This window comes from Geotrypetes seraphini, chromosome 6, assembly GCF_902459505.1.
Source record: "Geotrypetes seraphini chromosome 6, aGeoSer1.1, whole genome shotgun sequence".
NCBI classification, from domain to species: domain Eukaryota; kingdom Metazoa; phylum Chordata; class Amphibia; order Gymnophiona; family Dermophiidae; genus Geotrypetes; species Geotrypetes seraphini.
This window is the reverse complement of record NC_047089.1, coordinates 147,060,665-147,204,843: the sequence shown is the minus strand read 5'-3', so window position 1 is coordinate 147,204,843 and position 144,179 is coordinate 147,060,665. Positions and strand designations below refer to the sequence as shown.

The 144,179-nt window shown below is 42.1% G+C and overlaps 1 protein-coding gene across 2 annotated transcripts; it reads right to left on the bottom strand.

Moving 5' to 3' along the window:
- Nucleotides 1-41,298: 41,298 nt before the first annotated feature.
- On the bottom strand, nucleotides 41,299-118,526 carry LOC117363168 (interleukin-1 receptor type 1-like). 2 transcript variants are annotated; one of them, XM_033950521.1, is made up of 12 exons: nucleotides 118,351-118,526; nucleotides 117,768-118,018; nucleotides 105,128-105,197; nucleotides 99,481-99,733; nucleotides 86,668-86,842; nucleotides 84,216-84,384; nucleotides 75,856-75,921; nucleotides 70,515-70,644; nucleotides 66,322-66,470; nucleotides 61,572-61,718; nucleotides 53,510-53,671; nucleotides 41,299-42,197 (listed from the first exon to the last, which is right to left on the bottom strand). In XM_033950521.1, exons 3-12 carry the CDS (start codon nucleotides 105,189-105,191, stop codon nucleotides 41,803-41,805), a joined length of 1,710 nt encoding a protein of 569 aa, XP_033806412.1. In that variant the 5' UTR covers nucleotides 105,192-105,197; nucleotides 117,768-118,018; nucleotides 118,351-118,526; the 3' UTR covers nucleotides 41,299-41,802. The 2 variants fall into 2 exon arrangements, with proteins under 2 accessions (XP_033806412.1, XP_033806411.1); XM_033950520.1 differs by lacking the exon at nucleotides 118,351-118,526 and having other exon boundaries at nucleotides 117,768-118,332.
- Nucleotides 118,527-144,179: the final 25,653 nt, after the last annotated feature.

Here is a 144,179-nt window from a genome sequence, read left to right as displayed (position 1 = left end):
ACTGCGAAAGATTTCTGTATTGTTTTGTTAATTTGTGGTTGCATGGTGCAGCCTCTGTCAATAGTCATACCTAGAAGTTTTAGGGTGGTTTGCAAAGGGTAGTTGATAGAGTTGATTTCTAAGTTGGTTATGGTTGGGATTTTGTTATTTTCTAGGAGGATGAATTTTATTTTTGTCTGGGTTGAGTTTCAGTTTGTGGTCTTCCATCCAAGTCGTAACTGTAGCTAGAGTTCTGTGTAGTGTGTCTGACATTAAGAGCATTGGTTTGTCGAAAGGAATGAGGATGGTGATGTCATCAGCATAGCTATAAGAGGATAGGCCTTGTTTGTTCAGGTAAACGCCAAGAGAGGCCGTATATAGGTTGAAGAGAGTAGGGGACAGTGGGGACCCTTGTGGAACGCCGCAGGGGTTTAACCAAGGATTGGATTTTTCTTTGTCTGATTTTACATTGTATGTTCTGGATTTTAAGAAACCTTCAAACCATGAGTATACTTTATCTGAGATTCCTATTGAGTCCAAGATTTGCAGTAGGATGTTATGGTCTACCAGGTCAAATGCCGCTGTCAGGTCCAACTGTATGAGCAGCATTTTTTTTCCAATGCTGAGGTGTTGTCTTGCTGTGTCGATAAGGGAGCCTAGTAGTGTCTCTGTGCTGAAGTTAGTTCTGAAGCCGGATTGCGTGGGACGGAGTAAGTTATGGTCCTCGAGATAGTTGGTGAGGAATTTGGCTACTAATCCTTCTGTTAGTTTGATATATAGAGGTATTGAGGCTATTGGTCGATAGTTGGATGAAAGGTCTGTTGGTCCTTTTGGGTCTTTTAAGATTGGGGTGATGATAATTTTGCTGAGATCATTCGGGAAAATGCCATCTGTGAGCATGGTTTGTATCCAGTGTAGGAGTAAGGTACGGAACTTAGTGCTTGCTGATGACAGGAGAAATGGCGGGCAGTGGTTGAGTTCACATGATGCGTGGCTGTACTTATTGTAGAGTTTGTTGAATTCGGTCCAATGTATCTTAGGGAATTGGGACCAAGATCTGTCTGCAGCACAAGATTCATTTTCTGTGGGGAGTATTGTGACTTTGAGTAGGTGGGTTGGGTTATTAATGAGAGTAGCTCTGGTGTTTGTAATTTTATTCTTGAAGTGTTCAGCTAAGAGGGAGGCTGAAGGGGAGGAGTTATTGTTAGTGGTCAAATAGGGTATGGTGTTAGTTAGATCTTTTAATATTTGGAATAGTTTTTTGGTGTCTTGGGTTTCCGTACCTATTAGGTTGGTGTAATGTTTTTTTCTTTTTTCTTTTAATAGAAGTTTGTATTGTTTTCCAGGCGGTTTTCGTGTGATCTTGGTTGGTTTTTCTCCATTTTCTTTCCAGACGTCTACATTGTCTCTTGAGTAGGAGTAATTCTTCGTCGAACCATTGGTCTGATCGTCTGCATGTTCTGGTTTTGGTTTGAAGTGGGGCTTGTTCATCAAGGATGTTGTTGCTCAAATAGCCCCAGTGTGAAATGAAGTCTTTGGGGTTATCTTCTTGGATTGTTTCGTCTACTTTTGACCAGAAAATGGTGGGCTCGATGCGTTTGCGTGATGTATAGGTTATTAATTTGGATATTGGTTTGGATTTGTTTTTGGTCCAGATGATGTTGAAGGTGTAAGTGTAGTGGTCTGACCAGAGGGATGGGGACCAGGTTCCATTAGAAGTTTGAATTTCTTTTTTTTTTTTTTTTTTTTTTTTTTATTATTTATTTATAAATTTCAAATTTACAATCAAGATAAATCTTGTACAGAAAGTGATTACATCAAATGAACGAAAAAATAGACCTCATAAATTTACATAGAAAAAAAAAATTTTTTTTGTATAATCTCTCAAGTCCACAATTATGATCCATGATGTATATTAAACAGAACTAAAAGAAACTTATTCATTAAAGATAAGCTGTACATGGTAACTGATATTCAGGCGTCTAATTTATTGAAGCCCTCATTCTTACCCCTTCTCCAGGCGGGACAAGGAGAGGAAGGCCGTTAGCTGGTTTGGCTCAAAGAAAACATATTTCTGAGATTTGTAATAAACTATACACTTGCAAGGATGACGAAGATAAAAAGTTCCCCCTAAAGCCAAAACACCAGGTTTTAATAATAGAAACTCCTTTCTACGTCTTTGTGTATCTCTTGCCAAGTCTGGGAACATTTGTATTTTTAAATCAAGAAACTTTTTCGCTTTATTTTTAAAGAATAATCTCAGAAGCCAATTCTTATCCATCGTAATAGCCAAGGTCACAATCAATGTAGCAGGTATTGCAACTTCTTTATCAGATAATTCAAGCATAGCTGATACATCCATTGGTCCCTGAATTTTTTCTTCTTGAAGATCTTGAATTTTATTAGGTAGATAATAGACCTGGGTGAAAGGAGGCAATAAATCTTCCGATACTTCCAATATCTCCAACATATACCTTTTTAACATTTCTCTTGGAGTCACTGTCAAGATCCGTGGAAAATTAATCAGTCTTAAATTATTATTCCTGGAGAAATTTTCAAATGTCTCTATCTTTCTTCTTAAATTTATATTATCCTTAATTAAAGTGTCCTGAAGCAATTTGGAAGATTTAAGTTGATCTTTTATGCTTTGAATATCTAATTTGGATTCTCCCAAGTCTTGTTTTATCTGAAAAACTTCTTTCTCTTGAATTTTTATTTTTCCCTCTATTTGAAGATGATTAGTATTTACTGTCTTAGTTAGATTAGCAATCAGATCCCACAAAGCCTCCAATGTAACTTCTTGGGGTTTCACTATATTGAGTGTCTGCAAGTTTAATAGTGATAAGTTAGGCTCACCAGCTGAGGAACCTTCTCCTCTCCGTATCTCCTGTGTCGGGGTTGATTCTGAGATGGAAATCTCCTCGTGTACACTCAGGCTCAACTGCGATCCCTGTGAGCCTGAGTCGATGTTCTTCTCGCCGTTCCCCACAGCCTCTGGGAGGGGGCCCAAGCCGACTTCCGGCTGCCTCCCCACTCCCGGGGAGCTAGCGGCTCGAGGGTTAGGAGGAGGGATTCGTGCGTCGGGGCTCAATGTGATCTCGTGAGCCCGAGGAGACACCTCCAGTCTGTCATCAGGAAGCGTCTCAGCCGGGGGCGATACCGACGCTCCGATGACGCCCTGCATCCGCCGCAGCAACTCCTCAATATTACCGGAGGAGGTTATTCCGGGATGCCGTGAGGCCGAAGAAGCTCCCTTTCCCCTTCTCTTCGGCATGACCAAAACTCTGCGGCACCAACAACAGAGAAGTAAGTTTTTAAGAAGTAGGCTTGCCGACGGCGTTCAGCAGACCATGACCGCGGCCATCTTGGATCAGAAGTTTGAATTTCTGAAGTAGATGTTTGATGGGTCATGAAGGTTGCAAAATGTCCAGTTGGTGTCCTTTCTCATGAGTAGTTTGTGGGTTTAAAATTTGGAAGGATAGGGCATTGAGGAAAGAAAGTAGATTGTTTACTGGCTTGGATGAATGGTCTTCAAGATGAAGGTTTAGGTCTCCTAGGATAAGATTGTGTGCTGCTGTAAGTGAGTTTTGGTATATGAAGTTTTCAAATTCGGATCTAACCATGGCCCAGTTTCCCGGTGTTATATAACAGAGCATGCAGTTTAGTGAGTTTTTCAGTGTGGTGGAAGAGATTTGACATGCTAAAAGGTCCATGTAAGGGGTGGAAGTTTTTTCCAATATGTTTAAGGTTAGGGAGTCTTTGAGTAAGATCGCTAATCCACCTCCTCTTTTTTTCTCTCTGCAGGTCTCTGTAATTTTGTATCCTTGAGGGCAGACTTCTGTAATTCTTGGGTCTGTGTCCGATGTTAGCCAGGTTTCTGTGAGGAAGAGGCAGTCTAGGTTTTCATTTTTTATCCAGGTTTTTATAAGTTCTGTTTTTGGACCTAGGGCTCTAACGTTTAAGTAGGCACAGTTAAGGGTGGTGGTTTCTGTTTGGTGGTTGTGAATCGTTTTAGGGTAGATGAGTGAATTTGGGTTATGGTGCGGTTTGGTCTTGGGTTGTGTTGCTCTTCTTCCCCATGCTGGTGTTATTGGGTGTTGAACGCTTGTTTGGTGGTTGGAGTTTCTGTCTATTGGAACTCTCCTGTTAGGGTGAAGAGTTTTGATTGCAATTGAGCTAGTGGGAATGTTGAGTAGGTTGTTTGCTTCTACCTTACAGCTGGATATGAGAAGGATTATTAATAGGATAATCTGGGTGTTTGTTTGTGGAATTAGCTTCATTATGAAGGTGGGGCTGCTGGTAGAGGCAGTGTAGTTTCCAGTGGTTAGGTTGTTGGCTGTGTTTAGTGTCTGGGTAGGAGAGTGGGTTGTGGAGGGAGGTGTTGAGGACCGGCGAGAAGGTAAAAGAAACTAAAACTGGCAAAATCAAACTTTTAAACTGTTGGGGAGATCCCGCTGAGCCTTCCAACTGGCTCAGCGGTGCACCGTCGGGAGGGGAGGGGGCATATGGGGGCAAGGGTATTATCATGGGTCAAAAAACCCTCCTAATATTATGTGTACGAAGTGCAATCAGTGAAAAAATAATATTGTGTATTTTTTTCTATTCACATAGTAAATCACTTGATACAAACAGTGGATTTTTGCCAGCAAACACATATCTAACCCCCTCTTCTACAAAGCCGTGCGGTAATGGCCCTGAAGCCCATAGAGATTTAAAGAGCTTTGGGGCTGTTGCTGCGCGGCTTTGTAGAAGAGGGGGTAAGAGTGCTGCATTAAGAGGCTTCCTAAAGCAAACAGGAAACATACAAGACAATCACACAACTCCTGTCAGAACCCAAAGCTCGCTTAATATCCTATTGTTTATGGCTATCAAAAATATATTGCATTGCTGCAATAACTTATCCAAAGTAGAATTCATGGTATGGCGGAATACAGTATGTATTACTACCAAATTTGAAAGTGTGATTGCAGTAAAACATCATCCACGCTTTGGACCGTAGACAAATAGTAAGTATTTCAGATTATATTGCATAAGGTATATATTGATTACCTCTTAGCTTAATTTAATGTGTGATGCTCGTTGGGAGTTCTCTTACATGCTTGCATGTATAACTTCCACCAATAATTTGTTTACTGGCCTTGCCATATATACCGTATTTTTCGCTCCATAAGACGCACTTTTTTCCCCCCCAAAAGTTGGTGGAAAAAAGAGTGCGTCTTATGAAGCGAATATCCCCCCTCCCCCCCCCCCTCCCCACCCAGCTTTCTCTCTGCAACCGTTCCTATTTCTTGGAAAACCTCAATTATCATTCCTATTATAAAAAATTTCAAAAATAGTCAAGATGACACCTCAAACTACCGACCAATCTCCAATTTACCATTTCTAATGAAATTATCCGAAAAATTAGTCTTCGATCAACTCTCTGACTTTATCGAATCTTCTAATGCCCTTCACCCCAACCAAACAGGTTTTCGAAAACATCATAGTACAGAATACTCGATGATCGGTCTTATAACAAATATCCATTATTACCTCGACCATCACAAATCAGTCGCCCTTTTCTCTTTAGACTTATCAGCCGCATTCGACACAATTGATCACGAACTTTTATTAAATCGGATGCAATCACTAGGCATAGGCGGTCAAGTTTTACAATGGTTAACTTCATTCTTATCTGACCGTACTTCCCGAGTCAAATTTAACGATGTTTTTTCTTCAAATTATTCCTCAACCTATGGGGTGCCGCAAGGATCAATATTATCTCCTCTCTTATTTAACATTTTCTTATCACCTCTTCTTACTATTTCTCAATCACTTGGCTTTACAACTTTCTCCTATGCAGATGATATACAACTCATACATCCTATTGACCCAGAAAAAGATGAAGAAATACAAGCCATTAACAAAAAACTAGAAATAATAAAAAACTGGTTAAATTGTAACAAACTGGCACTAAATATACAGAAAACTAAGACCATGCTTTTCACCTGGAAAGCAAACCTAATACCAATATCACCATTTATTCTAAACAACATCCCTATAGAATCTGTATCTAAACTGAAAATTCTCGGAGTAATAATTGACGTAGACCTATCATTTCACAGTCATATTAGTGAAATAGTTAGATCATGCTTCTATAGACTACGTCTTATTCGATCAATTTCCACCTTTCTTGATTCCAAATCTATCAATATTCTTATTCATTCTCTCATCATATCTAAATTAGATTATTGTAACTCCCTCTTCATTAATATAACCCAGAAAGAAAAAAGACGACTTCAGATAATTCAAAATACCGCAATAAAATTAATCCATAAAGCTAAAAAATATGATCACGTCACTCCACTACTGATTAAATCACATTGGCTACCCATCTCCCACCGTATAACTTTCAAAATTATACTATTAGTACATAAAACACTGACTTTCAATGAACCACAATTTATTTCTAAAATGATCATTCCATATAACTCTGTACATTCTTTACGATCATCTACTTCGAACTTATTATCTATCCCCTCCTTAAAAATTATTGGCATAAGAAGAAACGACATATTTTCCGTTATGGCACCCACATTATGGAACTCATTACCAAATTACATAAGAATAGAAAAAGACTTACAAACGTTTAAAAGATTTTTAAAAACTTTTTTATTTCAAGATGCATTTGAACACATGATATAACACACATTATTTTTATACATTTTATTACAAACATTGGACCTTCCAAATCCCCTTACTCCGTACTGTGTTTTCCCTTTCATGTAAATTTCAATAGATAAAAATGATGTAACTTTCCCCTTCTTTCCTGCCTAGTCATGTTATTCCTTGACCTCAAATGTATTGTATTGGCTGTTCCTAAAAATTTTTATACTGTTTCAAATTGTCTGTATTATGTCTAATCTGTCAAAATTATATGTGAAACCACTATCTGTGGCTTTTAGAGTGTACATCGCCTAGATATTTTGATAGGCGATTCATAAAATGCTAATAAACTTGAAACTTGAAACTACCTTTAAATTTTGGAGATTGGTGGACAGCTGCCTGCTGCTGTGTCGTGGCACACAAGTGCGCTAATGCCTGGGCCTGCGACACTTATTGTGTCAGTCGCTGGTAATTTGCAGGACGGCTGCCTGCTGATTACTGGCACGTTGGAGCCAGCAGCGCACAAGCGTGCTGCTGCATGGGCACGTGCCACTTCTGAATGGCTGCCTCAGTTTTCGCCTCATGAAAACTGAGGCAGACATTTAGAAGTGGCGCGCGCTCACCCAGCAACGCACTTGTGCACCGCTGACCCCGATGTCCCTCGGCCCAAATTGCTGACATTGTTATACAAATTTTGGTGTTGGGGCAAAGTTTATTGAGTTTCTCTGGCCTCCTTTCCCTTAAGGATTGTTTCCTAGAAAAAAAGCCCAGAAGACTGGCTTTTGAATGTTGTCTTCACTCCCACAATTCCTGAACAAGTGTCACTGCAGGCACTAGAACATTATTACATTTTGGCTTTTATTTTTATGCTGTTTGTATTTTGAAACTTATTTTTAGTATTAATGTTACATTGTTTCCCTCTGGTGTACTAAGCCTGGAGCTTTGTAGAAAGGTAGGTCACTGATTGACTGTCTGGTTGCTGTATCAATAAGCCTCTTTACAGAAGGAATATTGGCCTTTGAATCTTTCAGTTCTACTACTTGGTGAGACGCAGTGAGGTATCGGCGAGGAAATCTGGAGATGAGCATGTTCCAATCAGAATCTGGAAGCGTGGTGTTTGTTCAGTGACTTGGCTTTTCTTCATTCTCTTCCTTGATGGGAATTTTAAATTGTTTGTAATTTGGGAAGTTAGAAGAAAGGTTTTTCCCAGGACAAGCAGGCAGCCTATTCTCACTTGTGGGTGACGTCATCCACGGAGTCCGGATGCGGACAGCCTCGCAAGCAGACTTACGTGTAGAAAACTCAGAAGTTTTGAGTCTGCCTCACCGCGCATGTGCGAGTGCCTTCCCGCCCAGCTTAGGGTGTGTCTCCTCAGTTCTCAGTTTTCCGCGGAGCCGAGAAGTCTGTTTTTGATGCTCTGCACTGAACTTCTCTTACTGCGGCGCGTGTTTTATTTTATTTATTACCGGGTCGCTGTGGTTTTTTTTTAGTTATTGTGTAAAAAAAAAAAGAGTTATTTTCGTCGGCTGACTGGTGGGCCCTGCCGCATTCCCTCAGCCTGCGGGCTTCGACTTTGCAGCGGTTATCTTTCCTTCTATGTCCCGACTGGTCACGGGCTTCAAGAAGTGTAGCCAGTGTTAGCCCTCAAACGTTGGCGAGTTCAAGTGGAAAAGATTTTTAATATGGAAACCCGTGCTATATCCTCTGACTTGGTCAAGCCTGCTGTGGGGTGTCCTCCTGCCTCCACAACTCTGACCTCAAGTCTTGTCAGACCTTCCTCATTTGGACAGTCCTCGACCTCGAGTAAATCTGCCAAGTCTTCTCCTGAGCTTCCCTCAGGTCAGATGCCTCAGCAGACGGTTATGGCGGTGGTCTTCAAGCATCACTCCTCCAAGTCGAAGCATGCTTCCTCTCCCACCTTTAGCCTCAGAAAGTGGTCCAGTTTCAGACTTGGATCCACAATTGCAGGCTACCATCCAGACCATTCTAAAGCAAATACAGTCCTGCCTCGACTCTGCTTCCTGCAGTCCAGCCTGGGCACTCAGCAGGCCGACAAGAGGTCGAGTCCTTGCCTGTGCCTCAAGCTGCATCTACACATTCTATGCAAGGAGTCGAGTCTTTGCGAGTGTCTGGTCTGGAAGCTACACACTCTATGCAAAGAGTCAAGTCTCAACTGGAATCCTCACACTCCATAGAAGAAGCCGAGTCTTTGGGAGTGCTTCGAGATTCCTCGATCCAAACCACTGAGTCTATGGGGTTTCGATCTACAGTTTCCAGCCCTATATCCTCTCCAAAAGCATTGCCCGTTCTGAGGCACAGGGCGAAGTCTAGACCTCACATGAGACCTGTTCCAGGCAGCACTCTCATCGCCGGTCGAGGCCCTCATCGAGGCATTCATCCTCTTCTAGAGAGAAGCCAACCTTGTTCAGGCCTTCCAGCTCTTCGAGGCCTCCAACTCCTTGATCAAGGACATCAGTCGCAGAACCCGAGAACTCAGCTGATTCCAGTGCCTTGTCCCAGTCTGTCTATTCGCTGGGATACCAATACTCCAGAGAGGCCTTGCCTTCGTTTCCACTTGAGGCGCCTCGAGGTCATCGAGTTCCTCTCGAGGCCATGCTGTGGCGGATCAATTGTCCTTTTCCTTCTTCCTCTGTCAGAGGGTTGACGACCTGGACCTTAAATTGGACGCTGGATTGCAGTACTCTAAGGAGTATTTAGAGGAAATGAGTATGCCTCGACCTCCTGCAGAGTCTCTCAAGCTTCCTTTTAACAGGCTTCTGTCTCAGAATTTCAAATGAAACCTGGAGACTCCTTATGCTATCCCTCCTGTTCCAGGCAAGTTGGAATCGAGGTATAGAACTCTACATTGCAAGGGCTTTGAGAACTCCCAACTATCTCATCAATCCCTTCTTGTGTAATCTTCATTGAAGAGGAGTCATCTTTCCAGGGTCTATGCTACCGTACCTCCTGGAAGTGAGGGCAGGACCATGGACAAGTTTGTCCGTCATCTTTATCAAAATTCGATGATGACCTCCAGGGTTTTAAATTATAATTTCCTCTTTACTACTTATATCAAATATTTTATTGATATACTCCCTGGCTTCTCTAAAGACCTTGGTCAACACAGGCTTTTAGAGTTTCAGCATGTCTTTCAACTCAGGTTGCATCTTCTTCAGTTATCTTTGAACTTTCCTCAAGGGTTACTGCATTCTCTATAGTGATGCGCCGTCTGGCCTGGCTTCGCATCATCGATATGGTTCCCAGCCTTCAGGATCGTCTGGCTAATATTCCTTGTGAGGGCAATGACCTCTTTGATAAATCCATAAAGGCTGCCGCCAAGAAATTGTCTGAGTACGAGAAATCTTTTAAGAACATAAGAATTGCCACTGCTGAGTCAGACCAGTGGTCCATCATGCCCATCAGTCCGCTCACGCGGCGGCCCTCTGGTCTAAGACCAGCACCCTAACTGAGACTAGCCCTACCAGCGCACGTTCTTGTTCAGCAGAAACTTGCCTAACTTTGTCTTGAATCCTTGGAGGGTGTTTTCCCCTATAACAGCCTCTGGAAGAAAGTTCCAGCTTTCTACCACTTTCTGGGTGAAGAAGAATTTCCTTATGTTTGTACGGAATCTATCCCCTTTCAACTTTAGAGAGTGCCCTCTTGTTCTCCCTACCTCGGAGAGGGTGAACAACCTGTCCTTATCTACTAAATCTATACCCTTCAGTACCTTGAATGGTTCGATCATGTCCTCTCTCAATCTCCTCTGTTCGAGGGAGAAGAGGCCCAGTTTCTCTAATCTTTCGCTGTACCGCAGCTCCTCAAGCCCCTTAACCATCTTAGTCGCTCTTCTCTGGACCCTTTCGAATAGTGCCGTGTCCTTCTTCATGTACGGCGACCAGTGCTGGATGCAGTACTCCAGGTGAGGGCGTACCATGGTCCGATACATCGGCATGATAACCTTCTCTGATCTGTTCGTGATCCCCTTCTTTATCATTCCCAGCATTCTGTTTGCCCTTTTTGCTGCCTTTTTGTGTGAACGGCTTCATCGACTAGTCGATCAGAACTCCCAAGTCCCTTTCCTGGGAGGTCTCTCCAAGTACCGCCTCAGACATCCTGTATTCGTGCATGAGATTTTTGTTACCGATATGCATCACTTTACACTTATCCACGTTGAACCTCATCTGCCTTGTCGATGCCCATTCCTCGAGCTTGATTATGTCACATTGCAGATCTTCGCAATCCCCCTGCGTCTTTACTACTATGAATAACTTTGTATCATCGTACCTGTGTCCAGATCATTTATAAAGATGTTAAAGAGCACGGGTCCAAGCACCGAGCCCTGTGGCACCCCACTGGTGACGCTCTTCCAGTCCGAGTATTATCCATTTACCCCCACTCTCTGTTTCCTATGCTCCAGCCAGTTTTTAATCCACGTGAGTATTTCACCCTCAATTCCATGGCTTGCAATTTTCCGAAGTAGTCGTTCATGCAGAACCTTTTCGAACGCCTTCTGAAAATCCATTGTCGGACCAGAGCTTCCTCCTAAGAAACAGCAACCTCAGAAGCAACAAAAATCTCAACTTTCTGCTGCACCTAAGGCTACCCAGCCTTTTTGACTTTAAAACAGAGCATAACCACCACCGTTCTGTCTCTGACTTCTCTTCCCCCTATAGGAGATTGTCTCCATCATTTTTACCACCGATGGACGACAATTACATCCGACCTCTGGGTGCTGTCCATCATCAGGGAAGGATGCTCTCTTCATTTCACTCAGATTCCACCAGAGCTTCCTCCAAAAGAGTATCCTTCCAATCTGCCCTTCTTCAGGAAGCTCAAGCTCTGCTTCGTCTCCATGCCATAGAACCACTTCCTTTGGAACAGCAGAATAGGAGATTTTACTCCCGTTACTTCCTTGTTCCGGAGAAGATGGGCGATCTGCAGCCTATTCTGGATCTCAGGGCTCTCAACAAATTTTTAGTCAAAAAAAAATTTTGAATGTTGTCCCTGGCATCTCTTTATCCCCTTCTAAAACAGAACAACTGGTTATGCTCTCTGGATCTCAAGGAGGCCTACACTCATATTCCCATTCATCCGGCCTCCCGTCAATATCTCAGATTTCGGGTAGGGAATCTGCATTTTCTTTTTTTTTTATATATATATATTTATTGAATTTTCAATATAATCAAGCATAACTTGTATAGAAAGGAAATTCAGCAAGAAAAACAAAATATAAGGATAAACATTATATAAGGTAACAGAAATAAGCTTGAATTCCAACTCAAGTCCTCTAATAGATCCAAGATGGATAAGAGGCGAATAATAACAGAGTAAAATTACTGCAATAATAGCTAGTTAACTGAGAGTAATACACCTTTCTTACTTAAACTGAGCACTCATGTTCCCTCTTTCTCCAAACATGAAGTTGAGAGAAAAGTTGTCAGTTGCGATGGCTCAAAGAAAACAAATTTATGTGAACAATAAATAATTACATATTTACAAGGATGTCGCAAGTAAAATGTCGCCCCTAGAGCTATAACACCAGGTTTCCTTAACAAAAATTTATGTCTCCTTCTCTGGGTATCCTTAGCCAAGTCTGGAAACATCTGTATTTTACAGCCTAAAAATTCTTTTTGCTTCTTTTTAAAGAAAAGTCTCAGCAACCAGTTTTTATCTGGTGCGAAAGCTACTGTCAAAAGTAAAGTTGCTGGGGTCACTATTTCTTTATCAGATCTTTCCAAAATATCAGATATATTCATTTGTTCTTGTCCTAATTCCTGTTGTTGTTGGTCTTGCATTTTACTTGGTAGATAATAAACCTGTGTAAGTGGAGGCAGTGTCTCTTCTGAGAGCTCCAAAATTTCTGTCATATAACGTTTCAACATTTCTTTAGGAGCTACCATAGGAGCCCTAGGAAAATTGATCAATCTAAGATTATTATTGCGGGAAAAGTTTTCCATTGCCTCCATCTTCCTTCTTAAGTTAGTATTGTCTTTAATTAAAGTCTCTGTAATTTGCTTTGAAACTTTTAATTCTTGATAGACATTCTGTACTGAAGTCTTAGAATCCTCAATTCCAATCTTCAAATTTTTAATCTCAGTGTCATGATCATTCAATTTCTTTTCCATTTGTTGTAATTGTGGATTTACAGACCTTGCCAAATTAGCCACAAGATCCCACAGAGAGTTCAATGTTACCTCAAGGGGTTTCTCAATTTGAAATGAGTCTGACCCTTCAGCAATGTCGCTCACAAACATATTAAACAGAATCAGCCTCAGCACTGATCCCTGAGGCACTCCACTAGTCGCCTTTCCCTCCGAATGAATTCCATTAACCACCACCCTCTGGCATCTGTCCAAGAACCAGCTTCTAATCCAGTTCACGACTTTTGAGCCTTGTATGAGGAACCATGTCAAAGGCTTTGCTGAAATCTTAAGTAAATTACATCTAGTGCATGTCCTTGATCCAATTCTCTGGTCACCCAGTCGAAGAATTCAATCAGATTAATTTGGCACGATTTACCTTTAATAAATCCATATTGCCTCGGATCTTGTAATCCATTAGTTTCTAATAATTTCACTATCCTTTCCTTCAGCATTGTTTCCATTATTTTTCCAGTAACCAAAGTGAGGCTTACCGGCATGTAATTTCCCACTTTAGCTCTGCAACCACTTTTGTGGAGAGGGACCAATCCGCTCCTCTCCCATCTTTAAAGATCTATTGAAAAAATCTTTAAGAAGACCTGCCAGAACCTCTCAGAGCTCCCTCAATATCCTGGGATGGATCCTGTCTGGTCTCATAGCTTTGTCCACCTTCAATTTTTCAAGTTGTTCATAAACGCTTTCTTCTGTGAACAGCGCAGTACCATTCCATTCTCAAGTGTAACTCTGCTGACCAATTGGTGTCCTTCTCTATGTTTTTCTTCTGTGAACACTGAAGAGAAGTATTTGTTTAGCACATTTTTTTCCTCATCACTCTCCACATAGCGGTTCGTACTTTCTTTCAGTCTCGTAATTCCATTTTTTGTTTTCCTCCTTTCACTAATATACCTGAAAAGATTTTTGTCTCCCTTTTTTATGTTTATAGCCATTTGATCTTTCACTAGATGTATCTTTCTCTTGACTTCTTTCAATTTTATCCAATATTCCTTTCTGTACTCCTCTTGTAAAGTTTCTCTTTATTGTATTTACATTTCCTTCATTGTATTCACAGTTTCTTTTATTGTAAACCGCCTAGAAGTCGCAAGATAGCTGGCGGTATATAAAAATAAAGTTATTATTATTATTATTATTAATGAGTTTTTTAATATTTCATGAATGCAATTCTTTTGCCTTTATTTTTTCTGCCACTAGTTTGGAGAACCATATCTCAAGTTTCAAGTTTATTATTAAATTTGATTAATCGCCTATTCCAAATTCTAAGCGATGTACAAATAGATAAAATTACAGAGTTAGGGGAAACAGACATAACTAACAAGAAAGACTAAGTCTACTAAACATGATAAAAATCCAACTTATACAAACATATTAAAACATGAGGAGAGGCTAGGAAAGAAATACAATCTGATTATAAAGAAAAACAATTAAGGTTAAAAATGATAGGAAAGGGAAAGAAAAACCAAAATAATAAAATAATCATTCCTAGAATATCCCAGTTCAGAAAATCCAGATGAGTGATGTATATCAGCAGAGAGCGTGGCAGAATGTCAAAGTCACTAAATCAGTTGATATAATTTATCAACCCATATCAGACATTCAATTGTTTGTTTTTCAAATGGTTTATGTAAATGTAACCCCCTCCTTCTCAGACTAAGGTAAAAAGTATCCCTCTTGAAATAAGATTTGTTTTGTAGTCGTAAACACCGAAGGTTACATTGATACCTTTCCGCAGGAGAAGGAATGAGTTACATAAAAAAAATAATAATGAATGTAATAATAAAATGTAATGTAACCTGTAAATAAAAATGTTAATTAAACCATAAACAAAATAGATATAAAGAAGCACTAAGGATTCAAAATTTAAATAGAAATAAAATATAATAAACAAATGCTGTATATCAAATCTAGACAAATAAATTATACTTCCCCTCTGTATGGTAAGCCCTTTGAAAAATAATCAAAGGGCTCTTCATATTGGATGAGCCCTGCAAGAGAAAAGGGGAAGTTCGGGGGGGGGGAGGTTAGAAAGTTTAAATAATTAAGGGATTGAATGGGACTGTTATAAGGAGTGGAAGTAATGGGAAGAGGAAGATTTATTGGTGAGTGGAAACAAAGGAGTGAAAGGTAATGATTGGTGGGAAAAGGAAAGATGTGATTGGCTTATTTGGGCGGGAGAATTGTGAGAAGTTTGTTTGTGGGAGGTTGGGGTCTGCGGAGGGTAGGCAGTAAAGAGGAGATAGAAAATTGGGAATTTGGAGGGTAGTTTGAGGTTTTAATTTGTTTCATTCGGTTCTTTTCTGTTCTTTTATTTTAATATTTATTTTATTTTCTTTGGCTTTTAGTTTCTTCTTTATACTTTGTGAATTAATTAAAGTCCTGGCAAAAAAAAGGGGGAGGGGGTGGCTTACCTTTTGGTTTGCGGCGTTGGTGGGAGTCTGGGAAGTGTTGGACATTCGGTGCCTTCCTGTTTTGAGGGCGACGACGGCGTCGGGCTGTGGGCGGTGTTTTTTGTGTGCTGTCGGGTTGACCGGCGGAAGTGCCTGCTGACGCGAAGAGGCCGCGTTTGACGGAGCGCGGCAGTGACTCGGGCCCTGAATTGGCTGCGCATTACAGGAAACGCAATGGCTGTTTTTTTCTTGTCGGGCTCGGTGGCGGTTGAGGCACGGGACAGTGACTCAGGCCCTGAATTGGCTGCGCTTTACAGGAAACGCAGCGGCTGTTTTTCTTGCCGGGCTCGGTGGCGGTTGAGGCAGGCACGGGACAGCAAATCGGGTAGGTGTCTTCCCAGCTGTGTGCGGGACTTGTGCAAGGGAGTTTGGGCGGGGAGAGGAGGGGAGGGCCAGTGTGAGTGTGCTGTTTTGAGGGCTTTGGAGTCTGCTGTTGTGTTACAGCAGTGTGCTGGAAAGCAGCCTGGTGGGTGAGTGTTTGCTGTGTCTTTGCTGCTTCTGCTGGGGACTTCTTCAGCTTGTGCTTCAGGTTTCCTGGTTCCTTTTATGTGTAGTAGGTGGGAGGGAGATTCCTGTTGGGCTGGTGTAGTGTGACAGGGTTGGTAACTGAAGGGGGAAAGGGTTTTGTTATTATGGCTCCCAAGAAAATTTTGCCTCCCCAGGCTAGCAAACGTACAACTGGCCTTGGGGTTCGTTTGGCTGCTAAGCGGCCAGCTTCAGCTCCCAGGGTGGCTGGTAAGGCTGGTGGAGCGCGGGGGCGAACAGCGGCAGGTGGTTTGCGTGTTTCTGCAGGTGCTGCCCATTCCGGCAGGAATGCTGCGGTGGGGGCAGTGCGTGCCCAGAGGTCGACTCCAGTGCCTGTGCAGTCTGCGGTTCCAGTGGAGGCGGAGGAGGATCCTGTTCCTGGCACTTCCCAATCTCAATCTAATACAGTTGCTGCGGTAGCTCCTGCTGGTGAGTTTGCTATCTGTGTTTCTGATTTGTTGGGTATGGTGTCTGGGGGGCAGGGGACTGACAGGTTGTCCGGCGGGGTAGTGGGTAGTTCGGGGGTTGCTAAAGGGAAGTCTTTGGGACAACGGTTGCGTAATAAAAAATTCTTACATCGTTTGCAGCATGTGGTAAAACATTTGGATAGGGAACGTAAGAGTAAGAAGTCTGACTCTGGGGATCTCATGAAGGTTTGGGAATCCTCTGATTCGTGGGACTCTTCGCATTCCCCCTCCTCCTCTTCATCTTCCGATGTGGTGCCGGTGGTTTCTGCTGGGGAGGTGGGTGCCAGTTTGACTGGGGCTGCACGGGGTGGGGTTGCACAGTTTTCTAGATCAGGGCATACTTTATGTGAGATTGCTCCATTGGATGGGCAGTTGTCGCAAAAATGGAAGAGAAAAATTTTACGTATGAAATATATTGATGTATTTGCTTTATTGGAGTCTGAGCGAGACGGTATTGACAAGAAAAAGAGTGAGGACACAAAAGATGACGGGAGAAAAAAGCACAGTAGAGTTTTGCGGACTATATTCAATTGGTTATTAGGGTTCAATGTTTATGCTAGCGTTTTAGGTGGGGCGAAGCCTGGATTGTATCCCAGTTTACTTCGTTATGCGGATTTAATTTTGCGGGCCTACCGGACCTATGGTGGGTGGGCCTGGTTAAATTATGATGAACATTTTCGGCATAGTATTCCTCAGGATAAGTCTGAGGCCTGGGGTTATAGGGACGTTGATTTGTGGCTCACTGAAATGACTTCTGTGAGACCAGCGTTTTTTCGAGGAGTACCCTCCTCAGGTGGATCTTTGCCCTTGGGGAAGGGTAGTTCCGGACAGGTGGGGTTTGGAAGAGGTGGGTCATTTGGGTGGCAAGGAAGTATGCGAGGTGGTGCCGTGGGCTCCGCCTGTTTCCAGTTCAATGGAGGTCGGTGTGAACGTGTTGGATGTCGATTTCGGCATGTGTGCAGTCAGTGTACGGGCCCTCATCCAGCCATTCGTTGTCCGGGAGCTTGGGCTAGGGGGCCAGCAGGGCGGTCAAATTGGTCCAATGCCCAGGGTGTGTCGGGTCAAGGCCCCGTCACCCGTTGATTTGCAGCAGCTTTCTGTTTGGTTGCGCATTTATCCAAATCGGGTGGATGCGGGACTACTATGGGAGGGTTTTGCCGAAAGGTTCACTATTCCTTTTGATGGTCCCTTATTATCTCATAACTGTGTTAATTCCCCGTCAGTGCAAAAGTATGCGGGAGTAGTACGTGAAAAATTGAGTAAAGAGCTTAAATTGGGATGAATTGCGGGGCCTTTCCGAGCTCCTCCTTTTGACAATTTGGTGTTTTCGCCAATTGGTGTGATACCGAAGAAGGAACCTGGGAAATTCTGTTTAATTCATAATTTATCCTTTCCTTTGGGTCAAAGTGTCAATTCTTTTATTGACCCTAGTTTTTGCTCCGTTCAATATGCTTCATTTGATTGTGCTGTGGAGATGTTGCAGAGTTTGGGTCCAGGGGCTTAATGGCTAAAGCAGATATAGAATCTGCTTTTCGTTTATTGCCTGTACATCCATCCTCCTTTCATTTATTGGGCTTCCGTTTTGAGCAGAATTATTTCGATAAATGTATGCCCATGGGTTGCTCTGTCTCCTGTGCCTATTTTGAGGCTTTTTTGACATTTTTGCATTGGGTGGCAGAGCACAGTTCTGGGTCTGCTTGTATTGTTCATTATCTGGATGATTTTTTGTTTGGGGGGGTGGTGGGGTCTGCTCAGTGTGGTATTCTTTTAGACAAGTTTCGTAGTCTTATGCATGATTTGGGTGTTCCTTTGGCTGAAGGGAAATCTGAAGGACCTTGCTCTACTTTGGTATTTTTGGGAATTGAGCTAGATTCTGTTCTTATGGAATCTCGATTACCTGTGGAGAAGGTCCAAGCTTTGCGTGCTGAGATTGAGAGAGCAATACAGAGGTGTAAATTGACCCTTGCTGAAGTGCAGTCTTTAGTGGGGCAGTTGAATTTTGCCTCTCGGGTAATACCAATGGGTTGCGTTTTTGCGCGGCGTTTGGCCTTATTGACAAAAGGGGTTACGAAGAAGTATTACCGTATACGCTTGTCTCGTGCAGTTCGGGATGATTTGTTGATTTGGCATACCTTTTTGATGCATTTTAATGGGGTAAGAGTATGGCCACAGCTAGCGGTGTCTGCTGTGGATCTTCAATTATTTACAGATGCTGCAGGAGGGTTTGGTTTCGGTATTTATTTTCATGGGGCATGGTGCTCGGCTGCATGGCCTGAGTGATGGCGTGCTCGTGGGTGATGTGCCAATGTTGCCTTTTTGGAGTTATTTCCTGTTTGGGTGGCATTGCAATTATTTGGATGGCGTTTGCAGAATCGCAGAGTAATTTTGAGTTCTGACAATGTAGCAGTTGTGGAGGCTGTCAATCGACAACGTGCGCATTGCCCGTTGTTGTTAGGGGTATTGCACTTAGTTGTGTTGGCCTGTTTACAGTTGAATCTGACGTTGCGGGCGAGACATGTGCCGGGTCATTTTAATGAGATTGCGGATTCTCTCTCTCGCTTTCAGTGGACCTGTTTTCATGCTTTGGCTCCAAGAGCGGACGAGGAACCAACTCTGATGCCTGCAGATTTGTGGCAGCACTTCCTGGACTCTTCTCGACTTTGCTGACGGATTCTTTAGCACCAAATACGTGGAAAGCTTACAGGGCTGGCTGGCGTCGTTTTGACCACTTTTTGCAGCACTGTAAGGGTGCTGGTGTTGCAGTCATTGATGAGAATTGCATTATTTCTTTTATTTTATTTGCTCATTGGGTTGGATGGTCTGTTGGCATGGTGAATCAGACTTTGGCTGGAGTGGCTTTTGTTTGTAAGATTCAAGGATGGAAAGATCCTACTTCATCCTTTTTGGCACGAAAACTTCGTGTAGGGTATGTTCGTGGGTCAGCATCGGTTCGTCCTGCTTTAGTACGGTTGCCTATTTTGCCGCAGCAGTTAGTTGATATAGGAGAGGCACTTCCGGGTATTTGTGTGTCACCCTTTGAGGTGCTTCTTTTATGTCTGGCCTTTTCAGTTGTATTTTTTGGGGCTCTGCGGCTTGGTGAGTTGGTGGCACCTTCTAAGCGGGCATTGGGTTGGACGGGGATTTTGCGTTCCGATGTGTTTTTATACTCACGAGACTTGCATTTTTATATACGGCGCTCTAAGACTGACCATACAGGAAAGGGCAGTTGGGTCCAGTTGCATTCAGTGCTTCCATTTTCAGAGTGTCCGGTGTATTTGACGCATCAGTATGCACCCATTCGACCCGAGGGGGGCTTATATTGGTTGGTGCATGCTGATGGGACGCCGTTAACGCGATTTCAATTTGCTTCAGTTTTGAAACGAATGTTGAGTAGTGTGGGCCTCGATCCTACGCTATTCGGCACGCACTCCTTTAGAATTGGGGCTGCTACTTTTGCGGCTCAGCAGGGAGGGTCCCCAGATCTGATTCGCAGAATTGGGCGTTGGGCTTCCAATAAGTATTTGGGATATGTTCGTTCTGACAATATTGATTGATTTGTACTTTTCTTTTCTTATTTCTTGTTTAGCTCACATCCGGACTTTGCCAGTTGATGTATGTGTCTGGCTTTGTGGGCATTCTTTCCTGTTCTGGGCTCAAAAGCATGCAGCTGAATCTCGTTGGGGGTTGAATCTTGGACTGTCTGAACTGGGTATCTCCATTCACTGGATGGGACAGCGTGGGATGCGCTGGAATCAACTGCTACCCACGCTGTTGGAAGCTACACATTTTTCTTATCCTGATTTAATACTGGTACATTTGGGTGGGAATGATTTGTGCCATGTTAAAGGTGTGGATTTGATTAGGCGAATGAAAGGGGATTTTGTGATTCTTTTGTCTCACTTTCCTTTAACTCGTATAGTATGGTCCAAGATTATCCCTCGCCTGGTATGGAAAGATGCTAGGAGTGAGCGTGCAATTGAGCGGCTGCGACATAGGGTGAATGTGGAGGTGGCTAAATGGGTTGGATGTGTGGAAGGTATGATTCTTAGTCATGATTTATTGACTGCTGATTGCCCGGGATTATATAGGCCTGATGGGGTTAATTTATCGGATATAGGTTTAGATATTTTTCTGAGCACAATTCAGGATTTGTTAGAAGCTGTGTTTCAGGTTTAATTTGGCCGCAGCTCTGGTTCTTTTGGGGAGTGGTGACAAGCATATGCTGTCACCACTTTGGCGGTAAATGAGAAGGGATTCCTACAGGTGGCCAGGGATTATGGGAAAATACCTATGAAATATAATGTTGAATGCTATATGCGGCACCGCAACAGACTGAGGTGAGGCCGGGCGACACCGCAGGTCTTGCAAATGAGATATTTGGAATGAATATAATGTATTGGGATGTTGGGATAAGCAGCTAGGTCGGGACCGACTAGCTGTTGGGATGGGAAACAGGAAGGCCACCTAGGATGAGAGATATGAATTTGAGTTGCATTGTTACTGGAGTATGCTAATTAATAAAGCTGCGGCCAAATTTCTGCCAAAGTTTTTATTGTAAGTGTTTTTATTTATTTAAAGTTGAGGAGTTATGAGTTGTCTGAATGCATGGTGCGAGTTACAAATATTAAGTTCTTCTTGGAGGTTTTTCAGGTTACATAGTAACATAGTAGATGACAGCAGATAAAGACCCGAATGGTCCATCCAGTCTGCCCAACCTGATTCAATTTAAATTTTTTCATTTTTTTTCTTAGCTATTTCTGGGCAAGAATCCAAAGCTCAACCTGGTACTATGCTTGGGTTCCAACTGCCGAAATCTCCGTTAAAACCTACTCCAGCCCATCTACACCCTCACAGCCACTGAAGCCCTCCCCAACCCATCCCCCACCATACACAGACACAGGCTTTCTGTCCTTTCTGTGTAAGGGTATCACATTGGCACGCTGTTGCTAGCAGACTCTCTCCTGCTAGTAGACTCTCTCTTCCTAGCAGACTCTCTCTCTCTTGCTAGCAGACTCTCTCTTGCTAGCAGACTCTCTCTTGCTAGCAGACTCTCTCTTGCTAGTAGACTCTCTCCTGCTAGCAGACTCTCTCTTGTTAGTAGACTATCACTTCCTGAAACCAACCTACTACCCTAATTAAAACCAAATCAACAAACAAACCCTATCTTAAATCTAATAACTCCAAAATTTCCTCAAGTACTTTCTAAACTAGGAAAAGAACAGATAATTGATGTTCTCTATCCTTTTTCCCTTCCCAGAATTTCCTATATCTCAAATCACACACAAAAAAAAATCAAATTCTCAATAAAACTTTCCAGTAAATATTTCCAGAAAAAGGTTTCCAAAGCAGTTTACAAACTTTCTTTCACCAATAATTTATTCAACATTCCATAGAAATCAGTCACAGGACTTTCTTTTAAAAATAAATCATCTCCAAAAATTAGTACCACAGATGTTACTCAAAGAATCTCTCAAACATTTCCCAGAAGATTCTCACAGAATAGCAGACTGAAACTTTATTCAGAAATCAGCACCATATATTTCTTACTCAGAGAATCTCTCAAACCTTTTTCAGAAGATTCTTTAACTTCCAACAAACCTATTTAACTTCAGTCACTTAAACACTTTTATCAAACTTAATTCAACATCAAAATTTCTTCCTTAAGATAAAAAAACCCATCAACAATTACCTTCACAAGAGCCACACAAGCCAAAACACCTCCTCATAGAACCAAAGTCACCCTCCCAACTGTCAAATCTGACAGTTAGAATGTTCAGATAGCTGATGCTGATCTCTGCACTAGGACAATAAACCTGTGAAGGAGATCAGCAACAGAATACCAAAACTGCACCAATACAAAAGACACACAAACCAAACCTTTCAAAATAGGGAAAAAAACACAGTTCTTACATTCCAGATCCTCTCTGCTTCAAAAACCCATCAAAATCTTCTTTAAACCCTGTTTTTCCACACTCAAGTAACTTTTAAACTTTTAACCCTGGTTACATAAACATTTTCAATACTGATTGAATCATTTAAGAAGTAAAGGGCAAATTACTATTCCAGAAAAATGTTGTGTATTACGTGCTCTTGTAGCCCTGTTTCTCTGGGGGTCAGCAAAAGCCTTTGGCTTCAAATGACACATCAATCTCCATTGTACATCCTCAGGTCATGCCCATTTCCTGGTCTGATCATTTGATCATTCTATTCTTGAATTTTCAGTTACATTGATCAACCCCATGTCTCCAGGCCAAGAATGCCCATACATAGACCCAGTATCTCTCTCTAAAGTAATGTCAAAAGCAATTCATCCTCATTGTTTGACCTACTCTCAAACTTTAGCTCATATTCACTAGATCAGGGGTGCCCATACTTTTTTGGCTTGCGAGCTACTTTTAAAATTACCAATTCAAAATGATCTACCATAAATAAAAATTTTAAAAAACACAAAGCATACTGTATGCAGAGAAAATGTTAATTATAATTTATATTCGAGGAGGGGGTTCAAAAAGGTCAAGGTAGATGACTTTAAAATATGCAATTTCATCTCAGTAAAAACTACAATATACAAAAATAGACAAATATACCCCCCTCCCCTTTTACTAAACCGTGATAGTGTTTTTTAGCGCAGAGAGCTGCGCTGCTCCCGATGCTCATAGTCTCCCTGCACTAAAAAACGCTATTGTGGTTTAATAAAAGGGGCCATAGTATAAAATATAAACAGCAGATATAAATTCTCAGAACGGACACATTTTGATCACTAAATTAAAAATAAAATCATTTTTCCTACCTTTGTTGTCTGGTGATTTCATGAGTCTCTCTGGTTGCAGTTCCATCTGACTGTGCATCCAACATTTTTTCCCTTCTTTCTGCCTCCTCCATGCTTCCTCTCCTCCAGACCTTATTCCATTCCCCAACCAACATCTCTCTGTTCCTCCATGAGTCCATTTTTTTCTTCCTCTATCCTTGCCCCCTTCCCTTTCTATCTCTCTCTCTCTTCCTGCTCCCCCTCTTTCTTTGTCTTTCTTTTTCTCTCCCTGCCCCCCTTTCTGTCTGTCTTTCTCCCTGTCTCCCCATTCTGTCTTTTTTATGTTCTAAATGTGATGGCTTTATTTCTGCTCTGATGCAATGTCAAAGATTTCATTACAACACAAAGACCAATAGAAATGGTCATGAGAAGAGGTGGAGAACATGCCATGGACAAACTTTGGATAGATGAGCAAGTGTGCCCCTTTTGTCTGAGAAATGAAATGATCCATCAGAAAGGAAAAAATTTAATTTACACTGAGTAACGCCACAAAAGCCAGGCCCATGCAGCCACTGCACAAACGCCGGGCTCACAAGTCTTCCCCCTACCCCGACATCAATTCTGATGTCATAGAGGAAGTTCCGGGCCAGCCAGACAGTGATTGGCTGACTCAGAACTTCCTCTCCGACATCAGATTTGATGTTGGGGGAGGGGGAAGGCTTATGGGCCCTACTCTTGTGCAGTGGCTGCACTCGCCTCACTTTTGCAGCGTCAGGAGAACGCAAAGGCAACGTGAGTCTATCACGGAGCCTGGGATGGGCTCCACAATCGACTCACATTGCCCTTGCAATCTACTGGTCGATCGCAATCAACCTTTTAGGCACCCCTGCACCAGATAATGTAACCCCTGTGTGGTAAAAAACATTTTTTCTGAGACTGAGAGGGCTCTGGTCTCATGAGGAGATTAATTGCAGATCTGTAAGAGACATATTAGCCCAGGCGTACATGTACCTGCTGGTTTCCCTGGCTGTTATTGACTGTCTTTGTCAGTGGTGAGGGATCTCTTGATGAAGGCAGCTGTGTGTTGAAGACTGTCCTTGTCAGAACTGAGTTTGCAGTATATATTAATAATAATAATAATAATAACTTTATTCTTATATACCGCCAACAATCTTGCGACTTCTAGGCGGTTTACAATAAAAGAAACTGTAAATACAATCAAGAGAAAACTTTAAATACAATCAAAGAAATTGTAGATACAATCAAGAGAGACTTTACATACAGCGAATTAAAGAGTATAGCAGTGTATATCTCATACAATGAATTAGAGAGTATAGCAGTGTACATCTGATAACATTAATAATGTTAACGTCAGTTTGTGTGTTGCAAGGCCAGGAAGTGCCAAGTTGTTTACATAGAAGTAGATATATTCCGTAAGTTCGTAGAATGTTCATATTTAGTGAATAGGGGTTGGGGTTAACAGTTTGCACGTTTAGGTATGTGGTGATGTTACGAGGGGGATTGCTGTTCCGGTTCGTTACCTAGGTATTTCAAGAATAGGTAAGTTTTTAGGTGTTTCCTGAATTCTTCATAGTTGTTTGTGTGCGCAATTAGTTTTTCTAGGTCTTTACCCCATGTGGCTGCTTGATATGATAGCAGTTGTTGATGGTGTCTCTTATATTTGCACCCTCTAGCCGGTGGGGAGACAAATTTCATGTGTGTTTTTCTTTCATGTCTGTTGGTTGGGAATGAGAAGAGGTCTGTAATGTATTTTGGGGCTAGACCATTTAATACTTTGAAGCAGAGACATCCTAGTTTGAACTTCGTGCGCGCCTCCATCGGTAGCCAGTGTAGGAGTCGGTAGGAAGGGGTTATGTGATCGGACTTCTTCAGCCCGAAAATCATCCTGACTGCTGCATTTTGTATCTGTTGTAGTCTTTGCATTTGCTTCTGGGGATTGTCAGATGGGTGATGTTGCAATAGTCCAGGTGGTTTAGTATTAGGGATTGTACTAGAATTCTGAAAGCTGAAGTGTGGAAGTACGCCTTAATGGATTTAAGTTTCCAGAGAGTGAAAAACCCTCTTTTGATTAAGGAGTCTATGTGGTCTTTCATGGTTAGTCCTTGGTCTAGTATTACTCCTAGAATCTTCATCGTTGGTTGAATGGGGTAGTTTAGATTGTTAATGTGTAATGATATTGTCGTATTCTGTACGTGTGGTGAGGCTATGAAGAATTTAGTTTTTTCTGAATTGAGCTTCAGTTTGAAGTCTGTGGTCCATTGATCCATTGTGTTTAGCGCTTCAGTTGCTATGGGGGTGATTTCGGATGGGGATGCTGTAAACGGGATTATGATTGTGAAGTCGTCTGCGTAACTGAATACTTTTATGCCTCGCTGGGTTAGCTTCGTTCCTAATGAAGCTATGTAGACGTTGAAGAGTAGTGGGGATAGTGGGGATCCCTGTGGAACGCCTGATGGGTTTCTCCATGTTTTAGAGAGATTGTGATTGAAGCGAACTTGATAGGTGCGGGTCGTAAGGAAACCTCGGAACCAGTCCAGCACTTCGCCTCCGATGCCGATTGAATCTAAACATTGTAGTAGTTTTTTGTGATCTACCAAGTCGAAGGCTGAGCTCATGTCGAATTGCATCACTAAGGCTTTGTGGCCCTTACTAAATAAGTTACGTAGGTATTCTAAGATTGCTGCTATCACTGTCTCAGTACTGAACAGAGGTCTGAAGCCTGACTGGGTTTCATGTAGCAGTGAGAACCGATCTAGGTAGTCCATCAGTTGGGTTTGTACCAAGCCTTCCATTATTTTTATGAAAAATGGGATAGATGCTACTGGTCTATAGTTGGTTGCTGAAGTTAGGGGTAGTTTATGATTTTTTGGGATTGGGGTGATTATAATGTGACCGTTTTTTGATAGGAATTTTCCGTTTTTGAAATTGTTGGACATATGAGTCCATAGTGTTATCTTAAAGTCTAAAGGGGCTGCTTTCATTATGTTGGGTGGACAGGGATCTAGGATGCAGTTTGATGTGGTATATTTGTTGTAGAGTTTTATGAAGTTATGCCAATCTAAGGAGTTCCAATACATGAAAGGAGTTCCAATACATGAAAGGAGTTCCAATACATGTCCACTGGTGTTTCGTTTTCGTGTGTGTTGGCTATTTGCTGTTCATCTGTGTTGTTTGTTGGGCAGTTGTTCCTTAGGTTCACAATTTTTGAGTTAAAGTGTTGTGCTAGATCGTCTGCTGATGGAAGTTTTATGTCATGCGTTGTTTGACTGTGGCGTGTGGTGTCAAATAGATTTTTTACTAGATTGAACAATTCATGAGTGTTGATTCCTTTTGCACTTATGTTGGATGTATATATTTTGGATGAGTAGAATTTTTTCCTTTTTTCTTTTATCAGTTGTTTATATTCCTTTATGTTTGATCTCCACTTATTCCTGTCGGATATTTCACCTGATTTGTTCCAGATTCTTTCTAGTCGTCGTGTTGATTGTTTCATTTTTTGTAGTTCGGAGTCTAACCAGTTGTTATATTTATTTGAGCGGTTTGTTCTGTTTTGTTTGGGAGCTATTTTGTCTAAGATAGTTGTGCTTGTTTTTAACCATTGTTCCCAGAATTCACCTTCTTCATTCATCTCCTTGCGCGCTTCGTAGTGGGCCCAGTATTCCTCTGGGTTGATGTGGCCCCTTGTGAGATGTTCTTTTTTTATCCTTGGGTGAGTTTTTACTTTAGTTTGGTTCCAGTTTAAATTAAAGTAATAGGTGTAGTGGTCGGACCAGATGTCGTGGTTCCAAATGCCGTTTGATATGGAAATAGTGGGATTTAGGATTTCTTTTGTGGACATAGCTACCAGATCTAGCTGGTGGCCTTTTTCATGGGTTTGTGTAGATGAAGGGAGATTGAAGTTGAGTGAGGATAGGAAGTTTTTAAAATCTTTTGTGTCGGGATTTTTCTCGTTTTCTAAATGTAGGTTTGCGTCTCCTGTAAGATGGAGTAATTGAGTTGTGTAGGATGAATTCATAGAAATCTTCTCTGGCCTTTGACCAGCATTTTGGCGGTATATAAAATAGAATGCAGGAGAGGTATTCTTCTAGGTCCTTATTGCTAATCTTGCATGCTAGTGTTTCTAGTTGGTTGGTTATCTTGGAGTCAATTAATTCTAGTTCGAGTTCTTCCTTGAGGATGACTGCTAGTCCTCCCCCTCTGCGGTCTTCACGGTTTAACATGTGAATTTTGTAGTTATCTGGTATTAGGTCATTTAGTATTGGATCCTCTCCTGATAGTAACCATGTTTCCGTTAGAAAGAGGCAGGCTATCTTTTTGTAGACGATCCAGTCTTTGATTAAGAAAGCTTTGTTCCTTACTGATCTAGTGTTAAGGTAGGCGCAGGGAATGGAGGTAGTTGTGTTGAGTGTGGTAGGTGTATTGATTTTGATGAGTTTTATCTCCCTTGGTCTTTTTTTGAGGGTACGGTGAGGTCTGTTATTACTTGTGATCGTTTTAATATGATTTACTCTTTCTTCCTGTTGGTTAATTAGGAGCCTAATTGGTGTATCAGGTTCATGGGCGGAGTGTAGCTTTGGATAGAGTGATATTGCTTTTTTCACATTGTTGCATAGCAAATATATCAGTAGGATTGATAAGAGCTTCATGATTGCTGATTTGGAATCCTTCTAGTATTGATTTATGTTGGTTTTCTGTCTAAGCAGGCTTTCTGTCTTTATCACTAAATGCTTTTGTAAAGGATTGCGTATATATTATTATAGGATTGTGGAGGATTTGAATGGGGTAGTAGTGGTGGATGGCGGGGGGAGAAGCGGGGGTCCCGCGCTCGTTACCTTGTTGGAGGTCAGCGGATGGTCCGTGGAGCGGTCTTTAGGGCGAAAGTGTTCCACTCAAGTGCTCCCCTCAGGTGCTCCACGAAGGCGCTCACAAAGGCGCAGGCGCCTTTGTCGTGCGCCATTGGCGCTGGATCAATTAAATTAAATGGTGTCCTCCTGCGGGATCGGGGGGGCGGAGCAGGGCTCCCACGCCGGCCCGGTCGAGCTGGTTGGTGAGGTGCTGTGCGCTGGATCAGTTAAATTAAATGGTGTCCTCCTGCGGGATCGGGGGGGCGGAGCAGGGCTCCCACGCCGGCCCGGTTGAGCTGGTTGGTGAGGAGCTGTGCGCTGGATCAGTTAAATTAAATGGTGTCCTCCTGCGGGATCGGGGGGGCGGAGCAGGGCTCCCACGCCGGCCCGGTCGAGCTGGTTGGTGAGGTGCTGTGCGCTGGATCAGTTAAATTAAATGGTGTCCTCCTGCGGGATCGGGGGGGTGGAGCAGGGCTCCCATGCCGGCCCGGTCGAGCTGGTTGGTGAGGTGCTGTGCGCTGGATCAGTTAAATTAAATGGTGTCCTCCTATATTGGCTCTAGATGTGTGCATGTGAGGTTCTATATTCTGCTTTGCTGGTACAATTGAGTTTTATTTTTAAGGTTCTTTATCAAATAGGCTGGTATTACTTTCATGCTTGAGAAACAATTGGTTTTATTTAGGTGATTTCTCTGTATAATAAATGTTGTGAGAGGTATGACAGCAGTTCTCACAGGAGTTCTTAATAGAAAGTTTTACAACTCCTTGTATTTGCTAAATTTGTTATACTGCCAGACTGAGCTGGAATTCAATGTAAACTCTGCTTGACTGCCTTTGGCAAAACAATTTATTTATTTTTTAAATTTTTATTCTGCTTTGGACTAAAGCAGATTACAATAAATCATACATATTAAAATATGACTCTTATAATATAACGCACAACAAATAGCACCCGAGAGTCAATTATACAAAATTTTGCCTAATTAAAACCTTTTTCTACATAGCTTCATTAAATGTCTTCTCAAGCTTTTAGCCTGATTAATAAAAAGCTTTAACAAAAAAGGTGAGTAACAATTTCTTAAAATTCATCTTGTTGCTACACAGCCGTAAAACCCCTGGCAAAGAGTTCTACACCTGTGATCCTGCTATTGAAACTGCTGTGCCCAAGTTTTCATATAATATACTCCACCACTGTTATTGCTTCCAATTTCATTGCTCCCTGTGATCGTAGAACTTGGTCTGGTATATATTTCTGTAATTTCTGAGTCAGATACCACTGTGCTTCCCTATAAGTTACATGATGAATAATCAAAATTCCCTTTTTCCCTTATTTACATAATGTAACTGAGAGGGTGGGGGGTTAGAGGGGTTTCTGATCTTACATTAATTGCTTGGATTAGTAGAAAAGATTATATTATATGATATACATGATTGCATATGATATGGTAAGGGTGGGAGGTGGGGATAAATTTCATTAATTTAAGATGAGTATAATAGAAATTCAAGTGATGTTTGTAAGTTTAAATGTTATTTCTGTTTACACTTGTAAGTTGTAAAAATGAATAAAGAATTGCAAAAAAAAAAAAAAAAAATCAACATTTTATAATCAATATAGTATGAAATTGGAAGCCAGTGTAGTTGTTTTACTATGGAAGAAATATGTTCATATTGTGCCATACCTGCTATTAACCTTGCTTCAGTATTCTGAATAGTCTGTAGGGCCCATATTCTTGTCTTAGTTACCCCTAATAGCAGAGTTATAGAAGTCAATCTTAGTAATCACCAGGCTTTGTGCAATTGTCCAGAAATCCGGGCCAGATAGCATTGGTTTTATCTGTCGGTAATCCCTGGTGTTAGAGGCAGACCTGGAAATTGTTGCTATCACAGAGACATGGTTCAGTGAATATGCAAACATACCGGGATATAACCTTTTTAGAAAGGACAGAGATGGTCAAAAAGTGGAGGAATAGCTCTCTATGTAAAGATCAATATCCAAGTGACTGAAATGCAAGGGACCTGGGGAGAGGAAGAAGCGATATGGATCGCTCTGAAAAGAGAAGATGGAACTTCTATCTACGTGGGTGTAGTCTACAGACCTCTGACTCAATCGCAGCAAATTGATTAAGATCTGATTGCGGATATCCAAAAGTTTGGAAAGAAAAAGGAGGTGCTGCTGTTGGGAGATTTCAACCTGCCAGATGTGGACTGGAAAGTTCCGTCTACGGAAATCAGAAAGAAGTAGGGAGATTGTGGATGCCTTTCAAGAGGCTCTGCTCAGACAAATGGTGATGGAACCCGCAAGGGAAAAAGCAATATTGGATCTGGTCCTCACAAATGGAGAGAGTATATCTAATGTACGAGTGGGTGCTTACCTGGGAAGTAGCGATCATCAAATGGTTTGCTTTGATATAACCACTAAAGTGGATGGCGGCCGCAGAATACTAAAAGTCCTAGATTTCAAACATACGGACCTTTGTGTGGCTACGGACCTTTGTGTGAAGAAAAAAGAAACTGATATGCTTCTCTAAACTCTAGTGGTGGAGAAAATAAAGGCAAAAGAGTTGGCATTCCTGAAATATTAAAAAAAAAACCAAGGAGTACAGAAAGGACTACCAGGTGAAAGTGAAAGAAGCTAAGAGAGACATACGTATGGCGAAAGCGCAGGCGGAAGAGCAAATGTCTAAAAATGTAAAAAGGGAGACAAATTTTTTTTCAGATATATTAGTGAAAGGAGGAAGATGAAAAAATGGAATTGCGAAACTAAAGATGCTATGAACTGATATGTGGAGAGTGATGTACCGATATGTGGAGAGTGATGAGGAAATAGCAAACGTGCTAAATAAATACTTATGTTCTGTGTTCACAGAAGAAAATCCTGGAGAAGGACCGAGTTTGTTTCAAGTTTAAGTTTCAAGTTTATTTATTAATTTGATGAATCACTTATCCATAATTTACTAAGCGAATTACAACGAGTTATAATAAACATATTAAAAAACAAACAAATAATATTAAGTAAAAAAGGATAAAACACAGACTCATAAACAAACGTAACAAAAATACGAGAAGATAAAGGGGAAAAGTTACATAGTTAATGTTTAGGAAAAAAAGAGGAGAGAACCATAAGGAAGGATGACTTGACTACACTGCATAAATTATGTTTATTTTAAAGACTAGAGGCATCGTTAAAAAGAAAGGTTTTTAGTTTATTTTTAAAATGACTGAGTTCTTTTTCATCTCTTATGTATTGTGGTAGGGAGTTCCAAGTTTGGGGGGCCAAGTTACACAAGAAAATGGCAAAGTTACACAAGAAAATGGAGTAGATTCTGCACCATTCACAGAGGAAAGTGTTTATAAACAACTTGAAAAACTGAAGGTGGACAAAGCGATGGGACCGAACAGGATCCATCCCAGGATACTGAGGGTACTCAGAGAGTTTCTGGTGGGTCCTATTAAAGACTTGTTCAACAAATCTCTGCAGACTGGAGTGGTTCCTGAGGATTGGAGAAGAGCGGGTGTGGTCCCTATTCACAAAAGTGGTCAAAGAGATGAAACGGGAAACTACAGGCCAGTAAGCCTCACTTCGGTTGTTAAAGTAATGGAAGTGTTGCTGAAAGAAAGGATAGTGAACTTCCTAAAATCTAATGGGTTACAGGATCCAAGGCAACATGGCTTTATTAAAGGTAAATCGTGCCAAATGAACCTGATTGAATTTTTTTGATTGAGTGACCAGAGAACTGGATCAAGGACATATGCTAGATGTAATTTGCTTAGATTTCAGCAAAGCCTTTAATACAGTTTCTCATAGGAGGCTCTTGAACAAGCTTGATGGGCTGAAGTTAGGGCCCAAAGTGGTGAACTGGATTAGAAACTGGTTATCGGACAGGCGCCAGAGGGTGGTGGTTAATGGAAGTTGCTCGGAGGAAGGAAAGGTGAGTAGTAGAGTCCCTCAGGGTTCAGTGCTGGGGCTGATCCTGTTCAATATGTTTGTGAGTGACATTGCTGAAGAGTTAGAAGGAAAGGTTTGCCCTTTTCCAGATGATACCAAGATTTATAACAGAGTAGACACCAAGGAGGGAGTGGAAAACATGAAAAAGTATCTACAAAAGTTAGAGGAATGGTCTAATATCTGGCAATTAAATTTCAATACTCAAATGAATGTCGCAGAAGTTCTTGATTAAACAATCAATTAGCTGTTAGTTACTCATATAGACACTTTCTTCTTATGTGAATTGATGTGCTCAGACCCACTACCTCGTGTGAATTGTGAAACTAAAAGTTCACCAGCACGGGTAATTCGGGACCATCATGGCTCCAAGTCCCCCCGCCTAGGGTTATAACACATATAAATGCTTTTACAGTGGTACCTTGGATTACGAGCATAATCCGTTCCAGGAGCATGCTCGTAATCCAAAATGCTCGTTTATCAAAGCGAGTTTCCCCATAGAAAATAATGGAAACTCGCTTTGATGCGTTCCCCCCCCCCCTGATAACCGGCATCGCTCCCCCACCGCTCGCAAAGGCCCCCTCGCTCCAACCGGCACCCCCCATCCCCTTCCCTGCCCAAACAACTTAAACTTACCCCCCTCCCCCCCCGGTCTGGCACCGGCACGCAGGCACAGATCGTGCCAGTGCCTAGAAGTCTTCCGGCTTCTGCCTGCCTTGAGCATGCATCTGCACATGCTCAAGGACTTCTAATTCTCCCTCTCGCCGAATGGTGGATACCGCAATAACCTCCTCTGGGAGAGCATTCCAGGTGTCCACCACTCATTGCGTAAAGCAGAACTTCCTGATATTTGTCCTGGACTTGTCCCCCCTTAGCTTCAGTCCATGTCCTCTTGTCCGTGTCACATTGGACATTGTAAATAATTTTTTTTTCTGCTCTATTTTGTCGATTCCTTTCAGTAGTTTGAAAGTCTCGATCATATCCCCTCACAGTCTCCTTTTCTCAAGGGAGAACAATCCCAGGCTCTTAAGTCGTTCCTTGTATTCCAAGCTCTCCATACCTTTTATTAGCTTCGTTGCTCGTCTCTGCACCCTCTCCAGCAGTTTTATATCCTTCAGATGCTAATTGCAGGCTTTTGAAGCTGAAACACAGACTGTGTCGGGTCTACTATACAGATTGGGTCTAATGTTATAATTTTTCATACAAAATATAAACTGTTTCCTTGTGTTGGAATAAAATTTTAATTATTTTATCTCTGGTTGATGTGTAACATTCCTTCACCACTTCTTTTATTTATTGTGAGTTTTTTGTGGCGTTGATTTCCTTGTTTTTTTGGTGTGTAAAATACTGCAGGAACCAAAAAAAAGAAATCCCCATCAAAGAGATTAAATACCCTCTGCACATGCCTAATGTTTACCTTACAGTATTTTCAATATGACTATCTTAATAATAAGCAAACCCTTATATCACTTGAAATCATACAGCACAGTAAAAGTGGATTTACTAAGAAAAGACTATAGTTATATCATAAAGTGGTTCTTGTCACAAGAGTCTGGCAAAGAGTATAGGGAAGTACTATAGAACCTATGTTTAAAGAACAAACAGTTATAACAACCAATTATGTTCTTATCACCAACTGTTCTTTTTCTCCACAGATGTGTATAGCTGTATCAACACACCTGCTTCTATGCATGTTAGTTTTGTAATAGAGCACTCGGAACAGAGCAAGGAAAATAATAGAAATAAGCATTGTTAATTATTAAGCTCCACTTCTACCACTGCGAGTACTTATGTCAACTCGCATAAATGAAGAACACCTTTTGTCCAGAGCTCCTTAAGGATTCTGCTTTCTTTATTCCTTGGTGCTCACATCTATCCCTTGTTTCTGATATATTAATAAATCCCTCTATTCCTATGAGCCAAGTAAACTTCTTCAGTGAACTTGTAGGTACATTGCTAACAATTTCTAAGCTGAATTTAACCCACAAAGTCTGCTGTTCACTGTGCTTGCTTTCACACTAACTCATATAATACAATAAAATATTACTTGGCCACTGTGAACCTACCACTAGAGATCTCAGTAGCCATTTTGACCATAAAGGGGCAGGAGTGAGTGGGCTATTCTAACTTGGGGGGGGGGAGGGGGTTTGAGAGGGGAGTCAGGACTTGTGAAAGGGCTGGAAGGAGGTCTTGCCTTGTCAGCAGGGGCTGGGGGGAGGGAGGATCTGGATTTTGCTGGGTGGTAGGGAAGAGGACTTTGGTACTGGCCTGCATGTTTCCAGAAGTTATGCAGATTCCAGCTGGTATTCAGTGGCAGCATAGCTAATCAAGCAAATTTAGGACAACTTTCTATTCGGTCCTACATACCTGGTTAGCTGTGCAGGTGCTTGGAATGAATATTGCTGGCACCTGCATAATTCCTATCTCCTTCCAACTCTGCTACCATAATGCCCCTGTGCAGGCCAGCTCCAAAATAGCCAGTTAGGGCCAATATTCAGTGGTACTGCCTGGTTAAGTGCCACTGAATATCAGTTTTAGCTGGCTCCAAGTGATAAGAACATAAAAATTTGCCTCCGCTGGGTCAGACCAGAGGTCCATCCCGCCCAGCGATCCGCTCCCGTGGCGGCCCTCCAAGCCCATCCCCTGTGCAATGGTCCCTGACTATTCCTATAACCTACCTCAACTCCTATCTGTACCCCTCAATCCCCTTATCCTCTAGGAACCTATCCAAACCCTCTTTGAAGCCCTGTAACGTGCTCTGGCCTATTATGGCCTCCAGAAGCGCGTTCCATGTGTCCACCACCCTCTGGGTGAAAAAGAACTTCCTAGCATTTGTTCTAAACCTGCCCACTTTTAATTTCTCCGAGTGCCCCCTTGTACTTGTGGTTCCCCACAGTGTGAAGAATCTGTCCCTGTCTACCTTTTCTATGCCCTTTAGGATTTTGAAGGTTTCTATCTTGTCTCCTCTAAGTCTCCGCTTTTCCAGGGAGAATAGCCCCAGCTTTTTCAGCCTGTCCGCATATGAGAGGTTTTCCATACCCTTTATCAGTTTAGTTGCTCTTCTCTGGACTCCCTCAAGTACTGCCATGTCCTTCTTGAGGTACAGCGACCAGTACTGGACACAGTACTCCAGATGAGGGCGCACCATTGCACGATACATTGGCAAGATGACTTCCTTCATTCTGGCCGTGATACCCTTCTTAATGATACCCAACATTTGGTTTGCTTTCCTTGCGGCCGTCGCACATTGTGCCGACGCCTTCAATGTTGTGTCTACCATCACCCCCAGGTCTCTTTCAAGGTTACTTACCCCTAGCAGTGATCCCCCCATTTTGTAGCTGAACATCGGGTTCTTTTTCCCTACATGCATGACCTTGCATTTCTCTATGTTAAAGCTCATTTGCCACTTTTTTGCCCACTCTTCCAGTGTCGTTAGGTCCCTTTGCAGGTCTTCACAGTCTCTGCGGTTCTAACCCTGCTACAGAGTTTGGTATCATCCGCAAATTTTATAACCTCACATTTTGTTCTCGCGTCCAGGTTGTTAATAAATATATTGAACAGGAGCGGTCCCAGCACCGACCCCTGTGGATCTCCGCTCGTGACCCATTGCCAGTCTGAGTAATGGCCCTTTACTCCAACCCTCTGTTTCCTGCCTGCCAGCCAGTTTTTGATCCATCGGTGGACATCCCCTTGCACCCCGTGGTTCCACAGCTTCTTAAGCAGCCGTTCGTGGGGTACCTTGTCGAAGGTTTTCTGGAAGTCAAGGTAAATGATGTCTATGGATTCCCCTTTATCCATCTGACTGTTTATTCCCTCAAAGAAGTACAGTAAGTTTGTGAGGCATGACCTTCCCTTGCAGAAGCCTTGCTGGCTCGCCCTCAGCTGTCCATTGTTTTCTATGTATTCACAGATGCTGTCCTTAATCAATTCTTCCATCATCTTTCGCAGAATCAAGGTCAAGCTCACCAACCTGTAGTTTCCTGGGTCACCCCTTGAACCCTTTTTAAACATGGGCGTGACATTTTCTATTTTCCAGTCCTCCGGTATCTCCCCAGTTTTTAAGAATAGGTTACATATTTGGCGAAGTGGTTCCGCTATTTCGTTCCTTAGCTCTTTGAGTACCCTTGGGTGGATGCCGTCCGGACCCGATGATTTGTCGCTCTTTAGTCTGTCTATCTGTCGGAGGACATCCTCTTGTCTTACCTCTAGTTGGAACAGCTTTTCATCCTGATCCCTGTTTATGATCTCCTCGAGTTCTGGAATATTGGATGTGTCCTCTCTCGTGAAGACCGACGAGAAGAACTTATTTAACCTGTCAGCTATCTCTTTTTCCTCCTTTACCACTCCCTTCTTGTCTCCATCATCCAATGGTCCCACTTCTTCCCTGGCCGGTTGCTTCCCCTTTACATACCTGAAGAATGGTTTGAAGTTTGTTGCTTTCACTGCCAGTCTCTCCTCATATTCTCTTTTTGCTTTCCTAACCACTCGGTGACATTCTTTTTGGTGTCTTTTGTATTCCTTCTGGTTGTCCTTTGTTTGGTCCTTTTTCCATTTTCTGAAAGATGCTTTCTTGTCACTTATCGCCTTTTTCACTGCTTTTGTTATCCATACTGGGTTTTTTGTTTGATTCTTTTTTCACCCTTTCCTGAACCTGGGGACGTACAGGTTCTGTGCCTCTTGCACCGTTCCTTTGAGTAGGGACCGGCTTTTTCTACAGTCTCCATCCTCCCTGTGTTGCCGCTGAGTTTCTTTCCCACCATATTCCTCATGGCATCATAATTTCCTTTTCTGATGTAAGCTTTGAATATCAGGTGGCAGATTTCATGGCACCAAATACCTGCTTAATGATAGAACTCTATGATCTCCTGGAGGCAGAAGCCTCCGCTCCGAGTCCTTACCAAACCAGTCCTGCTTATATGCACCAACATGTAAAATCCAGCCTTGCACACATGAACTTACCTTACACAAGCTTAGGTGGATTTCACTAAAGGCACAATCTGTCTCTAAAAATAAAGCTGCAGCCCAGACAGCTTCAGAAAATATGTGGTCTTATCTGGTTTCCTCAAAGCATAGTGAATCACTGTTTGAGCCACAGTAACGGATATTGACAAATGCCAGATGTGAATAATTGATCTTCAGTCTTTGAAAAACAAATGACAATTTGCTAATTAAACATAGAAAAATATGATTTAGCAGCACCATAAAGATAACCACTTTCATAAAACCTATGTTCCAAGATCTTTGTTTCTGTTCTGTATTCAGACACCATACAGCAAATAATAACCACTTTCATAAAACCTATGTTCCAAGATCTTTGTTTCTGTTCTGTATTCAGACACCATACAGCAAATGTACTCTTATAAACTGGAAAAAAGCAAAAAAATGCATGGGATGAATAAAAAGTCAGGATTCTCTCACAATCTTTATTCTCAATAAAGTGTTGAGTACTGTATATCAAAACACACTCAGACACTTGACACAGCTGTGTTTCATCTGTCAGCCTTCATCAGGAGTTCACTGAACCTTTCAAGAATAAGTTAAAATATGAACAATATACAGTGGCATACCAAGGGGGGGGGGTGGTCTGCCCCGTGTGCAGCCTTGGGAGGGGGTGCATAGCCGGTCGGTCCCTATCGCGCTCCCTCCCTCTTTACTGCCGCCCTCCTTACTGTCCCACCGAGTTGAATCAGCTCCCTTTCTCCCTCCCTGCCCCTTACCTTTGTGACGCTTTCACCCCCCCCCTCCCCAACAGGCCCAATCTGACAAATCTCCCTCCCCTGTGGCCGGCGATGTCTAAATGTCCTTCTTCCAGCCGTCGGAGCATTGTCGTTGCAAATGGCTGCCGTAAAGGTCATCTCTGATGCAACTTCTGGAAGCTCTAGAGCAGGGGTGTCAAACACAATCACATAAGGGGCCAAAATCTAAAACAAAGACTAAGTCGCAGGATGAATTTTTTGATTAAGATACTTAGGAGTCCTTTTATTAAGGTACGTTAACCGATTTAGGGTGCACTAAAGATTAGCACATGCTAAATTTGCACCTTAATAAAAGGACCCCTTAGTCTTAGAAGTATAGGGTTACAACCTCTTCAACCCCACGCTAGCTCTGTAAAATAAATAAAAAAGACTTTTCCTCTCTCTTTTAGGTCCTAGTTCACGCTTGCAGTCTAATACCAGCTCTGGCAGGATACTCATTTCAAATATGACATATTGTAATCACAAAACAGAAAATAAAATTATTTTTTCTACCTTTTGTTGTCTGGTCATTATTCAAATCATGGTCTCAGATCCTGTTCAAGGGGACCAAGCTGCTGGATGATGCCTTCGAGATGTTCATGCCCATCTCCAAGAGCTTCATGAGCTCAGACATGGAGCTCTGGAACTTTTTGTGTAGCCTCAAGCACAAGTTCTTACCGGTCTACAGCACGGGGAGGACCAGGCAAACCCAAGCAACAAAGACAGCTGGGAGGACCAGGCGAACCTGAGCAGTGCAGGGATGACCAGGTGAAACCGAGTGGTGACGGCAGCTGCCACTACCATGGCACTGAGGAAGGCACTCATGAAGAGCAGCGGCAGTGGTGATGACGCCGATGGCAGTAGATAGAATAGCCATGCCAGCTCCCGCAAGTTGCTGCAATATTCCTGCACCTGGGCAAGACCCTGGAGGAAATCTGGAGAGTGGCCACCCCCACCCTCACCAGCTTCCCCACCATCTGCATGAAAGGCATCTCATCAGAGCAGTACGTGAGCTGATTGGGTAAAAAAAATGTGTACTGGGAGCTGATTGGGTAAAACAAATGTCTATCGGCAGGCCAGCTTAAGTACAAATATGTTATTGTCTCACGGGCCAAATATTATTACACCAAGGGTCAGATTTGGCCCATGGGCCAGAGTTTGACACCCCTGCTCTAGCGGGCCTCTAGTGGCTATGACAAAGCTGTTCCCTATAGCCCCTGAGTTTCAACAGCTATTTGTCCTGCCTAGGGTAGATTTGTTGGTAGCTCAAATTACCAAACATACTTCTCTGCCTAGTGAAGGTGAAGTGATTTTAAAGGATGTGCAGGATCACAGAGTAGATGTAGTCTTCAAAAGGCAATTTGAGACCTTGGCTTTGGGACTAAAGGCAGCAGCAGAGGCTTCCTGTGTTGCATGCACCTGACATACTAGAGTACGTCAGAATACCACGATGGATGATGACACCCCCAGTTTTTAATGCTTGGGGTGGATTAAGTAGCAGATGACACATTCATGGGCATGAGAAAAGTTTCTGCTTATTCTAGCTCTGCCCTTAGCATGCTTTGGATCAGACAATGGACAAGAGATTTGGTTTCTAAAGCCACCTTGAGCAGGCTTCCCTTCAAAAGAAGGCTGTTTGGATGAATTTGGATGATTTTACAGCCACTGTGACAGATCATCACCCTAAGCTCTTCCAGACAGAACCAAGTGACCAAAAAGTAATTTTCAGGCTATCGGCAGTTTTGTCAGTACTCAGGAGGGTCCTCTGCCCAAAGATCACCTCAGGGTTCTCGAGACAATCAGTTTGAGAGAACTGTATAGAAAAAGTAAATAAATGTTATCATTATATTGTACTTGGTAGTGGCATTGAAAGTCCAGTATTTCCTGTTGGAAGTGCTCATCTTGCTCATCTGAGTATGCTCACATGTTCTCCTTCAATATCTCAAGATGAGCATCAAGAACATGGACTTTAAGAGACATCCAGGGCATTCCTCTGCCACATCACTGATGATGTCATCTGCAACACAGCACACAGAACGCACCAGCGGGAGAAGGCCATGAAGCAGCCTATTTAGATTGCTGCTGATGCTACCATTTGGAAGAAGGTATGTCGGTCTCGTGGTCGACAGGGTTTGGATGGGAGGGAGAGATGGAAGGGTCAGCGGGAGTTTGGCTGCATGGCATGGGAGAGAGGGATATAAAGATGCTGTACAGGGGGATGGGAGGATATAAGCTGTGCAAGGGTTCTGCTGCACAAGGGATGGGAGGGAGGGATAGAAACATGCTGTGCAAAGGTTCTGCTGGGGAGGGAAGGACAGAAAGATGAAGGATGGGAAGGGAGGGAAGGAGAGAAATATGCTGCAGAGGGAAGGCACAAGGGGATGGGTGAGAGGGGAGGAAAGATGCTACACATGTGGGGAGAGAAAGGAAAGAGGAAGAATTGGGGTGAAGGAGAGGAAGGGAGATATCCCGAAAATAAGACCTAGTGCATTTTAAGGGCCCAAAATTAATATAAGACACTGTCTTATTTGGGGGGAAATACGGTATTATGTATGATCGATATAAAGTATGTTTAAAGTTATTTTTAAAATAGGCTGATGGCACCTAATATGAGTAAGACTATTTCTGTATCTTCTTGCTACCTTTTCTTGGCCCCAAGTTGCACTTTTTTATGTACCTGAGGATCATCTCTTTCCCCAGAAATTGGAATAACTTGTTGGAACTAACATGTCTGTTAGCAGTCGTATTCTTGTGGTTTTCTCTTTGACCTCTGTCTTTTTTTTTTTTTTTTGCATTGAGCTTTGTAATGGTGAAAATGAAAATTAATGGGAAAGGATATCTAGTTTTTGTAGATTGGCCTCACCATGATCACCCAAATTTATAATCTCAGTTTATATTTGAGTCAATCTTTTCTCTGTTTTTGTTTTGATGGGTTTAGATTCAAGTATTTATGGTAATATGAATTCTCCTGCATCCTTACATGTAGTTCACAAAAGGCTCCAAAATCAGTAGAGATTTTTATTTTCTGTGAACTGTGAATATGAATCTGGACATCCCAATTCCCACCAAGACACTCTTTGAAAAATCGGGCTTCACATATTGTATCATATAAGTCCTCGATACATTCTGTTAACCACCTCTTCTCTTCATATTCAGTATTAATGCAATTCATTTTACTGTGGTATTTTTATTTAAAAGTGCAAAAGTTTACTTAAAAAGCTACATATATACAGTATATGAAAGTTTTTTCTTTCAAAAATAATTTTCCTATTAAAAAAACCTGTGTATTGTATGCAATGTACACTGTATACACCTCTGACTATTACTGTATTAACAGTGTAATACATTCTAGAGGTGCAAGCTGTGAAAAATGTGAGGCTTGTAAGTTCTTGTCAGAAAATACTTGCAGTACAGGGAACGATATTATGGAATGCTCTTCTGGTTGTGTACAAAATGTTAACAGTCTGCTTCAATTTAGAAAGGTGGTAAAAGCTATTTTATTCCAGAGACATTTTGTCTGACTAAGGGCTCCTTTTACAAAGGTGCGCTAGCGTTTTTAGTTCACGCACCAGATTAACGTGTGCTACATGAAAAACTACCGCCTGCTCAAGAGGAGGAAGTAGCGGCTAGCACACGTGGCATTGTATCGCGCGCTATTCCGCACGATAAGGCCCTAATGCACCTTAGTAAAAGGAGCCCAAGTCTTTGATTTTGCAGCATTTGGGGTTCTTTTTACAAAGCCGCAGTAGCGGCTTTAACGCGCGTGACTTTTAATCACGCGCTACCCCCGCGCTAGCCGAAAAACTACCGCCTGTTCAAGAGGAGGCGGTAGTGGTTAGCATGTCCGGCGGTTTAGCGCACGCTATTAAGCGCGTTAAACCATTACCGCAGCTTCGTAAAAGGAGCCCTTGATTTATAGAAGGCCATGTCAGATAGAATGGGTTATGATGATATATTGAGGTATGAGTGAACAGTATGTTTTGTGTATTTGTTTATATTTTATGTATGTTTTTACAGTGTGACATGCTCAGAATAGTAGGATGTAGTGAGTAATAAATTTCTAAATAAATTAAATAAATAAATAAATATTTCACAGTGCCACAGAAAGCAGCTTCAAAATCTGTAGTGGTTTGGCATCCAATTAACTTCTTTTCATTGTATGATGGAAGCAAAGTCTTTTGGGATTCATGAATACAGTTCGATAAAAAGGATGACCTTATGAATATAAACAAAGTAGTAACATGAATTAAAACACATTAAAAATAATCTTCAGTAGACATGAATTATAAAAACTTTATGCATCTTTTATACTGTGGGATTCACTTGGTGGTACTGAATTGGAAAGCGATATTTGTGTAGACAAACCCTTCACTGGTGGCATCCGATACCTCACATTTTTCCAGAATCTTGTATTTGGTAGAAGAGAACTATCGGTGAAATTTCCTTTCCATCTGATGACTCCTTGCTTCTGTTTGATGTATTTAATAGATTCTGGCATATTTGTATAGTCCATTGTCTTTTCCAATTCTATCAGGATAGCTTTGACTTTATTGCTGACAAGGGCGTCATATAATGCTATTTGCTGCTCAAATACATTTTCAAAAAAGTCATCTCTTGAATTTATTCCTGCTAAAATTATTATTAATCTTCTGCACTCATTCATGGTTTTATCAACAACATCAGCAATGGCTGTAAATAAGAAAAAAAAATGAACAAAATGAAAAGGTTGGAGCAATTCAAATGACCTAGCATTTCATTTCCTGTGAAAACATTTCTTTAAACATTTATAGTTTTCTGAATTTTGTTAGAACAAATGATTGGTTTAGATTGTCAATTTTATTACATGTGTGTATATTCCTAGATTTCTCATCCTCCAGTTTCAAGAGGCTATTAGAAAACTGTACACCTGGGATTCCGGAACTTGGAGACTTAGGAAATGGCTGTGTAGCTGTTGAGTTCCCTTCCCTGGGCACCCTTTGTTGATTTACAGTTTACAATTTTTCTCCTTTAAAGGCAGATAATCTGGAAAAATTTCAACTAATGGCTTCCACTAAACAATTTAAGCCTGAAACTGCTGCAAAATCTGCTGGGAAGGCTAAAAGAAGACCCACCCACCCCTGTCAAGACTCCTCTGCCTGTAGATGCCCTAGATATGATTGAATTATTGGAGGAGCTGAGAAGTATCAGACTAGCTCTGAAGGAAGTTACAGAACAGATGGCTGGGATGAAGGAAGAAATGGCAAATATGAGTAATAAAGTGGATATGGTTATCAACAGAATGGATCAGAAGGAGATCAGAGTGGAGAAAGTGGAACAAGAGCAGCAGCAATGTAAAATGGATCATAAGATCATAAAAGCAATGGAAAAGCGGATGACAGACTTTGAAAACCAGGCGAGAAGGAATAATGTAAGAATCCTGGGTTTAAAGGAAGGGGCAGAAGGAAGAAATATGATATCTTTTTTGGAGGAAGTTATTAAAAAATACTGCCCCTCAACTTAAAAGTGCCACTTGAAATAGAGAGGGCACATAGGATCCCGGGAAGGAGACCTCATGACCAGGCAAGACCTAGACCAATAATTTTTTGCCTGCTGCATTTCCAGCATGTTTTAGAGATTCTAAGGGTGGCAAAAGAAACAAGAAATCTATCTTATAACGATTCAAAACTTATGTTCGTCCCGGACTTTGCAAGTGAGACAGTGCTGCCTCGTAAACAATTTCTACAACTGAGGCAACCTTTAATGGAGATGGGGGCAAAATATGGGCTTTATTACCCTGTTCTAATAAGGGTTACTTACAAGGACAAATTTTACCAGTTTGAAGACCCTGAAAGACTGAAAGAGTTTTTGTCCAATAAAGAAACACCAATGAACTGAATGGACAATCCTTTCAGTGGAAACTGTGTCTTTATTTTTATATCTATTCACTGGCTTTGAAGTATTTATTTAATTTGGACTTGGTCATTTAATTGTCTTCATTTGGTTTTGGGTTTTTTTTAAAGTAATTGTCATAGAACCGCGATGACAGTTTTTTCTTTTTTTTAAAAAAAAAGCCTTCTAACAAGAGAAAATTCGATTTCTACTGAAGAAGTTCCAGCCCACTATGTCATTTGAAAGACAGGTGATTACTTTACGTCAAAGAAAAGTTAGTGATGATGGGAGAGGTGGGCAGAGCTGGAAATGTGGCCTACGGTAAGCAGTGGGTGCCTTTTGAATGTTTGAAGAACGGATCAAAGTTTAAAGAACATTAAGGATTAAGCCTTAAACTATGCATGTGTCCACCACCCTATTACTCACCATCACCTTCGTTACGGGTGGTTCTGGGGCGAATGCTGTGAGTCATAATGCCCGCTTTTCTGGTGCACCATCTTGTTTGGGGTGGAGAGTGGCCTGTTGACATTATGGCTGGTACCTGGAAAGAGGTGCGACCGGAAGCGGCTTGGGGAGCTGTAAATAAGAGCCGGAGGGTGAAAGGGAGAGAAGAGTTCCGGAGAAGTTAGAGAAAAGAGGAAGTCAAGTTGCAGACCCTTCGCAAAGAGCAAATTCCCGATCAGCAACCAGTGAGGCTGCTGCAGATTTCAGGTCAATGGCGTTTAAGGGAAAGTTTTCCTTAAGAACCATAGTTGCCAATGGTACCAGTACTTCAGGCCATCAACGGTCAGGGTCAGGACCGCAATCTGTATCTCCTTGGATAAAATCTATTCTGTAGAGCGCTTCGGGACAATAGGCACCTCAGTTAAATCTGCAATGCAAAGGTTAATCATGATAGCGGGAACTGCCGCCTCAACCCTGCCACAGATTGCATCGGGACCACGATCAACACCCTAGTGCAGCAGGACTCACCAGCAGGGCACAGGAGAAATGAAGCCGAACTCAAGCCGCTTTTAAAGTGCAGCACTCAGTAGCGGCAGCTGCCACTCAAACCCCTACTTAAACAGCTTTGGAGCCACAGTCACCACTGTCTCTCAGTTGGCCCTGAACCTCTCAGTAACAGAGTGGGGAAAATGGCAAGATGGAGTTTAGAATGTACTTTTGTAATTGTTCTGGAGAGTCAAGAACATGCCGAGACCAGTAACAGCACGATTCTAAGTTTCAACTTCGTTACAGAGGTTTATAACAAAAGACCATGGTTTGGTAATAGTGCCCTCGAGAGAACCCCCAGATTAAGTGGAAACCATTGCCGAAGTCTGAGGACATTATTTGGGAAGTAGCATAGTCACTCTAAGGAATTTTAAATTACCTATTGTTTAGTTTAATTTAATTTAATACATATTCAAATGTGGGGAAACACGGAGATAATTCTATTGATTTTTAAGTAACCTTGTGTATGGGGGGATTTTAGTTGAATGTTTCAAGGGCTAATTAATCTTACTAATGTAACTGGTGGGTTTTTGGATAGATTTGGGGAATATATAGAGCATTCAATGTTTGTATGGATCAACTATATTTGTTAAAGCAATTTCATTGATTTAAGGTATTTACATAAGTACAAGATATATAATTTATCTTATTGTAATAATCCAATTTTTAGTTCTTCACCATTTAGTATTATTTATTCATTTATTCAGACATCTATCAAATATTTTGGGTATAATGGAAAGATCAGTGTTATAGGGGTGATTAATGTTTATTTTATAAAGGGATATAATTAATTATATTGTCTGGGGGAGGGTTAGATAGATTTGGGGATAATATAAAGGATATCCAATGATAATATTCATTAATTGTATTTGTTTAAGTAATCTCAATAATTTAATGAATATCCACATGTATAGAGAATGTACTTTATTTTATTATCATATTCTATTATTTATCTGTTCACTTTTTATGAGTATCTTTTTATTTATTTTGATATTTATGAAATATTTTAATCTCTATGGGTTGATTAATTTTAAGTGTGTAAGGGGAAGTAATTAATAATTGTGCCTGAGGGGGAAATTCTGGCTACTAGTCTAAATGTATGTCTTCAAACAATCGTATGATAGGGGGGTTAGCGAATTGGGGGGAGAACAGGGGATTTTTAATAGGGGATTTAGGACGTGTTTTGAGCAAAGGATCTTTTTGGGGAATAAAAGGATTTTTGGTATTCTATTGTGGGTTTTCTTCTTTGAAATTTTGCAATGAATTTTAAAAATTTTTCTTTAAATGTTAATGACCTCAATCATCTTGTTAAGAGGAAGAAAGCACTCAATTTTTTAAAGCAGCAAAATGTGGATATATATATATATGATACAGGAAACTCATTTGACTGCAGGGGAATCTATGAAACTAGAAGGAGGATGAGTCAAGCAGTGTTTTTTTGCACCAGCTGTGGGAAAAAAAGCGTGGGTGGCTATTTTAGTCCATAAGAAATGTTCAGCTGTATTTAATTTTATTTCTGCAGATCCTTCAGGAAGGTGGGTTCAGGTAAAGATGACCTTGGTGAAACATGCTCTGATGCTGTTTTGTGTCTATGCCCCTAATACCAATCAAGCAGAATTTTTTAAGACTCTTCAACAGGTACTTCTGCCACAGGCTGCCTCTAATTTAGTGGTAGCTGGAGACTTCAATGCTGTTATGGATCCATTATGGAGGAGTGTGTGGCACGGTGGTTGAAGCTACAGCCTCAGCACCCTGGGGTTGTGGGTTCAAACCCCGCGCTGCTCCTTGTGACCCTGGTCAAGTCACTTAATCCTCCATAGCCCCAGGTACGTTAGATAGATTGTGAGCCCACCGGGACAGACAGGGAAAACGCTTAAGTACCTGATTGTAAAACCGCTTAGATATTCTTGATAGGCGGTATATAAAAACCTAATAAACTTAAAAAAAAAAAAAAAACCTTAAAAAAAATTATTGGATAAACAACTCAGTAGGATTTTGAAATCAATGGGATTGGATAATTTAGTTCAATCCTGTGGATTAAAAGATATCTGGCGAATTCTCTATTTTAATGCTTGGGAGTTTTCCTTTTGCTCCCAGATTCATAAGTCATTTTCAAGAATAGATTATGTATTTGTATCAGATCAATTAGTTCAACAGGTAACCAAAGCTGGCATAGATTCTATTGTTTTGTCAGATCATGCTGGGGTTTAGATTGAGTTAAAATTTGAGGAACAAGATTGTAATAGACCTGTGTGGAAGTTCAATAATATATTGCTTGCAGATTCCAAATTTATTGAAGAATTTCAATTAAAAATGAATGAATATTTTCAACTCAATGCCTCAGAGGAAATCTGTTTAGAAACACTATGAGATGCTTTCAAATCTACCATGAGAAGACAAATTATCTCATATTTGGCGCATGTTAGGAAACAATTTAAATTGGAATTCTCTAATTTGGAACAAAATATTAAGGACTTAGGGCTCCTTTTATCAAGCCACGCTAGAGGGGTTAGCGCGCGCAACTTTTAATCACGCGCTAACCCCTACGCTGGCCAAAAAACTACCACCTGCATAAGGCAGGCATTAGCGGCTAGCACAGCTGGCGGTTTAACGTGCGCTATTACGTGTGTTAAACCGCTAGTGCGGCTTTATATAAGGAGCCCTTAGAGTCACAATTGGCCTTGAAATGGGAACAAAATACTTTGCAGGCCCTCTTAAAAGCTAAATACAGATATAATGAGATTTCCACTCAAATGGCTAGGAAAGAGTTTCTCAACAGGCTCTGTATTATGGAAACTCGAATAAAGCGGGAAGAGTATTAGCTAATTATCTTAAAGCTAAAAAAAGGAAAGTAAAAATTGTGGCTATCACAGATGAGAATGGGGAAACTCATTCTCAAATTGGGAATATCTTAAAACAATTTTTGAAATATTATAAAGCTTTATATTCTCCTGAGCTTTATTCAAGTAAAGAACTTGAGGGTTTAGAGTTCTTGAAGTTAATTAAGGGGCCTAAAATTCCCAAGCATATAAAAGGAACTCTTGACGTGCCTATATCAATGAAAGAACTACAGGTAGCATTGAAGTCCCTTAGAGTTGGATCCACTCCAGGTGGTGATGGGTTCACTGTAGAGTTATACAAATCATTTCAAATTACCCTATTACCTCATTTATTAAATTTATATCAGGCTCAACTGACTAAAGGTTATATTATAGATACTATGGCAGAATCTTTAACTATAGTTTTGCCAAAGCCAAATAAAGATCCTTCATTGGTTTCAAATTACAGGCCTATTTCTTTGATTAATGTAGATGGAAAATTTCTGGCTAAATTATTGGCTTTGCGCTTGGCCAAGGCTCTCCCTTATATTATCGGTATGCACCAAACGGGTTTCGTTGCTCAAAGACATTCATCAAACACCAGACTGGCTTTTCACATGTTAAATCTAACAAAAACTATGGAATATCTGGCTTTCTCTGTATCCTTGGATGCAGAGAAAGCCTTTGATCAAGTGGACTGGACCTTCATGTGTCAAGCAATGGATTGGTTTTGTATTGGTTCTGGATTTATACAAATGATTCAAACCTTGTATAGTTCCCCTTATGCAAAATTATACATTAATAATAATTTTTCAGAATGTTTTTGTATTAAAAGGGGAGTTAGACAAGTGTGTCCGTTATCTCCTTTGCTTTTTGCCATTATATTGGAACCCTTGTTATTGGCTATTCAGCAGGCAGAGGAGATACAGGGTATTCCCTATACAGGTCGGGAATACAAGGTCTCTGCTTATGCAGATGACATATTGCTTAATTTGAGAAATCCTGAAACCACCATTCCGCATTTACCGGATCTGATTGATAGATTTGGAAAATTCTCTGGTTACAAAATAAACTAGGAGCAAATCAGAGGTTCTTCCACTAAATGTATATTGTACAAAAGGATTATTTGATACATTCCCTTTTCTTTGGAAGGAAGAGGGTATAAAGTATTTAGGTATTTGGATAAAAAGTACCCTGGAAGAAACTATGAAAGTAAATGAAAAATCTTTATTGCTGAAGGTCACAGAAATGTGTGAGCATTGGAACCCATTACATTTGTATTGATGGGGAGAGTCCAAACAGTTAAGATGATGATCCTGCCTGTGGTTTGTTACCAAATGGGAATGTTACCATTGTTTTTTCAGGGGTCCTTTTATAAGAAATTAAATAGTATTCTGACAAAATTTATTTGGCTGGGGAAAGCAGCAAGAATTGCCATGGTATCTCTACAAAAACCAATTGCGGAAGATGGGGTAAATTTCCCCAACTTTTATAGGTACCATGAAGTCTATATTATGCGTCAGGGTATATACTGGGTCCTCCCTGAGCTCATGGAAAATCTCCCAGACTGGTTTTGGTTGGAATGGCAACTCATGTCTCCACTGTGATTAGGTCTAAGTATCAAGTTTCCTAGATTGTATAAGGACAATAGAATTTTATTAGACACATGGCAAACTTTAAAATTTGTCAATAATTTTACAACTATTCCATTCCATAAATCCACATGTCAGTCCCTCTGGCTGAACTCCAAGATTCAAATTGGCGGGTTTAAGGTCATCTGGAAAACACTGGATGAAGCCAGGTATACATACTTTGGATGTTGTTATATCAGATGGTAAGCTGCTTGACTTTTCACAATTTCAACACAAATTTGGTCTTAACAAATCACAAAGTTATAGATGGCTGCAATTGAAGCAGGCCATTCAGAAAGGGTTCCCTGAATGGAAAAATCTAACTAATCAGCAGAGTTTGCCGGTCTTATCTTTTCAGGTGGACTTCCTGGGATACCAGGCCGCTCAGTGATATAAATTAATATCTGGATTTTTAAATAAGAAACCAAAGACTGGTCTTCGTGACATTTGGAGCATTGAGATAAAGCATCAAATTACTGTGTCTCAATGGCCACGAATTTGGGTTTGGAGGATGAGATGTATGGCGTCGGCATCTATGAGACAAATTTGGTTTTTTTGTTACATAGAACAGTCTGGATCCCAGTTCGTTTACAGAAATTAGATAGCTCATTAATTGTTTGGATTAATAGAAAAGAATATATTATAGGATATATATGGATACAGAGGATATGGTAAGGGTGGGAGGGGGGATACATTTCATTATTTTAGAATGATTGTAACAGAAATTCAAGTGATGTTTGTAAGTTTAAATGATATTTCTGATCACACTTGATGTAAGATGTAAAAATGAATAAAGATTTTAAAAAAAAAGAAATTAAATAGCTTTAAGTCTAATAGATGCTGGCACTGTAATCTCGAAGCTGGGACATTAGATCATTTACTATTCTATTGTCCATTGATACTTAGGTTTCAGTAGCTTTCATCCTGATGTTGGCAGATTTTTGAAGGGAGCTATGAGACTGAGCCTGCCAGTGTGGCAGCCTTTTCTAATGTGGAATCTTAACATTGTCCTGTATTCTCTAACAAGGCTCCATATGAGCCCTTGCAAGAGGTGATACTGATGAATCTCACTATCAAGACAGTGTTTCTAGCAACAATCGCCTCAGCGAGGAGGGTTTTAGAGCTTAAGGCTCTCTTGTGCAGAGAACCCTTCCTCTGGTTCATTGAGGCTGGGGTATCTCCATACACGGTATCTTAGCTTTCAACATAAATTAGGAAGCCCGGTTACCCGCATTCCATCCCATGGGATTGAGGAAAAAAAACAAAGCATTAGCTTTGCTGGATGTTAAAAGAGTTCTTCTCCTTTACCTCAAGGTGACAAATGATTATCATCTAATGGATCATCTCTTTGTGTTAACAAATCCTAGCTATTTGAGGAAACCAGCCTCTAAGGCTTCCATTTCAAGATGGATTCATAAAGCTATTTCTTCAGTTTACATCAGGTACGGTAAGCAACCCCCCATGTCCTTAAGAGTGCACTCTACTAGGAATGTGGCCTTTATGTGGATGGAGTACCGGGCAGTGCCACCCGAGGAGATTTATAAGGCAGCCACGTAGTCCACCCTCCATACTTTCACTAAGTTCTACGGAGTGTGAGCAGATGCCACCTTTGGATCATCTGTGCTAGCAGCAGGCTTATCTGCCCCACCCTAGACTGGAGGGATGCTTTGGTACATCCCACTGGTCAAGACTCATTTGCCTTATGCACTAGAAGAGAAGATTAGGTATTTACCTCAATAATCTTCTTTCTAGTAGAAAGGCATATGAGTCTAGACATCCCACCTTGTCAGGTTTACATTTTGCCTGCTTACTGCCTCAGACAAGTGCATTCTTGTCTTATGCTTGATCTTCTAACCCAGAGTATGACGATACCCTGGGACACCCTGAAGGTCTCAACAGTGTCCAAGAAGAGCCTCATCAGGAGGAGGGGGGTCATATAGATAACTTTCCCATTAAAAAAAAAAACAGGAGAGTATGAGAGTCATAGCAGTGTTGGTGCTGGTTGCACTCAGGTAGGTGGCTTGTTGTGTTCCATCTTGTTATCTGATTTTTTTTTTAACCATGTTATTTATTTGTTTCATTTGAAGTCAGAGTAGACCTGAGCTGAGCAGAATGATCTCCATACCCCTCCTTTTTGTTTCCTTTTCTTTCTTGACTGCTTGGTAAAATGAGGGGTTCAAAATGAGGAGCACAAAGCAGTGTCAGAGGAGGTGGAGCTGAGAAATGTAGATGATGCCTTCTACACAAATTTGTAAGTAGGGGTACTCAACCTACTGGTCAAGACTCGTATGCCTTTCTACTAGAAAGAAAATTATCGAGGTAAGTACCTAATCTTCTCTTTACAAATGTTACTGATTTAAAATGGGATCATTTATGGCTACTTTTGTCTCACTCCACCAAATCTTCAGTAATATAATCCATGTATTTTCTAACCCACAGATCTTTATGGACACCCTATATCAGTGGTTCCCAAACCTGTCCTGGGGGACCCCCAGCCAGTCAGGTTTTCAAGATATCCCTAATGAATATGCATGAGAGAGATTTGCATATAATGGAAGTGACAGGTATGCAAATCTCTCTCATGCATATTCATTAGGGATATCTTGAAAACCTGACTGGCTAGGGGTCCCCCAGGACAGGTTTGGGAACCACTGCCCTATATTAATCCATCCATTTCCAAATATGTTGGTCATGCTTATCCCAAACCAGATTAAATATATTTTTGATTAATATTTACTAATAAATACTAGCATTGGGTATGGGCAACCATTTGTAACATTCTTAATGTTCAATGTTCCACCTATTATAGGTACATCCTATTAAAATCATCATGTATTCAATCTCTTCTTTCAGAACAAGATTGCTCCCTACTAGACACTTTTCTAACTCTTGGGCTGAAAGCTATACTAGCTTCATGGGAAAAAAAAATCTCAATTTAGTTGGCTACTCTAAATGGAGGAATTTAGGCTCTCTTTTACTAAGGTGCGCTAAGCGTTTTAGCGTACGTTTAACACACGCTAAATCAACGCATGCGCTAACTGCTAAGGTGTCTATAGGATAACATGCACATGTTAGCATTTAGCACATGTTTAGCGTGCGCTATTTATCACGTGCTAAAAAGCATAGCGCACCTTAGTAAAAGAGGGGGTTAGTATGTGTTACATATAAACTTGAATTATATTTAGCTAGAAAGTGTACACTCTCCATTGCTTACTCCAAAAATGGAATTCTCTTAAGACTTACATTAATAATCATATATGAGTAATTGACCTCATTCGATTTTCTTTTATGATACATTGATCTTCTTCATTGTGAGCTATTACCCTTGTTAGCAGGAATGCCGAGGCCCTCCAGCCAAAGAAATTCACTGCAGAGCTGTTCCCCTTCTCCTCTTGCTGCTGCAGGAAACAGAAAATTGCCGATTCCAGGATTCACCAAGCATGCTCAGCTCTTACGCACACTGAGCATGCATAAGGAGTCCTGATATTGGCAGCTGGAGGTACGCTGTCAACTTCCTGTTTCCTGCACAAGAGGAGGAGGGGAATGGTTCAGCAGTGAATTTTCTCTGCCAGCCATTTAGTGGATGCTGCAGGTTTGGAGGGGCCCATGTCACCAAGGTCTGCCCCACCCCCCAAACCTACACCACTGGCTACACCACTGGTCACAATATGAACCGGTGAGGGAATAGACTCAGGAATGTTGTCAGAATATATTTTTTTCTTAGACAGGGTGGTGGTGTAATGTCCTCCCAGATCATGCAAAAAAAAAAAAAAAATTTAAAGTGTGGGATAAACTTGAAAAATACCTAGAAGCAAGGAGATGGAAATGAAGCACTGAAGTAAAAAGCAGAGGTAGTCATAACCCTAAACCCACTGCATTTATGAGAAAACAATAAGGGTATCCTAACAGAACAACAGTTACAAAACAAAATGACAACTGATACAACTAATAGATCAGGTGAGGAACACAGGATAAAGTGGACTGGGATTTGGGGTTCCACATGGGAATATTTTTGTGTATCTAGCCTAAAAGGTCGAAAACTAAGTGCAAACAGGATGTGTCACTTTGATCTTTATCTGCCAATTTCATTGGCTGAAAATTGAGAACCGAGTATTTTTCAAATTTGGATGTCTCTTCTACAAAGCTCTGTACGGTCTACTGCCCAACTCTCTCACCAATCAGTTCACATTCGCCAAACCCAGACAATCTACTTGACCTCAATCATTCTTCGCCATAAAGGACACACCCATAAGAGATTCGTCAACAGACTCCTACCCTACCAAGCAGCCGCCATAGATCCTGAATGGAGCCAACTGGTCAGAACATCATTACATGCACTTCAGAAAGCTCCTAAAAACGCTCCTCTTCCCCAAACAGGATGACCCACCTTAAATTTTTCAGAAAAGACCCCCGACCCACTGACTCTCTATTCCATGTTGTTGCTTTAAGACTATGAACATTCCTACCTATTTATTTATCTCCCTTCTTATAAAACCCTGTTTAACCTCCCTCTATGCATACTATACAACTTTCAGTCCTCTCTCCATTGCTTTAGCTCGCTGATTCTCCTCAGCCATTTTTCCTATAAACCGCTTCAAACCAAAAGGCTTTCGCGGTATATAAATAAAGATTTGTGTTATGTTATCATTTACAATGTAACTATTATCGTAAAACATTTTTGGCATATGCTTACCTTCTCCTGGCAATTCATCTCTGCCCAATATGAACAGTTTATATCCACACTGCCTCTCCAACACTTCAGGTAGCGCCTTTAATACAAAGGTATCAACCGGGTAAATGCTGTTTGTATTTCTGCTTTTTGGAAACATCACATAGGCATCATAGGTCTTCCCATCTGAAATTACAGGAGAATGAATTGTGTTATTGTTAAAATCGCACCAAAAACATTTTGATAAAATATAAGTAATATATAGAAATAAAACACAACCATAAAGGAAATTAGGTGATATCTTTTTTATTGGACTAACAAAATGCATTTTATGATTAGTTTTCAACAAATATCAGTATGCAGTATATAAGTGAAACATGAAAGCATTCCAGTGACGGTCTCTTAGGAAGAAAGAGGAGTGAGGAACAAAGAGGGGGCTAGGTGGGTAGAAGACAGAGAGATATGGATTGGTGCTGGGGAGGTGACAAAGTAAAAGGAGCCCTAAATGTTAATTTAAACAGCTAAGCCGCGTTAGGGCTTTAGCACGCGGAATAGTGCACGCTAAATTGCCACACGCACTAGACCTTAACGCCAGCATTGAGCTGGCATTAGTTGTAGCCACGTAGCGTGGGTTTAGCGCGCACTAAAATGCTGCGTGCGCTATAAACGCTAATGCAGCTTAATAAAAGGAGCCCTTAATGTGAAAAAAGCCAAGGTCTTTGTTAAGTCCTATCTGGTGGCTATCAAAATATTTTATCATTTTCATTTCAAAGGAATTACGTTCTTGGATTGTCCTAAAATTTCCTTTTAGTATTCTCACCATAAAATCATTGGTGTAGTGATCATTTTTTTCCAAAGTGTTGTCCAACAGAGGTGATATCCTGATTGGCATTGCAATTTTTAATATGATATCTGTGTAAATTGTTCCTAGTTTTTAGCATGTGGCTTGTTTCACCAATGTAGCACCCTTCTTTGCACTTTTTGCATTGAATGATATACACCACATTAGAAGATAAGCATGTCAAGGAACCTCTTATGTTGAATGTTTTTCCCATATGAGTGACTGTGGGATCCTGTGAGATGTGCTCACAATTTGCAGCTTGTTATATTGCAAGGATGTGAGCCATTCTCTTCTTTGTGGATTCGTGTAGGGAATTTGCTTTTTACGAGTTTCTGTTTCAGATTAGGTAGCTGATGGAAGGCCAGCATAGGTGGAGATGAGAATATTTCTTTTAGTAATTCATCTTCTTGGAGTAGTGGTTTAAGATCTCTTATAATTTTTCTTAGGTTTTTTCAAGCTATGGATTGTATGCCACTACCGAGTGGATCCTCTCTGTGGTTTTCTTGTCCTTGTAGTGCAATAGGTTTACTCTGGGTGTTTTAAGGGATGAGGCAATATTCTTGGAGATTTATTTATTTAAAAATTTATATACTGCATAATAACTATGCGTTTTACAAAATTACATGCATACATATTTAACAAATGCTAAATATGTTTCAACAAGACAGAAACTTGATGGCAGATAAAGGCCAAATGGCCCATCTAGTCTGCCCATCTCTTTCTCTCTCTGAGAGATCCCATGTGCCTATCCCAGATCCTCTTGAATTCAGACATAGTTTCTGTTTCCACTAGTGCTGCCCGATTCAGGAAAAAAATATTTGATTCGATTCAGCCTAATGAATCGATTTTTTGATTCGATGTTCCTGCCCAAGTGGGTGTTTTTTCAAAACATCCTGGTGGGTTTATTTTATAGCTTCTTCACCCCCTTTTCCCTCTCCTACCCACACTGGCGCTGTGGTGTAAACAAAATAAACGAACAAAAAAGACTTTTCCTCTCTCTGTTAAATCCTAGCTCACGTTCGTGATCTAACATCACCTCTGGCAGGATACACATTTCAAATCTGACATATTGTAATCACAAAATAGAAAAGAAAATTATTTTTTCTACATTTTGGTCCCAGGCTCTGGCTGTCTTCTGAAAAAAGACGCTCTAGGGCATCAAGTGTGTAGACCAAAGGACTCAGGCACTGCACACTGCAAATAAAATCAATATAAAAAGCTTATCCTTCTGGCTTCCTGATGTAGCGTAGCAAAACACATACTGTGTTGGAGCCGTGAACTGACCTTTTCAGATAAGTGGGCTACTGTTAAAACAACTTTTGTAGAGCCATAACATTTCCCACTCCAGTAGAAGCAAGAATCCTTGCTCCATGCAATGTGTTATGATTAAAATTCAAATACCTTTCCAGCGCTGAAGAGCTTATGAGCACATTTAAATATTTAAAAGCCTTTAAATGTTATTTGAAGATTTTATTTGAGAAACTTGCCCAGTATTGATGAGAGAGGTTTTTTTGTGTTTTGTTCTATTTTGAAAGTATTGCCCCCTCAAGTGGACTGTAATTTAAAATCCCCAGTCTGTTTGGATCAAAGATGGATGTATGGTAGAGAGTGGAGAAAAAAAACAGCAAATGTTAACCATTATGGCCCTGATTCTACATAGTGCTTCCTGATTTTAGGCGGCTGTAGGTGTCCTACAGCTGTCTAATCAGCCAATCAGGATGCACATTTTTTTAAAAAATGCTCCCCAGGCAGGCCGCCTATATTGAAGGCGCCTCCGGGAGCCTAGGGAGGCCCGCAAGACGCCTAAGCTCGCCTAAGGGCCTCATCCAAGGCAAGACAGATCCTAGGTTGCATACGCAGGGGTTTCGTCAGCCGTAAGCTGGAAGTCATTATGCCATTGTATAGATCCATGGTGAGGCCCCACCTGGAATACTGTGTGCAATTCTGGAGACCACATTATCGCAAAGATGTGCTGAGATTGGAGTCGGTACAGAGAATGGCCACCCGGATGGTCTCAGGACTCAAAGATCTCCCGTACGAAGAAAGGTTAGACAAACTGCAGCTATACTCGCTTGAGGAGCGCAGAGAGAGGGGGGACATGATCGAGACGTTCAAGTATCTCACGGGCCGCATCGTAGCGGAAGAAGATATCTTCTTTTTCAAGGGACCCACGGCAACAAGAGGGCATCCGTGGAAAATCAGAGGCGGGAAACTACGAGGTGACACCAGGAAATTCTTTTTCACTGAAAGGGTGGTTGATCGCTGGAATAATCTTCCACTGCAGGTGATTGAGGCCAGCAGCGTGCCTGATTTTAAGGCCAAATGGGATCGACACGTGGGCTCTATTCACTAGGCAAAGGTAAGGGAGGGTCATCAGGGTGGGCAGACTAGATGGGCCGTGGCCCTTATCTGCCGTCAATTTCTATGTTTCTATGTTTCTAGGCGGGCCTTAGGCGAACCTAGGCAGCCCTACGCGTCTCCCTAGTAGAGGAAGAGACGCTTAAAATGTAGGCCAGCAAAATGCTGGTGTACATTGTAAGTAGACGTGGCCGCTATATTTATCGCGGCAAGAGATCTCCCTGCTGCAATAAGTATAGCGGCCGCGGCCGCCTGTCCCATCACCGGCAGGAGGATGCTCAACTCCTCCTGCCGGAACCCCCCGGACCCCCCTTCCCCCCCAAACTGGTAATCGCCGGCAGGAGGATGCCCAACTCCTCCTGCCAGAAAGCCGGACCCCCCTCCGGACCCCCAATGCTAACGACGACCCCCCCAACTAACCTCCCTCCCCCAACTAACCTTTAAATGTTGGTCGGCTGGACGGGTCTTGCTGCCGTCCAGCCGACAGGCCCGCCTCATGGAAATGAGACGGGCTCGCCCCTTCCCGTCCCGTCCCCGCTAAATCTAAGGCCTGATTGGCCCAGGCTGTAGAAGCCTGGACCAATCAGGCCTTAGGCATAGCGGGTCCGCCCATCCCCACTAATCCTAAGGCCTGATTGGCCTAGGTGCCTAGCCTGGACCAATCAGGCCTTAGGATTAGTGGGGATGGGTGGACCCACTATGCCTAAGGCCTGATTGGTCCAGGCTTCTAGAGTCTGGGCCAATCAGTCCTTAAACTTAGCGGGGATGGGCCGGGAAGGAGCAGGCCCGTCTTATTTCCACGAGGCGGGCCTGTCGGCTGGACGGCAGCAAGACCCGTCCAGCCAACCAACTTTTAAAGGTTAGTTGGGGGAGGGAGTTTAGTTGGGGGGGGGCATTAGTATGGGGGGTCTGGAGGTGGTCCGACTTTCCGGCAGGAGGAGTTGGGCATCCTTCTGCCGGCGATTACGAGTTTGGGGGGTCCAGGGTTCCAGCAGGAGGAGTTGGGCATCCTCCTGACAGCGATCAGACAAGCGGCCGCTATACATATCCCTTGCCGCGATAAGTGTAGCAGCCGTGTCTAATCTAACCCGATTCTCTAACCGGCGTCTGTAACCAGGGACGCCGGTTACAGAATCGGGGTTTAGTATAGGCCCGATTCTGTATAGGACACCTCTCCCGGCCGTCCTATACAGAATCAGGGCCTATGTGTTGTTAATAAGATTATATTGTGTGTATATATGAAAAATGAATGGAAAAAATGGTATTATAATTAGTACTATTATGGGGGTGGGGGTTTTTTTTTTTTTTTTAACCTAATTTTTAACTAAATGTAAATCGCATTGGATTTGGATTTTGCGATTAAATCAAATATTTTAAATAAACTTAAAACTTGAAAAAAGCATTCAGCTGCTATGCCTAGAATGACTATTTGAATAAATTTGGGATTAAGTATGGTACCATCTATAAGGTGAAAATAACCAGGTGATTCGCTGGAATGGTGTCTCAGGATGAGGAAGGATCTATACTTCTACTAAGACTAATAAGTATCTTTATAAAAAAATTCGGCCCACGACTTAGCCTGTGTGTAAAATTTCGGCCCCTTAATGTGACTGAGTTTGACCATAGGCAGCGGAATGCTTTTTTGTTTGGGGGGCCTGAAAGCTCCGCCCCAGACCCCGCTCCATCTCTGCCCCCCCCAGACCCCACCCCTATAATAGTACTAATTGTAATACAATTTTTTCCATTAATTTTTCATATATACATACAATATAATCTTATTAACAACACATAATGGTTGACCACAAAATTAAACTACACAAAGCACACTGTATGCTTCTAAACATTTATTCCTACCAGAACACAGATAACCCCTATGCAAATATGGGACCATAAACTAAAAGTGCTAATATATAAAAATGAAACCCTAAGATGCAAGACTCTGCATACAATGCAACACCACAGAAACAGTGACACATGTTCCCTAATACTGTGCAAAATATAAAGAAAGTAGAGGTAAATAGTAGTAGTAGTAGTAGTAAATTTGAAAAAAATGATACAAAACAATCACCACTTTACAAATTAACAAATAGAAATGAAACAAATAATGAGAAATAGCATTTTTTTTATTAATCCATTTTCAATTAGCTTTCAGAGGCCAAATCTTTCTTCAGGATAGTACAGTATACTGCTGTTATGGTATCCTGTCCTGACCTGAAGAAAAGGATTTAGCCCCCCCCCCAAAAAAAAAATGCCTTATTTCCATTTCCTATTTATAAATTTTTATCAATACAGTTACAGTACTACTTGATTCTACAAAAAGCAACAAAAAATTTCTTTCTACCCTTTGTTGTTTCTGCTTTAATCATCTTCTCTTCACTCTTCTTTCTATGCAGCATTTGTTCTCTCTCCCTTCCATGCAACATCTGCCCTCTCTCATTGCCCCTTCCACCCAGCCTCTGCCCTCTCTCTCTACCCTATCTACTGTCCACCTTCTCTCTGTCCCTTCCATCCACTGTCCACCCTCTCTGCCCTTTCCATCCAGTGTCCGTCCTCTCTCTCTTCCATACGGCATCTTCCCTCTTTCTATGTCCCTTCAATAAATGGTATATCCTGTGCCCCTTCTCTCTTTTGTACATGATTCATTTCAGCTTCACCCCCTCTCCATTTTTCTGTCTCCACCCCCTCCCCTATGCTCTGGCATCTCTCTCTTCTCCTTTCCTTCCTTCCTTCCCACTCCACCCCATGGTCTGGCATCTCTATCTCCTTCCCTCCCCCTATGACCTGGCATCTCTCTCCTCTCTTCTCCTATCTCTCCCTCCATGCTCTAGCACTTCCTATCCTTCCTTTCCCTCTGGTCTGGCATTTGTCTCCTTAGTTTCCCTTCCCTCCCCTCATGCCTTGGCATCTCTCTCCTCTCCTTCCATCTCCCCCTCCATTATCTGTCATCTCTCCTTCCTTTCTCTCCCTCCCTCCTTCCTTCCTTTCACGTGGTCTGGCATCTGTCTCCTTCCCTCCCCCTCCATGGTCTTGTATCTCCTTTCCTTTCTCTCCCTCCAATGGACTTGGCATCTCTCATTCCTTTCCTCTCCCTTCCCTGGTCTTCCTTCTCCCTCTTTCTCTCTCTCTCTCCCCAATTGGGTGCAACAACAGCATTTCTCTTTCTTCTCCCTATTTCCTTCTCTCCCTTCCCAATTGGGCGCAGCAGCAGCATTTCTCTTCTCTGGTCTTCCTTCTTCCTCTTTCCCTCTCTCCCCCCAATTGGGTGCAGCAGCAGCATTTCTCTTCCCTGGTCTTCCTTCTCCCTCTTTTCCTCTCTCTCCCCAATTGGGTGCAAAAGCAGCATTTCTCTCCCCCACCCCTTCCCTGGTCTTCCTTCTTCCTCTTTCCCTCTTTCTCCCCAATTGGGTGCAACAGCAGCATTTCTCTTCCTCCCCCCATTTCCTGGTTTTCCTTCTCCCTCTTTCTCCTCAATTGGGTGTAGCAGCAGCATTTCTCTCACCCACCCCCACCCCATGGGCTTGGCATCTCTCATTCCTCTCCTCTCCCTTCCCTGATCTTCCTTCTCCCCAATTGGGTGCAGCAGCAGCATTTCTCTTCCCTCTTCCATCCCTCCTTCCTCCTTCCCTATCACAGCGTAGCATTCACAACTTGCTGCTCCTGCATGCTTCGGGCCTTCCTCGCTGCTAGGTCCCACTTACTTTCTGTTTCCGCGAAGGCAGGACCTGGCAGCGAGGAAGGCCCAAAGCAAGAAGTGAGTTGAACGCCTCCCTCCCTGCCCTTTCTCCCGCCGACGCCGCCCTAGCCAGCAAGCAACTTTGCCCATGCTCCGGGGCTCTAAAACTGTGCTTGCCAGCTTCGCTTCTCCTCCCTCCCCCCTCATGTCGTAACTTCTGGTTTCGCCATAGAAGGATCGGGAAGTTGGCAAGCACAGCATTAGAGCCCCAGAGCATGGGCAAAGTCGCTTGCAGGCTACGGTGGGAGATAGGACAGCTGCCTTGTTTGCTCCCCCTTAATGCCAGGCAATTGTTTGGGAGGTCACGGCCCCTGTGGCCCCCCATTCCAACACCTATGAGTTTGACACCCCTGATCTACACGGTTGGTATACTTTTGGCACCTGAGTCAAATACCAAGGTATAGCATGGTGTAAAACTTTAAAAATCAACACCAAAACTTTATACATAATCTGATATTTGAATGGCAACCAATGAAGTTTTTTCAGTAATGGCACCACATGATCAAGTCTGCTCCCTCACACAAATCAGTCATGCAGCTGCATTTTGAACAGTCTGTAATGCCTTATAAACACAGGAGAACCAAATCCACAAACTCAAAGTCGCACAACAAAGAGTGGATAAATCCTAATAAGATTGGTGAACACTATTTATTACATGAAAGTCCTTTATTCATCAAATATGTGATCCAAACTCAATGACTCGACATGTACATGTTTTGGCCTCAACCAGCCTGTCTCAGAAGTCTTAAGAGTCTTAAGGGTGAACAAACACCCAAAAACATACGAATTTCCAGTGTAATGATAAATCTATTGATTCGTTAGGACCTAATGCACGCTGAGATTAAAACTTGTCCATAGCACTGTGACCTTCAAACTGTATGTTTTGGATGTGTTTGTAATAGATATCATAGATCCAGACTGCTGAAGAATCCTCCAGCTGATCAAGGCTGTATCCCTATACAGATACATCTAGGTTCCTTCAGAAAAAAATAAATTTTTACACTTTGAACACAGTATTTTAGAAACAACTACCTACAGCCTATAGAACACAAATATTGCTAAACTTACCTTCTGGCCATTTCTAACATATGGTTAACACATGTGCTTATAAAGATACATTGCATAGACACAGGATGGAAGGAGCAGAGACATACCTTCTTTAATTGAATGATGATAAAAGCAGCTTTGTCGATGCCAGAGTACAATTTCAACCCTGAAGACCTTATAAGTCAATACAGCAATAACAATCACTAGGGCCAATGTAACAAATATTGCAATCAAGCTTCCCTGAAAATTCGGAGCTGCATAAACAAGCAAGAAGAGAAAACATACAGAATAGAAAAAGTAACATTATGATTGCAAAATGTTTCATTAACAGTAATGTACAGAAAATATATTAAAATTATTTCTAAAAAGCTTTTGACCTGCTTTTCAATTCTGCCTGAAACAGGTTGAGATTTACCTGATACCGTATTATCACGTATATAACGCGCACCCGTGTAAAACGCGCACACGGGTATAGCGCGCGGGAAACCGACATATATGTAAAAAAGAATTTTATATACCGCGCACACCCATATACCGCACATGCTGCCCCGACTCTCCCGTCGCCACCGACACTCCTTTCGCCCGCCCCGACTCTCCTCTGGCCACCCTGACTCTCCTTTCCCCCGCCCCGACTCTCCTCTCCCCCTTGAAGTCCTGTCCCCACCCTGAAAGCCTGATGCCCCCCCCCCCCGACGTCCGATTCCCCCCCCCCCCGCAGGACCGCTCGCACCCCCACCCCGAAGGACCGCTCACACCGCACCCCCACCCCGAAGGACCGCTCGCACTCACTCCCACCCGCACCCCCACCCTGAAGGACCGCTCGCACCCCCACAGCCTCCCGACCCCCCCCCCCCCCCCGGCTAACAGATTAGCGCTGTGTTTATCATTAATACAACACATTGGTACTAACTGCTGTGTTAAATTGTTAACAAGGAAAGTGCTGTTTTCGGTTGCTTATTGGGCATTTAATATGGAAGCTGTAAACGTGTCAATTATGAACAAAGAAAAATTAGACAAAAAAAATATATTGGGTCAAAACAAAAACAGTGAAATAGACACCAAGAGAATGAAAAATGTAAATAATTGGATAAATACACAAAAAGCACTTTAAAATCTTAGCAATTTTACTTTAAATTAATGCATCAAAGGAAAGATACAACCCAACATGGTCACTTTTAGCTTCAAGCCTGCATCAGGGGCACACAAACTACCAAAGAAAAAAAATGTATAAATGAATCAGATACTATACTCTGGAGGAGGCATGCAAATCGATCTCATGAATATTCATTGTGGATATCCTGAAAACCTGACTGGCTGGGATTCCCCCAGGACAGGTTTGGGAATCAATGCACTAGACAGTAGAGTAGATAGTTCTCTATCCTTTACCTCAGTAGTGTGCATCTCTGAATTTGTTTTTATCAGTGAGGCATGCACACTCCCTTTCTGACACGTGCACATTCACACACCTACAGCTTAGCAGAAATGCTGCCTGTGATTAGTTGTGATTAGCTGCCTGTCCCAGCCTTTTGAGTCCGTTTGATAAAATCTGTGTTAAGTGCGAGTACCGTATTTTCACGCATATAACGCGCGCGTTATACACGTTTTTTACAAACCATGCATAACCTTGCGCGTTTTACAAATTTTTTTTTACATAGTTCCCTCCCCGATGTCCGATTCACCCCCCCCCCCCCCGCAGGACCGCTCGCACCCCCACCCCGAAGGACCGCTCGTACGCACCCACACCCCCACCCCGAAGGACCGCTCGCACGCACTCCCATCCGCACCCCCACCCCCACCCTGAAGTACCGCTCGCACCCCCACAGCCTCCTGACCCCCCCCCCCCCCGCTCATCATGTAGAAGCTCCTACCGGTGTCCTGCTGCTTCCTCTTGGCGGTCCCGGCCCTTCTGTGAGCCCTGCGTCTGCGCTGCTTTATCTTCTGGCGGTCCCGCCCTTTCTCTGACATCAGGACACGGTTTGTCTTCTGGCGGTCCCGCCCTTTCTCTGACATCAGAGAAAGGGCGGGACCGCCGGAAGATGAAGCAGCGCAGACACAGGGCTCACAGAAGGGCCGGGACCGCCAAGAGGAAGCAGCAGGACACCGGTAGGAGCTTCTACATGATGAGCAGGGGGGGGGGTCGCGAGGCTGTGGGGGTGCGAGCGGTCCTTCAGGGGGTGAGGGTGCGGGTGGGAGTGCGTGCGAGCGGTCCTTCGGGGTGGGGGTGCGGGTGCGTACGAGCGGTCCTTCGGGGTGGGGGTGCGAGCGGTCCTGCGGGGGGGTGAATCGGACGTCGGGGGGGGAACTATGTAAAAAAAATTTGTAAAACGCGCAAGGTTATGCACGGTTTGTAAAAAACGTGTATAACGCGCGCGTTATATGCGTGAAAATACGGTACTCGCACTTAACACAGATTTTATCAAACGGACTCAAAAGGCTGGGACAGGCAGCTAATCACAATTAATCACAGGCAGCATTTCTGCTAAGCTGTAGGTGTGTGAATGTGCACGTGTCAGAAAGGGAGTGTGCATGCCTCACTGATAAAAACAAATTCAGAGATGCACACTACTGAGGTAAAGGATAGAGAACTATCTACTCTACTGTCTAGTGCATTGATTCCCAAACCTGTCCTGGGGGAATCCCAGCCAGTCAGGTTTTCAGGATATCCACAATGAATATTCATGAGATCGATTTGCATGCCTCCTCCAGAGTATAGTATCTGATTCATTTATACATTTTTTTTCTTTGGTAGTTTGTGTGCCCCTGATGCAGGCTTGAAGCTAAAAGTGACCATGTTGGGTTGTATCTTTCCTTTGATGCATTAATTTAAAGTAAAATTGCTAAGATTTTAAAGTGCTTTTTGTGTATTTATCCAATTATTTACATTTTTCATTCTCTTGGTGTCTATTTCACTGTTTTTGTTTTGACCCAATATATTTTTTTTGTCTAATTTTTCTTTGTTCATAGTTGACACATGTTTACAGCTTCCATATTAAATGCCCAATAAGCAACCGAAAACAGCACTTTCCTTGTTAACAATTTAACACAGCAGTTAGTACCAATGTGTTGTATTAATGATAAACACAGCGCTAATCTGTTAGCCTGCATTAATTCTCACACTGAATGATAACAGACCTCAGAAAGAGGGGCCTAAGGAGAGTGTGGTGCAGTGGTTAGAGCTACAGTAGGCCTCAGCACCTTGAGGTTGTGGGTTCAAACCCTGCGCTGTTCCCTGTGACCCTGGGCAAGTCACTTAATCTTCCCCTGCCCCAGGTTCATTAGATAGATTGTGAGCCCACCAGGACAAACAGGGAAAATGCTTGAAGTACCTGTATGTAAACTGCTTTGAGCATGGTTGTAAAACTACAAAAAGGTGGTATACAAGTCCCAATCCCTTTCCCTTCCCCCCTAAATGGGCTTGGTGCATCCTAACCTGGGAATTCCCCACACACTATGCCCATTTCTAGCATGAACGTAAATTTGACCTTTTTCAATGATTTCACATTCTGGTCATGCACTATGTTTGCATTACAGAATGGCTACTGAAAAATTTAATGCAGGAGCACTTGCCACCTTCTATTTAGGAGGCACTAAGGACTCTCACGTTACATTTGTGTTATTCAGTTAGTACACTGATTATTAGCATGCAATAACTGAATAGCACTTCCATGTCCATTCACCACTCCAGATATGCTCCCTTGTAAAATATACTGCATGGTTAGCACATGCAAATGGCAGGGCTTTAAACATCTTATAATGCAGGTAATATTCTTGTAAATTATTATACAATAAAGGACCTAGTATAGATTTTTTTTTTTTTTTTTTAAATAAGTTCAGAAAAGAAGTTTTCTGAATAAGGCCTAAAGTATAGTAAAATAATGTCGCATTTCATAGTAATAATGATGTCTACTACACTTCTCCCTCCGTATCCACGGGGCTTAGGGGCAGAGCCGGCCCGCGAATATTAAAAAACCACAAATAATATTTTGCCATATTCTGCAATGGCTATAGATAAACAAACAATGTTAACTTATCACCTCTCAGTATCTATTATCATCAAACACTTAGGGCTCCTTTTATCAAGGTGCGGTAGGTGATTAACGCGCGGAATACCGTGCGTTCAACCGCCTGCCGCACTAGTCGCTAATGCCTCCATTGATGAGGCGTTAGTTTTTAGGCTTGCCGCGGGGGTTAGCGCGTGATGAAATATCCGACGCGCTAACCCCCGTAGCGCGCCTTGATAAAAGGAGCCCTTAAATCAAGAAACAGCTTGGATGAAGAGAATAATGTAATTCTGCAACTCCGTTTTTCAGGACTCAGTTGTTTTTGATAGCTATTGAAGAGTATTTATGATAACCAACTTTAAAGTTATAATGCAGATGGCTGTTTCATCAGGGTGAGGGCAATCAGTACCAAAATACACAGATCTAACAATGATCAGACAAGCATGGGGTGATACCTGGAAATGCAGCCAAATCAGTCCAGCCAAGCAGAACTGAAAATCAAGTCTTCATGAAATCAGAAAAGTCGACAGGAAGGGTGCAAGAAGAAAGTAGCATGATTCAAGAGCACAAAAACAAGAAACAGAAACAAAGGACAAGGCAAGGTCAAATTGAAATGAACCAGACCGCCAAGCAAGGTCATTAAGCACAACAGCCAATGGAAAACTTGCAATGTTGAGACTATTCTAGTCCAGATGTAAACTGCTAAAGAATACATTCTTGGAAATGGATGGAGGCCTCAGATTTGGGCCCAGCTGCCTGTGACAACGGCCAACAAAGTAAAGATAAAACTTTTATTTCAGGGACAAACTATACTGCAGAAAGCAAGATTGTGTAGAAGGCAGAATGCGTACCCTACCTGGATGTTTTATAAATAAGAACTCAGTAGCTAGCCCATTGTATGACCGAAGAACACAGGCAAACTTATTTTCATAATCTTCCTTGTTCACTTCTGATATATTCAGATACACGGTCCTTAGAGCAGACCCATCTTCTAAAGTTCTGTCACTTTTCAAAAAAAAAAAAAAAGGGGGGGGGACAAATAGATACCTTCAAGAAATCAGAGAGTGACGCAGGGACAAAGTTTCATCCCCTCACCATCCCCGCATTTTCATCCTCATCCCCTCACTGTCCCCACAGTGAAGCGCATTTTTCATCTCTGACCCTTCACCAACCCTGCAGTCTTAATTTTCTACTCCGCATCTCCCTGCTCAAAACAGAAAGATGATTTTATGCAATTTTATGGGCCTAAGACATTGCAAATAAACATTTTAAGCTTATAGGGCTTGATTCTGTATAGCATGCCCGGTCTCAGCAGTCACCTAAGCGGTTTTTGAGAATCGCACATGAGCATCCTAAATAGAATTGCCTCACCACCCTGATTCTCTAACCAGCGTCCAAGTCACAGACACCGTTTAGAGAATCATGTTGCCATTGAGCTGATCACAGCAAGGGAATCTTACTGTCGCGATTAGCTGAGCGGCAGTGGCAGGGAAACACCCCCCCCCACACACACACACACACACTGTCTGCAGCAGGAGTGATGCCCACTCCTTCCTGCTGGCACCCCCACCCCCTGCACACACGGTTCAAAAGCGCGCGCCGACAACCGAGCGCAGACAACTGAGCTCAGGACTTAATCGCGCTGAAGAAAAAACGTATTTTAAAGGGGTCCAACGGGGAGTGTTGGTGGGGAACCCCCCCACTTTACTTAATAGAGATCGCGTTGGCGTTGTGGGGGGTTTGGGGGATTGTAACCCCCCTCATTATACAGGAAACATAACTTTTTCCCTGTTTTTTAGGGAAAAAGTTAAGTTTTCAGTATAATGTGGGGGGTTACACCCCTCCCCCAACATGGCAGCGTGAGGCTGCGCGATCCCTGTTAAGTAGAGGGGGGTTCCCCCCCACACCCCTCGTCAGAACCCTTTAAAATATGGGTTTTCTTCGGCACGATCAAGCCCTGCGCTCAGTTGCCTGCGCTGGGTTGTTGGCGCGCCTTTGTCCTTGCACGCTTTTGACCCGTCACCCACACACACACACAACATTCCCAGCAGGAGGGATGCCCACTCCCTCCTGCCAGCATACCTCTCCACAACATCCTCAGCAAGAGGAATGCCCACTCCTTCCTGCCAGCACATACACACACACACCATTCCCGGCAGGAGGGATTCCAACTTCCTCCTGCCAGCACCCACCAAATCCTCCACCCCCTGAAACCATGACACCTCTCCCCCCAAAGCCCACCTGGACCCCCCTGGACCTTTAAAAGGAAGGCCAGTCAGAGGGATGCCTACTCCTTCTGGATGGCAGGCCTAACTCTTCAGTATTGTGGGCCTTCCCCTTCCCAGTGCATCCTGGGATGCAATGGGGAGGGGCCTAAGGCCCTAATTGGCTCAGGCTCCTAAGGCCCCTCCCATATGAGGGGCTTTAAACATCTGGGCCAACCGGAGTCATAGGACTCCTCCCCAGTGCATTCTGGGATGCACTGGAAATGGCCTAAGACTCCAATTGAAAGCAATGGAAGTAAAACCAATGGAAATAAAATCTGGATGTCTCAATCTGTTCTTCTTTTTCTGGAGACATATGGTAACTCTATAATGATGAACTAAAACCTCATAACATTAAAACAGCTTCAGTCCCCTAGATGCCAAAATATACTTCATCATGAGTGTGCATACTTTGATGTTAACAGACTCCACATTCCAAGTTCATTGGTGTCTTGTCCTATTCCAGGCTATTTCTCAAACAGTAGTAGGACATAAGTCAATCTTCATTCTACCACAATTGTCATCTAACAAATCTCTCTAGACTAATTAATAAAATATACCTGTCACTGGCTCCATAAGAAAAGCCTATGTGAACTGGCTCCCATAAATATTTTCAAAAAGAGCTTTGCAAAAGACACACAGAAAATAAACTTTTCCTGAGTACAGGGCTCATTCTACCCATTCAGTTATTTTGCTTCTTTTCTTTCAATCACATTAATTTAGCCTGTACAATTAAACTGGGCATCAAACTGATAGCCCTGATTGCTCATCTCTCCACTACCCACTCTTCACTCAAGAAGGAAGTACAAAGCAAATGCCACAGCTATTTATAACAAATATTAACACTGACACAGATATACGTACACTGTAAACAAAGCCACTATTTATTTACAGTCAAACCTCGGTTTGCGAGTAATACAGTTTGCGAGTAATGCAGTTTGCGAGTGTTTTGCATGATGAGCAAAACACTTTTGCAAATCGTGCTTCACAAACCGAGCGTTGACTCGATTTGCGAGCCCCCAGCCCTGAGAACCAGCATTGCCCCCCCCCCCCGTGAGCCCCTACCCCCAAGAACCGGCATCGCCTGCCCACCCAAACCCAAACCCTTACTGTGATCTGGCACCAGAACGCAGCACCAACACACAGGACATGCTGGTGCCGGTGCCGGAAGAGCATGCCGCCTGCCGCTGATCTCTGCTGGGCTGGGCCTTGAGCATCTGCGCATGCTCAAGGCCTTCTGGCTCTCGCTGTCTCTGAGATTCTAATGAGATTCTTGGAGAGAGCGGGAGCCAGAAGGCCTTAAGCATGCGCAGATGCTCAAGGCCCAGCCCAGCAGAGATCAGTGACAAGCAGCAGGCTCTTCCGGCATCAGCACGTCCTGTGGGTTGGTGCCAGTGCCAGATCGCAGTCAGGGTTTGGGTTTAGGCGGGCGGGTGATGCTGGTTCTCGGGGGTGGGGGCTAGCGGGTAGGGAGGGTGATGCCGGTTCTTGGGAGTGGGGGCTCGCGGGCGGAAAGGTGATACTGGTTCTCGGGGGTGGAGTGGAAGTTCACCAGTGGCCTCGGGGGTGGAAGGGTGTCTTTTTGGAATGTGGTGGGGTGGAAGCGAGCAGCGCTGGTGGCCTCGTGAGGGTGGTGGGATGTGGAACGAATCAAGCGCGTTTCCCTTACTTTCTATGGAGAAACTCGCTTTGATATACGAGCACTTTGGTTTTCAAGCATGCTTCTGGAGCGAATTATGCTCGCAAACCAAGGTTCCACTGTATTTGGTTATCCTGACTTCCCTAATGACCTCAGAACAGGTAACTAGGTTGACATACATAATGCATACTTCAAGTTCTCATATGACTATTTCTCCCCATCCTGTAGCTGCCTTTCCGCTAGGCAGCACAAGTTTCTACCCTCACCATGCCTAACCTATTGATAGCAAAATATACTTCTATAGTGAAGACTGCTGCTGTATGCAAACTAGCATGCCTCCTACCAGTGAGCAGCACCCAGCATGTGTGTCTTTGTGGCACACACTAAGGTCCTTCACCAGGCCCATGCATACACCCACATCTTCACAACGGTACCACTTTTGCTGTATCTCATTATCTCCTTTGAGGCCCTATTGAGTGTACCCTCTCTCAACTCCAGGCACAAGGATAGGGACTACTTTCCACTTCCTCAGTGATGAGATACATATTTTGTTTTATCAAGGCTAAAGGAGGATAACCAAGTCAGATTAGAAGGAGAGAGAGAAATAGGGATAGTGAGGCTAAGGGGGGAATTCATCAATGTGCGCTACATTTTATCCAAAGAAACCTTGTGCAAAAATAGCACAAGTTGTGGTAAAATAACCTATCTTAACAGTAGCACACACTGATGAATTCCCCCCTTAGCCTCACTATCCCTATTTCTCTCTCTCCTTCTAATCTGACTTGGTTATCCTCCTTTAGCCTTGATAAAACAAAATATGTATACAGATACACAGGGCATGAGAAGAACAGCAATACAATATTCATCCCAGACTGTTACAGAAGAGTGGATGTTTTGCAGCTTATAGGTTTTCCTTCTTCCACCCCACATCATTTCAGCATGTCTCAGAGGTCTTACCAAGAATTTTTCCTCCAAAGGCTTGCTTAAAAAAGTTTAAGGAGTAGGAAACTGGGTTCTCTGAGGTACGGTCGCCATGGCACCTGTGTACCAGAAGGCTTTTGCATTCTATCGTTTGACAATTCAGTGCTTACACTTTGATAAAAACTGGCATAAGATTCATGCATTTTAATTTCAAAATATACTTACAGTGGCATTCCTGTTACGATTCTATTGTTATTATCATCATAGTCTTCTGCGAGCATATCATTGATATTCCAAGACAATGTAAAAAAATCTGCACTGTATGAGGCACTGCATGCCAAACTGACCTGAAAACCTAAAAAAAAAAAAAGAAATCTGGCTAGTTAGTCTAACCTTAGTGATTAATTAAAGAAGTTACTGTCTTCCTCTGATAAAATCATAGTGGCTTAGATTCAGCAATGTCAAGCAAATCTAATTACTTTCTTATATAGGGTGACCATAGAATAAGCTTAGCATCAAATGTCAAATACTCAGATTTTAGTAAGGACTTTAATGCAGTCACAAATAGACGAACAAAAATATGAAGAGTCTTTAGGTTAACTCTCAACTTGGTTGAGCACATTAAAAACTAGTTGAATGATGGTATTAGTAAATGGAGCTCACTAAAGGGAAGAAAGCTTATTAGTGGAGTCCTTTGGCTCATTTGCATAAGTTGCATCACAGATAGGTTAGTGGGAAAAGGTTTTTTTAGAGAGAGATCTGTAATTAATATACAATAAAACTTCTGGTGCACAGTGCATACGAATCCTGACAAATGAGTTGTCTCCCCCTAACCGCAAGCGTGCAGAAGGTATCCTATACATTTTCTTCAGTTCCACCTCTTTCCTCAGTGGGCTATACTGCCTATCTTAGTTTTTCCTTTTGCATGCAAGCTGGAAGGTGTCTTCCTGATCTGTGCTGAGAAGTTTTGTTATATTCAGGTTTTTTAATCCAAATTTTGAGGCTTTCCAATGCTGAAGAGGACCCCAGTAGCCCTGGGAAAGCTCTGCCTGGGACACTATTTGAGTAGCAGTCTACAGCTAACAGGGCAACCCTATGAAGGAACCTATTTAGCTAGCCCATACTATCAATTAGCTTGGGATCCATGTTCTTCTGGAAGCTAAGCTAGCCCCTGATTTATCAGGCACTTGAGCAAAGGCTGTTCAGCCCTGTGTCAATACGAGATGGCTTTGGTAGGTTCCAGCTGGGCTCTCCTCTTCCCATTGTCACATATGGGTCTGTGGAGGTCTGAGGTCTCAGTCCAGCCTTGGCCCAACCGGCAGCTCGAAGATCGCAGTGTCATGGATTGGCATATGCTTGTGTGAGGCAGTGGTCTTCTCCAGTTCCCAGCTGCAGTGCGAGCTGAAGTAGGCAATAGCATAGCACAGTGAGTACAGGTTATTATAGCCTATGGGAAATCGAGAGAGGGAGGTATCTAGATTGTATTTTTGGTGGTTTCTTGGGCTAGTTATAGGATCCCCCATCACCAAAAACCCATTCCCTGAATTTTATAAACTTAATTGTAGCTTTCCCAGGCCATTTTTTGCCATGGAGACCATCTTAGATTTCCCAATTTTCATTTATTTATTTAAAAATTTATATACCACATAGAACTATGCAGTTTCTATATCACATACATAAAATCTTGTTTCCCTCCAATTATCACATATAACATAGACATGCCAAAACAGCATTGCTAATTGTCCCTGTTATAAAAGGGATAGAGCACAAATTCAATCAATTCAGAAGTACAAACAAGCTATAAATCATACACTGATGTCAGAAAAGTTCTAAAAGGTGATTATCAACTGAAATATATCTTAGCATAAGAAGGCATTGGAAAATAATTGAGTTTTCAGCATTTTCTTAAAATTCATCCTCTCCATACAAAACCGCAAGGATACCAGGCAAGGCATTCCATAGTTGTACACCAGCCACAGATATCATTGATGCTTTGATCCTAGCATGCATTGTAGACATTCTCTATCTGTCTCATAGCACCTCAATGTAACTTCAGATCAATTATTATGGACTTATCAGACCTTTCTACTCCTATATCATGCTAGGTTTTGGGCTGGATGATTGGCTGAGGAGTGTTTGTGTGCCGTGTGATGTGGGAGCCTCAAGCTTAGACTCCTCTGGTATCTCTAGGGCTGGGGAATCACATGTGGCTTGTTTTTCAGGAAAAATAATCCCTTCAAGAGCCCTTGGAGAGTGACTTGGTGAAAGCACAAATGCATTATTATCTTATTACGCCACTTTACTTTATTATACCTTTTTTATTTATTACCCTCTTGTATTTTCCCTTAATGTTTCTTCTTTACTTTATGAATTGTATTTCATCCCTCCTTACCTAATGTTTAGAATATGTTAAACTGAGTGCAACTTAGTCATATTTAAGTATTTGTATGTATTGTATTGTCCCCTAACAAATGTAAATTTTAATATGTACATCGCTTAGAAGTTTGATTAAGCGATTAATCAAGTCACCTAATAAACTTGAAACTTGAAACATTTATAATAAGCGATCACCTTCTTTATCCAACAAACTTCTTCCTTCAATGTAAGATAATTTTCTTATGTTACCTGAACATATTGTTATTCTCCAATGTAATCTGTAACTTACTTGAATCTTTGCTAGGTAATTCTCTCGGAAATAATCCAGATATCTTCTAAGTTGTAACTCTCTACCGTATCATGTAACTCACACGAATCTGTGTTATGTAATTCTCTCTGAAATGTCCAGATTTCTTCTAATTTGTAATCCGCTTAGAACCGCAAGGCACAGGCGGAATAGAAATCACTTATGTAATGTAATTTATGCCATAGAGCCCAAGAGACAACAAAGTGAGTCCCTGAAGGGGTCATATGGGCTTCCTAGTCAGGGCTTTACCTGATTTTGTTAGTCTTATGTGGAAAGCTTATGTTAATTTTCAGAATTCAGACTGTGCCATCTGAGGGCATGCCTATGGCTGCACAAGGGGGTTTGCACACTTAATATGCACTCCCCCAAGAGAGGGTTTCCAATCAGGAACCAGAAGACTACTTAGAGAAGGATTGGGGAGACTGGGGGTCAGAGTCCATGCCTTTACTACCCCAGAATAAATTCTCATTTTTTTGGAGATTTGGGGTCTCAGACAAGAGCTGTAAGTCTAGAGGTGGTAGCGGCTCTTGACCAAGTGGGGGACTCAACTGTATGCCACCTTTTCAAATCGACACCTTGCTTGAGATTATTACAGATTCAATTCGGGAATTAAATCTGGAATCCATGCAAGCTTTGGCTACACAGTGTTCTATTATGAGTGGCTCTAAGATTCAGACCACATTTTTTCCCTCACATCCAAACATTACTATGCTGGTCACAGAGCACTGGGAGAGCCCTGAGGGCTCCTTACGGGTTCTTAAGATGATGTCTAAGCTGTATCCCATGACCCCAGATTTTCAGCAGCTGTTTTTTCAGCCTAACTTAGATTTGTTGGTTGCAGAGGTTACCAAGCAGACTGCCCTACTTAGTGAAGGAGATGTTATCTTAAAGGATGTGTAAGATCACGGGGTAGATGTTGTCCTCAAAAGCCAATTCAAGGCCCTGGCTTTGGGAATTAAGGCAGCCACAGTGGCCTCGTTTCTGGCATGTGCTTGCCATACCAGATTGCATCGGATTCCCTCGACAGATGACGATGGTTACCCCCAGCTGCCAATGGTGGAGGTTGACTAGATAGCCTATGCTCTATATGAAATAACCAGAGTCATAAGCAAAGTTTCAGCTTATGCTATCTCCGCTCAAAGAATGCTCTAGATCAGAAAATGGATGAGAGATTCGACTTCAAAGCAACATTAAACAGGCCTCCTTTTAAGGACCAAATGCTATTTGATAGGCTTTGGATGATCTTATGGCCAGTGTAGCAGATTGACAACCTAAAACTTTGCCAGGCAACAAACTACGAGTCCCAAGGAGGGTCAGGTTGAGCTAATTTCCCTTCCCTTCTCTCTTCCCTTCCCTCCCTCTCCCTATTCCATGATCACCATTTCTCTCCTTCCCTCCCCTGCCACCATCACCCATGTTTTTCTATCTCCTATTTCCAGCATCTGGCTCTTTCACCCTTCCCCCTTCAGAAGCTCTTAATCCCAGCAAATTGTCCTGTGCTCCTGAACTCTCTACCCCTCCCCACCCAGTCCACAATCTATCTTCCTCTCCTGTGGCAGTTCTTGCTGTGCTCCTGAATAATCCTTCTCCTCCCATCACCCCCCTGCAGTCCAGTATCTCTTTTCTCCTCCTCCCTTCCCCCACGGTCCAGTATCTCTTTCCTTCTCTTCATCCTCCTCACTCCATGGCTTGGTATCTTGGGATAAGGAAAAGTAAGGGATAGTAGATGGCATGAATAGGCAGACTAGATAGGCCATATGGTCTTTATTTGCCTTCATTTGTTTATGTTTTTATAGTAAAATAATGGTCTTTCATTATTTATATCATTATACTTGGGCTTGGATGCTGTAGGTTTAGAATGGTGGCCCTCACTCACTGTTCATATTCACAACACCAAACTTGAGGTTTCAGTTTTGGCCGAAACCAGGTGATAAGTTTCAACTGCAGTTTCAGTTTCAGCCAAATGTGAAAAAAACCCAGTTTGGATCAGCCTCTGTTCATAGGGAGATAAAGATTCAGGTTTACCTTTCTTTTCCTCATGCTCACTAATCTGTAACTTGAACCAAAAATGGAATTTTTAGTAAAACAGAGTCCTAACAGACTCCATCTTGGTCCTGGAAGAAAATGTTTAAGGAACAGCATGAAAAACTGAAAGCAGGCAAAGCTATGGTACCCTGATGAGATGAATCCCATGGTACGTTTGGAGCTCAGAGAAGTCCTGGTGGGTCCTCTTAAAGATTTATTTTAAAAATCCTTAGAAGAGAGAGAAATTCCATATGATTGAAGAAGAGCAAATATGGTCCCTTTTCACAAAAATAATGACAGAAGTAGAAAACTACAAACCAGTAAAACTTTACTTATGTGGCTGGAAAAGTAATAGAGGCATTGTTGACAGAAAGAATAGTGAACTTTCTAGAAAAATCAGTACTCCACTTTCTGCTCAGAGGAGAAGCCAGAACAGGTTAACAATGGTGAGGGTGATTGAACAAAACATTTCATAAGCACATAAGCAATACCTCTGCTGGGTCAGACCAGAGGTCCATCGCACCCAGCAGTCCGCTCACGCGGCGGCCCATCAGGTCCAGGACCTGTATAGTAATTCTCTATCTGTACCCTTCAATCCCCTTTTCACTATCACCATCTCCTCAGAAATGAAATAAAAGCATGAAAGATAAAAAGGAATTGCAATGATATACTTCAAATAGCAAAGGTAGTAAACTCTTTTTCCCATAATACAAATAATCTACAATTTCAAAATAAAATGCATTAACTCATTTGCACCATGCCAACCAGCAAATAGTATTCTTGACTAGTCTTTTATCCTACTTAATTTACAATACTGGTAAAATAATACATGGGAAAAAATATTGCAAAATCTCTTACCAAGCTCTACTTCAATTGAGCTGTTTTTGGGGTAAATAATTACTGCTGGTTTTGTGTTTTTGTAGTCTAAAAAAAAAGCATAAAAAATAAAGAATAATTAGATTGAAATTATAGTATGTGAAGTCACAGCAACTATTTAAGAATATCCTTCTCCGTGTATTTGCCTGTTTGAATAGGTCAAGATGAAAAAATAAAACATTTTAATAATTAATGGATACTAAGATGTTCCCTAAATATCACTGGAACAAGAAAAACAGGAGAACCAAATCCACAAACCTCAAAGACAAAAGATAAAGGGTGGCGATGTCCAATAAAAACCTGGTGCACTTCTGTTTCCTGGTAGGAGGAACCCAGCAGGGAGAGAGAAAGGAACCAAACCCTCTGTGCCAGGAAACAGAAGTGCACCAGAGCCTTATACACAGAAGGAGCTGTGATTACCTTTCTCTGTCAGATGCAGACTTTTGGAATTCACTTCTGATTATGTAAATATAAAAATAAGGAGCAACTGGAAAGAATGCCTATCATTTTTGTCGCCCTTCTCTGGACCGCTTCAAGTCTTCTTATCAAGATCAGATGGAGAGGAGTACAAAATGAATGATTAGGAAGTCCTCTTTCAGAATTTTTTCATTCTGAAGAACTTTGAGACTCCTGAAGCAGGCCGTTTGGGCCAAAACATGTACATGTCAGGTCATTGATTTTCTGGATGAATAAAGGACTTTTTATGAAGATTGAGTTCACCAGGTTTTTATTGGACACCTCCACCCTTTATCTTTTGCCCTAAATATCACTTACTTTCATTTAAGAAATCCACATTCACAAAGATAAAGAGGACAATTTGCCAAAACATGGTAAGCACCTAACACATGGTTTAGAGTACAATAACTATTAATGAGTTTTGCAGTATTTTAGCAGTTACCATGTAAAAAACTGCATATTGTGACCAACAAGGTATGTGCCCTGCCTTGGTTCCACTTAAACCAACCAGAAAAGTTAAGGAAAAATCCAGGAAAGAAAGTTTCAGGATTTCTCAGGATCATAGTTTGGAAAATAATGACACCGACCACTGGGGGAGCCCAAGAGGCCCTTGGAACACTGCCAGGGCTGACAAAGCAGGGTGTCGCCCTAAGGCAGGGGTTTCAAAGTCTCTCCTCGAGGGCCGTAATCCAGTCGGGTTTTCAGGATTTCCCCAATGAATATGCATTGAAAGCAGTGCATGCACATAGATCTCATGCATATTCATTGGGGAAATCCTGAAAACCCGACTGGATTCCGGCCCTCGAGGACCGACTTTGACACCTGTACCCTAAGGTATTTAAACCTGTTGCAGAAAACAGGCAAGGAAGCCAGCTAGGGAGGAATTTTAAGCCATTTCTCCCTAGGGAGTCCCCTCAGCCAAGCAGGAGCAGCAAACCCGTTCCGATGGAAGTGTTAGAGGCTGGTCAGGCTGAGGAGCCAATTTTTCCAGGAGAACAGCCCATGGAATATGAAGAAGGTTTGGCAGAGTTTGTTCCTGAGATTGCTGAAGCTATGCAGGTGGACTTGGCTTCCACCCTCAAACAGTGAGTGGAGTTTGTTGGTGCTGGACTGTGTGGGGAACATTTTGTTTGCAAGCTAGGGAGTGATTTTGGGGTGAGGTTTTGCTTATATCTTGGGAGGGAATTTTGAAAGTCAAGTTAAGGACTTTACTGTGCAAAACCTGTCACTCCCCTTTACCTGGCAGTGAGTGAAACTGGCCAGAGGCTTGAAGGAACTTTGGAACACTAGTGCTGTTAAATAAGAGCCTTGAACTGTTTTGTTTTTTTTATTTTTGAAAACTGCCGCTTGGGAAGCAGCCAGCGTTTGTGCTGAAGAAGCTGAACTCTCTGACACAATTGAGAGTAAAGACTTTGCTGAGGTCAAGCCACGGGGCTTTACTATAAACTGTTATTGGTTTGTGTATTTTTCTACTGTTGGTGTTGCTACCAGTGGGAACATTCTGACAAGTTTAACAAATATTTTGGAAGGACTATCTCACCTTTTTTCCAGAAGGAAATAAATGATATATTGTTTTTCCATTGAGAAATAATTGTGGTTTTTTCCTTTTGGTTGTTTGCTTTTCTTTTCCTTTTTGATTCCTGTTTGGGAATCCGGTCCTACAGGGTGACTCTGTTTTGGGTCACATGTCAATGTGCTATTTTTGGGTTACCACTGGAAGAGCTATTGAGACTTGTCTTGAGCTACAGTGGGCCACAATATTAACCCCTTAATTCTATAGAAAGTGCTAAATAACTGCCTACGCAATTTTGGTCAGGTACCCAAATCGCACACATAATTTAATTGAACAACATGCTAATTACAGCCAATATAATTGGTATTTTAATAAGCAATTGGACCCGGATTCTGTAAACTGCGTCCCGATTGTAGGCAGCTGTAAGTGTCCTATAGCTGTCTATTCAGCCAATCGGGAGGCACATTTTCTTAAAAAATGCTCCCCAGGCAGGCCGCCTATATTGAAGGCGCCTCCGGGAGCCTTGGATGGCCCGCAAGCCCGCCTAATCTCGCCTAAGGCAAACCTAGGTGGCCCTGCACGTCTCCCTAGTAGAGCGGGAGACACTTACACTTACACTTCCCCCCTAAATGAATGAGGCAGGAGGGCTGCCCAATCCCTCCTACCAAAAGACCCCCACCCGCCCCCAACGATCGACGGCAGGAAGGTACTCAATCCTTCTTGCCGGTAGACCCCCTCCACAAAGATCGCCAGCAGGAGGGTGCCCAACCCCTCCTGCCAGACCCCCCCAATGAAACTCCCCAACAAAATACCCCAACCCCCCTTTCCAGACACCCCCCACAAAACCCCCTACCCCAGAACCCCCTCCCCCGGGCCTACCAGCAATTTGGCCAGCAGGCCCACCTCTGTCCAAATGAGGCAGGCCCGCCCGTCCCCTGCCCAACCCACAGGAGCCTAGGGCCTAATTGGCCCAGGTGCCTAAGACCCCTTCCACCATAAGAGGGGCCTTAGGCACCTGGGCCAATCAGGCTCTAGGCTCCTGTGGGTTGGGCAGGGGATGGGCGGGCCCACCTCATTTGGTTGGAGGCAGGCCTGCTGGCCGGTCGGTGCGAGAACCTGGCCGGCCAGACAACTTGCTGGTAAGCCCAGGGGGATCCAGGGTGGGGAGTCTCATTGGGGGGGCCGAGGAGGGGGAGTTGGGATGTTTTGTTGGGGGGATTTGTTAGGGGGGTCCTGCAGGAGGGGTTAGGCACCGTCCTGCCGGCGATCTTCCAAGGAGCAGGGAGTCTGCCGGAAGGAAGGGTTGAGCACCTTCCTGCTGGCGATCGTCGGGGCAGGTGAGGGGGTCTTTCAGCAGGAGGGGTTGGGCACCTTCCTTCAAGCGATCGCCGAGGGCGGGTAGGGATCTTTCGGCAGGAGGGATTGGGCATCCCTCCTGCCTCGTTCATTTAGGGGGGAGGGGAGACTGGCGGCCATAGCCGCAGCCACTATACTAATCGCGGCAGGGAGATCCCTTGCCATGATTTAGTATATCGGCCATGTCTCAAGTAACATAGTTCTGTAACCGGTGTCTGTAACATGGACGTCGGTTACAGAATCAGGGTTTAGTTTTGGGCGGGTGTAGGCCCGATTCTGTATAAGACGCCTGTCCCGGGCGTCCTATACAGAATCTGGGCCTTATTGCTGTTACTTAAAATCAATTACAAGTTATGTGCATGTATTTAGGAGCAGCGTTTGGGTCATAGGTGGATCATGGGTGCTACTTTAAGCTACTTGTGTAATTATAGAATAAGGGCATCAGTGTCTAAATTTAGGTGCAGGCATTCGCACCACATTTTTGCTGGTGAAATTTAGTCACAGTTCCCGGGCATAAGTGTTATTCTCTAAATTATGCCTAACTTTAAGCGTGGCTTATAGAATAGCACGTTTTTCAGTGCCATATACAGTATTTAGCCCCAAGTGCTGTTTGTGTTAGGGGGCTGGGTATGAGTTTCCCAGCATTTTGCAGGCAGCTCATAGGAATTACCATGACCAGCAGTTCTGCAGTTAGTATGGGCCTGCTTATCTCCTATATCCTTCTGTCTCCAGTATGTCTGTAATGTCCTGTCTGTTTAGATTTATATTCTTAGGTACATATTCTATAAACTTATGCATAATTTAAACCACACCCAAGATCTGTCCATAACCCTCTTTTTAGGTATATGCATTAGAACCGACACATAATTTTTACAAGATCGCACCTACCAAGTTACACACATAGAGGGGCCTTTTCAGATCTTCTATGACCACTGGTCACTGAGAAAGAAGGTCCGCAGTACTCACAGTTTGAGACTTGTGCCTCTCTGAAGATGCACTAGGCCTACATACCAATCTGGAGCCACAAGAATGACTATTCCTGAATGACTTGCAATCCTATGGAGTAGCCAGCCTATCATGGGCCACTATCAGAGCCTATCCAGCCTATCAGAGCTCACTTTTCAGCCATGGCAGTACCAGAACATCCAAAGCTGTATTCTGGGCTCAGATCTTCAATTGAAGAATTGGTCTGCCTTCTTGCTTTTTGCTGTCACCATCAGATCGAATGTTGGGCAATCCCAGCAATGAACAATGGATTGGAAAGCAGACAGCATCCATTTGTCCAGATACAGAGTCTGTCTGCTAAGGAAACCAACTTGGACATTATTCATTCCCACTATATGCACTGCTGAGAGAGCTTGAAGATTAAGCTCTGCCCACCTGAACAGTAAGCAAGCCTTCAAACTTATCTGCGCACTCTTGGTGCCTCCCTGATGATTGACACACGTCACCGCAGTAAGATTGTCTGAGAAAATTTGAACTGCTTGTCCCTCCAGACTTTTCTGTAGGCTCTGAAATGCCAAACAAATGGCTCAAAGTTCCAATCTGTTGAACGACCACTTCCTCCGGGAGGTCAATCAATGCCCCTGAATTAGGTGTCTATTTCAGTAAGTTCCCCAGCCGAGCAAGCTGGCATCTATTGTCACAATTACCCATGAGGCTAATCTGAGGGACATGCCCCTAAAAACATCTGTAGATGGAGCCACCAGTCAATACTGGCCTGGACTTCCAGAGTCAAAGGCAGAGACATTTGCAGGAAGTCAGAGTGAGGAGACCATCTCAAAAGCAACACATTCTGGAGAGATGCATGTGAGCATTCGCCCAGGGGACCATGTCTATTGAGGCTCTCATGGAGCCCAGCTCTTGGAAGTAGTGCTACACAGATGGAGTTGGTTTAGCCAACAAGCTTGTTATCTGTCTGCGTGTCTCAGTAGGATAAACATGACCTTCGAAGAAGAAGAGTTCCAGGTATTCCAGAGATTGGGACAGAACCAGTTGGCTCTTTCAGAAATTCACCCTCCAACCCAGGCTATGCAGGACCCAGACCACGTGCACTACTTCTGGGAATGACGGAGCTCTGATAACCAGTCATCCAGTTATGGATGAACCTGCAAACCTGTTCTGCATAGATGGGCATCTACCACCACCATCACCTTGGTAAACATGCAAGAAGCTGATGCCAGCCCAAAGGTAAAAGCTGAGAACTGGTAATGATTGTCCAGGACATGAAATCTCAGGAGCTTTGTGATCCATAAAGATGAGAATATGCAGGTAGGCCACTGTCAAATCCAGAGGCCAGAAATTCCCTCAGCGCCACCGCCACTGTGACTGATAGTATTATCTCCATACGAAAACGTGGAACTTTCAGCGATGCATTGATGTATGTAAGATCCAGAATGAATCTCCAATTGCCTGAACCTTTTTTGGACACAACAACATATATGGAGTATCTATCTGAGCCTGAATCTTTGGGCGGCACAGCCCCTATGGCTTTAATATCTCACAGCCTCTGAACCATAGTGGTGACCTTGCTTACTTTTTCTGGTTACCCTGCAGGGGAATCCACAAACCAATCCATTAAGGGCTTAGCAAATTTGAGCTTTTAACCACTCTGAATGATCTCCAGCACCCAACAGTCTGATGAGATCTGCGTCAGGCCTCTGCATAGTCCAAGAGCTGTCCCTCTATCTTCAGGGGAACCACTCCAGACCTGGCATCATTGGGGGGTTTTCTTGGAGGTTGTAGCGGAATAAGAACTGGAGACTTGGCTCTGCCTGGTACCCGACAATTTCTGTCTGGCTTCCTGGAAGGATCTCTGAGAGGAGGCTGCTCCTGAGAACTGCCCAAAGTACCTGGAGCCATGAAAATTAGACTACCCGGATCCCCCAGAGGTTCACAGTCTACCGTCAGGTAGAGATTTCAGCCAACAATCTGCCACGCTGGTCATGAGATCATCCAGTCCCTTTTCTAACAACATGTGTCCCTTGAAAGAAAGTCTGCTGAAGGTAGCTTTAGAGGTGGAATCTCCCACCCATTGTCTGATCCAGAGCATGCTGCATGGTGAGATCAAATAAGCCGAAACTTTGCTCATGACTCTGATGATTTCGTAGAGGGCATCGGCTACAAAATGCACTCAATCTAATAGGAGTTGTAGTAAAGGCTCGCCTCTGTCAGTTCAAGACCCACAACATGGTATGAGAGGTGTGTGTCACAAAGGAAGTTGCTGCAGCTGCTTTGATTCCCAAGGATAGCACTTTGAATTGTCTTTTAAGAATCACAACCACTCTGTGATCCTGCATATCCTTTAAAACCTCACCTCCCTCATTTGGTAAGAACATACACTTGGTTACCTGTGTGACCAAGGAATCTACCTTAGGCTGAGTGAACAGCTACTGAAACTCCTATGCCATTGGATAGAGGCCAGCCTTTGTCTTGGCTACCTTAAGGGACCCTTCAGGAACATCACAATGCTCCATGACCAAGAGAAGACTGGGCTCTCAGTCCACTCATTATAGAGCAGGGAGCAGAGGGGACCTGCTGGGAATCCAAGTTAAACTCCCACAAAGAGTCAGCTATAAGCTCTAACAGAGGGCCACCACTGTATTTAGCGTGCATGCACCTGCATGCAACCCTGCATCTCCTGACAAGGAGGGCTCACTCTGTGACAATAAGGGCATAGAAATAGGCCCCTCATCCTCTGAGTCTCCCTTGGAAAGGCTTACCAAATACTGGCCAGCCTCTGACACTGAGGCAAATGCACTCTGGGAGCCCCTGCCCCCTCATGTGCCTCCTGATGTGCTGCCAGATATCCCTTGAAGATTTTGGCCATCCAAAATGGAGAAAAGATCTCCACATTAGATTGACAAATTATGGAGAAAATGCTGAATTAGATTCCGTGGAGTCTCCTTTAAATGGCTCCAGTTTGCATCTTTTGTGGCTCCATGGCCTCTTTGCCCCTGCATTTAGGATGACCACCATTCTGTGGATCTGGAAGGGATTTGCTCCCAACCAATGGACCTCCTGACTATTACCTGACCATAGAGAGCAAAGACTGAGCAGCACGTGACACAATGGCACTCTTTGGGCATCTGTCACTTGGCATGAATTAAGAGTAAAGGAGCCCGAGGACCCCAACCCTGCCAGTTTTGATGCAAAACTAGGTGATTTGAAGCTTCTGGAGAATTTATTTTTAAAAATCAGGAAATCCAAAATTGCCACTGTGGCAGCATTTTGGTGCAAAAATACAGCTCCAAAATTATTTAATTAAAAAAAAAAAAAAAACCCAGAAATTTTAGGAAACCTAAGGGAAGGGACAGAAACATACAAAAAAAAAAGGATTTAAAGACCCCCCCCCCCCCCCCCAATTTTCCTCACAGGCTGTAATAGCCTTACTGGGAATGTACTGCAGCCTGCCTCAGGCTCCAAAAGTAGCTGGATCTGGGAGAAGAAATCACTGCCTCAATGAAACTGTTCCTCCAATGCTGAAATCTTCAGCCTGCCAGTCAGACATGTGGCTCCAAAAAGGAAACACAGCCTTGGGAGGGTCATGGGTGGATCAGAGGCATTCCTCCAATTCAGGTATGTTGTTATGGAATAAGGGAGATCCACGCCTAACATAGGCATGACAATTTACACCAGAGTTCACTAGTATAGATCTGTGTGACTAAAGTTAGTCATGGATCCCGGCATAAGCACTATAAATGGTGCCTAAATTACGCCCCCCCCCCCCCTTTTTATCAAGCTACAATAGAAATTTTTTGCACGGACCAGCAAGGTAAGTGCTCCAATGCTCATAGGAATTCTATGAGCTTCAGAACATTTACCAAGCCAGCTCGCATTAAAATCTCTACATAGCTTGATAAAAGGGGTCCTCAAAGCATTGTTTATAGAATAGCACTTAGCACTATTTTTTTGTTGATACCAATTTTTCAGCGCCATTTATGGAATTTGGTCCAATGTGTTTAGTCTCTAGAATAGCTCCTTTGAAATAAATATTTGAAAAAATGATAATACTTACCAATCACAGTCCAGTTAATAGCACGTGAAATGTTATACAGTTTCCCATTATATGCATATGTTACTTCACAGGTGTAGTTCCCTGCATCATCTTTAGTCATGTTTTCTATAATGAGTTCAAAGCCTATAGCTGTAAACTTTGAACTTTTAGTATCCAGGGGTTCACACTCCTAACAAAAAAATTAATTAGGATGATGTCAAATTATTTCTTTTGTATCCCGTCTCATTTTCCATATGGCATGCAATTCCAATTTAATACAGCCACTTGAATTTATGGGATAACAATCTTCTATTCAGGCGACAATAATATGACCAGTTCAAGACAATAAGAAATTTAAAATACAAATGCCCCAGAACAATGGTTTTGAAGAGAGACTCACAGGAAATTTGTAAGAACTTCTCTTCTCCAGTAGATATTTAATTTTTTTAGCATTTGTAGATATCTTCTCTGTGATAGGGAAACATAGTAGAATTTGCATATTCTTTTGCTCTGAATGAAACCGACAGTTCTGAACTTGTCATTTGAGTAAAACTAAAATAACTCAAAAGTAATTTAAATGGGTTACAAAAAAACCCCTGAGAGATGACTATCAGCCAACTTGTTTAAATTTTAAAAAAAGCACTCCACAATATGAGCTCAGTTTAGGGAAACAATTCTGATTAGACCCAATCATCACCTCAGAAGGTTGTTCACATCCTGCGGTTATCAAACACTGTGAAAGTGACATGAATAGTTCAAAGTATATTTATGGTTTGTTGGGTTGATTTGTTTTGCTTATATTTTTGTTATACTTGTTTATTATATGCATGGAAAGATTACAACTCACCTTGAGTTTTTGATTATATGGGCAATTTAAAATGATTTCTGATGCTTTTGTGCTCCTTAAAACAAATCCCTTAAGCTTTTCTTTCAATATGTAGATTCTTATTACTAGAGTGATCTCAGATGCATTCTTAATGTATTTAGGACAAAGCAAAGTTGAAAACCACCACCACCTTGAAAACCTTTTTTTTAGTTGTAATAATTAAACTGATTTTAATTAGGGCAGTACATGTACCTCTTCTTTTATCAAGCTGTGCTAGAGGTTTTTAGCGTGGTTCCAGCGAGGTAAATACTCCAGTGCTCATAGGAATTCTGTGAGCATTGGAGCATTTAATGCACCAGCCTGCGCTAAAAACCTCTAGCGCAGTTTGATAAAAGGGACCATTAACATGTTAACATGTTAAAAATTTAAACGCACATTAACTTAGGTCTCCTTCCATCTGCACTCAGGTATCTGTCTCCTACTTCCTTCCCCACCCATCCCCGCAGTCCTGTATCTCTCTCCTCCTGCCTTCCTCCCCTGCAGTCCAGTATCCCTGCCCACCTCCCGCCATCCAGTATCCCTCACTCTGACCTTCCATAAACCGCCAGCAGAGCACTGCCGGCTTCAGAGTCTCTCTCTCTATAAAGCAGTCCCAGCTACACGGGATAAAGGAAATTTAAGTAACTTCCTGTTCTTGTGTAGCTGGGACTGCAATAGAAAGAGAGAGAGAGATGCTGGAGCTGGCTAGCCAGCCAGCATTGTATGGAAGTTCAGAGGGAAGAATACTGGACTGTGGGGGAAGGGGAGGAGAGAGATACTGGACCACGGGTGGAGGAGGAGGAGGATTCAGGAGTAGGAAGATTTGCCAAATAAGGAGAGGTACAGAGATCATGGATCCCGGGGATGGGGGGGAGGGGGAAAGAGAGAGGATTCAGGTTCATAGGAAGATTTGTTGGAAGAGAAAGGGAGAAAGAGGTATGGATAGCAGGGTAATGTTGAGAGAGTCAGAAGCTGGAAAAAGGGGATGAAAAAAACAAGGAAGATGAGGACAAGGGAGAGAAGGAGAGAAATGGTGATCATGAAGTGGTGGAGAGAGGGAGGGAAGGGGAGGGGAGCGAAGAAATAATGATGCCCATGAAGGGAAAGGAGGGGAGGAGATAATGGTGCCCATGAAGGCAAAGGGAACTAGACAGATTTGAAAAGGAGGAAGAAAGATGGATATAGGACAGAAAGTGATGAGGAGAAAAAAGAGTGAATAGACAGGAGGCCCTGGAAATAGAGTTCAGAGCATAGGGAAGCAGAACCAAAGATATGAAATAAAATGATTAGAAAGATAAAATCATCAGACACAAACTGTTAGTTTAGTAAGGGGAGCTAATGGGATTTGATATACCACCTTTCTATGGGACAACTGAATTGAAATGTATCAGTTTTGAGAATTTATATCTGCTATCTATATATTGCAATATCTATATATTGGAGGAAATGTTAGGGGGCACTTTAACGATTAATTGTGCTATCAAAAATTTTACATGTGATTAATCATGCAATTAAAATTTTTAATCAATGTACAGCCCTAATTTTACTATTTGATTAAAAAGACAATAGTGTGGGAGCTCAAATAGAAATATATCATACTGCTTTTACCTTGTACCACCGTACTTGCACGCTGTTTTCATCTACGTAATCTGACAGGTCATTACAAACCACTTTCCCATTGGGGTTTTTTTGCGAATTCATTGAACTCCCATAATAACACAAACCGTTGTTGTTCTGGAATACTATTACATCTACAAGTATTTTAAAACAGTTTGTTGAATTCCTGTATTGAAAATAAATCAATTTATAGAATTTAAGCCAGAAAAGATTTTTGTAAAAACAACCAACAAAAACAAAGAAAAAAAAACCCATTTCAAATAGTTTTATATTGGAATATATCTTTATATATATATATGTAAGGGGAAAGGGAAAGGGAATGGGACTTGTATACCACCTTTTTGCAGTTAAACATTCAAAGCAGTTTACATATATACAGGTACTTATTATTATATGTGGGACAATGGAGGATTAAGTGACTTGCCCAGGATTACAAGGAGCAGTGCTGAGATTGAACCCACAACTTTAGGGTACTGAGGCAGCAGCTCTACCACTAGGCCACTCCTCAATAAGGTAAAGCAAAGAGTGGAGACAAGCCAAAGGGTGAAGCCGTGAACACAAGTCAAAGTCTTTATTGAAAAACTGGCAATGGTTCAGTATTAGAGCTACCATCCATTTTTGTAGAAGGGTTCCTGCAGACCTTTGTACCTAAAAGAATCATACGTTATAGACAAGACATATAAATAATATTCTGAATGACTTTCAGATTATATCTTGGTTACCTTGATATTGACTCCCTCTGTACTAATATTGCACAACATGAAGCCATAAATATTATCAAAGATGCTCTTTCTCAACTATGGAATGAACTCCTCTTAATTCTGAGGAGCCCCAGTTCTTTCCACAAACTTCTAAAAACTTTTCTTTTTGCCAAACATTTTGAAAACTAATCTCTTTGAAACTTTTGCTATTACTTTCTTTAGTTTATATTTAATCATTGTAAACTTTCTTTAGTTTTTATCTAATTGTTGTAAACCGAGTCGAGCTTCCTTGGGTTGACGACCCGGTATATAAAGTTAAGCTTTAGTTTAGTTTTAGTTTAGTCTCAGGATACCAACTCATTTCATTGTGACACTAGCATCCATTATTTTAACAAAAAATTATTTTTGTGTTCAAAATCACTTTTTTTTTTTCAACAAATCAAGGGCACTGTTAAAGGAATCTTTATGGCCCCAAATATTGCTAACTTATAATGTATGTAGCATGGTTTGAGAAATAATTTTTAAGCAGTCATCCTTTTAGAAATTATAACAACATGTGGAAATTTTCATGCCATAGAGCAAAGACATAGATAAGCTACTGGATTTTTAAACATGACTGAACACTAAGAGGTCCTTTTACTAAGGTGCGCTAGTGTGTCTTAGCACGCGCTAAATGCTAACGTGCTAATGCGTCCATTATATCCTATGGATGTGTTAGCATTTAGCATGCGCTAAGACGCACTAGCGTGCCTTACTAACAGGACCCCTACGAATGTCAATTTAAGATGCACTATAATTATAAGGAGATCCCTTATTTGGACATCTGACAGGCCATATTTCTCTCATCCTGCTCTCAAGCAGGATGCCACTACGCTTACAAAAGCTCAGCATTTACCGTTTTCTCTTCCCCTAGCCCAGGGGTGTCAAAGTCCCTCCTCAAGGGGCGCAATCCAGTAGGGTTTTCAGGATTTCCCCAATGAATATGCATGAGATCTATTTGCATGCGGTGCTTTCATTGTATGCTAATAGATCTCATGCATATTCATTGGGGAAATCCTGAAAACCTGATTGGATTGCGGCCCTCAAGGAGGGACTTTGACATCCCTGTCCTAGCCGATTCCATAGTTTATCCCTTACAAGCCAATCACCTTACTTTCTCTATTGGCCTAAGTTAGTCCCCATCATTTTCTTGCAAGCTGCTTAGTATTAAGACAGGGTATATATTTTTTAAACAAATAATCATTTTTCACTTGTCTCTCACTCAAGCCTGGCCCCACTATTATCTCTTATCCTCCTCCCCCTTCTATGTCTAGAGCTACCACTAATATTTCCAGATTGTCCCCACCTCCTTCATATCTACACCGATTGTCATTGTCTTCCAACTCAGCTCACACAAGCCAGTGCTGCCTCCTCTTTGCAGCCTTGTATGCCAATGCCTTATCTATCCATCCCAAGCAGGCCAACACTAATTTCTCCGCTGTTCCTTCAGGCAGGTTACTACCATTAAAAAGCCTGCGCACATAAAAAACCTGTGTATTATAAACAAAAGATGGGGAAGCTATACTCTGTGAGCCAGAGATCCCGTCTCAACCAGAAAGAGAGCGCTAAAGAAGAAATCTTTAGCTGGGGACAGGGTAAAGAAGGGCTAGATCAGGGCTTCCCAAATTCGGTCCTCAAGATCTACTGGCAGGCCAGGTTTTCAGGATATCCACAATGAACATGCATGAGAGAGATTTGCATACCAAGAAGGCAGTGCAGGCAAATCTCTCTCATGCATATTCATTGTGGATATCCTGAAAACCTGGCCTGCCAGTAGATCTCGAGGACTAGACTTGGGCAGCCCTGGGCTAGATTGTACCCTATCGCAAGAAAGAAATCATGTTCTGTCCCAGGAAAATAAAGACTCCATGGGATTCTGTGTATATAGGGCTACCAGATGTCCAGAAAAACTCGGACATGTCTTCTTTTTAGAGGACTGTCTGATCTCCCGAACAGACTTTCCAAAACCCAGCATTTTTCCTGGTTTTGGAAAGCACCGACGAGCTCTGGCCGCATCTGGAGGGCCTCTGAGCATGTGTGGATGATGTCACACACATCTGTGTATGCTCCAGGCCTTCCAGACGGAGCTGGAGCTAGTCTGGAAGAAGAAAGGAGGCTTTGTAGGGGCAGGACTTGGGGCAGAATGGGATGGAGGCAGAACAGGGTGGGGCTTGAGGCAGAATGGGTCAAGGTCATGTGTTCAGGGTTTCCCAGAGAAAAATATGGTAACCCTAGGTGTATAAAGCCAGGAATGGGGGTAGAAAAAAAATAATGTTTTAACTAGAGAGACTTTACGACCCTGGGAACCCAAAGAGAAAAGCAAACCTAGATTCATTAGTAAGAAAGGGGAGGGGAATCTCCTACCTCAGAAGCAGGACCAATCACTTGAGGGCAAAGACATACTTATTCCTCCCTGAGAGCAAATCAAGGGGGCAGCTGATCTCATCAATAGAGGAACAGGAACTCTAAAAGCAGGAGGAAAAATGCTAGAGCAGAGAGATTCAGGAAGAAAAGATCCAAAGAGGAACAGGACAGGAGGAGAATCTCTGGAGGAGCCTGAGCCTATGGATTTAGAGTTCAGGGGATGAAAAAAAAATCTGGAGAACTCCTCTATAAAGTTTTATATTAAACATTTTATAAGAGTCAGCAACTGTAAGAATTGGAAAGGGTCTGTGAGGTATAGCAGTGTTTCTCAACACCCTTAGGGGTACACGGGCCATTTGTTGGGGATACGCCGGCTGGCTGCTGCAGAGGATATTTCCTGCTCGCCTATCTGTCCAATCTGCCACCGCCAGTTCCCGGCTCTGCCTTTCGGCCTAGCATCAACTCCTGTCATCTTCACCAAGGTCATGATGGTGGTGGCAGCCCACCTGTGCAAAATGGGGCTGCAATTTCATCCCTACCTGGACGACTGGCTGATCCGAGCCATCTCTTTGTCCGAAGGTCAGCGAACAGTGGATCAGGTGATCCATGTCCTGGATGACCTCGGCTGGATTGTGAAGTATTGCAAAAGCCATTTAATGCCGACTCAATTCCTAGAGTATCTGGGAGTCTTGTTCAACATGGCAGCCAGCCTTGTCTATCTTACAGAAGCAGAAGCTTTCCTCACAGATATCGTGCCTTCTAGCCTAGTCAGCTCTGTTGACATGGGACTATCTTCAGGTCCTGAGGTGCATGGAGGCCACAATAGATGTGATACCTTGGGTGAGGGCCCACATGTGTCCTCTACAACAGGCATTGCTCTCACATTGGTCCCCTCAGTCACTCTTTGCGGAAGTATTTACCCTGGATGCTGGAAGCTCAGGCCAGCATGGATTGGTGGCTCCACTCTCAGTACCTTACCAGGACATGCCCCTCCAGATAACTTTGTGGATAGCTGTAATGATAAATGCCAGTCTCTTATGCTGGGGAGCTCATTGCAATCATTGACCACTTCAAGGGAGTTGGTCACTCTCGCAGAGGAAGTGGATGATCAACTGGCTAGAATTGCGAGCCATTTGGCTGGCTCTGGTGAAACTGCAAAACACTCTGGAGGACCAAGCAGTCCAAGTCTTCTCTGACAATGCTACAGCAGTATATTTCCTTCTGATATCACGGGGGTAATATTAGTAAAAACTAGGGAAAGTCAGAAAATGCTTTAGTCAAAAATGACTTTTTGACATTTTTTACATTTTTGAATGCTACAGCAGTAGCATATTTCAATCACCAGGACAGCACCAAGAATGCCTATCTGTTTCTGGAAGACCCTTCCTTTTCCACTTGGCAGATCATCATTTGCAGGCGCTATCGGCAGCACAAGTAGTGGGAGTAGACAATGTCCATGCCAACTTCCTCAGCAGACAGGCCTTGGACCCAGGTGAGTGGATGCTATCCACGACAGCTTTTCAAGCCATTGTTCGGCACTGGGGTCAACCTCATTTCAACCTCATGGCAACGGTAAAGAACAAGAAGGAAGACAGGTTCTTCAGTCAAAGACATGAGTCTGGAAGCGATGGTCTAGACACTCTAGTCCAGACTTGGCCTCAGGGCCTACTCTTATACATCTTTCCTCCTTGGCCCATGATAGGCCGAATCATTCAAAGAATTGCAATTCATCCGGGACAGGTAATTTTGGTGGCTCACAATTGGCCCCACAGATCATGGTATACAGATGTGATGCATCTTCGTATGAGTCTCAGTTTCTGGTGCTTCAGGACGTCCAATCTCAGTGTCCAGCATGCATAGAAGGATCACTTTGCTCTTACGACATGGGTCTTGAACGTGAAACGTTAGAACAGAAAGGTTATTCGGAAGTAGTTACTGCAACTCTTCTCAGGTCTAAGAAGCCGACTACAGTTTCAGCTTATGTTAAAGCATGGAAGACTTTTCAACATTAGTGAACCCAAGAGCAGGTGGGGCTGTTTTCAGCTTCGGTTTCTGTGGTGTTAGCTTTTCTCCAAGCCATCCTTGACAGGGGACTCACTGTGGCTTCCCTTTGAGTCCAAGTCATAGAGCTCTCTTGTTTCAGGGCTTGGGACTGCAGACCTACACTGGCATCTCATCCAGACATCGCTAGATTTCTGAAGGGTGCTCTCCACATCAGACCACTGCTCCCCTTGTGGGATCTTAACATAGTTCTGCGGGGTCTCACCAAAGCTCCGTTCGACCCACTGGAAGAGGCATCCCTACTGGATTTGACACTAAAGACAGTCTTTCTAGTAGCTGTGACCTCAGCAAGACCAATCTCAGAGCTCCAGGTTCCTTCTTTTCTGCCGAAAGTGGTTTTGGCATTTTCATGTCAATCAAGAAGTCCACTTACCTGTCTTCCAGTTTACAGGTTCTAAGAAACAGGACCATATTTTGAAGAAGTTGGACATGAGAAGAGTGCTTCTTCGATATCTTGAGGTAACCGAGTTTACTCTCTGGCCATCACTTTGTGCTAACTCATTAAGCTAAGTGAGGCGCTCACTTCCAAGGCCACAATTTCTAGATGGGTACATAAGGCCATTTCATCAGCCTACACTGTCTGTGGTAAACAGTCCCCTGTCTCTGTTAAAGTGCATTCAACCAGAAGTGTAGCTTCGTTGTGTACAGAGGCCAGGGCAGTCTCTCCAGAAGAGATTTGTAGAGCTGCAATTTGATCCACTCTACATACATTTGCTAAGTTTTATAGGGTGGATGTTGTGGCAAGAGAGGACTCATCATTTGGCTCCTCTATGTTGCAGGCTGGCAAAGGCAGCCCACCATAGACTTCTAGGACCGCTTTGTCCAGAATGGCATACCTATTGCACTGAAAAAAAAGATTATATCTTACCAGTAAATAGGTGTGCCATTCTGGATCCCCTCCCTGTCCTTCCTATGGCTGCCTACAGTCTGGGATCCTGACAATTGGTCTAACCACAGTCCCATTCTGTTTGTTCTTTTCCAAGTATGTATCTTGGATATCAGTCAGTCTTTTGGGCCATGAAGAATTGTATATAGTCTACTTTCAGCATCTGTAGGGGGTACTACCTGAGCTCCTTTGATGCTTCTGTTGAGTTTAGTTTTTCTCCACAGATTTGTTATTTCTTAAAGTTATATGCTTGGGAAGTTTTCCATATTCCTTACTTCACCTGCTCTCAGAGAAGCTTTTGCATGCTTTGAAACTAACTATAGGTGGCAGTAGAACTCCCAGTGAAGTAAGAAGGCTAAAGAAATAATCTGGAGTGGATTCCTTCTGCAGTGCTAACAGGAATGGGGAAAATGACCCACTTGTCCAGAATAACCACCTATCTACTGGAAAAGATATTATCAAGGTAAGACAATCTTTTTTTGTCAAAATTTCTCCTGTTATAGGTAATACTTGTTTCAAGTAAGAACATAAGATTTGCCGCTGCTGGGTCAGACCAGTGGTCCATCGTGCCCAGCAGTCCGCTCACATGGCGGCCCTTAGGCCAAAGACCAGATCCCTATTTGAGTCTAGCCTTACCTGCGTACGTTCTGGTTCAGCAGGAACTTATCTAACCTTTTCTTTAATCCCTGGAGGGTGCTTACACCTATAACAGCCTCTGGAAGAGCGTTCCAGATTTCTACCACTCTCTGGGTGAAGAAGAACTTCCTTACATTTGTATGGAATGTATCCCCTTTTAACTTTAGAGAGAGGCCTCTTGTTCTCTCCACCTTGGAGAGGATGAACAATCTCTCTTTCTCTACTATATCAATTCCCTTCATTATCTTGAATGTTTCAATCATGTCCCCTCTAAGACTCCTCTTTTCAAGAGAGAAGAGGCCCAGTTTCTCTAGCCTCTTATTGTATGGCAACTCCTCCAGTCCCTTAACCATTTTTGTCATTCTTCTCTGGACCCTTTCAAGTAGTACTATGTCCTTTTTCATGTACGGCGACCAGCGTTGGACATAGTATTCCAGGTTGGGGCGCACCATGGCCTGGTATAGCAGCATGATAACCCTCTCAAATCTGTTTGTGATCCCCTTCTTAATCATTCCTAGCATTCTGTTTGCCCTTTTCACCACCATCGCGCATTGCGCGGACAGCTTCAATGACTTGTCTACAAGAACTCCTAAGTCTCTTTCCTGGGGGCTCTCTCTGAGTACATCACCCGACATCCTCAGTCCAAAATTGGAAAATTAGATAACACTCATATAGTAAATGTAGTAGAATCCCAAGTTTTTCTGAACATGAACAGCAAATATTGGAAGAGTTCAATTTTAAAAGAAATGGCCATTGTGGTGTCCAGAGAGGTCTGTGATGTAAGAAGAATAAAGATTGTATCATGTTTGCTGAGGCAGTTGGTCTACTGACATGTGTCCAGAAATGTGTCCATTGTTCTGTGGTAAGTTTTTGTTGTAAGTCAAATTCACATGTACTATGTAAACTAATTTTACTCTGTAATAATTTGTCAATCAAAAATTTGTAAATACAAGATCCAACATGATCTTGAGCAAAAACAGTCATGGAACATTTGCGTTTAACTCATCAAGCAGATTGTTTATTGACAGACAATGTTTCAATTGAAGTCATCTATAGATTTGACTAGGATATAAAGGAAATAAAGATTGTAATGTCGAAAAAGGTTTGATCTATTGAGTTGTACATTCAAACAGCTGATCTAAAGACCATATTTGTTTTTCAAACCAAGCTTTCCAATAAATGATTGCATTATCTATTTTAATTTTTAGATTGCTCCATATGGGTATGGTAATATATGTGTTTAGAGGATTTGTCATATATTGATCTAATTCACTTAAATAAAATTGTTTCAAGCATTTTGGTAAACAAATAGATGGTATATGATGAAGTAAAAATAATGAGAACACAAACTTTGTTTTAGAAGGAGCCATATTACAACATAATCTAAGGAGTTATGAAACCAGTTACTTGTTTTTTGCAGAACAAAGACTTTGTGATAAACAAAATCAGGAAAGGCTACACCTGCATTAGATTTGGAATTCTTGTCAGACAAATCTGATCAATTTCTTTGATTGGGTGAATTGGATAGACGGAGTGCACTAGATGTGGTGTATTTAGATTTTAGCAAAGCATTTGACAGTGTTCCACACAGACATCTAATAAACAAACTGAGTGCCCTTGGGAAGGGTCCCAAAGTGACGGGCTGGGTCAAGAACTGGTTGAGTGAAAGGCGACAGAGAGGAGTGATCAATGGAGATCACTCTGAAGAAAGGGATGTTTTACCAGTGGTGTGCCTCAAGGTTCTGTTCTTGGGCCTGTTCTTTTTAACATTTTTATAAACGATATTGCTGAAGGGCTGTCAGGTAAGATTTGCCTCTTTGTGTATGATACCAAAATCTGAAATAGAGTAGAAACTGAGGATGGTGTGAGTAACATGAAAAAAGACCTGGCGAAGCTTGAAGAATGGTCTGAAATTTGGCAGCTAAAATTTAATGCTAAGAAATGTAAGGTCATGCATTTGGGCTGTAAAAACCCAAGGGAATGGTATAGTTCAGTGGGTGAAGAACTTATGTACATGACAAAGGAGCAGGACTTGGGTGTGATTGTATGTAATGATCTTAAGGTAGCCAAACAGGTTGAAAAGGTGACGGCAAAAGCTAGAAGGATCCTAGGGTGCATAGGGAGAGGTATGGCCAGTAGGAAAAAGAAGGTATTGATGCCCCTGTATAAGACTTTCGTGAGACCTCATATAGAATATTATGTACAATTCTGGAGACACCTTCAAAAAGATATATAAGGTTGAAGTCAGTCCAGAGGAAGGCTACTAAAATGGTGCATGGTCTTCGTCATATGGCTTAAAGATCTTAATCTGTATACTTTGGAGGAAAGGTAGGAGAGGGGAGATATGATAGGCACATTTAAATACCTACATGATATGTAAATTAAAATGAGCTGAATCTCTTTAATTTGAAAGGAAGCTCTGAAATGAGAGGGCAAAGAATGAAGTTCAGAGGTGATAGGCTCAGGAGTAATCTAAGGAAATGCTTTTTTATAGCAAGGGTAGTAGATGTGTAAATAGTCTCCTGGAAGTGGTGGTGGAGATAGAGACTTTGTCTGATTTCAAGAAAGGGCATTCGGAAAAGTTGAAAGGGGACAGATTCAAAACGAATGCTAGGAGGTTCTTCTTTACCCAATGTGTGGTGGACACCTGAAATGCGCTTCCAGGGCAGAGTACAGTACTAGGGTTCAAGAAAGGATTGAACAATTTCCTGCTGGAAAAGGGGATAGAGGGGTATAGATAGAGGATTACTGCACAGGTCCTGGACCTGTTGGGCCGCCGCGTGAGTGGACTGCTGGGCACGATGGATCTCAGGTCTGACCCAGCGGAGGCATAGCTTATATTCTTATGCTTGGGATAGGCACGTGGGATCTCTTAGAGAGAGGAAGAGATAATGGTTACTGCGGATGGGCAGACTGGATGGGCCATTTGGCCTTTATCTGCCATCATGTTTCTATGTATAAATTTTAGTTTTCTATTTAAGATACATTATAGTCTATCTTTAGATAGATTTTTCCTCAAAATGCATTTTATTTAATAAAAAATCCAATTTAAATCTCAAAATTTCAACTTTTTAATTATTTCTTTTAAATAATTGATTTTTATCCACCCTGTATCAAACACATGTGCTTTGCTGGTGGTTAACAAAATACAGAAAAAGTTTGTCATGGAGGCAGGAGGCAAGAATGTCTACTTGCCATTTTTCCCATTTTATGGAAAATTCTGGTCAACACACCCTTGTTAAGATACCAAATTACACCAAACTCAGCCGAGTATGATTCTGAACTAATATTTGTCCTCTGGAAAGTAGGCTGCCCTCATGAAGGCTTATCTAGAGATCACTAGATCCCAGATTTGCTCCTTCTTTCTGCACTTATAAATAGAAAAGCTGTGCTATATAGTATATTTTATTGACAGCATTAGAATGGGTCCTTTTTTGTAGTTAATAAATTGCTCTCAGTTCATGGCATTAATTTCCCCTTTGTTAAATCAGAAGCCAAGTGAATTTGCCTCTGAATTTGCCTCCTCAATCACTTGGGCCTTTTGCACTGAAGTTCACAGAATAGAAGCTCATTCAGAAGTCTGGACTGAGTAGTTCACCAATGAAGTGAATAAAAATTGTCTATGGATTGATTTCATTGAAATTTTACATTACATTGTGCACTTCTCATAATAATGTGCAAAGGGTACTACATATATCATTGATGCCATATGGCTAAGCATCTTTATAAAGGTCAATGCTATCAAGGACACAAGAAATGTGACACACTGTTGTGTGTTAAAAAGGCTTTCCTGAACATACGAACAGCCAAACTGGATCCATCAAGTTCAGAATAATGGGCTGTTCAGCTTTGGGCTTAACAGGATATTTATTTATTTTAAATCCAAACGGGTTACATATCTTTACATACATATTTGAATAAAACAAATAAGGTCAAACAAACATACAAATAATCCTCAGAGAGTCATGCAAAAACTGTTCAGCAAAAAAGCAATCACAACAATCGGTATCTTAAAAAATGCATTTACAAATAGTTGCAGTTTAATTTTTCTGCTAACGCAGTGACTTTCTTTTTGCATTGCCTTCATACAAGTATCCCCTGAAGAAGGCGTTTTTTTATTTTTTTATTTTATTTATTTAATTTTCTATACCGTTCTCCCAGGGGAGCTCAGAACGGTTTACATGCATTTATTCAGGTACTCAAGCAGTTTTCCCTCTCTGTCCTGGCGGGCTCACAATCTATCTAACGTACCTGGGGCAATGGGGGGATTAATTGACTTGCCCAGGGTCACAAGGCCAAAACTAGGGGCTCCTTTTAATGAGGTGCGCTAGCGTTTTTGGCGCACGCAGGAAATTACCGCGTGCTACGTCGCACGCTATGCTTCTAGAATTAACGCCAGCTCAGTGCTGCCGTCGAGGTCTAGCACGTGCAGCAATGTAGCATGCGCTATTCCGCGCATTAAAGCCCTAACGCAGCTTGGTAAAAGGAGCCCTAGGATCCTTGTTGGGACTTACTGTTTTCAATAAAGACTTATCTTGATTGTTTAAGACATCCCCCTTGTCTTTCTTTGTTGTTTTTTGCCTGCATTTTAAAGCACACAACTCAGAAAGGAGTGTTGCCATGGGAGAGACATGGGCAGACCAGGGATGTTCCAAGATATTAAGTGCAATGTTACAGAATAGAGTTATTTACGTGCTCATTAGTTGCATGCCATCATTTATACCAGGTTTCAGCAGGCGTAAGTGGTGTGCCCAATGCTAAGCGTGAGATCCACGCTAAATTAATATTCTATAAAGGGCATTCCACGCACTTTACAAAATACCAGTTTAGTATGGATCATCCAGGCACCTAACTTTGGGCACCATTTACAGAATCCCCCCCCCCTATCTGGTGCTTCAGAATATCCTTACAGATTCTCTGCATGCACATATTCAGAGACTTTTTCTCACAGTTTCTGAGCTCCAGATATCACCACTCACTGCTACATCCTACTCATGAGTATCCTGGTATGCTTAGGAAATAAGAACAAACACCATGAATGCAATAGGATCAAACTAAGACTAGGTCAGCCTATCCCACTTGAGAAGGCCGTCACCTTACCCTAAATGACTAAAGAGCCAGTTGCATGTCAATCAAGCACCAGCGCCAGTTGCAGAATTGCAACCAGGTCAAACATAGGCGCCGAACACATAGGTCAGGGTTTTGAAAGTTTACATTTCCAGTGCCTATGTTTTACGTGGATTGTGTTAATGGAGATACCTACCAGCGCCTAAGGTCATTTCCAGTGTTAACTATGCCTCCGTCAATCTTAGGCGCTGATAGGCATCTCCGTAGATAAGATTCTGACACCGGAAATATAGATGCCGATAGGTGCCGTTTTTTTTAATGCGATTTTAATTGCTTTTAAACAATGAAGTCAATTACCATGTCACTTAAAGGCAATTGAACTAATTAAGTTAGGCGGCAGTAGGGTGTCCACCACCACCTATCTTCCGGCACCACTTCCAGAATCAGGGCCTAAATTCCTCTTCACAATATTCATCATTCCATGTCACATAATTCATTCAGCAAGATGGCCTTTATGCATATTGCTCGAGTTGAGCAGCATCTGAACAACTTTACCTAAGAATACTGGACATTAACAGCAAGAACTAGAGTTTTCTATTCTGCTCAACTGCAACCACACCGCCATTGTTTCTAGTAAGTACTGCGCCACCATGCTCCTCTTCCTTCTCTGATTCTTACCACCTTGACCATATGCCCCAATATAATGTCACCTTTCTCATCCTACTCTGCCTCTGAACATTCCTTGCTAAGCTTACCACCATTCAAGTTTAAAGTTTTTAATGGAATTTGATATACTGCTCGGGGAGCAGGTCGTCTAAGGTGTCTACCACTATCAAAAGCTCCTTTCCTACATTATCATCTCTGTTGCAGTTTATGATATTTTTACTACAAGCCTCTTTCCAGTCCATTCTCTCCTCTTCCTGTGCCAATTAAGAGCCAGTGTGATAACATGTCTATACCTGCTTAGTACAATCTTTCATAATGCTGTCCCTTATGTATTTTACTTATGAAATAATTTAGCTGTAGTAGTATATTTTTAAGGATCCTTACCATAAAATACATTGATAATAGCCCGAGTCTTCTAATCTTGCAGGGATAAATTTCAGCATGCTCCCATCCTGATAGATTCTGGCATGTCCCTCGGTAATTGCATGAGCAGTACTTCCATTTTTAGACCATGTAAAATTATGATACACATCTTCATCACCATTCAACCAATAGTAGAGAGGACAAGACACAAAACCAGGTTGACCATCAGCTATGAATAACTCCTCTTTTTCTACACCAAAGTCCAGGCAATCCTCTACATAAAAGGGTGAAAAAAAAGGAAACTAAGCACCATGAATGCACAAGTGTTTATAAGATAAATAGGGGCAATTTTATAACTGGAAGCCACAATTTAGATGCCTTAATGCCATTTGCTGAGTGTTAATTCTGTAACATGACATGAGTAACTATGGATCGCTAGTATGCCCCAGAAAGAGTTCAATGTAGTTTACAATTTGGAAGAGCCTGGTCATGTCCAGGATTTATATTATTTCATTTGAGTTCATGACATAGATATCTTGGTTTGGAGAGAAGATTGGCCATATCTAGTGTTGTAATCTTGATATTACAGGTTTTGGTATGAGTGTCATTTTCCTGGTTTGTGGGGTGAAGTGTATGTAGAGAGCTTGATCATATATTGAGGGGTAAGATATTTTCTAAACAGGTTTTTAGGCCTTTATGAAAATTTTGATAGGAGGGTGTGTTCCTTAATTGTGCTGATAAAGGATTCCACCATTTTACTGCCAGATATGGAAAGGTTGTAGAGTGAATAGTTTTCTATTTGAGTCCGCTAGGATTTGGGAATCTTGTTTTCATATGGCTGCTGATCAGGCTGTATTTGTCACTGGGTGGTAAAAACATAAGAACATATGTATTGCCATACTGGGACAGACTGAAGGTCCATCAAGCCCAGTATCCTGTTTCCAACAGTGGCCAAACCCAGGTCCTAAGTACCTAGCTAGATTTCCACAAGCCATCTCAATAATGGCCCATGGACTTCTCTTTTAGGAAATTATCCAAACCTTTTTTAAACCCTGCTAAGATAACTGATTCACCACATTCTCTGGCAATGAATTCCAGAGTTTAATTACACGTTGTGTGAAGAAATATTTTCTCCGGTTTGTTTTAAATCTACTACTTATTAGCTTCATCTCATGTCCCCTAGTCCTAATATTTTTGGAAAGAGTGAACAAGCGATTCACATCTATCCTTTCACTCCACTCATTAGTTTATAGACCTCTATCATATTACCCCGCATCATCTCTTCTCCAAGCTGAAGAGCCATAGCTGCTTTAGCCTCTCCTCATAGGGAAGTTGTTCCATCCCGTTTATCATTTTTGTTGCCCTTCTCTGTACCTTTTTTTGAGATATGGCGACACAGTATTCAAAGTGCAGCCGTATCATAGAGTGATACACGGGCATTATAACATTTTTATCTTTGTTTTCCATTCCTTTACTGATAATTCCTAACATTCTATTTGCTTTCTTTGCAGCTGCTACACATTGAGCTGAGGGTTTCAACATATCCTCAACAATGACACCTAGACTCTTTTCCTGGGCAATGACTCCTAACATAGAACCCAGCATCACATAGCTATAGTTCGGGTTCCTCTTTCCTACATGCATCACTGTGCACTTGCTCACATTAAACGTCATCTGCCATTTTGACACCCAGTCTTCCAGTCTCACAAGGTCCTCGTGCAATTTTTCACAATCCTCTTGCGATTTAATAACTTTGAACAACTTTGTGTCATCAGCAAATTTAATTATCTCACTAGTTATTCCCATCTCTAGATCATTGATACATATGTTAAAAAGTGGCGTTCCCAGCACAGACCCCTGGGGAACCCCACTATTTAACCCAAAAGCCATCTGATTCACAGCTTTTGGGTTGAATTGAACATAAGAACATAAGCAGTGCCTCTGCTGGGTTAGACCAGAGGTTCATCATGCCCAGCAGTCCGCTCATACGGCGGCCCATCAGCTCCAGGACCTGTATAGTAATCCTCTATCTATACCCTACTATCCCCTTTTCCATCCGGAAATTGTCTAATCCCTTCTTGAACCCCAATACCGTATTCTGTCCTATCACACCCTCCGGAAGCGCATTCCAGGTGTCCACCACCCTCTGGGTAAAGAAGAACTTCCTAGCATTGGTTCTGAATCTGTCCCCTCTTAAATTTTCCGAATGCCCTCTCGTTCTTGTAGTTTTTGAAAGTTTGAAGAATCTGTCCCTCTCCGCTTTCTCTATGCCCTTCATGATCTTGTAAGTCTCTATCATGTCCCCTCTAAGTCTCTTCTTTTCCAGGGAAAAGAGCTCCAGTTTCTCTAATCTTTCAGCATATGAAAGGTTTCCCATACCTTTTATCAATTGTATCGCTCTTTTTTGGACCCTCTCGAGTATTGCCATATCCTTCTTAAGGTACGGTGACCAATATTGGACGCAGTACTCCACCTGCATCTGGAGCTTCCTTCACCTCATTTGTTAACCACACCAGCTGCCCCTGACATTGCCCCTGAGGAAGCAAACAAAACAGGGGACTCTGTAGGGCATTCGGCTGAGGCACCCCCTAAAAGTCCTTGCGGACTCATAAAAGCTAAGTTTTCCTTCATATTTGATTTAGTGGAGGAAACTGCTATTATCAAGAAATGTTTGATTCGGACGTTTTTATTAATACACTGAAGATTTCTTTGATTCTAAACTTGCACATGGCACTTTATTATTTCATATATAAAAAAGGCACTTTTGCACTTAAAAGGTTCATGGGGTGACAGAAGGTGATGTTTATGGGTAAAACCTTGTAGGACGCTTTCTGCGCTCATGCGCTGAGGATATACCCAGGTGAACTCCTTATATAAAATAATTTTTTAGGAGGTTCCCATGAACTGATTAGTCACCCTGTATAAACCATATTAAATCTAACTTAATACAATTTCTTCCTTTTGAATGGTAGGTGTGCATGTGCAAAGATAGAATACAAAGGACTAAGAGCAGGTCTTTGGGATTGATTTGTACTTGAGACTGACTCCTCCTCAAATACATGTATTCTTAGGCTTTCCAAATATTTTTGGAATTTTTAAATAACATTCACACCTGATGTATATTTTTGACCTTTGCAGCTACAGCTTTAAGTTTCTTTTTTACCATTCTCCTCATGGTATCATAGTCTCCTTTTTTAAAAGTTAAGTGCTGTTGTATTGGATTTCCTGTGTAAACCTATTCCAAGGATTATATCAAATCTGATCATGTTATGATCACTGTTATCAAGTGACCCCAGCATCATTACCTCCCTCATCAATTCACACGCTCCACTAAGAACTAGATCTAGAATTGGTTCACCTTTAGTCAGTTCCTGAACCAGCTGCTCCATAAAGCAGTCCTTGATTTCATCAAATAATTTTATCTCCCTAGGATGACCTGATGATACATTTACCCAGTCAATATTGGGGTAGTTGAAATCACCCATTATTACTGTTACCAAGTTTGTTAGCCTTCCTAATTTCTAATCACATTTCAGCATCTGTCCATTCATCCTGGTCAGGCAGGCAGGGTAGTGCACTCCTATCATTATTCTTTTCCCCCTTACACATGGAATTTCTACCCATAGGGATTCCAAGGTGTGTTTCTGCTCCTGTAGAATTTTTAGTCCATTCAATTCAAGCCCTCCTTAACATATAACACTATGCCTTCCATTGGTTATCTTCCTTCAACCAGGTATCAAAGATGCCTATTATATCTATCTTTTCATTAAGTACAATATATTCTAACTCTCCCATTTTGTTTCTTAGGCTTCTGGTATTTGCGTACAGACATTTTAAACAGTGTTTATATCTATTTACAATTTGCTCTGCAGTTGGCATAGATAATTTTCAACCTTTAAAATCAGCCTGCTCTGAATTTGAGGAAACCTGGCCTACTATGGCTTGTATTGTAATCTCACTATCAGGATGATCTGTCTTCCCTTTTATAATGATATCTTTTAAGGATACCTTGTCCCGAACCATACTGTTTTGAATGACTGTCAGCCTTCCCCCAGTTTCAAGTTTAAAAGCCATAGTATTTCTATTAAATTCAACATGTAGGGGAGCTCAGAACGGTTTACATGAATTTATTCAGGTACTCAAGAATTTTTCCCTGTCTGTCCCGATGGGCTCACAATCTATCTAATGCACCTGGGGCAATGAGGGGATTATGTGATTTGCCCAGGGTCACAAGGAGAATTATAGGTTTGAACCCACAACCTCAGGGTGCTGAGGCAGTAGCTTTTAACCACTGTGCCATACTCTTCCCTATCTGGACGTCCAGGCCATTGGGATACCCACATCACCAGGATGTCTATCTTTATACCAATTTTCGACAAAAATTTTGTGCAAGTCCCAAATGCCCAGAACAAGACCATTTGGACGTGGGAGGGGCCAGTGCTGTAATGGAATGGCCACCCAGACATAGCAACAGAACAGTGGGGCACCTTAGAGGGCACTGCTGTGAACTTCACAAAAAGGATGCCAGATAAACATCTCAGCAGAACTCCCATATAGGTTATGGTGAGCCCCCCCCCTCTCAACTCACTATACCCATCTGTCTACAATCCCAATAGCCCTTATGGCTACAGATAGCACCTAAATGGCAGTAGAGTAGGGTTTGGGGGGGGGTTCACATTTTCCACCATGAATATAGTGGTTAGTGTGGCTTATGGGACTTGCTACTCCTCTCTATGGTTCACTAGCCCACCCACCAAGCTACTTGAGACATCTGTGTGGAGCTCTAGTAGGCTTTCCTTTACCAGGTGCTAATGTTCTGGAGACAGGTATTCTGATCTTTGTGGGTGTGAGGGGGTCCATGAGTACTGGAGACCTTGATGCATGCAGAGGTCATCTGGTCAGTTTGGGCACCTTTGTGGCACTTAGACCCTTCTAAAACAGGTCTAGTTCCAAACATATAAGTTCTGTCCTGGGTGTCTTGCAAAATGTTTGATTATTGCTCCAAGACATCCATGTCTAACCCGCACTTGAGAATGCCCAAAGCCCACCCATAACGCGCATCCACCATGCCCACCTCATGCTCTGAATGTATAGAGGCTGGAACACCTTGCTAGATGTACAGAAAGACTGTTTTGATTGGCACTTGTATGTCCTGGCGATTAGGACATCCAAGTGCTGATTTAGGCAGGTTTTTGGGATGTCTGGATTAGGCTATAAGTGGTTTATAAATGCTAAAAAATAAACTAAATAAATAAATCAAGCCCCTTTAAATAACTTTAGATTTATAACAGATAGAAACAATGGTCTATAAATTGTAGATACATTCATAAGTGCACAAAATTACATTTTATTGTTGACAGTAAATATTTTCTATAACTAAACATTTAGGGAAAGGGAATGAGATTTAATATACTGCTTGGATAAGGTGTATTAAGTGGTTCACAATCAGGCATTCAAGCATTTTTCCCTATCTGTCCTGGTGGGCTCATGGTCTTTCTGGTGTGCTTGAGGCAGTGGAGGATTGGGAGACCAAGATCACAAAAAGCAGTGTGAGCTCCAACATTTAACAATACAAAGATTCAACATATGTGCATATGTGTGTATATATAGATATAAATATATGCTCACCTTTTTCTCTGTCATTGAGAAATATATTTGTTCAACTTACCTGCACTCATGGAAGAAAGACATGCAAAAATTATGCAGATGGAGAACAATAGTGCACGTTTCATATTTTGCTACAAAGGGAAAAAGAAAAAAAAATTGATAAATCTTGTAAATGTTCCTGTCTCTCCATTTTGGTTAGAGCAAACCAGGGCCTCAAACCAAGCTGACTTTATTAGCAAACACTGAAGCAAACATTCACATGACTCGATCCGGGCCGTGTTTTGGCTATCAAGCCTGCCTCAGAAATCCTAAAACATACAGTAAAAACATAAAACCATAATCCAAATTCTCAGTTTTTTTATTTTAGAACCAGCAATCTTTATATGCTGATGTCACCACATTTTTGTGTCATCACATCATTTCTGTTCACCTCTTACACTTTATTTTGAAGGTTTCTCTATACGGAACTCTAAAGTTAAAAGGGGATAGATTCCGTAGAAACGTAAGGAAGTTCTTCTTCATCCAGAGAGTGGTAGAAAAATGGAACGCTCTTCCAGAGGCTGTTATAAGAGAAAACACCCTCCAGGGATTCAAGACAAAGTTAGATAAGTTCCTGCTGAACCAGAATGTATGCAGGTAAGGCTAGACTCAATTAGGGCACTGGTCTTTGACCCAAGGGCTGCCGCGTGAGCGGACTGCTGGGCATGATGACCAGTAGTCTGACCCAGCAGTGGCAATTTGTATGTTCTTATGTGTATATTTTGAACATTCAGCAATGTGAGTAGCTGTTTTCTCTTTTCGCATCCCTACAGTGTGTGATTTCACCTGTCTTTCATGCAAAGTTGGCGAGTCACTGGCCTCGGAAGCGTTATTCACCATTCGTTCTTCACCTTCGGGTGCCATTTATATTTCAGTCACAGAGCGTAGCTTCTAGTATGATTTTAGTTCTCGTTTCACTTTTACATTCATGGCATATCATACCCCTTCTCTCTTGCGATTTTAGTACACATTACATTTTGGGATGTATTATTGTATATGCCCTTCACGTAATGTTATTTGTTTTATGTTTGGAGGTGGAATTCTAGCTTTGATCGTATATGTTTGAATTTTTAATATTTATAGCATATTGTTATTCCATTTTTTAAATATGCTGCCTTGTATTTCGTATATTACACTATATGTGGCCTGGTGAATCATTCATAAGGTATGTTCCTTATCATGTTTCAGTTTGTCCGTATTTGATCTGTGCACTTTCATTTGAAATGTTTTTAGTTTGATTACATGTGTTTTGATATTATTATTTTTACTCATATTTTATGTTTGTACAATTGTTTCATTTTGATATCCTGTTTTTAAACATTTTTCTACTACAGTTTTGTTCTATTTTAAGTCATTTTGATGTCTCTTTTTGGATTCTGGGTTTATGTTTTTATTGTATGCTTTAGGACTCCTGAAGCAGGCTTGATAGCCGAAACATGGCCCACGTCGAATCATGTGAATGTTTTCTTCTTTGGTCGCCAATAAAGTCCGCTTGGTTTGAGGCCCTGGTTTCCTCTGCTCATTTGTTTGTACTATTCACAGGTGTGCTGAGACCTATATCCTCCTGTTTCTGCAAGTCTCCATTTTGGCTCACAGTTATTCAGCCAGATTACAGCTCTCTTCTGCATCTGATCCACAACAGATCCCTAAGATATACTGAAACACATGTTTGGAAACAGAAGAAGAGTGAATTTTTAAATGGTGTATACAACACATGTTTAAATGGTATACAACACTGTTTAAATGGTGTATGCAACACTTGAATTTTTAAATGGTGCCAAACACATGTTTGGGAAGAGTAGAAGAATGATTTTTTAAATGGTGTACACAACACATAAAGAGGCAATTCTATTAAAGTGGTGCCACTTATATACAGTACATCAAAAGACACCATCAGTTAATAGTTAGGTGTCTTTGGGGTCTTTTTTACCAAGCCATGGTAAAAAGTCTCAGTGTTTTTTCCCCACGTGCCATTTTGACAGCTACAGTAAAATAACTGATTTTCAATTTTTTCAATTAATGTCAGCATTAGCACACAGCCGCAGCATTAGCACGTGAGCCCTTACTGACACTTATTTTATAGGCGATAACGGTTCACGTTCGAACCTGCACTAATCGTTTAGCATAGAATAGTGTGGACATGCCGAGTAGCGCAGATACACCCCCTCTAACATTTTTTAGCACATGGTTACCACATACACATTATGAAATTACCACCAAACACCTGAACAAGGCCCATGGTAAGCCAGTTTAAGCTGCACTAATGCTTACTACAGCTTAGTAAAAGGACCACCATGTGTACTAGGCACTATTTGACTTTATAATGCAGCACCTGTGCCTTAGTGCCTAACTGCAAGGGGAGAAGGGGTAGGCCAGCCATAGGCTCATCTCCCAGTTAAAGCTTATTAACGATACACATCACTTGGCACACCTAGCGATTTACATGGCAGAAGAAGGTGTGGGTACGCCATTGCAGATTTTACACTAGTATTGTAGGTGTGCCAAGATGATTGAGTGCCAATTTACTGAAGCTGTTACAAAAATATTCAATTGTTTGTATTCTCTGAATAGTTGCAAATAAATGAAATAAATTGCAAGCTCAATGTAAACATTCACCAAGCTCCCTAGACCTCGAGAGGGTAGGTAAAAGGAGCCCAAAAAAGCAGATACCCGGTATTTTTACTTCATGAAGCACTGTACATTTGTTGATCCAGACAATGACCATTTGTGTAAGTCCAGTTCAGAGGGAGTGGAAGATGCCACAGCCATCTACTTGCACTTTATCTAGAAACGTGAAAGCAGATAAAGGCCAAATGGCCCGTCCAGTCTGCTCATCCGCAGCATGAACTCTCTCTTCCTCTCCATATAAGATCCCACATACCTGTCCCATGCTTTCTTGAATTCAGAGACAGTCTTTGTCTTCACCACCTCTACCAGGAGACTATTCCACGCAACTACCATCCTTTCTGTTTAAAGGTATTTTTCTGTTTTTTAGTAATTTTTCTGTCTCAGGCACCAAATGTAAGCACGCAAATAAATAAAGTACTTATAAGTTCTCATCTGATATTTGTGATGTTGTACTGTGACGCTCATTGATGTTTTGTTAATGTTTTTATCAGATGTAACTTTTTGAAAACTCAATAAAATTTCATGGAGAATAAAAAAAGTATTTCCTTAGATTACTCCTGAGCCTGTCATTTCCTAATTTCATCCTATGCCCTCTCATTTCAGCGCTGCCTTTCAAATGAGAGAGCCTTGTCTCAAGCATTTATGCCACATAGGTACTTAAACATCTATCATATCTCCCCTCTCCTGCCTTTCCTCCAAAGTATACATATTGAGATCCATAAATCTGTCCCCATATTCCTTATGATGAAGACCATCCACCATTTTAGTAGCCTTCCTCGGGACCAACTCCATCCTGTTTATTTTTTGAAGGTACAGTCTCCAGAATTGCACACAATATTCTAAATGAGGTCTCACTAGAGTCTTATACAGTGGCATCAATACCTCCTTTTTCCTGCTAGCCGTACCTCTCCCTATCACCCTAGCATCCTTCTAGCCCCCATCGTCACCTTTTCTACCTATTTGGCCACCTTAAGATCATCACATACTATCACTTTCAAGTCCCGCTCCTCTTTCGTGCACAGAAGTTCTTCACCTCCTAAACTGTACCATTCTCTTGGGGTTTTACAGCATTTCATAGCATTAAATCTTAGCTGCCAAATTTCAGACCATTCTTCAAGTTTGCTAGTTCATTCCTCATGTTATTCACACCATCAGGTGTGTCTACACTATTGCAGATTTTGGTATCATCCACAAAGAGGTAAATCTTACCTGACAGTCCTTCAGCAATATCATTTACAAAAATGTTAAAAAGAACAGGCCCAAGAACTGAACCTTGAGGCACACCACCATTTGGCCTTTATCTGCCATCATGTTTCTATGTTATGTTGTGTGTTTGCAAATCAGTGCACACAGCTGATTTTCATGTGCAACTTAATTGTTTAATAGGCCTAATCAGCACAGATAATTGACAATTAATACCTCATAATTGAAGCTAATTGGCAATAATTAAAAGTTAGTGCACACCTTGGAAAGCACAATTCTATAAAAAGTATGTGCCAGTTCTAGTGTGTAAATTTGAAAAGAAGGCATGACCAGAGGAGGGGAATGGGTGGATAGTGAGCATTCCTAAAAGTTAGGCGCAGTTGCAGAATATACCTGTTGCATGCACAAGTTAGGCACTGGAATTTAGGCCTGGTTTTCCTTGGCCTAAATGGTTGTCCCTAAAAGTTATGTGATACACTGGCACTTAGCTGGATTCTATAAAAGGTAACTGTACCTTGTAGAATTGCACTAAGTGCCATTCTACTTGGAGCTGATTTTTTTGGCACTTTATATTGAATCAGCCTATGGCCTGGCTGCCCTGGGTAGGCCTATTCTTACTATTGGAAGCTAAGCAGGATCAGGCCTGGCTAGTACCTAGATGGGAGATTGCCTGGGAATACCAGGTGCTGTAAACTGAGGGGGCAACATAAGAACAACCGCTGCTGGGTCAGACCAGTGGTCCATCGCGCCCAGCAGTCCGCTCACACGGCGGTCCCCAGGTCAAAGACCTGTGTCCTAACCGAGACCAGCACTACCTACATTCGTTCCAGTTCAGCAGAAACTTGTCCAACCTTGTCTTAAATCCCCGGAGCATGTTTTCCCTTATAACAGACTCCGGAAGAGCATTCCAGTTCTCTACCACTCTCTGGGTGAAGAACAATTTCCTTATGTTCGTACGGAATCTATCCCCTTTTAACTTCAGAGAGTGCCCTCTTATTCTCTCTATCTTGGAGAGGTTGAACAACCTGTCTTTATCTACTAAGTCTATTCCCTTCAGTATTTTGAATGTTTCAATCATGTCCCCTCTCAGTCTTCTCTTTTCAAGGGAGAAGAGGCCCAATTTCTCCAATCTCTCACTGCAAGGCAACTCCTCCAATCCCTTAACCATTTTAGTCGCTCTTCTCTGGACCCTTTCGAGTAGTACTGTGTCCTTCTTCTTGTACGGCGATCAGTACTGGACGCAGTATTCCAGGTGAGGGTGTACCATAGCCCGGTACAGCAGCATGATAACCTTCTCCGATCTGTTCGTGATCCCCTTCTTAATCATTCCTAGCATTCTGTTTGCCCTTTTTGCCGCCGCTGCACATTGCGCAGACGGCTTCATTGACTTGTCGACCAGTATTCTCAGGTCTCTTTCCTGGGGGGTCTCTCCAAGTACTGCCCCAGACATCTTGTATTTGTGTATGAGATTTTTGATACCGATATGCATTATCTTACACTTATCCACATTGAACCTCATTTGCCATGTCGCTGCCCATTTCTCGAGCATGGTTATATCGCTTGGTTATATTGCAGGTCTTCACAATCCCCCCGCGTTTTCACTCTGACTAACTTCGTATCGTCTGCAAATTTAATCACCTCCTCGTCATACCCATTTCCAGATTGTTTATGTTAAAGTGCACGGGTCCAAGTACCGAGCCCTGCGGCACCCCACTGGTGACGTTCTTCCAGTCCGAGTATTGTCCATTTACCCCCACTCTCTGTTTCCTATCCGCTAGCCAGTTTTTAATCCACATGAGTATTTCACCCTCTTTTCCATGGCTCTCAATTTTTTGAAGTAGTTGTTCATGCGGAACCTTGTCGAACGCCTTCTAAAAATCCAGATATACAATGTCAACCGGATCACCCTTGTCTATCTGCCTGTTTACCCCCTCGAAGAACTGCAGCAAGTTCGTCAAGCAAGATCGTCCTTTGCTGAAGCCGTGCTGACTGGTCCTCATCAGATTGTATCCGTCAAGGTGATCAATGACGCGGTCCTTTATCAGCGCCTCTATCATCTTTCCCGATACCGAAGTCAGACTCACTGGTCTGTAGTTTCCCGGATCTCCCCTCAAACCTTTCTTGAAGATCGGCGTAACATTCGCCACCTTCCAGTTTTCCGGAATCCTCCCCGATCTGATTGACAGATTGGCTATTAGTTGAAGCAGTTCAGCTATAGTCCCATAGTGGAACCACACACTGTGTGTGAGAAGGCAGTGGCAAACTATTCCTGTACTCTGCTGTGAAACATCACAGGGTGGATTTCTCAACTCAGTGACATCATCCATCCATCCATATATAGAATCACACCCTAAGTGAATGAGAGTTTCAGCCTGAGGAATTTACCAAGCTAATTATAATTGCCTGGGCAAATTCCTTTGAAACCTATCCCACTGCCTTCATAGGTAGTAGAGGGTGAAAATGACTTGCCTAGCAGGTTCTCAGCTTGCAGCACCAGAGCCAAGTTTCCCAACTCCAGCAAGGAGACTTGGCCAGCCTTGTTTTGGGTATTTTGCATGTTCTTTTAGATTCTTTAATTTGTAATTTGTCAATTTGTATTTCTTATCTTTTCATTACTTTTTTTTTTCTTTATTAAAGACTGCATTTTAATGTCTTATAGTCTTTCGTATGTCTGATGTTCGATTGATTATATGTTTTAAATTACGAGTGTTTTCCTGTAACTCGCTCAGACTTGTAAGATGTTAGTGAGTAAGAGATTTTTAAAATAAATAAATAACTCAGAACTCCAGGACTGGCCAAGAATCTGTCTCCTAGAACTCAGTAAACTGGCAGCTGTTCAGCTCTGCCCTTTAATCACCCCATTTGAAGTATGTACCTGCTTAGTCCCCAAACTCACACCCACAACAAAACTCAGCACTTCCCCCTGTATCTTTTACCTCTCCAGAAATATTAGGAAACAAAGCAAGGAAAATGAATGTGACTTGGGGGAGGGACATGGGGGGAAAACAAGTTGAATCTTGTATTTTCAGCATTGCCATTTCTCAGCCTATGTTAAAATCACATATATTCACTAGTTCTGGAAATTCTGATGTTGCCATTTTAACTGTCTCCTTGTGGTTCCTGCCGCTATCAGTCTTCAATAGGCTACTGGCTTCTTGGGTGAGCATAGATGGCCTCTGGTTGGACATTCATAATCAGAAGGTCAATGTTCAGCCATATTACAGTCAGCTGTCCTCTCCTTTTTACTTCACAATTCCTTTTTACCATATCTATGGATTCTCCAGGTTCTATGTTAATAAGTACTTTTTGTTGCTATTTTCCTCTACCCCATCCCCTTTCCTCCTTGTTTGTTTGTTTTTTTCCATTAGTGTCTTCTTTCCTTTACAATATTGTAGTTTTCTTCCCCTCCTCCCCCCCCACTCCTTTTATGTGCAAGCTTTCCCTTTGTTTAATGTATAGCCTTCGTTGAGTCCTGTCTGATTGGGAGATTGTTTCCCCTTTTTTTATGTTTTATTCACTTGTACAGTGCTTCGAATTCTATGATTTGCAGTTAATCAAAATGTTAATAAACTATGAAACTATGACTGCTGTACTGTGCAGTAGTTGCCATCATCATTCCAGTTATTCTTATCTTTTATTCTTTTTGATTTTTTCTTAATTACTGAGGGCCTGATTCTCTAAAAGTGCGTCCCGATTTTAGGCAGCTGTAGGCGTCCTACAGCTGTCTAATCAGCCAATCGGGATGCACATTTTTTAAAAAAAATGCTCCCCAGGCAGGCCGCCTATATTGAAGGCGAGGCCCGCAAGACACCTAGGCCCTGATTCTGAATAGGACGCCTGGGAGAGGCGTCCTATTCAGAATCGGCCTAAACTAAACCCCGATTCTGTAACCGGCGTCCATGTTACAGATGCGGGTTAGAGAAACGGGTTAGATTAGACATGGCCCGCTACACTTATCGCGGCAAGGGATCTCTCTGCCGCTATAAGTATAGCGAGCCACGGCCCCCTGACCAGGAGGGTGCCCAAACCCTCTGCCCGAAGACGCACCCCCCCGACACTACCGCCCGCCCCCCCCCCCGACACTACCAACCGCCCCCCCCCCCCCCCGACATTACTGATCTCCCCCCCCGACAATATCTATAGCTGGCAGAAGGGTGCCCAATCCCTCCTGCCCGAAGACGCACCCCCCTCCCCGGCGCTAACAACCCCCAAACCTCCACTCCACCAAACCTGTTCTTAGATGGGTCTTGCACGTCTTGAGCCGGCAGGCACGCCTCGTCGAAATGAAGCGGGCCCGCCCCTTCCCGGCCCATCCCGCCGAAGCCTAAGGCCTGATTGGCCCAGGCTCTAGAAGCCTGGGCCAATCAGGCCTTAGGGCTTCGGCGGGATGGACCGGGAAGGGGCGGGCCTACATTTTAAGCTTCTCCTCTACTAGGGAGACGCGTAGGGACGCCTAGGTTCAGCTTAAGGTCCGCCTAAGGCCCTTAGACGAGCTTAGGCATCTTGTGGGTCTCCCTAGGCTCCCAGAGGCGCCTTCAGGCTTGTCTGTGGAGCATTTTTTTTTTTTTTAAACGTGCATCCTGATTGGCTGATTAGACAGCTGTAGGAGGCCTTCAGCTGCCTAAAATCGGGATGCACTTTGGAGAATCAGGGCCTGAGTGTCCAGATGAACCTCTACTGTATTCAGCTGTATTCTTTTATGTATGGGACCCATTGTTCTTAAAACAATGAACTTTGATTTGTTTTGCACTCTCTAAAGTTAAAGGGGATAGATTCCGTACAAACGTAAGGAAGTTCTTTTTCATCTAGAGAGTGGTGGAAAAGTGGAACGCTCTTCCGGAGGCTGTCGTAGGAGAAAACACCCTCCAGGGATTCAAGACAAAGTTAGGCAAGTTCCTGCTGAACAAGGACGTGTGCTGGTAGGGCTAGTCTCAGTTAGGGCTAGGTGCCGCTATGGGAACGGATTGCTGGGCATGATGGACCACTGGTCTGACCCAGCAGTGGCAATTCTTATGTTCTTTCCTGTCCACAATCAGCTTCTTTGTCACCACAAATTCTGCACAGGACAATGAACATTGTTGCTTAGAAAACCAAACATTGGATCCTTGCATAAGTGATATACTGAATTTTGCAATTAACAGGCACTGTCACACACTGTATACCAACTCATATGTGTCAGCCAACAACTTCCAAGCCACACCTCAGATTGAAAATAGCTCAGGGTGGCAACTGCTATTTACAAAAATCCAAGCCACCTGAAATCAAGAGGTCATCAGCTTTCAATGGCAAAAATACAATGATACTGTAATTGAAACTTCTGCCTTTCAGAGAAAACACTACTACATCACAATACAATAAGCAGACATCTTGGAAGCAATTTTTTAACTTTTCATGCATGTACATTGCTTCTTATATAATTAGGACACATTTAAAACTATGTGGGATGCAAACAGTTTCATATTTATAGCGTTACAGGGGCATAATCAAAAAAATGAAAACATCCAAAATACCGCCTAAGTCAGCACTTGGATGTACTAATCGCCAGGACATCCGAGTGCCAATAATGAAAACCATTTTCCTGGACTTCTAGTGAGATGTTTTGTCCACTGGAGCCCGGATTCTGTATAGGATGTGCGGTCTCAGAAGCTGCCTAAGGGCTTTTGAGAATCGCAAATGGGCGTCCTATATAGAATCGCACCTAAGCCCGCCTAAGGATCTGATTCTTTATCCAACATCCATGTTACAGATACCGGTTACAGAATCAAGTTGCTGCTGAGTTTATTATGGCAAGGGATCTCTCTGCTGCGATACGTTTAGTGGCAACCTGTACCCACCCCCCGCAAAGACTACCGGCAGGAGGAATGCCAAATCTCTCCTTCCAAACCCCTCCCCCAAACATCGTGCAGCAGAAGGGATGCCCAGTCCCTCCTGTCTGGCACCCGCGAACCCTTCCCCGAACATCGCAAGGCAGGAGGGATGCCCAGGCCCTCCTACTGGCACCCTCCCCTTAATATTCCTTTCACTCCTCCTTAAATTAAACAAGGAAATCGTCTCCAGCCCACATTCTGTTAATTAAGATGTGAAAGTAACTGATTGATGTCTTGGGCTATTCTTATGTTTTTCAATTTATGCCATTCATTTTCTAATTAGAGATCCTCTGTGTTCATCCTATGCTTATTTTGAATTCCAGTTCCATTTCATTTCCACCACCTCTCTCGGAAGGGCATTCCAGGCGTCAACCACATTCTCCATGAAAAATAATTTCCTAACATTATTCCTAAGTCTATATCCCCCAGCCTCAATTTATGCCCTCTAGTTTTACCATTTTCCCTTCTCTGGAAAATATTTGGTTCTATATAAATACCTTTCAAGTATTTAAAGGCCTGTATCATATCTTCCCTACCCCTCCTCTCCTCTAGAGTGTACATATTCATGTCTTTTCATACGTCTTGTGGTGCAAACTTCCTACCATTTTCATCACCTTCCTCTGGACCACTTCAAGTCTTCTTTATCCAAGCAGTGCCTCACCAACGACTTGTACGGAGGTATCAACACCTCATTTCTTCTGTTGGTTTTGCCTCTCTGCCCAGCAATCCTGCTGGATAAAGCCAGTGTCTTGTCACATTGTTTTGTCACCTTCAGATCCCCAGATACTATTGTCCCAAGGTCCCTCTCTCCACCGTGCATATCAGCCTCTCACCTCCTAGCACATACATCTCCCTCGGATTTCTACTCCCTAAATGCATCACTTTCCACTTCTTTACATTTAATTATAGTTGCCAAACATTAGACCATTCTTCCAACTTTTTCATGATTTCCACTGCCTCAGGGGAGTCCATACTGTTACAAATTTTGGTATCTTCCACAAAAAGACAAACCTTATATTCTAACCCTTCGGCAATGCTGCTCACAAACATATTGAACAGAACCAGCCCCAGCACTGATCCTTGAGGCACTCCACTACTAATTTTCCTTCCTCCAAGTGAATTCAATTAACCAACACCCTTTAGCATCTGTCCATCAACCAGTTTCTAATTCAGGTCACCACTTTGGGTCCTAACTTCAGCCCGTCAAGTTTATTCAAGAGCCTCCTAAATGGAATTATGTCAAAGGTTTTGCTGAAATCTAAGTAAATTACATCCTTGATCTAATTCTCTGGTTCCCCAGTCAAAGAATTCAATCAGATTCGTTTGGCATGATTTATCTTTAGTAAAACCATGTTGCCTTGGATCACATAGCCTATTAGATTCGATAGCCATAAAACATATAACTGGTCACAAAAAATATGATCATGTTACTCCATTACTCAAATCAGTCCATTCTCTACCAATATTACATCATATTACTTACAAAATCCTTTTATTAGTTTTACACTCCTTCGCGAATACTTAGATCTCTCAATCAGAATCGTCTTATAGTTCCTACATTTAGGGCTCCTTTTACTAAGGTACGCTAGCGTTTTTAGTGCACGCTAAACCCGCGCTACGCTTCTAGAATTAAGGCCAGCTCAATGCTGGCGTTAAGGTGTAGCATCGCTATTCCGCGCATTAAGGCCCTAACGCACCTTTGTAAAAGGAGCCCTTAGAGTGATTTTTTAGATTCCCTTCGTAGTTCCATCGTTTCTGTTCAGGGACCGGAACTTCACTTAATATATTTTTTTAAAAAAATCTTAAAACATTTTTATTCACCAATGTCTATTCATAAGCATTTTAGAATGTATTTAATTTTACAAGTACTGTAGAACATGCTGGAACACAGACCTAACTTCTTGCATTATCCTGCTCCCTTTTTTCTTTTCTATCATAAATTGTAGTTCTTCCCTATTTCATGTTATGTTTGTATTAGATTTCATTTTTATTTGTTTTTTTATATATCAATTTGGATTGTAAGCCACTTAGATAGGATTTGATTTGTGGGATATCAAATAATAATAAAGTTGAAATTCACTATCTTTTCCTTCAGCAACACTTCATTATTTTTCCAATAACCGATGGAGATGAAGCTGAAGCTGGTAGCAATTCTTTATGAACATCCATTGTAGTTGTGATACTGTTAAGTTTCAAGTTTATTAGATGGCTTGATTAACCGCCTTAGACAAAGTTTCTAAGCGGTGAACATTTTAAAAAAATTACATAGATTAGGTAACAAAACAGTCCATACAATTAATAAATAAACTTAAAAAACTAAAAATTAATATTGTTAACACAAGGTAAGGAGGGATTAAATACAATTTGTAAGGTAAAGAAGAAACATCAAAGGAAAGTACAAAAGGGTAATAAGACATTAAAGGGGAATTAAAATAAGCAAAGTAATAAGATTAAAAATACTGTTACTTTTTACTCAAAAAGTATTACGTTAGGCACTTAACTTTTTACTTGAATACATTTTTTAAAACATTTTTTATACTTTTTACTTTTACTTAACTATCAAAATATGCATTTACGTTTACTTTTACTTAAGTACTTTGATTTAGCATCCTTTATCTTTATTTTCTGTTGTTTTTTCACCCATACATCCGGGGGGTTGGGAGCGGGAGGGGATAATATCTTTTGTTTTGGTATTATTCCCAATAGTAATGATGGATGGGGGAGGAAATTTTTATCTTTTGTATAGATATTGATTGATTATAAGTGCTTTGTTGATTATCATTATTTGTATATAAATTGTATTGCACTTTTTGTTGGCATTAAAAACTAAATAAAGTTTAAAAAAGACAACATGAGGATTCCCTGTGAGATCTGTGAGTCCAGTTTTTAAACTATTTATACAATCTTTACCTGAAAACCAATTTTTACCTGCCTTCAAACAACAATAAAATAAAATGAACTCACCTGGAGAAGAAGTCTTGGGTCTTGAATTTTAACATAATTTCCAATGTGCTCCCTGAACAGTGGCAGCCACTCCTCTTCCTCTGATGGAAAGTTCACCTTCCCAGGGCTGCAGCAGCCCTACACAGCCAGGACACGATCACCTTCCTGTTTCAGTGTAAAATTAAAAAGAAAACACCCATAGAAGCTCAGAAGCTGCCTCAGGATTTGGCTGTTCGTTGCTGCTCTCCCAGCTCCAGGGCTACTCTTCTAACCTGGAGGAGGAAGGGAGAAGATGAGAAGAAGGCTACTCTTCCAGCTTCTGGGCTGCTCTTCCCAGGTTGCTATTCTTGTCTGAAAGGGGAGGGGAAGGATAAGAAGAACCTCCTCCTCTACCTTCCAGGAATGTTCTTCCTGTCTGAAGGAGGGGAGGGTGGGGAAGAAAAGAGAGAGATAGAGGTTGAAAGCATAGTAATTTCTCTCTCCTTCTCTCTATATACTGTGACAGGGAAGCCCCATCATAGAATAAGGAGAAGAGAGAAGGCAGGAAGATCTAGCAGTTTTCCCTGTCCCCAGTAAAGCAGGAAGAAACAGGGAAAAACCTTACCTACAATTTTTTGCTGTTACAGTTCTAGCAAATACAGGGAGCTGGAATAAGCAGAAGCCCTGGGAGGAGGGGGCAGGTAGGAAACAAAACTCAGGAACCTGTTCAGACATATAGCTTGGGGAAGGAAGATAAAGATCCTATGAAAGGTAATAGCAGAGACTATTTCTCACAGGTGAGTCAACTAGTTTGCAGAGAGAGAGACAGAGAGAGAGAGAGAGAGAGAGAGAGAGAGAGAGAGAAACTGTGAACCAAGCCAGCAGTACATTAGCTGGAAGCACAGAGAAGGGAGGAGCCCTATGAGATGTAAAATTGCCTGCAGCTTGGAAGGGAAGGCTTGGAGGAGAAGCAAGTCCCAAGAGGCAAATGTTTTCAGAAGTCAGGAAAAAGCTGTCAAGTTTACTGTGCCTTGGTGGCCACTCTGCTTTCATAGTAAGAGGGCTTGGAGAAGCTAATCCCCAGGTAGGTGTATAGAGACAAAGGCAGTGGGAAGTAAGGTAGAACCTGAAGAAGGCTGAGAACCAGGTACCTGTAAAAAAAGTTTTGTACAGAAAGAGAGAAAAAGAGTTTAGAGCAGTGTCTCTCAAACTGTATGCCACAACACAGTAGTGTGCTCCGAGGAGATTCCGGGTGTGCCACAAGAGATTTTACTTTATTTTTAAAAATTCCCTTCATAAGTATAAAGTAGAATAGTTAACATCATGAACACAAGAGTCTGTCGATGTTATGAGCATCTATGTAAGTAAGGATAGAACTGCCCAGACAAACATCATTCTTTGATGTGATTGGTCCTTGAAAACGAACGAAAAGTAATTTTGGTTTTATTTTTATGCAGCAGTTATCCTAACTTGAGCAACAAAGCAATCAAGGATTGTTACCATTTGGATCTTCTTATCTCTGTGAACTTGGACTTTCAGCTCTGACAGAAATTAAATCGAAGAAAAGAGAACAACTGCAGATGGTGGATGTGTGTGTTTGCTTGTTGACTATCAAGCTGCATTTTGAGTTAATTTGCACTCAAAAACAAGCGCATCCTTCGCATTGATTAGCAATTCTATTCTATCTGCATTAGTTTCACCACTGTTGAAATTGCCCATATAGCTTAAATAAATAACTCTCAAATTTAATTTTTTGTTGGGTTTTGCAATTTTATAATCTGAATTATAATATGTCATGAAAAACATTTGCTCCATCTAGTGTGCCAGAGCTAAAAAAAAGATTGAGATGAAAGCTAATCCCTAGAGTGCTACAGAGAAGACACAAGGCAGAGGAAACGGGCATGGGAAAGACTGCTTTAAGGCAGGTAAAAGCTAAAAAGGAGTTTGAACAGTCAGTGACGTAGCGAGGATGAGAGGCGCACGGGACAGTGGCACCCCTCCCCTGCCCTCTTCTTTACCCCCCACCTTCACACGCTCCTTCATTGCTCTCTCCTGCTGCACATGTGCCGCTTCCCTTCCCCCGTACCTCTGTAGCGTTCCTGGCACGAGCTGCAACCCCCAAGCTTCTGTTTATGTTTCTTCTACATTTTTACTGTGACTGCGATTTTAACCACACATCCATGTCCCCTAACCCTAACCCTAACCCATTCTCTACATCTTACAAATGCCAGATGGAAGCTCTCTTTGACACAAGTTTTACAGCGAGTATTAGCAGTACCAAAACAATCATAGCTTCTCTGTTTGATTACCTTCACCTACTTTTCAGCCAAGGATCAAGTGCTCTGATATTGCAACTTGATCTGAGTAGTGCATTTGACTTCGTTGACCATTCTACTCTGCTGGACTGTCTGACAGCCATTGGAATCTCAGGCCATGTTCTCAGTTGGTACCATGGGTTTCTGGAAAATAGATCCTATAAGGTGTTTAAGGATGATACTTTTTCCTACGGTTGGGTCAAGTTTCAAGTTTTATTAGTGCTTGATAAATCGCTTATTGAATATCTAAGCGATGTACAATTCAAATAGAATAGAAAGACAAATAAATGACTTTAAATAAAAACATACTGGGTTAACATACATGAATCGAGAGGATTGGGGGGGAAAGTTACAATATGTTTGTAGAAGAAAAAAAACATTAAAGGGAAATAACTCAAGGAAGGGTAAAAGAAGAAAAAAAAAAGAAAAAAACAAAACAAAAACAAAATTGTAGGATGTCAAGCCTAGGGACAAAAAATTCTATGTCTGGGGGTCATATATTAAAAGCATCCTTAAAAAGATACGTTTTTAAAGCTCTTTTAAAAGAAAAGAGGTCCTTTATGTCTCTTATGTACTGGGGCATAGAGTTCCACAAAAGAGGGGCAATAATTGAAAACATGTCTTGTCTTCTAGTTCCAATTATTTTCAGGGATGGAACTGTTAATAGATTGTTGGAAGCTGATCGGAGGGTCCGTGAAACGTTGTATGGAATGAGCATTCTAGTAATGAACTGGGGTTCATTATAGGTCATAGATTTGAAAACTAGCAGTAATATTTTGAACGAAATTCGATGGGTAATAGGGCTCCCTCTTGTCCCCCACCCTGTTTAACATCTATCTTGCCTCCCTAGGAAACCCCTTGCAGAGTCTAAAGCTCAAATTTTTTATCTACGCAGACAACATCACCATAGACATTCCGCTAACCTGCTTTTCATCAGAGCTGCTAAATTCTCTATCATTTATTCTAAATCAGGTTGAACTTTGAATGTCAGCATTTAGATTAAAGTTAAATCCAGAAAAAACTAAATTTTTCTTGGCAGCTCCGAATGACAAAATCAAGGAAACTACGTTACATGTGAATGGGCTGGATTATGGTATTGAGCAATCCTTAAAAATTCTAGGAGTCACTTTAGACAAGCATCTCACACTGGAGAAACACTCTAGTATTTAAGAAAAGTATCTCGGTGCTTTGGAAACTCCGCACCATAAAAAAGTCTGTTGGTACAATCTTCTATTCTGAGTGCTCTGGATTACTGTAACATCATATACCTAGGTGCCTACAAGAAAATCTCCAGGAAGTTGAGGTTGGTCCAAAATACAGTCATCCGTCTCATCTTTGGCTTGAAGAAATGGGAACACATCGCCCCTTTTTACCACAAATTGCGCTGGCTGCCATTTGAATCCAGAGTGCTATTTAAGTTCTCATGCATCTGCTACAAAACATTATTTGGTATGTCACCGGATTATCTTTACCCTCACTTCAACCTGAGTTACAACAATAAGAGCTCACGCAGAATACATCTGTTTGCTTTTCCCGCACTAAAATCATGTCATCTTAAAAGATTCTTCGAAAGAACTTTCTCTTTTCAGGTGGCTAAACTAAATTCATGGCTCGCCCAAATTGTGCTTGATGCCTCTTCATATCTCAATTTTAGAAAGCAGATTAAAACTCAACTATTCAACAGACTGAATCCTTAACGTACTTCATTACTATCTCCTCTCATTCTTTTAAGATTGTTGCTCCCTCCTTATGGCTTGTATGTTTTTGTTTTTTTTCCTTCACTTAAATGGTAGACACATAACTAGTTTGACTTCTATGATTGCATTGTTCATATCTTTTATTTCAATTGCATTGTTTGTATTTTATCTAACTGCTGTGAACCATCTAGAACTCCCTGGGTATGGCGGTATACAAAATAAAATTATTATTATTATTATTATTATTTGAGAGACTGAGATCATGTTCCACATTTTCTGGCTTAAGAGTGAGGTTCATTTCTGTCACAGTATACACAAAACTAATTCATTTTGAGAAATTGCCCCTGGAGAATATTTCAGTTCTTCCCTGCCCGCCATGAGAGCCAGGCCTACATGGGAATCCATCTGTGCTCCTGGGTGGCTGAGGGTGTTCTCCTCCTCCAAGGTGTGCACTGGGGAATGTGGAGTAATGCCCCACTCTCTAGCACACTAGTGGTGGAGTGATCTGCCCTAGGTGCTCAAAGCAATGGGGGGGATGCATGGAGAGGTCAAGGGGGCTGCTGTCACATGTGAATGGCCATCATCCCCACTAGTCCCTGCTCCCCTGATGTCAATTTCCTGTTCTGGGGCAGGAGACCAGCAGAGCCGATGGTCATGCATATGTGGACCGCAGCCTCTTGACCGCTCCACACACCCCAGACCCTCAACTGCTCAGGGGTTCTCTGACCAGAGGAGAGGGTGCTCTGCTCCAGGTGGCTGCCACATCATGTAAACCACTGGTCCCACTAATATGGCTCCAGAGGAGGAGAAGGGAGTGGCTGTTACTTCTGACCTCTCTTTCCAGTATTATAAACAATATGTCCAGCATTGGCAGAGTCTGGAAAATCTAGTGGTACTACAATTAGCAAAATTGTCACTCCTTTGACTGAGAGGGACAGCATTTGTAAGCAGGTTAAATTCTTCCTTTGTATCAGTGTGCATATTAGAGGACTCAGGTGCATCAGAGAAAAAGAAGAGCCTTTCTATGCTCCATTCTCTGTGGTGTTAGCCTTTCTCCAGGCTGGCCTTGCTGAGAGACTCAGGCCTTGCTGAGATGCCACTGAGAGGCCTTTCTGAGTGGCGTCCCTTAGAGATCAAGTAGCAGGACTCTCTTGTTGTAGGGCTCGAGTCTCATAAAGACATAACCAGATTCCTAAAAGGAGAACTACTTATCAGGCCCCCGGGGAGGCCTCCATTCCCTTCTTGGGATCTCAACCAAGGCTCAACCAAGGTTTTGGAGGGTCTCAGCCAGGCTCCATTCGAGCCGCTGAAGGAAGTGTCCTTGATGGATCTGATGCTCAAAATGGTTTTTGGGGGGCTATTTCCTCAGCAATAAAGGTCTGAGTTGCAGGCCTTTTGCTTGCAGACAACCTGTCATCAAATATCCTGAAGCTGGAGTTTATATGTGCACCATTCCATCTTTTTTGCCTAAGATCTCAGCATTCCATGTCAATCAGGAAGTCAGATTGCTGGCTTTCCACTCCACAGGTTCCAGGTAAAAGCAATGGATGCTTCTCTGATATCTTGAGGGCACCAACGAGTTTGGGCTGTCCATCTTTTTGTGCTGACAATCTATTCAAGACAAACAGGACAAATAAGGGATAAGGGAGTTATGTATAATGGGAATGATTAAAACAAACATGGGTACCGATCAAAACCTTGGTAATTGTGTCATTTGCTATTGACCTAATGAAATTAGAATTAGAATGGGTCAAGGAGCTGATGCTCATCAATAAACTGAAGCAGCTGTGTTTTTTCTGCTTTTTCCACAACCTTGGCCAGAAAAGGAATGTGGGCTGTTTCTGCCATGGTGTGTTTTTACATTATTGCCACTAGATGGTGCAGTTTAGTTACAGTAGAAAAGGTCAGATTGTTCTTATGTAGAGGATGACTAATGTAAAAAGGGCTCACATTCATTTCTCTAAATTTTGTCATTCTTGGACTATGGCAAGGGCCAGGTCTTATTGTCCTGACAAAATAAAGGCTTTATATAAAGAAATAAATAGTTAAATACATCAAAGTTGATCAGAGATCAAAATGTCTCTGTTAGCCTTACTGTTCTACTAGTTAAGAATGTCGATATTGTGGTGGAGGGGCCATAGCATTATATTTTTGTCCACCAGAAGAGAAATAAGTCAAACTTTGGATTATCCCTGCCATCAATTTAATATGCACTGCTACTACTTATCACTTGTAGAAACACAGAAACATTGCAGCATTTAAAGGCCAAATGACTCATCCAGTCTGCCCATCCACGGCATCCACTATCTCCTTCTCGCCCTAAGAAATCCCACATGCCTGTCCCACGCTTTCTTCAGTTCATTTATTTATTTATTTATTTAAAATATTTATTATTCACCTAAAACCTAGGTGACTTACAGTGAAAACATCCAAAATAATTAGACAAACATTCAGAAAAGAACTATCAGTTACATTAATAATAATAACAAGCTTCTTTGGGATCAGGATAGTACAGGCATCTTCCATATATAGAAAAACTTCATTTCAGTGGAATGCCTGAACAAAAATGTAAGTTTTTAATAACTTCCTATATCTCAACATATTCTCACAGAGGCATAAAGACACTTAAAGACTTCTTTGTTTCCACCACCACTACCAGTGGTGGAGAGGAGACACAGTGCTGTATACGAACACAGAAGAGACAGTTCCTTCTCAATAGAGATTATATAATCTATTCATAACAAACAGGACCAATAAGGAATTAGGGAGTACATTTATTATAGGAATGATTAAAACAGCATGAGCACTGAGCAGGTGAACAAGCCATATTTACATGACTTCTGGATTTTTGTTTATGTTTTATTAAAACTTGTTATATCACTTGATCGTACGACAGGTCCAAGAGGTATACAAATACAATTAAAAAATAGGACAGGCCTAAAAATACAAATAAAAGTACACTCACATTCATATCGAAATATTTCTCTACTCTCTTTAATCTTCATAATCCTTTGATGTTTAAAGGATCCAGAACGAATAAACCTGTTTTTCCATTAAAAAAATTGAATATATATGATATTTCGTATTTGACATTTCTGCCAGCAAAACTGCATTGAGACTATCTCTGGGGGTCCTGGGTACCATTTTGGAATCAGGTGCTGACCCAGGCAGCAGCAAAGGAGGGTTCTTGCCTCCTGGCCCCATTGTACCACCAGTTCTGACTCCTGGGCTTAAAGCCTTACATACTGTATATGTTTCTTTTAACATTTACAGTGTTTTTTTATGGTTATTTAAGATATATCATTGACATGTAACAAGAGTTTGTTTCACTTTTAGGACCATCAGAGGTGACACTCGCAAGACAAGGTCTGTTAGAGTGAAAAACCACCGTGTCTCTTCATTAGTCCAAGTGATTTACTGGTCAGTAGAATATTTATAGCTTAATCTTTTATAACTTATGTTCTTTCCAAAGCATATTCAATTAGTCAAAAGACTTATCTGCATTTGTGGCAGTGAGGGAAAATTTACTGCCAACACGAATCCTTGTTTTGTCGAAAGGCTATTTCAAGGCACACTTTCCCTCCGTTCAAGTGTATTTCATTCAGAAGCCTGCTTTGGAAAGTGCATAAGTTATAAAAGATTAAGCCATAAATATTCTACTGACCAGTAAATCACTTGGACTAATGAAGAGACATGGTGGTTTTTCACTCTAACAGACCTTGTCTTGCGAGTGTCACCTCTGACGGTCCTAAAAGTGAAACAAAGTCTTGTTACAAATCAATGTAGGGACATTGGATCATCCACTGTACTATTGTCCCTTGATCCTTAAATTTTGGAGATCAATTTGGGGGTCAAGTGAATAAATTATTGGAAAATCCAGTGGCATTGATGTACGATACCGTGCTATTTGGCACATTAATGAGGGCTAAAAGCCAAATATCTTCCCATAATAATAAACTTCTCTTTATTATGACAGGGGTTGCCATGCAACTTATTTTGAGGAACTGGGAAAACTGGGATCGGTTAAATTATACTTTCTGGTGGGAATCTCTATGCCAGTGATTCCCAACCCTGTCCTGGAGGAACACCAGGCCAATCGGGTTTTCAGGCTAGCCCTAATGAATATGCATGAGAGAGATTTGCATATGATGGAAGTGATAGGCATGCAAATTTGCTTCATGCATATTCATTAGGGCTAGCCTGAAAACCCAATTGGCCTGGTGTTCCTCCAGGACAGGGTTGGGAACCACTGCTCTATGCCACACTTTTGAAATGGAACGTATGATGGCCATATAACAGGAACATTATAGGAAAATTATGGATGTTTGGGAGCCATTGACAAAATTCTGTAAGGAGTGATTGTTGATTTTGCCCTTTGATCATACACATCCAGGGTGGGTGGGGAGATACTTTTAATTAGAGTGCAATTGTTGGATATGTAGAAAGGGGGGGATGATATATGCATTTGTCATAAAATATAATTTGATAGAATTTAAGTGCTGTTAAAGTGTAAAATGTCTGTATAATATATTGCACTTATTTTTGGCTTTAAAATGAATAAAGATATTTAAAAAAAACAAAAGAAAACACAAATTTTCCAATGAATGAGCGATATCGCTAATGACTATATTGAGTTGAGCTTATTCTAAGTATATTTCATTATTTGGTGCCTATGGATCTACTTAAGATATGTACCACTGCATAATAGTGAAAGTTTATTATAAGGTATGTTTGTGTTTTATATGGATAATGCTGCATACACATTTACAATGTCAGCTGTTTGCTACTAGTTGTATATCTGAGTCCAAAACACGTGCGTGTCGAACCATTGCACTTTTATGCAGAGTTTTGGAATAAAGCTGTACATTAGGAACTTTGAACATCTCCACTTGCTTTGTTCGCATTTGCTGTTGGAGCAGGGCTATTTATAGTGGGGAGGGGGAGGGGGGATGAGACTGTTGATTCAGAGAGGAATTGGACTGGATCTGGGGGTCTGGTTATTATCTGGGGGAATGTGATTGGAGGGGGGGGGGGATTGGGCATTGAGGGTTATCTCAGTGTGTTTTTAGAGGGAGGATTGGGGGCTGGGGGTTGTCTCAGAGGGGATTAGAGTCTGTGCTGCTCCATCTCCCGTGAAGGAGACTGCCAGTAGTGCATTTGTACTTACCACTTCCTCTTGTGGCGTCAGTAAATTTGGCTGCTCTATAGACATTCTTGAAAACTGTCATAGCCAGCCACACGTGCCATGCCCAGATCCACCCCACCCCACCTCCCTCAACACACACACTAGCATTAGACAGTTAATATGGGAATTTTACTGCAGTGCCTGCCTTTATAGCACAGTTGACAGTAGCGAGGTCCTGTGTTACTGTCTACCATGCTGAAAACCCCTTGTTTGCTGTTTACCACAGCGTAGTAGACATGCCTCACAAATATTTATAGGTTTGAATCAAGATATAAATTTTCAGCTGAGAAAGATATAAATTTTCAGCATTAGAAAAATAGGACAGGCCTAAAAATACAAATAAAAGTACACACTCACACTCATATCGAAATATTTCTCTGCCCTCTTTAATCTTCATAATCCCCTATCCCTATTTTGAAGCATTTTTATCCTGATTTTTGTATCTGTGTTATAAAAGAACAAGTCAGTTTCTTGTTTGTGTTATTTTTTAATTACATCTTTTGTAAACACAGAGGGGTCCTTTTACTAAGGCAGGCTAGCTGTTTTAGCGCCCGCTAAAGGCTAACACGTCCATTATATTCTATTTCATGTGTTAGTGTTTAGCGCACACTAAAGCAGCTAGTGCGCCGTAGTACAACAGGGAATTTTTTGGCATGATTATTTTTTCTACACCCCGGTATGAAACATATTCTATAACTTGGTTAGTATTCCAATTTTTATGACAACTTTTTTTTTTTTTTTTTTAATATATTAGCTTCACCAAACTTGTTTTTAAGTGTTCTCAGACTATTTATTATTAAAGCTTGTTTACATTCCCAAGGATAATAACGTGCTTGATATCAGTTCCTTTATCAAACTTTTTTTAAAAGGTGCATTTAACATGATGATATTATTTCCATGGAAACATAAGAATAGCCATACAGGGTCAGACCAATTGCCCATCTAGCCCAATGTCCTGCTTCCAACAGTGGCCAATCCAGATTACAAGAACCTGGCAGAATCCAAAAGAGTAACAAAATTCCTTTCAACTAATCCCATGGATAATTAGTGGCTTTTCTCATGTCAACTTTCATAGCAGATTATGGGCTTTTCCTCCAGGAACTTGTTCAAACTTTTTTTTTATGCCCAAAACCATTAACTGCTATTACCATGGTCTGGGCTTAGCTATTCATTGATAAAATATTTTCTCCTATTTGTTTCAAAAGTATTACCATGTACCTTCATGGAGTGTCCCCTTGTCTTGCAATCAGATTCACATTTACCCATTCTGCTCCACTCATCCCCCATTGATGACCCTCCCCAACCCCATGCACAAGATCAGCAGGAGGGATGCCCACTCCCTCCTGCCACAGGGTCAGGGCCCCCATGCCAGGGGACCATCCCTGACATCAAGCTTCCCCACTCTGACAACCCACCACCACACCAAGCCCCCAAAATGAAACCCTGGTGGTCTAGTAGGCTGTCCCCTCTCCTCCAACCCCCTCTGACCCTCCCATACCTTTTTTTTTAGAAGACTAGCAGAAGGGATGCTCACTCCCGCCTGCCAGCAGGCCCACCTCTGAATGGGTGGTAGATGCATGGAATAGTCTCCTAGTACAGGTGGTGGACACAAAGACTGTGTCTAAATTCAAGAAAGCGTATGACTGCTAAGTGGGATCGCTTAGAGAGAGGAGGAGATAATAGATGCTGTGGATGGGCAGACTGGATGAGTCATTTGGCCTTTATCTGCTATGTTTCTATACTTCTAGTATATGCAAATCTATGTCATACATATTTATTGTGGATATCCTAAAAACCTGACTGGCAAGGGGGTACTCCAGGGCCAAATTGGAAAATACTGCCCTAATTCAATCCTTGTAACACACCTAGACAGTTGTTTTCTTGATATTAACAATGACCCTGCATGAGGCAGATTTGCATGCATTGCTTTCTTTGTTTGCAAATCTCTCTCATACATGTGCATTCTTGATATCCTGAAAACCCAAGAGGCTATATATCCCAAAAACATGGTTAACCCTTTCAGGACCATAAGGATCGTAGGCCAATTTTTGTGGTTTTGACGACATTTTTATGGTAAAAAGGGCTTGCAGATGCCAAAAAATTGATTTTTTTTTGTGAAATATCATTATTTTTATTTTAAAAAATCACACTTCTGGCTTATGGACAGTGTGGCAAGTGAATCTTCTCGTCAATCTAGCAACGACGCTAATGAATGAATGTCGGAACCAGTTTGTTTACATAAAGGCAGTATCATATGGAATCCGTACATATCAAATTTAGAACTGTAGACTATCCCAATCAAAATTTATAGGATTTTAAAGTTATGGGACAAATATGTCCCTTGGTCCTGAAAGGGTTAAGAGCCAATGGAGTGATCTGAGGTGTTTCTACAGTGTACAGACAAAATCCTGTGCAGGATCCTGGTTAAATATTCAGTGAGATCTCTTTTTCAAGATAACCAAATTGATTCATCATTGATCCCATGCTTTCAGAGAAACTGAGCAGATATCAGGCAGCCAACTATTAGATCAGAGATAGGCAATTCCAGTCTGATTTCCATGATATCCACACTTAATATGCATGAGATGCCTTTACAATCAATATCTCCTATATATGCAAATAGATCTCATACATATTCATGGTGGATATTCTGAAAACCTGACCAAGTTATGGCATTTGAGGACCATAGGGGGGGCGCTGACTGCTTCAACTAGGCTTGCCCTCTTGAGTTCTTCCTTCAGCTCCACCTCCCTACTGGTCTGGCCCAGTGCTACAATGTGCAGTGGGGGGGGGGGGGTGGACCTGGTAGCCGCAGTCATCGCTGGACCATGCAGCAACACCCCATATCTGCCGGTCCACCCCCCTCCAATGTAGCTTAGTTCTTCCAGAGCACAGCCAGACGTAGTCATCACGGGACCTTCCTGCATCTCAGCGCGGCTGCCAACACTGCTCCAGAACAAGCACGTCGGAGGGGGTGAACCAGCAGCTAGCAGCTACAGTCATCATGGGCGGGTCCTTACTGCATGGATGGAGAAAAAGAAGCAGTTCTGCTGGTATGGAAGGATGGTTTGAAGGGTAATGCTGATGGAATTATGTGCAGGGAAAGAGGAGAGAGACATAAGGGGGAAGGATACTAGATGGAATTGGATTGGAGGGAAAAAAGGAGGCAGATGCTGATGGAAGTGGGGGGAAGGAAGAAACAAGGGGTAGATGCTGATGGAAGAGGGTTGGATGGAGAGAGAGAAAGGGAAGACATTGGATGTTAGTGGGGAGGGTAGAGGGGGAGCCAATGCTGGATGGTAGTTGGGAGGGTAGAGGGGGAGCCTATGCTGGATGGAAGTGCGGATGGGAGAGATAAGGGAGCATATGCAGGAAGGAAGTTGGGAGAAGAGAAAGAGGGGAGCAGACGCTTGATGGAAGTGGACAGAGAGAGGAGAAGGTACTGGATGGAAGGGGTAGAGAAAGAGGGCACATGATGAAAGGAGGGGATAAATAAAAGGAGGGCACATGATGGGGGGAAATACTGTAGGGGGCATAGAAGGAGAGAAGATGCCATATAGAAGTGGCAGAGAGAGGGCAGAGAGTGGATGGAAGGAAGAGAGTAACAAGAAGATGAGGAAAGCAGAAACCAGAGAAGACAAAGGTAGAAAAAAAATTTCTTTTTTTTTTTTTTTTTGCTTGAGGAGACATGTGTCACTATTTCTGTGGTGTTGCATTGTATGCAGAGTCCAGCTTCTTGGTGGTTCAATTTAAGCTTTGTCTACGTATTTCTATTTTATCCCCCCCTTTTGTTTATGTATTTCTATTTTATCCCCCCTATTACAAAATTGTACAGCGTTTTTTAGCTCCAGCTGTGGTGGTAACAGCTCTGGTGCTTAGAATTCTATGAATGTCTGAGCTGTTACCACCGTGGCTAAAAACCGCACTACAGTTATGTAAAAGAAGGAGGGGTTAGTTTGTGATTACATATTCCATACTAGGCGAAGGTGTTTTCTGTGTTCTGTGTGTTTGAAAGACATGGTTTTCTGTTAGAATTTACTGTGCAGGATTGATCTGTACTAGTCTGGCTTGTTTAGTTTTACAATGGGTATATTGATGTTGTACTGCTCACTGCAGTATGTAAGATGCTGGCTTTTCCTAGGTATACTCTTGTGTTTTTTTGTGGATTGTTACTAAAAAATCATGTTTTTCATACAGATTGGAGGGGTCAAAAAATGATGGGCCCCGGATGTAACATATGTATGAAGAAGTCATTTTAAATTGTTTTATACGTATATGGTAGTAATGGTGGATATGGAAATTGGGAGAGGGAGCCCCCTTCTTAATTTCTGCCCTGGACCCCAGCATGTCTAAAACCGGCCCTGGTCAATGTCTTGCCATGTGATCTGTGCAGTCACTCAAAGGAGCAAGACTATTAAGGTGATGTATTTTACAAGTGAACATAGATTCTGCAAACGGAGCTGTAATCGGCTGGTGCCTTCAAAAACAGCACCAGGCCCATTTCAATCATGTTAAGGCACCATTTGCAAAATTACGGCTTCCGTCAAAGGTAGGCACCATAAATGTAGGCCAGGGTTTTAAAGGCCTACAGTTTCCGGCACCTCCCTTTGACAGAGAATCGTACCTAGCGGTGCCTTAACATCAACTCTGCCCATAACCACGCCCACGTTGATGTTAGGCACTGCTAGGCACCACCTCTAGACGCAATTCCGGTGCTTACTTTTTCAAATAAGAATTTTATTGGGTTTTTAATGGCACAGTATTACTGCACCAATTGAACTACCGTAATTAAAGCAGTTAAGTTAGGTGGCGGCACATCACCTACCGCTACCTAACTTACAGCGCCGTTTTGAGAATCCAGGCTTCTGTGACTAGCTGGGATAATTATCTGTACATATTATAAAGACTAAATAGACTGAATGGGGCATTTGCTCTTTTTCTGCCATCTGCATTATTATGTAGCCAACAAAAGTAAAAAAGAAATGACTCATGTGCTTTGCATTCTGTGGGGGGAAAAAGACAGAGAAAATTAATGAGCTGTCATATTATTTGAACTACTCACATCATGCTGATTATTTGCTTTGCTTGATATGCTTTGATCACATTAATTTTAAAATGTAACTCATGCAAGTCTGAGCCTGCAGCAATCCCGCATAATATGTAACCTTTGGGGTTGAAGTGATATATAACCCTTACTCAGATGTACAGGACTATTAAACATTGATGGGTTCTTTTGACAAGGAGGATGACTTGTTTAAGAGTTGGGACATCTTAGTTTTTGCACAACTCAGGCAGCCATGCAATTTTGGATTTATTCCAAAAACAAAGTTTACTGAGGTACTTGTGAAATGGTGCTAGCCTGATGAAATATGCCACCTTTTGTCACTTTCATACAGAAAGCAAACTCCAGCATCGGAACATTACTGTTCATCAACCAGCAACAATAGCAAGGATTTCATTTCACTCCCACCACAGCTCCTGTCAGGATATTGTTGAGAGACCCTCTCGGATTCTGGAGCTCCCTTTACTAGCACCTGAGCTTAATGGTGGTTATCTCCTTGATTAAACTTGATTGCTGGTGTGAAACTCCTTTAGACTGCATAAGAAATAAGTCCCACATCTATTTTGGTATGATATTCTCACAGGTGGCTCCCAGTTCACTCCAGAGTCCTCTTTAAATGTGCCTGTTTAGCCTTCAAGATCCTACATGGCATCCTCCCTCCCGTTATTTATTTATTTTATTTATTTTATTTTATTTCTTATATACCGCTATACCGTGAGGTTCAAAGCGGTTTACAAAAAAGATACATTAAAGATACAATAAAATCAAATAAATAGGTACTTGGAAGTTCCCTTACTATCACGAAGGCTCACAATCTAGCTAAAGTACCTGAAAAAACAATTTATGAATAGTAAAAATATAAAATATAAAGACAGAGGTAGAGATAGAGACAGATATGAATATTCCAAGAAGTATTCAATAAATAAATTAAATTAGGATTAATAAATAAGTAAAATAAAGATAAAAAATAAGAATAAAGAATATATAAAATAAAATAAAATCATAGCGTTTCACTGTCCCAAACCGCTCTTTTTTATTTATATATGAAATTCACTCTCTGTCTAATGATATAATCATATTTCACTTATCTGAGTTTTGTGGCAGTATATGCTGTTTTGGCAACCTCGCTGATAAAATAAATTATTAAAACCCACTCTTCTGGAATTCCTCTAACCCTAATTCCACTAGATCCTCCCAAAAACTGAAACTATCATTCCCCTCTACAAAAGGTATATCCCGCGTAGGAAAACTAGGAACATCCCTCCCCTTTAGAACCACAGAACTCTGGAATAACCTCACATCCCCGCTCAGAGTTTCAAGTTCCCTCCAATCCTTCCGCAAACACCTGAAAACTTGGCTCTTTTCAAAAATCTAACACTTCCCGCTTTTTGGTTCCCTGTCCCTCTTTATCTTCCTAGCTCCTTTCCTATAACCCTTCATTGTAGCTCCTTTTCAACCTAACCCTGTAAACCGTGCCGAGCTTTACGCATGTGGAGATGGCGCGGTATACAAACCTAAGGTTTAGTTTAGTTTAGTTTAGTGGGTGATGTCATCCATGGAACTTGGTACAGACACTGCCAAGTGCACTATTTACTCTAAAACTTTAGCCAGTGCCCACCTCACATCGGCTCCTGGGATCATCATCTCATCATTTTTCATGGAGCTGTCTCTTCAATGTTCTTAGTTCATAACATAAGAACATAAGAATAGCCTTACTGGGTCAGACCAATGGTCCATCAAGCCCAGTAGCCTGTTCTCACAGTGGCCAATCCAGATCACTAGTTCCTGGCCAAAACCCAATGAGCAGCAACATTCCATGCTACCGATCCAGGGCAAGCAGAGGCTTCCCCCATGTCTTAATAACAGACTATGGACTTTTCCTCCAGGAATTTGTCTAAACCTTTCTTAAAACCAGCTACGCTATCTGCTTTTACCACAACCTCTGGCAATGCATTCCAGAGCTTAACTATTCTCTGAGTGAAAAAATATATCCTCCTATTGGTTTTAAAAGTATTTCCCTGCAGTTTCATTGAGTGTCCCCCAGTCTTTGTCATTTTTGACTGAATGAAAAATTGATCCACTTGTACCCATTCTACTCCACTCAGGATTTTGTAAACTTCAATCATATCTCCCCTCAGCCTTCTCTTTTCCAAGCTAAAGAACTCTAACCTTTTTAGTTTTTTCTCATACGAAAGGAGTTCCATTCCCTTTATCATCTTGGTCTCTCTTCTTTGAACCTTTTCTAATGCCGCTATATCTTTCTTGAGATAAGGAGACCAGAATTGAATGCAATTCCCCAAGTGAGGTCGCACCATGGAGTGATACAGAGGCATTATAATATCTTTAGTCTCACCAAATTTCTTCAGCTTTGGGGCGCCCTCTCATCATTATTTTTCTTACTTTTTGCCATAATTCTTTATTTTCTTCATGTTCTTTTATTTCTACTGAGTTTAGTTCATTTTTGTCAATGTTTCGTTTTTGGCCTTCCTCTCTTTGCTCCAAGTTTCCAAATTTAATTATAATTTAATATACCGACCATCTACGTGTTAAATGTATGGGGAGGCAAAAATTTAAACAAAATGAGGACAGAGACATTGACATTAACTAGACATGAAAGGAGCTAGGGGTAAGGAAAGTTGATAAATACATCATAAAAATAAAAGTAAAGGAGAGTATGAGGGGAAAAAACAACGTGGAATATCCCTTGCAACCAGCACTTCTTCCCTCTCTGTCTTTCTCTCTCCCACAAGTCCACCATCTCTCCTTCCAGCCCTTCCACTCCCTCTTCCCAGAAATGCTAGATTGGGTGGGCTTCAGCCCAAAGTGAGGGGCTACACATATTTTGCACACACACACCACCATGAATCCAAATTCAGTTTTAATACCTGTGCTGTCAGGGATCTCCAAACCCTGCCAACTGAAGAGTTACTGCTCTGGTGGCCTAGAACACTCCCATATTCACTGCAGCTGGTAGCACTGTTTATGGACCGTCATCAAACCAGCCTTCCTTCCTTCTTCTTATGCACAAAAACTGAGTCACTACCAGTGGTGTAGCGGGGGTAAGCGGCATCCCTCTCCCCACCTCACCCCCTTCCCTTCCTTCCCATACCTTTTCATTATCGGGACTGAGCAGCCATGAAGCAACTGCTTACATCAGCTTTGGCGCTGTCTGACATTACTTCCTAGGCACGAGTCCTGCAAGTGATGTCAGAGAGCACCAAAGCCAACACGAGCAGCAACTACTTGGCTGCTCGTGGCGAAAATAAAGGTATAGGGAGAGGGAAGGGAAGGGGGAGTGCATGCGGCAGGGAGGTAGAGAGTGGGGGGGGGGTGCAAGCACCCTGAGGAAGTCTGTGCCCAGGGCAGACCGCCCCTCCCCCTGCACTCCCCTTACTATGTCACTGGTCACCACTAAACCAGCCTTCCTCCCTACTGCACATGCACAAAAAATTGACCATGTGCAGGAGATGGGTGAGCCTGTGCAAAAACAGCCCATAGAGATTGTTGCCAACTGCAAGGAGTATGGGATCATTCTGGGCTGCCAGAGAAGGGATTTTTCAGCTTGGGATCCCTGAAAACCTAAACAAGAATGCCATATTTTGGGTGGGCCTGCTCTTCTCATGCCTGATTTCTCTCTTTCCCTGCCATCCCCCCTTCCAGTTCCAAATCCATCTTCCCTCTGCCTTTCCCTATTTCTCCTTCCCCTCACCTGCTCTCCCTTTCCCTCTACTAGCCCCCTCCCTAAGTCCCTCTCCCTATTCCACCCTCCCCCAATTCCATCTCACCCTGTCCCTTTCCACCCCTTCTGTTTCCTCATCCATCTCTTGCTCTCTTGCTCCCTCCAAAACTCTGGCATCTCTCCCTCCTTCTCTCCCTTGAATCCAGTGTCTCTCCCTTCCACCCCTCCCACCAGTTTAACATGCTCTGTCTTTACCTGCGAGGCACCAGGGAACGGGCCTCGGTTGGAAACAAAGCAAAGCATGGAAGATCCATTTCAGAATTTTGAGTTCACAACTGCGGATGTTTACAGAGAACTGTCAGGACTCAAGGTGAACAAGGCCATGGGGCCGGACAATTTACACCCACGAGTGCTCAGAGAGCTATGCGATGTTCTAGCGAAACCGTTAGCCATGCTCTTCAATCTCTCCCTAAGTACGGGGAGAGTCCCCCTGGACTGGAAAACAGCTAACGTCGTTCCTCTGCACAAAAAGGGATGCAGAGCAGAGACTGCGAACTACCGACCAGTGAGTCTCACATCAATTGTGTGTAAACTCATGGAAACTCTACTTAAAGGAAAATTAGATACGATTTTAGATGAGGGAGACCTAAGGGATCCCCGTCAACATGGATTCACTAGGGGTAGGTCATGCCAATCCAATCTTATCAGCTTCTTCGATTGGGTGACGGGAAAACTGGATCTGGGAGAGTCTCTAGACATAGTGTACTTGGATTTCAGCAAGGCGTTTGACAGTGTCCCGCACCGCAGACTATTAAACAAGATGAAGTCGATGGGTCTAGGCGAGAAACTAACTGCATGGGTCGATGATTGGCTGAGTGGAAGACTTCAGAGGGTGGTGGTCAACGGCACCCTCTCTGAGACATCGGAGGTAACTAGCGGAGTGCCGCAGGGCTCGGTCCTGGGACCATCTCTTTTCAACATATTCATAAGAGACTTGACCCAAGGGCTTCAGGGTAAAGTAACACTGTTCGCCGACGACGCCAAACTGTGTAATATAGTAAGTGAAAACAATCTTAAGGATAGTATGACGCAGGATCTGATCACGCTGGAAAACTGGTCCTCAACATGGCAGCTGGGCTTCAACGCTAAGAAATGTAAGGTCATGCATCTCGGCTGCGGAAATCCATGCAAAACTTACACCCTGAATGGAGAAACACTAGCTAGAACTTCAGAAGAACGGGACTTGGGTGTGATCGTCAGTTCAGACATGAAGGCTGCCAAACAAGTGGAGCAAGCCTCATCCAAGGCAAGACAACGAATGGCCACTAGAATGGTCTCCGGACTCAGGAGTCTCCCATACGAGGAAAGACTGGACAAACTGCATCTCTATACTCTTGAGGAGCGTAGAGAAAGGGGAGACATGATTGAGACGTTTAAATACATCACAGGTCGTGTCGAGACGGAAAGCGATATATTCTTCCCCAGGGGACCCTCTGCCACAAGGGGGCACCCGTTCAAACTCAGAGGAGGGAAATTTAATGGTGACACCAGGAAGTATTTCTTTACAGAACGGGTGGTAGATCACTGGAACAAACTTCCGGTGCAAGTGGTCAAGGCCACCAGTGTACTCGACTTTAAAAATAAATGGGACATCCACGTGGGATCCCTAAGGAGGTCGAGCTAAGGAATTGGGTCATTAGCACTCAGACTTGATGGGGTGGGACAAAATAGTGGGCAGACTTGGTGGGCTGTAGCCCTTTTCTGCCGTCATCTTTCTATGTTTCTATGTTTCTATGTTTCTATGCTTCCCTTCCTTTTTTGTAGGCTCCCTTAACTCAATATCTATCCCCTATTCCTCCTGTTCTCTAGCATCAATTAACTTTCTCCCACCCGTCAAGCTGCGATCTGGCATCCCCCTTTCCTTCCTCAAACCAGCCTCCTGAGTCTCTATTTAATTGTTTCAAAGTTATCGGGCAGTGGCATAGATTCACACATGCTGCCCTTCTGTCGGCAGCCTGATGTCTTCTCTCTACTGTGGTCCACTCCAGCGGAAATAGGAAATTTCATCTGAAAGAACTGGCCACAGTAGAGAGAAGACATCAGGCTGGTGGCTGATGTGCAGCATGTGTTAATCAATGCTGCTGCTTGGTGACTTTGAAACAATTAAAAGATAGCCTTGGGGTGGGGGGGGGGGGGGGGGTTGGAAGCAGAGATACCAAGGAAGGAATGCAGCAGAGACAACAAATAGGTAGGCTGGTCGGCGATAAGTTATTGCTCCCAGAAATGTTTTGCCTGAAGCTTCCGCCTTAGTTACACTCATTATAGGGCTGCCCCTGATTGAGAATATTGACCATTTAAATCTACTCTCTGTTTTCTATCTTTCAACCAGTTCTTAATCCATATTAGGACATTACCTCCTATCCCATGACTTTCTAATTTACTCAGAAGTCTTACATGAGGTACTTTGTCAAATGCCTTTTGAAAATCCAAATACACAATATCAACTGGCTCACCTTTATCCATATGTTCATTCATCTCTTCAAAGAAATGGAGTATATTGGTTTTCTTTCATTAACCATGTTTTAGTATATGTTCTTCTGTAGTTTAGTTTTTCATTTCCTGGTCTAGTTCATAACATGAAAATATTGATAGATATTTGACCCAGTTGTAAACAAGTTTTGGCATTGACAAGCTGTAGGATTTGAAAGCTTTTTGAAACAGTCCATCCTTCGTAAGCTGTACCTGGGGAACAGTGCTTTTGTGTTGCTCTGTGGTGTTCTTTTGGGGGTCTTTTTGCCAAATAATACAAGACACATTATTTTGCAGAGAGTAAGCTTTAATTTCCTATACTGTACATCAGTCTAACAAACAGTTCATGCACATATACACAAATTAAATATAAAGTAACTATACATCACCGTTGAAGCAGAGGTACACATCATATATGCAAGTGACTGGAAAGATCCAAGTTGCAGTCAAAGATAGAGAGCGTCCAACGTCCACACATAAAAGATCTCCAAAGTTTAACTGTCACTTGCTCCCTTTTATACCTTATCCATGCCAGATAATTAGCTGCTTAATCAATAACTGGAACTTTATGGCCTAAACACCTGCGTTTGAACACTCCAGAACTGGCCAGGTTCCAGGGTAAACCAAAGGCAGTGTTATTGTTCCTAATATCAGTAAATTAGTTGCAAAAACTTTGCTTTTCAGGATAGGTAACATCATTCCTATCCCTAGGTCATTAAGTGAGAAACACATATAGAATAAATATTGTATGTGTGTTTTTAATTAACACAAAACTTTGCTCTTCAGAATGGCTTATAATTAAGTTCAACACTCGTAACTAGACATCATCATTCAAGCTCCGCTTTTAGAAGCAGCTTATAACTCATAATCAGGTTCTTTTATCACTGCAAAACATCATTTAAAACTTTTACTAATAAGAACAGTAGACTTAATTACTTTGCTCTTGGTTACATGACAACGTGGACTGTCATTGCCCACCTGTCTGAAATATAATTACAGTTCCTGTTATGGTTTGAAACAGGCTTTTTCCTACTTTTACGACCTTTTAATGCTCTAAATTGCCCATTTAGCTAACAAGACAAAAAAACTCTGTATTAATGATGTTTACGACCTTTTAATGCCCTACATTGCCCATTTAGCTAACAAGATAAGAACACTCTGTATTAATGATGTAATCCAGCACAAAAGTTCCAAACTCAAGCTGCACACAAAAATGGCTTCTTGCTTCTCGCAATACAGCTTTATACCCATATTTTGAGCTAGATTCAGTAAATGGCAAACAAAAATCGGCACTTGAAAGATCCACACTAAACTAGTATTCTATAAAGGGTGCTCCATGCAGAGCTACCTTTACAGAATAACGTTTAGAGCACATTCCTAGGCATAATTATAGGCAGTGGTGTATCTAGCATATGTGACACCTGGGACCTATCATTTTTTGACACCCCCCCCCATCTGTATGAAAAACATGATTTTTATTAACAATCCACACGTCACACAAGAGTGTACCTAGGAAAAAGCAGCATCTTACATACTGCAGTGAGCAGTACATCAATACACCCACTGTAAAACTAAACAAGCTAGACTAGTATAGATCAATCCTACACTGTCAATCCTAACAGAAAACCATGTCTTTTCGAACACACAGAACACAGAAAACACCTTCGCTTAGTATGTAATCACAAACTAACCCTTCCCCCTTTTACAAAACTGTAGTGTGGTTTTTAGCCACGGTGGTAACAGCTCAGATGCCAACGCTAAAAAATGCTCTACAGTTTTGTAAATGGGGAGATAGAATAAAAATACGTAGACAAAGGTTAAACTGAAGCACCAAGAAGCTGGACTCTGCATACAATGCAACACCACAGAAACAGCGATGCATCTCCTCTAAAACAAAAAAAAATTAAAAAATAGAATATTTTTTCTACCTTGTCTTCTCTGGTTTCTGCTTTCCTCATCTTCTTGTCACTCTCTTCCTTTCATCCACTGTCTTCCCCTTTTATATGGCATCTTATCTCCTTCTATTCCCCTTCCAGAAACTTTATGCCTCCCCTTTCCATCTCTCCCTTCACCTCCATTGGTCTGGCATCCATCTTCTTCCCTTCCCTCCTCCAATGGTCTGGCATCTCTCTCCTCTCCCACACGCCATGGTCTGGCATTTCATTCTCTCCTCTCCTTTCCCCCCCCCCCCTTCCATCAGCATCTGCCCCTTTCTTTCCCTCCAACCCAATTCCATACAGTATCTTCCTCCATATGTCTCTTTCCCCTTTCCCTGCACACCAATTCCATCAGCATCTGCTTCCTTTCTCTGCCTCCACCACGCTTCCATACCACCCTGACCCCCTTTCTCACCCTTCACCACGCTTCCATACCACCCTGACCCCCTTTTTCTCCTTCCACCACCCTGCTATGCTCCTTTCTCTCTCCATCCAAATCAGCAAGGTCCCGCAATGACTACTTCTGCTGCCTCTGCTCCGGAAGAGGTAAGTGACATCGGAGGGGGGGTGGGCCGGCAGATGCAGGGAGTTGCAGCAAGGTCCCGCGATGACTGTGGCTGCCAGTCCACCCCCCCCCCCATCCGACATCACTTCCGGAGCAGAGGCGGTAAACACAGTATTCGCGGAACCTTCTTGCACTTCAGTGCGGCTACCGTACTTATTCCACAGCAGAGTCAGCAGCCACACTGAGGTACCGTTTAGTGCAGCGCAGGAGGTTCCAGACCCAGCTGGCTGTGCACCCCCTTGGAGTGTGCACCCGGGGTGGACCTCCCCCTTGGTACACCACTGATGCAAATGCTGATGCCTAATTTTCAGGATCTGGGCGCGCAAATGACAGAATTCTGTAACATCATGTCTAACTAAAAGGAATGCCCATACCCTTCCCATGACCGTGCTTTTTTGAGTTGAGTGCTTGAAAATGTAGGTGCCAAGTTTATAAAGAGCAACTAGGGCAGATGTGTGCCAATGCAAATTGTTGCCAATTAACTCTAATTATTGTTCGTTAAATGTCTTGTTAAATAATATGCACACGCTCAGATTTGGCCATGCTGAATTAGTGACAAGCTGAAACAATGAGTTGTTTGTGAGGATATTATGCAAGTGAGCCCTGGGAAACAATTTGCAACATGAGCGGCATTTAAGACATATCCCCTGAGGAAACCATTGTGTGAGTTAGGCCACCGTTGAGAGAAAAAAGATGAGTGCTTCAATTTCTTTTTTTTTTCTATAATTTATATTCTGCATATCCTACAATTCTAAGCAGATTACAAATTATTAAGGTACTCAAGCATTTTTCCCTAACTGTCCTGGTGGGCTCCCACTCTATCTAATGTACCTGGAGCAATGGGGATTAAGTGACTTGCCCAGGGTCACAAGGAGCAGTGTAGGATTTGAACCCACAACCTCAGGGAGCCACTGGACCACACAAGACAACAGCTCTCAGAAGATTAGTCAAGCCTTTCAACTATTTTTGTCTCACACAGCTCGGCTGTTCAGTCATTTTGTATCAGCATGCTCACATATTAGCGTTGTAATTGACACAGAAAAAGAAAAAAATGTGCACTAAATCAGTGATTCCCAACCCTGTCCTGGAGGAACGCCAGGCCAATCGGGTTTTCAGGCTAGCCCTAATGAATATGCATGAGAGAGATTTGCATATGATGGAAGTGATAGGCATGCAAATTTGCTTCATGCATATTCATTAGGGCTAGCCTGAAAACCCAATTGGCCTGGTGTTCCTCCAGGACAGGGTTGGGAACCACTGCACTAAATAATAGAAATTTGTATAAGGATTCATTAGAGCAGTGGTTCCCAATCCTGTCCTGGAGGACCACCAGGCCAATCGGGTTTTCAGGATAGCCCTAATGAATATGCATGGAGCAGATTTGCATGCCTCTCACTTCCATTATATGCAAATCTCTCTCATGCATATTCATTAGGGCTATCCTGAAAACCCGATTGGCCTAGTGGTCCTCCAGGACAGGGTTGGGAACCACTGCATTAGAGCACTAAAAAAAATAAACATATATCTGTAATACAATGAAGTTTTTTGACCAATGATAGCACCTTTTGCCCCATCGAGTGTGTCTTTAAAAACATTTGTTTAGTCACAGGGATATTTGAGGTCTTTTTCCTCATTATTCAATCAGATATCACTCACAATACTGTGTTCGAATTTGGTTTTGTGTTACACAGTCTGCTGTCATATTTTGTGTGTGACAATTTATTTTGTATCATTATGGAATAGCTGGGCTTCCAAACGGTGAAAGAGTAGAATGGAAGTGGTGGTGACAGCTCAAGGGCAGAAGGAAGGAGGGTCAGTTGACTATACAGTATATGAGGAGCTGTGCTAGGTGTGGGTGAGAGTTGGGGAGGGTGGAGAGAAACAAAGACTGAACCAGGCCCTGCTGTGCCTTCCAGAGACTATTAATGGTGTAGGCTAAGATAATTAAGTTTCTATCTTTGGCAAATATCTCAAGTTTAAAACCATAGGCATAACTATGGAAACTAGCGAATAAATAAAGTTTGTTGGGGGGGGGGGTAATTTCATACCATCTTTTGTGATAAACCTACACTCTCTTTTATCCCCAGTATTTAAATCGCCAAAGCACAGAGGAACATTTTTGCTTACCAAGAGAAATGTCTTCTTCTCTTAGAACTTCTCAAAAAAGTTTACAGATAAGATTTTCTACATGGAAGGAAGTTAAGAGACTTTGGGGCCCTTTTACTAAAGTACAGTAAATTTTTGCATTTACAAATCTTAACTGCAAAAGTTAAAGTGTGGTAAATATAATGCCTAGGCAGTAAATGTAGAGATACGAGGTCTGTTCAAAAAGTTCCAGGACAGTTCGAATTGCACACCAACGGGAAGTTCTTTCGAGAAGTACTGGTTGGTGTTGAATAGCTTGAAACCTCACGAGTAACCTCCTTTTTTTCCATTTGTTTATATCTGTTTTCGTTTCTGAACTACAGCAGTTTTTGTGAAAGTGTGTTTTTGTGATCAACAATTTTTCAGCACGTGCAACCTCAATGAGCTGCGCTTCAACGTGAAGTTCTGTTTTAAAATGGATAAGACTGCTACAGAAACTTATGAAATGTTGAAAGTGGCTTATGGGGAACATGTCATGAGTCACGGAAGGTGTTTTGAATGCGTCAAAATTTGCAAATTTTGCACAAACACGCAATGACGCTTCCCCCCACCCTGCCCCCCACTGCGCAGCTGAACCACTGATGACCCTCCATCCTTCCCTCCCAACCAATCCCTGCTGACCGCGACCATAAATACCTTGCTGCAGAGGAGCGTTGTGCCAGCAGCAATCACAGGCTGCTTCGCGGCCTTCTCGCTGTGGCCGTCTGTGTACTGAAGGCCCCAGCGAGAAGGCCTCAAAGCAGCTTGTGAGCGCTGTTGGTCCAACGCTCCTCAGCAGCAAGGTATTTATGGTCGCAGTCAGCGGGGATCAGTTAGGAGGGAAGGATGGAGGGTCAGCTGGGGTTTGGCTGCGCAGCAGGGGCTGAGTGGGAGGAAGTGTGGCTGCCAATGACTAGGGCTTATTTTTGGGGGTAGGGCTTATATTATGAAATACCCCGAAAATCATGCTAGGGTTTATTTTCAGGGTAGGTCTTATTTTCAGGGAAACACGGTAGCTAGATCCCACATAGTAAAACAGATTTTATTCTGCTTATCCTAGGAATAAGCAGTGGATTTCCCTAAGTCTTCTCAATAATGGCCTATGGACTTCTCTTTTAGGAAATCATCCAAGCTTTTTTTAAACTTGGATAAGCTAACTGATTTTACCACATCTTTGACTTGCTGCAAGTTCACACTGGCTTCGACTCCCTTCTGATGTCACGTCCTGGTCAAATCCCACACTAGCTGCTTAAATTAATTTCATAAAAAGGCCTCTTTGGGTTGTTTTTTTTTTAAATCACAACACAGCTTTCAGTTCCTATGATATGGAAGTGACTTCTTGTTTTGACTTGGCCACATAG

Excerpts from the sequence above, each read along its gene's own strand:
- LOC117363168 (XM_033950521.1), bottom strand. The coding sequence starts at position 105,191 with ATGAAACGTGCACTATTGTTCTCCATCTGCATAATTTTTGCATGTCTT. Across the intron at positions 66,471-70,514 it reads ATCGTAACAGGAATGCCACT|TGACAGAACTTTAGAAGATG; the intron begins GTAAGTATATTT and ends TTTTTTGAAAAG. Across the intron at positions 61,719-66,321 it reads CTTATTTATAAAACATCCAG|CTCCGAATTTTCAGGGAAGC; the intron begins GTAGGGTACGCA and ends TTGTTTATGCAG.